General features: G+C 40.2%; 8 protein-coding genes across 12 annotated transcripts; all 8 read right to left on the bottom strand.

The window, feature by feature from the left end:
• Positions 1-17,389: 17,389 nt before the first annotated feature.
• On the bottom strand, positions 17,390-20,023 carry LOC105021012 (T-cell ecto-ADP-ribosyltransferase 1). The gene is made up of 2 exons (XM_010888441.4): positions 19,703-20,023; positions 17,390-18,769 (listed from the first exon to the last, which is right to left on the bottom strand). The coding sequence occupies exons 1-2, from the start codon at positions 19,778-19,780 to the stop codon at positions 17,996-17,998; spliced, it is 852 nt and encodes a 283-aa protein (XP_010886743.2). The 5' UTR covers positions 19,781-20,023; the 3' UTR covers positions 17,390-17,995.
• Positions 20,024-26,621: 6,598 nt separating this feature from the next.
• LOC105021011 (C3a anaphylatoxin chemotactic receptor-like) lies at positions 26,622-27,542 on the bottom strand. The gene has a single exon (XM_010888440.4). It carries the CDS (start codon positions 27,540-27,542, stop codon positions 26,622-26,624), a length of 921 nt encoding a protein of 306 aa, XP_010886742.2.
• Positions 27,543-40,231: 12,689 nt separating this feature from the next.
• Positions 40,232-41,185, bottom strand: LOC105021010 (C3a anaphylatoxin chemotactic receptor-like). The gene has a single exon (XM_010888439.4). The coding sequence runs from the start codon at positions 41,183-41,185 to the stop codon at positions 40,232-40,234; it is 954 nt and encodes a 317-aa protein (XP_010886741.2).
• Positions 41,186-51,138: 9,953 nt separating this feature from the next.
• Positions 51,139-52,021, bottom strand: LOC105021009 (C3a anaphylatoxin chemotactic receptor-like). The gene is given in 2 exon segments (XM_020043681.3): positions 51,139-51,598; positions 51,600-52,021. Coding segments are annotated over 2 exon segments (882 nt in total).
• A 6,841-nt stretch (positions 52,022-58,862) lies between these two features.
• LOC105020905 (C3a anaphylatoxin chemotactic receptor-like) lies at positions 58,863-98,449 on the bottom strand. 3 transcript variants are annotated; one of them, XR_003778079.2, is made up of 3 exons: positions 98,358-98,449; positions 93,927-95,876; positions 91,215-93,722 (listed from the first exon to the last, which is right to left on the bottom strand). XR_003778079.2 is itself a non-coding variant. In XM_034290929.1 (2 exons), the coding sequence occupies exon 2, from the start codon at positions 59,855-59,857 to the stop codon at positions 58,892-58,894; it is 966 nt and encodes a 321-aa protein (XP_034146820.1). In that variant the 5' UTR covers positions 59,858-59,885; positions 98,358-98,435; the 3' UTR covers positions 58,863-58,891. The 3 variants fall into 3 exon arrangements, 2 of the variants coding, with proteins under 2 accessions (XP_034146820.1, XP_010886551.2); XM_034290929.1 differs by lacking the exons at positions 91,215-93,722; positions 93,927-95,876 and adding an exon at positions 58,863-59,885 and having other exon boundaries at positions 98,358-98,435; XM_010888249.4 differs by having other exon boundaries at positions 91,215-95,876.
• On the bottom strand, positions 69,817-90,656 carry LOC114830627 (N-formyl peptide receptor 3-like). The gene is made up of 3 exons (XM_034291159.1): positions 90,609-90,656; positions 87,476-87,644; positions 69,817-70,527 (listed from the first exon to the last, which is right to left on the bottom strand). Exons 1-3 carry the CDS (start codon positions 90,654-90,656, stop codon positions 69,869-69,871), a joined length of 876 nt encoding a protein of 291 aa, XP_034147050.1. The 3' UTR covers positions 69,817-69,868.
• Positions 98,450-106,129: 7,680 nt separating the features above from the next.
• LOC106024944 (formyl peptide receptor-related sequence 6-like) lies at positions 106,130-116,121 on the bottom strand. 2 transcript variants are annotated; one of them, XM_013140635.4, is made up of 2 exons: positions 115,290-116,121; positions 106,130-108,940 (listed from the first exon to the last, which is right to left on the bottom strand). In XM_013140635.4, the coding sequence occupies exon 2, from the start codon at positions 108,910-108,912 to the stop codon at positions 107,965-107,967; it is 948 nt and encodes a 315-aa protein (XP_012996089.1). In that variant the 5' UTR covers positions 108,913-108,940; positions 115,290-116,121; the 3' UTR covers positions 106,130-107,964. The 2 variants fall into 2 exon arrangements, with proteins under 2 accessions (XP_012996089.1, XP_019899464.1); XM_020043905.3 differs by lacking the exon at positions 115,290-116,121 and adding an exon at positions 111,718-111,951.
• A 10,901-nt stretch (positions 116,122-127,022) lies between these two features.
• On the bottom strand, positions 127,023-137,369 carry LOC106024943 (ecto-ADP-ribosyltransferase 5-like). Of its 2 annotated transcripts, XM_029118400.2 has the most exons (4): positions 137,337-137,369; positions 132,543-132,634; positions 129,618-129,722; positions 127,023-128,417 (listed from the first exon to the last, which is right to left on the bottom strand). In XM_029118400.2, the coding sequence occupies exons 2-4, from the start codon at positions 132,618-132,620 to the stop codon at positions 127,647-127,649; spliced, it is 954 nt and encodes a 317-aa protein (XP_028974233.2). In that variant the 5' UTR covers positions 132,621-132,634; positions 137,337-137,369; the 3' UTR covers positions 127,023-127,646. The 2 variants fall into 2 exon arrangements, with proteins under 2 accessions (XP_028974233.2, XP_034146938.1); XM_034291047.1 differs by lacking the exon at positions 137,337-137,369 and having other exon boundaries at positions 132,543-132,888.
• Between the last annotated feature and the right edge of the window lie 6,810 nt (positions 137,370-144,179).

A 144,179-nucleotide genomic window follows, 5' to 3' on the forward strand; every position in this document is an offset into this window, starting at 1 on the left:
AGCTATAAGAGAAACCACCAATCTCTTTTGTCAACCCCAAACCAGATGAAAAGCGTGCTTGTTGGAGTTAAGGGCAATTTTACATGAGGCCATCAAAAGAATATACATTTATAATAGCAACCTCACCAAAGTTAAGCATTGCTTAACAACACTGTGTTTCACAGCCCCTGAGTCCTTATCATCCTCAGAGAGTTTTAGAGATGTGTGGATGTTTCATGGCTGGTGGTGGGGGGGTCTTCCTCTCCAAGGACATTCTCATTCCTACCAACTGTGGACCTCTTGAGTGTCGGTGGGACATTATTCCCATTGCAAACATACAACACTGGTCTGAGGAAACTATGGACTTTGGCTAATATTACTCCCATCATAAAGGTAGAAGATACAGATCTTTAGTCAAGCATATAGTTCTGTAATATCTGTAATCAACTTTATCTTCCATTTCATTTTGTATATTTGACCTGTAATCTTTGTGAAGATAAGATGTTTCAGTAGTTAGGAATCTGTTTTAGATGCCTGAGTCCATCTTATACCCAATGTCATTTACAGTAGTGAAAGTACACATGGTGTCCTCACCCCCCCCACACCCCCCACCCCTTAGTGTTGAACCCAGGACAGATAATTAGACTAACATTAATAATAATAATATTATTATTAACTAGAGGTCACCATACAATTATTAATAATAATAAATGTTATTTTTGTGGACGCCTTTTAAGGCATCTAAGGACATCTTACATGAGGAATGGGCCTGCAAACAGTGAAAACGATACATAAAAACATAAGTTGAGACGTAAGGATTACTTATCTTGATGCACACTGTGAACACCCACATCCTTGAGTGTTTCCTGACAGACTTCCTGTGGTGGACAGGCCTGTCCCGACAAGTTGTGTAAGAGTAAGTGTGTGAGGAGAGAGTATGTGTGTGTGTGTGTGTGTGGTCAATTGTGTTAAACTGACTAACGTTTCTTATAAAGTTTACTTCCACCACAAATAGCATCTATGAACTGTATGGCTTTTGCCACTGGCCGTTTAAACAGCTTATTAGCCAATAATAGGCTTACTACTACTAACTTACTACTTGGAATAATCATAAGCATTGAGGGATTTTTAGCGAGACAGAATATTACCTACAAGGCCAAAGCCATTTCATTTCATGACTGTTTGTTTTTCTTTCATTCGTGAATGACATTGATACTGTCACGTACAAGGTTGTGGTAGGACACAGGCGCGGAGTCGATGTTGTTCCAATAATCCATGTTTTAATATAAGAAAGTCTCAAACAAACAAAATGCAGCTACCAGTGCCGTGGGTCTTACTGAAACTCAGGCAAAACCAAAATGAACCACATCAGCATGGCCAACACAATGAACTTAAATAGGGTCCCCAATTGGAGGCAATGACCAACACCTGCCTCCAATTGGGGAGACCAAAAAGGATTAGAGGTGGCTAGATGCCACCTCCTGTCCTGTCCTGGCTATGCCCTGAGCCCAGCGCAGAGATGGCTAAGGGCACAGCCAGGACGTGACAGATACAATAAAAATCAATATAGGTGATGATAACTGACTTTTTTGTCAAGTGAAAAGCGAATTGTGAAAACCTCTACTCTTTTACTGCCCAAGGGGTGATCTAGCCTATATTGCCCCAAAAAGCATGCACGGATGCGTACTTCGAAAATCCACCAGAAATAGTCGCAATATAACCTTAAATAGTTTTATTTTAGGCTTACAAATACGAAGCTACTGAAGGTTGTAGCCAGCGAAGCTGTTGTCTATCCTGAACAAATCCAAATGCATAATTCGTTTTGACGTAAGGGGTGCCACGGACATCCGGACTCTACGGTCTACCGGGTTGGTTCCTCAGACATGATTCCTGGTAAAACAACTTCCAGGCACATCACTATTACCTTTATCAGCATCTGTAAATCCACATTAAGCAGGCCTGTTCTTTTAAATGAAGAACAGGAAGTTGTCATTCCCCTTGAGAATTGACGCAAAAACGCAATTCGTGGGAAATGTAAAAGTACTTTGTGAATAAGAAGCTATTTTATTTCAGGATCCAGGGACATTGGTTCTGATCATATTCCTGGTTGTAGAGGAAAGAGCAACAATATAAACACATTTCCTCTTTTTACCTCAATCATTAAATGGGCAGATTAGCTTTCTATTTTAGGTGAAATGCTGTACCTTTATGCAGAGTAATTCTCCCCTGTTCTACAAATTTGAGCAGTTCATTTGCATTTGAACCGTTACTGCTGAGAACATTCTTTTAAGCATGACCTGGGAGCTTTTGGGGGTTATCTGCCTTGGCCAGTGTGTGTGTATGTGTGTATATGTATATATATATATATATATATATATATATATATATATACATATATATATATATATAAATATATATTAGGTAAATCCTTACATGCTGATAACTTGCACTTGGTGTACTTAGCAATGTCAGTGGGCGATATTACAGTTGCATGCAGATTTTAAGTTATGATTTCTCCCTCCCTATTTTAAGAATTTCATATGGAGATGTTATAAAAAAAATTCTGGTCTGATCGCTGAGCCTCAGTCATTACGACATTCACTCACATACATGAAATCAATTACATTACCCATTAGAATTGGCACAACCATTTTCTTCTCAAGCCTTGTATCTCATGTTGGTTTTGTTTAACACACAACCAACATGTACCTCAACCAACAGTTGCATATTTTGTAAAATTGGTAGTCACGGCACCCAATGTCCTCAGGGGAATATGTAACTGTTTTCATGTGCTTCTGTGACAGCCAAAGACATGTTACATTAAATTACATCAGGGTGAAGAACAGCCTTTAGGGGCAATGATGAGCTCAATTATTGTAAAACAGACATAACCTTTAATCCAGTGGTTGGGAATCCAAATATAAGCTGTACACTCACTACTTTACATTGTAGCAAAGTGTCATTTCTTCAATGTTGTCACATGGACAGATATAATCAAATATTTACATAAATGTGAGGGGTGTACTCAGCATTATGACCACTGACAGGTGAAATGAATAACACTGATAATCTCGTTATTGTAGCACCTGTAAGTGGGCAGCAAGTGGTAGCAAGTGAACATCCTGTCCTCAAAATGCATATTAGATGCAGGAAAAATGGGCAAGCGCAAGGTTCTGAGCGACATTGACAAGGTCCAAATTGTGATGGCTAGACGACTGGGTCAGAGCATCTCCAAAACTGCAGCCCTTGTGGGGTGTTCTCGGTCTGCGGTGGTCAGCAGACTCAGTACCTATCAAAAGTGGTGCAAGGAAGGAAAAGCGGTGAACCGGCGACAGGGTCATGGGTGGCCAAGGCTCATTGATGCACGTGGAGAGGGAAGGCTGACCCGTGTGGTCCAATCTAACAGACGAGCTACTGTAGCTCAAACTGCTGAAAAAGGTAATGCTGGTACTGATAGAAAGGTGTCAGAACACACAGTGCATTGTAGTTTGTTGCGTATGGGGCTGTGTAACCACAGACCAGTCAGAGTGCCCATGCTGACCCCTGTCCACTCCATGAAAGCACCTACAATGAACACATGAGCATCAGAACTGGACCACATAGCAATGGAAGAAGGCGACCTGGTCTTATGAATCACGTTTCCTTTTACATCACGTGGATGGCCGGGTGCGTGTTTCAGGGTCTTGGAAATTCAACAATTCAATATTGTTTGATGTGCTTTTTTCTCTGTTTTGGCAGATTAATTACACTCAAAATAAGAATGTATGGCGGTCTGTTACCATAACTGTACAAATAAAAAAATAAAAGCATACAAAAAGAACAATTACACTTAATGGATAGTGAAAAGCCCACTGATAAACAAATGATCCACAAGGCCTAACACCCAGAGGAGTTTTTGGAAAAATACAAAACACAAAACATTTTCACCTAGTGAATAAGCCCCAAAAAGGTCTTAATCCAAACACTAGTGTATAGGTCTGGTGTATAGGTCCAGACTCATAGTTTAAGCAAATGCATTGTTTGGCCATGGATAAGCCATGGAAAGACCAAGAGGAGTGTTTGGAAGAATACAACATCCTTTTTCACATGTGAATGGGCTACTAAAACGGGGCGTAATTGGTTCACCACATTCACTGTTGCCTATGTGCATGCTATTATGGAAATTATTGTATTAATGTATATTATAGGAAATGTTTGTTTTTCTATTACCTGGTATGTAACTCTGGTCTTGGTTTGTGACAGACGTCTGCATAATATCAGAGGATTATTAGGTACTCTGACCATCTGTTTATCTGCCTAAACCAATAAGGGTATCTGTCCTTTGTTCCTTAGGAATGTGGTCCTTGGGGGAAGTAGGGGCAATTGGCTCATTTGGGTAAACATTATAATGTGGGGGAACAGCCCTCCCTTTGGGTAAAACCTATAAGACAGCAGGGCAATAACTTACCACACCACTTTTAACTGTAATAAATACTGGCTATTCATGTATTTACCTCAGAGACTCCTCAGAGGATTATTCTGTAGGCTTTTGACGTGTCTCTCTATTTGCAAATAAACTGCTAATTATACCAAGAGATTTTTGTTTCTGTACTTACTCCTTTAAAAGTTCCTATCAATGGAAATACCATCATAATCCCTAAAGAAAATAATTTGCAAAAATAAAAAAACGAATTCTGACAATCAATAGAACTTGATGCATTTCAAAAGATCGTAAGACAGTAAATTGGTCCATTTCACAAACTTTAAGGGATAGTTCGACCTCATCTCTTGTTTCATAACTAAATTCAAATCTGTTGTGTAAGATACATTTTACCCCAAAATGTATTCAGGTGAAACTTTCACCATCACTCTTCACCCTGTCAGCTGTTTTAGTGAAAGTCTGCCCTCTTCAGGCTGCTGGGCAGAAAGCACCATGTCGAGGTGGTAAAGGTCTCTGTTCATTGGTACGTTTGCTGGTCTCTCATGAGTATTCTGTGTGAATACTTAAGATAGTATCTATATATTAAGAATTACATCAAAAAATATTTACTTTTTTTGATTTTATTATTTCTATAATGTTAGAAGCCTGAGCTAAAGTAAAAAAATTAATTGGTCGATTCCACCCAACCATTCACTGAAAAGGTTATGTGCATATTCCTTCAACATTAGCCTAAACAGCACACAGCATCACATATTTTTGTAACCCTTACTTATAAATGTCAATATTTGTCAATATAACAGAAACACCACATGGAAAAGGACTGTTACTTTGAAGTTTCTAAATCACAAACACATCTGCAGAGGTCACATTAGGTTGATGGTCAATTAACAGTACAAACAGTGGGTGGACATAAACACCTAACAATACTGATATTGATATATTGACACCTGTGAGGTCCTCGCATTTTTCCAGCTCCTCCCTCTCGAGCCCCTTGCCAGCCACCGCTACGCACTCACATCCCAGTGTACCTGAACGCAGCCCGCAATCCAGATCCCAATCAATGGAATACTGAACACCTGTGCCTCGTTACCTCTCTATATTAGCCTGTTCTCCACCTCCACTAAGGTGTGAGGTATTGTTTGTAGTGGACCTTCGCATAATGCACTTCCTTGTTTTTCATTCCCAGCCTGTGGTTTTCTCCTCTCCTTGCCCTGTCCCCGTTTGTCTCTGTGTATATTGGAGTTGTATTTATTGAATTCATTTTGGTGCATTGTTATTCACTTCCAGGTCTTGTGTTCGTTTTAACACCCCTCCTTTCTTTCTTTCTTTCTTTCTTTCTTTCTCACCCACTCCTCCACCTCACTGCATCCTGAGGTCAGTCACTTGTCTGTGTCACAGTTTCTCAATAATCCAGCAATTTCACAGTAATACATTGGTTTTATATTGTGGCAGGCTCAAGTATCATTACTTAAATAGAATAAAATAGAAAGGTTTGGTTAGAATATAAGAGAATATCTAATAGAATATTTATACTAATTAGGTAACTGTGGAAACATGTCGGTGATAAGGAACAATTGCTTTTTCCAACTAACAGACATTTCAGATCCTTTCCTCTCTGAAAACACTCTCTAGTTTGAGGAATCCTGAAGGTTTGAGACAATCATTAGTGTGAGTTTGTTGCAAACTGCTGCACATAGAGAACCAGATGAATGTGTCATACATCTGTGATATTCATGGTCTGTTTAATCTTTTAGATATAGGTCTATAGACTTTACAAGCAAAAAACCATAGACCCTGTTTGCACCCAAATGAATAACATCCTGCTAACAACTGTCAAGCCCCCTCAAAGGTGAGAGTTTGCCCTCATCAGGAAGACCACAAAGTTGTACTCATACAAAAGCTGCTGTCCATAAATGCACAGCAATGCAAAGAAAACAGTTGTCAGGGTCAGAGATTGTCAGGTTGGGTGACTGCTGATTTCTCAGGAACACATTTCATTTAAATATTGACTGGAATGGAACTATACAGGAATAGAACATTGTTATCATCCATGTAAATATGACATAAAAAAGATCACTTTTGGTGAATGTAGAATGTCATCAGTCATCAGGGTGACCTCACTAGTGACCTCTATAATTGCTGATTAGCTCTTTCCTGGCCTGAGTGCCAGATCTGTTTGTGTTGTCTTGTTAATTTCTCAGTTTTTTTGCTCCAAACTTTATTATCTTCCCTACCAATGAAATAAGTGCTGGCCAGAACGTAGTGTTTCTGGAACGTTCTGGATATTTGTTTCCCAGTAACAATTGCCTTGTCTGATTTTTTCCACAGTGACCCCACACTCTAGTTTGAACCCACTTAAACGTCTTTGCCTTAATCAACGTCCATATAAGCACATCCTGTCAATATGAGTAAACATTTCAATATACAAATCTTGACCATATAAAAAATGCTGCCATTTCTCTCTGAAAAAGATGGTATATTGTTGCCTGTGGTTGTAACAACATGCTGTTTTATACATAATGTAAACCAAAGGTCACCATCTGAGCCGCCTCCTGTACTCCCTCTTCACCCACGACTGCGTTCCTGTACACAGTTCCAACACCAACGTCAAGTTCACAGACGACACCGCAGTGGGAGGCCGGATCAGTGACAATAATCAGTGAGTCAGCCTGCAGGGAGGAGGTCAAGTGCCTGGATGAAAAGGTCAAGGGCCTGGCAGCATTCTGCGCTGACAACAACCTGGCCCTCAATGCAAAGAAAACCAAGGAGCTCATTGTGGATTACAGGAAGTCTAAAGGCTGCAGTCACGTCCCAGTTCTCATCGATGGCACTGAAGTGAAGTGTGTCCAGCTTCAAATTCCTGGGTGTCCACATCTCTGAGGACCTCTCCTGGACCCTCAACACCTAAGCCCTGGTCTAAATGGCACAGCAACACCTGTACTTTTTGAGGAGACTGAAGAAAACCTGTTTGTCTTTCAAGATCCTTGTGAACTTCCACCGCTGCACAATCAAGAGCACTCTGACTAACTGTGTCATAGTGTGGCAGATACTCTGTGGCCGACCAGAAGGCCCTGCAACAGGAGGTAAAAATCACCCAGCATATCAATTGTGCCCAGTTTCCTGCCATCGTAGACCTGCAGCGCAAGCGGTGTCTATATAGGTTGTGTAACATCATCAGAGACCCTTCACATCCATTCCACAAATTGTTTGCCCTCCTACCATCAGGCAGGCGGTTCAGGTCTCTAAGTTCTTGCACCTGTTACATAAACATGTCTACCTCAGTAACCTCATTGCGGCGATCTCTGCATTTCAGTTGCACATTCTACCTTGCACCTTCAATTTGACTTCAATGGAAATTTAGAATTGTCATTTGTACTTGCATTTCCCTTCATTGTACATTAAACAAGAGTCACTGTTACCGGTTACTTATGTTAAGTCACTGGTTAAGATGTCACTGGTAATGAGTTACAGCAATTTAGAAGAGAGGAGAATCAAGATCATAGTATTGTATTAAGAACAGAACAGACTGTAATGTAACTTCTGGATTGTTTAAAACATTTCATCCAATGTATCACATTTGGTAAATGTAGAATGGCATCATTCATCAATCAGTAATTCCCCCTTGAACGATCACTGTGGTTTAGCTCTTTCCTAACCTGAATACCAGATCCATTTGTGCTGTCTTAGAGTCTTTTATACTGTTATCAAAAGTGCTTAACTTGGGATAGAATTGTGCCGGAACTGCCAAATGGAGCATTAGACAATGTTCCTCAAAATGTATGTGTTAGTAAGGCTTGTTCCAATAAGGCTCTTTTGACTAAAAATGGTACCGGAACGCCCTTTTTGAAAAGTTCTGGCCCAAGTCAAGCACCGTCTCATGGCAAATAATGATGTGGAGACTTGACAGGCAAGCACAGACATATCTGAGAGTCAGGCTTGCCGTGTCCTATTAACAAGTTTGTTCACTGACCTTCGACCTTAAAACCCACACTCAAGTTTCACAACACTTACAAGTGTGACATGTTCATCATACAGAGGAATGAGAGGTGTTTAACATACCGACTAGCACAGGAAACTGTTAACCTATAAACATCCTTCCCACACTGTTGTTTCTGTCCTACACTTGTTACTATTGGTTTACTACAGGTAGTAGAGAAATGTAAAATTATAATAAATATACTAAATTAATATGCTACAGTTTGTTTCTTAGTTAGTAAAATAAAATACATTTTCAACCCAAATGCAGTCTTTGTAATCCTATTTTTAAATCATCAATGTATGTACATTACATCTAATCCAGCACTGTGTGCTTGTTTAATGAATATGTAGAATGGTCTGTTACAATCACATCTTTGTAACACTGAAATGTTAACCGTTACATCTTCCTTACATATGAAACCCTGCCCAATGCTGGTAGAGATAGTTGTTCTGTTGTTTCTTTTCATGACAACGCCACCAGAGGGCCGACAAAATGTAGACTAGATATTACAGTTTTCCTCAAATGCTAAAACATTGTTCCCCAATGTCTAAACACAACACCCTTTTCTAAAGCTACATAAACACAACCACACCTTCTCACTTCAAAACTCAAACTTTCACACCAAAAGAGCAGCTCGAAGCTTTCAAAAATGTAAACACTATAAACATCATTACACACTACAGCAAAACAATTGAAAACACAATGCTCAATTTGTGAGAAGGTTCTTTGTTTCATAACTGCCAATGCATATTTTTAGAAACTTTACAGTAATGGATCTTCTTAGATCTCTGCAGAGGATTAGGCATTTAGATTTGTGAGTTTCATATGAAGAGTATAAATCTATAGTAAATTCTGCATGTACACTACTGTAACACAACTCAATGCAAAAACAGAATCTATTGCACACAACAGTACTCTAGAAAACATGATCAGGGTGTGAAGTTTTTTAATTAACTTTATTCACACACCACACACACCACAATCACTGTGCGGCATCATGTCGCTGAGCTGCATCGGGCCACATCACCTCATCCACATCGCAGGCTATATTGTCTCTTGCCAGACACCGCGGGAAAAACGCCCTGGAATGGCGAATCCATCCTTGGAAGGCCTCCACTGGGATGTCAACACAGGCCAGCTCCATTGCCCTTAGGAGGTTCTCTCTAGTGTATGGTTGTCTGTCATAAACCTTCCATCTCCACGATGAGAAGAACTCCTCTATAGGGTTCAGGAAAGGGGAGTAGGGTGACAGACAGACATTTAAAAAGTGGTTACTGTTGGTGGTGAACCAATCTCTTATTTGGTTTGTTCTGTGGAAGCGTACAATGTCCCAAATGATCACATAAATGTGATGTGCGGGCCCAGGATGGTGTTGTTAGCGGTCCAGGAGGATGTCTTTTAGCTCCTCTAGGAAGGTGAGGAGACGTTGGGTGTTGTAAGACCCAAGGACAGCATGCCGGTGGACAAGCCCCTCCAAACCCATGGCCGCACAAAGAGTAATATTACCCCCCCGTTGGCCAGGAACCTCAGTGATGGCTCTTTGGCCAATGATGTTACGGCCTCTTTCCTTCGTTTCTGCAGGTTGAAGCCAGCCTCATCCCAGAAGAGGTACTCATGAGGTCTGGTCATCGCGTCCAACTGTAATATCCTCTGTGAAAATGTGAAAGTGCACAGGTGTTCAGAACAACAGTCAATCAGGTAGCACAGTATTGTCCAGAAGTAATGTAGGCCACTGAGCAACACAGTATGTCCACTAACTGTACTGTGAACATGGATGTATACTTACTTGCACATACTCGTAACGTAGGTCTTTGTGTCGCGCAGAGTTGCGCTCAAAGGGAACCCTACAGACCTGTTTCATCCGCATCTTTTGGCGCCAGAGAACTCGGTCTATTGTGGCCAAGCTGACATCATCAATGCTCTCAAAGTTGACATTATGAATGACTTTGTTTCTGATCTCCCGGAGTCTGATGAGGTTGTTCTCACGAACCATATCCACAATGAGGGTTCCTTGTGCCTCTGTAAATATGGCAACCCTCCCACCTCTATGTGGCATTCTTTCAACTCTAAAGAAAGAAACATGTGTGGTCAATTGACATGTTTCACAATACAGTAACAACTGATTTGAAACCAATAGACTACTTTCACAGGCTTGTAAAATTGTATTGTGACAAAGAAAGCAATAAAGTACAATACATGTTGTGTTGTCTGAATGCCCTGATAATGGTGGCCACGGTGAACCTACTCAGGTTTGGACGGACTCTTAGTCCTGCTTCAGCCATTGTCATGCCATGGACAATGACATGGTCAATGACTGTTGCTCGCATCTTGTCCGTAATGATGGTGCGAGGTTGTCTTGCTCTCCCTCCTGGACCTTCTCCTCTCCTTTGTTGGCCTCCTCCTCTCCCTTGTTGGCCTGCTCCTCTTCCTCCTCTGATTTGAACTCCTCTTCCTCGTTGGCCTGCTCCTCTTCCTCCTCTGATTTGAACTCCTCTTACTCGTTGGCCTGCTACTCTTCTTCCAAGGCCAGCTTTTCTCCCTCCTCTGACTCGAATTCCTCTTCCCCTGACTCTGCCTTCATCCATTGTGTTTGTTTGGAATCTTCAGCAAACTGTGCGCTCTGAACTTGCTTTTCTACATGTGGTCACAGCATTAGCAACAAGTGTCTTCAATTTTGAGTCGTTGTGTGTAATGAATGACGCCAGGTGTGTTCATTGTGTTCAAATATTGCTGACTGTGGCAAGCATTTTGCATCACATGAGCTTTCATTTGAGAATATGAGCAGAGTTCTTTTGCAACTTGTGTTTTAGCAAGGAAAAATGTGTTAAGATTTATGAGAATGGAGGATTGTGTTTTGTGAATTGTGTCTTCATGTGAAATGTGTTTATGATATTGGACAATGATGGCTAGATTTAGTAAATGTGTTTAGACAACTGGTCATTTGGTTTAGAGGATTGGCATTTGTGTTTTGGCATTTGAGAAAAACTGTAATCACTAATCAGCACAATAATTGCAAAAATTATAATTTTGTTATTCATATTTTAATTTATTGGTCTAAAAAACATAAGACTTATTGAAATTGCATTTATTGAATACATTTTGGTACATTGTTGTCCATTTCCAGGTCTTGTGTTTGTTTTAACACCCCTCCTTTCTCTCTTTCTTTCTTTCTTTCTTTCTTTCTTTCTCACCCACTCCTCCATCTCACTGCATCCTGAGGTCAGTCAGTTGTCTGTGTCACAGTTTCTCAATAATCCAGTAATTATACAGTAATTTGTTTTATTTTGTGGCAGGGTCAAGTATCATTATTTAAATAGAATAAAATAGGAAGAGAGCATAATGGCGTTTATATGGTATTCACAGTAACAGAGATGACAGAGGCAGACAACCACCGACACCAAACGAATTACATCCTGCTAACAAGTATCAAACCCCCTCTAAGGTGTGAGATGTCCCTCATCAGGAAGACCACAAACCAAGTACTCATACAGAAGTTACCATCCATAAAGACACAGTGCAAATAAAACAGTTGTCATGGTCACATTTTGTCAGTTTGAGTGACAGCTGATTTCTCAGGAACACATTTCAACTTAAACATTGATTGGAATGGAACTAGACATGACTAGGACATTGTTATCATCCATGTAAATGTGACATAAAAAAGATCACATTTGGTGAATGTGATCTTTAGTGACCTTTAACTGGTGTTAAGTTCCTTCTTAGCCTGAGTGCCAGATCTTTTTGTGTTGTCTTGTTAATTTCTCTGCCCCCGGCTCCAGCATTTATTGTCATCCATAACAATAAAATAAGAGTTGTCCAGAACGTACTGTATCTGGAACTAAGACTATCTGTTTCCCAGTAACATTGACCTTCTCTGATAACACTCTGAACCCACACTCTAGTTTGAACCCACTTAAATGTCTTCTTCATTATCTACAATGTTCCTGTCTACTGTAACGTCTGTATAACAAGGTCCTGACAATATAAGCAAACATTTCTAATATACTGCTATCTCTATCTGAAATAGATATGTAATTGTTGTTTTATACATACAATAAACCAAAGTTCATCATCGTCGCTGGTCTTCCAGTGTGTCAGCAAGACCTCACCTGTACATTTATATGATGGTGATTATAAACATCATATTTGATTAATAGATATGGCCATGTAGTGTGTGGATATCTTTATGGGTAATGTAGAGGCATTCAAAATGTTAATTAGCATTCCTAAACATGAAACCTCCTTACCTTAACTAGTGATGGAAAGAATTGAAGTAATTGTTCTATAAACATAGTTATATTTTATGTAAGTCAAATACATGCATGACTTTCACTTGAGGAACAGGGTTGGTGATCACAAAGGTAGAAAGATTGAGGGGCCTGAAAACAGTGTGTTCATTTGTATAATCACGCCCCCTTCTGGTGATAGGGGAGAATACAATTTAATCACTTCTCAGTGGTGGTCACTGAAACGCATTTAACAGCAATGACTGTGTGAAAAGAAGCTTTATTTATGCTACAGTCCAGCACCTAAAAAGATATGTAAAACATAATTTCTTGTAAATTACACCACAGACAATAACAGGTATTGTAACTTGCATCGTTCTTTCTTTTTTCAGGAGAAGGAGAGCATCAGTCAAGAAAAAAAGAGTGGAAGTTGATGGTCTCATAATTTTATCTTTGGTGTGGAGTCCGCTGGTTAGTTTGGAACTACAGTACCATATATTCAATACATTTTATTGTTTTACATTGGCTCGCACAGCTTTAACCAACTATAACAACAGTTCTCTGGATAGGATTATCTACTAAATTCCTTCCACAAAGCTCTAACACTGTTTTGGTATCAGGAAACAGAATCCCATGAAAACATCTTTGATCCTGAACAAGCTGTGTAACCTCCAGCTGAAGCAGCCGAAATGTCCAGTATGGTCGTCACCTGTTAATCGGATTCAATCAACCAGACGTGGGACGAAGTCGCAAGTTTTGAAAGTCCTCAGCATGTCTCAAGTCATGACCTTCGAGTCAAGTTTTAAGTCAAGACAATGTTGCGTTTCAAGTCAATGTTTAAGAAATACTCCCCCAACATACTTTTTGATGTCATAGTACATGTTGCGTTTACCGATTTATTCCTTGGTCATTTACAGGTATTTTATCATCAGCACAGTATTACAGATTTTTGTAAAACAGACTCAAATAGCTTATCAGACATTTATTAAGTTCAGTAATTCTTCAAATGTTCAAAGAAATTTGTGTACAGGACTTGATTTTTTTAGATGTGCCCTCACAAAAGGTTATGTAATACATATTGCATAAGGCTTAAGGTTAGGAAAGGGCTATAGTTTAAATTTAAAGGAAGAACAGGTTCTAATGTTTGTAATGAAACGTTCAAGCCTGTCCTCAGCAAAACTTAAAAATCTCATACCTTTTTTCCAGGCTTACTCAATACTTTTTTCTTCCCATCATTCTGGTACAGGTTGATCTTAGTTTCATCTGTCCAAAAAAATGCTGTTTCAGAACTGGGCTGGCTTTTTTAGATGTTTTTTTGGCAAGGTATAATTTGGCCTTTCTATTCCTGAGGCTTATGAATGGTTTGCACCGAAGCATACCACATCATCTGTAAAACACGGTGGAGGCATTGGGATGGCATGGGCATGCATGGCTTCCAATGGAACTGGGTCACAAGTGTTTATTGATGATGTGACAGAAGACAGAAGTAGCTGGGTGAATTCTGAAGTGTATAGTGTTAAGGCAGAAAGACCTACAAACAAACAGCAACTGAAGACAGCTGCAGTAAAGGCCTGGCAAAGCATCACAAAGGAGGAAACACAACCTTTTTGTGATGTCCATGCATTCCAGACTTCAAGCAGTCATGGCCTGCAAAGGATTCTCAACAAAGTATTAAAAATGAACATTTCATTCATAATTGTTTTGTTGGCATAGTGCTCTGACCTAAAACTACATTTCAAAAGATAATAATAAGAAAAGCTCCATTTCACCAAAGACTTCACTGCTAGTTCACTGTTCCTGATGTTTCGTAAATGTTACCATCTAGATGTTTTAATATATGGAATTTAAGATCAGCCTAAACGTAATGTTGATTTCAGACAAATTAGGAAATTTAAACTTTACGGCACAAATTCACTGAGGCTTTGTAACACCATTCATCAGCCTGAAGTTTGTCTGTCAAGATTTCACTTATCTGTTTTAGTGAAAGACTGCCCTCTTAAGGCTGCTGAGCAGAATGCACCATGTCAAGTCCTCTCTGTGGTAGGTTTGCTTTTAATAGTCACTCATGACTATATTTTGGGTACGCTTTAGGCAATATTTCAATATTCTTCAAAGAATTACGTAAAATAACTTAAAAAATGGTTTTTATTATTTTTACGATGCGAGAAGCTTGAGATTGCATGTCGCTCAATGTCGAACGCCAAACGCTTCATTTAAAGCTGGGACCACATGAGTCGGCAATCCATGGATGAGTCAGCAATTTCTATGTGACCCCAAGGTATTGAACAGTATTATATCTAAAGAAAATTATGTACACTACTAAAAATTAATTCTGACAACCAATAGTACTTGGTACATTTCAAAACATCGACAGGAAACTGGTCCATTTCACAAACTTAAAGGGATAGTTCGACCTAATTTCTTGTTTGATATCTAAATTTAAGATTGTGTGGTGTAAGATGCATTTCCCCTAAAGATCAATTTTGGTTGAACTGTCACTTTAAGAAACCTCACTGTTCATCCCTGCTGCCTCTGATCTTGTGGACTATGTACAATAAGGAATGTTGGAGTCTGTGCACTGTCTGGGTTTATTTATAAAGGAATGAAGAAATATATCAAATCAGTCAAAACATAATTTTGATATCAGATTATAAAAGTAAACAATACTTGTTGAAAACATCACTTTGGAAACCCAAATTAGGGAATCTTCACTCATCTATGTAAACTGATATTTCCCCACCCCATTAAATACCTGTCACTCTGAAGTGTGTCTGTGAATCTTTCACTTGTCTGTTATAATGAAAGTCTGCCCTCTTCAGGCTGCTGGGCAGAATGCACCATGTCAAGGTGGTGAAAGTCCTCTGTTCATTGATATGTTTGCTGGTCACTCATGACACTGTCCTGGGTGCTTTAGGCTTGTGATGGCCAAACAAGGCTTCATTAGCGTTATTTTAGCAGCAGGATATTATGCTGGCAGCACTGGCAGCACACTTTTCTTTATCACAATAAAAGCCATTATTGAAATGTATGAGGCCATATAGTTAATCTATTATCTAGTCTGTAAAAAAACAACAGACAAGAACAACATTGAAACGGACATTAAACATAAAAGGACAGATTCGATTGACAGACTAGATTGTTAACCATATTGCCTTATATATTTCAATGATGGCTTTTATTTAGAAAAAGATAATCTGAGTTAGCGCTGCTAGCATATTATCCTGCTGCTAGAACAGTAATGAAGCCTCGAATGACCATCACTGCTTATTTCAATATTGAGAATTAAGTTAAATAAATGTTAAATCTATTTATTATATTTTTTCTATGATGTGAGAAGCCTGAACTGAAACTCAACCATTCACTGAAAAGGTTATATATTTTCCTATTTTCCATATTCCTAAACTTTAGCATAACCTGCATATTGTGTCACATGTTTTTTAAAGGCCTAATATGTAAATGTCTAATATTTTATACTGCACTTTTAGGAGAAAATAAGACCAATAAAAGCACATTCAGGTAGTTTTTGTGGGATGTCCTGTATTGTTATTTTTAGCAGTTTAGTTTTTTTGAAACTATTTAGACCAAAAATAAATGTAACTATTAATGGAATTTGCATCTCCCTGCAAATGTGTGAAAATATTTTACTATCTTTCAAGTAACTGTGTTAATAAAAACGAGGAGAGAAAATTAATACTCAATGCTTATATATATAATAAATACAGACTGACATTGAGCTGTAACGGTCATCAGGACTGGCCAAATATTTGCTGTCATTTGGTTAGTCAGTGTGTCTTTCTTCTTCAAATAATAGTTTTTCTTGATAATTTCAGGTCTACATTCTTATTAGTAGCCATCGACGACAAGTAAGAGCCATGTTAAAGGGAATAAAGTCTCATGCAGAGGAATCGGAATCTTCAGTGAAACCAAGAAAAATATCTGAACAGTGTAAGTTCTTCTCCACAGTAAAGAGGTTATTAGGTTATTTTATTACAGCCCATTCTGTCTTTCTGAGAAAAGGCATTTTATTTGTACAGGAGTGGTCAAAATAACCGAAACACCACATGGAAAAGGACTGTTACTTTTAAGTATCTAAATCACAAACACCTGCAGAGGTCACATTAGGTTGATGGTCAATTAACAGTACAAACAGTGGGTGGACATAAACACTTAACTATATATTAACATCAAGGACCTAATAAGGAGGAAGGCCTCCATTTGCCTTCAGAACAGATCCAATCCTTCTTGGAATGCTGTTATGGACGTCTTGAACTGTGTCTAGTGGGATATCAGACAATATTGCTTTCCTCCATAACTCAAGGGTCCAGGTTTTGTGCTCCTTACTGTATATGATATTCGGGTCTGTGCATTCCACCACTGTTCCTGTTTGTTGATACAACTTGTCCTTGCTCAGCAAATTCAAAATTGTAGTAAAAAGTAAAAACCTGAAATGTTTTTTAAATGAGACAAACAGTAGTGATGAAATGTATTTTGTCAAAAGCTTTATTTATGAAAATGCAAGAGCTTCCGTCTACTTATGGTTCATCAAATTAGGAAACACACTCAATTTGGAAACATTTTTATTAATCCAGAGAGACAAATTCTCCCATTTTGAAAACCTGAAAACTTTTAAAAACGTCATTCTTATTTGGACAAAACATGAACAGACATGAATTAAGTCATTCATTTTGATATATATATATATATATATTTAAATCTTCCATACCTCTGAGAGATTTCTGAGGAGGACACAGCTGGAGGGTGGGAGAAGAAGGTGGGGGGGGGGGGGGGGGTGACTAAAGACTATATTTATGGGACGGGATTTGGAGGAAGAGGAGGAGGGGAGAGTCGACTGTGAGGGTAAAGAGAGGAAGGTGAAGTAGGGTTTATGTTGGGTGGTTAAGGTGAGGGAAGGATGGAAGGAGGGAACGGGGCTTCATTTAGTATATTCCCTTCTGTATTATTTGTATGGTATGCCCAACCTGTTTCACAAGGTGTTTACATTATATTTTCTTGTGTGTTAGCACCCTTGTTTTCAGGTTTAACTATACACCCTTTAAATATGAACAACCCTCAAGTTACAATAACACTCATTTTGTTTTCAGAATTAATACATTTGATAACAGAAAAATGTGGGATCCATAAGTGTCTTTGTTTCACTGGAGTCTGATACACAGATTAGAACAACCACCTCACTAATGTACTTCCATGTGTCATAATGAGGTCTGTATGTGACATCAGTCAGTAAACCCTTAAAAGTTATAAAATGCAAACTACAGACACTGAAAATATTGTTTTTTATTACATTTTGTTACTTTAAGAAGCATAAGCCGCCTAGCTGGTTGAATTAAATCTTCTTTATAGATAACATCTTAATATTTGATTGACTTGTCACTACAGATTATTTTCAGCTGAATGACGGATCATTTTGCAATTCAGGTTACTTTGGGGTTTTTTCGTACTCTGTAGTTTGTACACAGTATCACACCAAAGATTTTCATATCTTTTTTTCTTAAGCACAGCAATTACTTTGAAGACTTCGTAGGGTGGAATCAGCACCTCCTCTTCTTTTTTCCCCAACTTTGGGTAGGACTTTAGGTATGCACCAAAACATGTATATATTTCAAAGCAGGACTTGTGTCCAAAAGTTGGATTAATATGTTTTTTCAGGGAACTGGAGGCAAAATATCCAAATCTCATTTCTTTGTTAACTTCACTATAGTCTTTCTTTGTTCTTCTAAATGTGGTTCTACAGTTCTGTTGAGCTTTTTTCAAAACACGGAGAGCATCAGTGAGCCAAAAATGCAGAGTATGGTACGGGAAGGTTGTATACTGATTCTTTTGGGTGAGGACGGCTTCATTGAATACATCATGTATGGTGGGATGACCAGCTGAATAAGCACAGATGGCCTTGATGTGATCATGTTCAAGTTCATTAGCATAAAATGTTTCTTTGTCTTTTTTAAATCGTTCCGCAACTTCTTTTGCACAAGTTTCTGCCCGGTGCCAACTTTGGTTAAATAGTCTCTGGTTCTTTTCATTTGGAAGATATTCATTATTTACCTTCTTCTTCATCTTTTCAGTGCATCCACTATACATGTCATCAACAGCATCCGGGACCATTGATAAGGTAGTTTCATTATGTGGAGCATATTGACCAGGAAAATCCTTTAAAATTAGAAGGGAAAAAAACACAAAACACTTTCATGGCTGGTTGTGTGCACATATCATTTTCATGTTTTTTCATACTAAACCACACAACAGTTTTGATATACAATGTGGCTTTGTCCTCTCAAACAGATCACTCTTCTATCTCTAATTTATGCATCTATGATATACTAACTATGTGACTAATAGCTCCCCCTACTGTGTAACTCCACCAAGATGCAATGAGTTTCCTCAATTTCTTCATAAGATGTAGGAAGTTATAAACTAATTGCTGTTACTATGGTTGAACAAAGTTATGAAACCATAAACACTGAGTATCTAATATCACTGTCAGTTATGAAACCATAAACACTGAGTATCTAATATCACTGTCAGTTATGATACCATAAACACTGAGTATCTAATTTCACTGTCAGTTATGAAACCCTAAACACTGAGTATCTAATATCACTGTCAGTTATGAAACCATAAACACTGAGTATCTAATATCACTGTCATGAAACCATAAACACTGAGTATCTAATATCACAGTCAGTGAGCCCCATGGAACACATTATAACGTTAAACACAGTTTCCTTATACTTGAAATTGACTTGTGACACTGAAGTCTGGCAGTAAAGTAAGGAATCAGACATAAAAACTAAAATGACCAAAATACAAATGTATTCATTTTTTTTTTGGAGCTTCAAGATTTTAATCAGCATGTGATTTTTCATCAGCATGTGCCCAAATCTGGTTAAAAACATTGAGTTGTTGATGACCCCACGCAGAGGGAGACCAATCATCAGTGAGTGAAAGAGAGAAAAACAGAAACAGGTCTAAAAGGCATTGTTTTTTTCTACACAACAAACAGATTCTTATGTGTAAAATAGTTCTGGATCTTATGTGTAAAATAGTGTTGGATCTTATGTGTAAAATAGTGTTGGATCTTACCGTTTTCGAATCCACACTGAAAGTCCAAACGTGAATGAAACACAGCACAGCAAAGGTTACAGTCTTGTCTTTTGCCATGATGTCTTTTGCCTTTTAAGGTGCAGATTCAGCATTGAAGTGTTCAACATTCAGGGGTCGTCTTGTTATACTAGTGGCTTTGAGGTCATTTTCACAGCCCCTCCTCTACTGAGATGAAGGTCAATGTACATAGACCCTCTGAAACACAACAGATTGAACAACACATAATTGATTTCAATGTCTCCATCCAATTGTGGAATAATATACGTGTTCATGTCGTGTGGAGTACATACACCCCTCATCTCAACACAAAAGAGGCTGTATTAACACCAAAAAAAAAAAAAGTATCCGCTGATGTTAATTGTATTATAATACTGAATAGTATTTTAGTGATCTAGTAAGATTTTAAGTCGCTAGGCATCTCAGTAGATTCCCTGGTCTGATTATTGACCTTATCCACCCTCCAAAGTGTGCAGTGTGATGCTGTTAGTGTGTGTGTTTGCTATCAACCTTGGTGCCTCAAACCCTGTTTTTGTTCAGACTGTACACTGGCCTGCTTATAAGCAGACAACCATAAACCCTGTTCCCACAGTCTCTGACTTGAAGGTGTAAAACCGTCATAATCAGGTTGAGTAGTGCAAACCCCAATTCACTTCCTTTCAGCGTATTGAAGAGTAGAATATCAGATTGTGGGGGTCGACCTGTTACTAAATCCACTGGAAATGGTTTCTGGACATATTTACAAAGTTTATCTATTAACACCATTGTAGAAGAATCATCATCAGATCCTTATGGCTTTATAGTTGTATTTATCAGACTTGAGAATGACAGATGTGGTAGTTTATTATTCTCTTCTTGGTTTAATGTTTTTTACTGTCTGCCCTGATCTCCTTAATCCATGCAGAGACGTCTTCACAAGCAGATATAAACAGAAAACCTGTCAACACACTGAAGAACCAGATTAAAGTTGTAGAGAGTCACAATGATCATCACCCCTGTATGAGCACGTACACAGCCTTACAATGGTTCACCATATGGAAACATTTCAACCAAAAATGATGCTCCCTCTTTGTCTTTCTGGTGCATCTCGACCCCAAGTCAACCACAACTGGTGGTCATTCAGTTGTCATGGTCACAGACTCTCAGGTTGAGTGACTGGAAATGAGTTCTTGCTGGTTCTTAGAAACAGCTTAAAAAACAATGTTTTAAGTGACCAAATCAAGTATCCTAAGCTGAATTAAACAAAATATACATTCTCATTAAAACATTTCAGAAAATAGGCCCCATTTTTAAATGTGGATGTTATCCTCATAGACTTTAGTGTTGATCATTGACAGCTGTTAAACATTTTCCTAGCCTGAGTCCTTGATCTGTAGGTGCAGTCTCGCAATCTTGCATCTATACCAAACTCAGAAGTAAGAACTGACAAGACAGCACAATCATACCTGGGACTCAGGCTAGCACAGTCTAACAGATTTTCTTATATTGGTTTCCTCTCAGACTAGCTCTTTTTTATATTTGGTTTCCTCAGAAGCCAAACTCAACTTCAAGTGCAACCAGTCAGTGTCTTTCACTGGTGTATTATTGGATGAGAAACCAGCTGGTAATGTGTCCCTAATATTCAGTAGTTCATTCCAGGTGAAAGACATATGCATTGTTTCATTATGTACTAAACACAGGACCAGGGTCCAAAACAATGTGGCTGTCTAACTGGGCACCAAGCACTAGTAAAGAGTCCAACCTGACTGTAATATAGTTGTCATAGAATGAGATAGTTGATCTGAGCTGATGTCACACAGGAAGCTGTTAACCAACACTGCACATCCCTTAGTTCTTCCTTTCATATGTTGCTGTAGTCCTGTATGTGTCTTAGCTGACTGTTCTCTAGACAAGAGTTTATTTGGTACTTGTACTATTTACTGTATGTTAGTTCACCAGATTCACTGCTATCTTATTGCATACCTAAAGAAAACAATGTACTATAATAAAAAACGAATTCTGACAACCAATAGTACTTGATATATTTCAAAAGATGGTAAGACAGGAAATGGGTCCATATCACAAAGTTATATTTCGACCTAATTTCTTGTTTGATAACTAAATCCACTAATCTGTTGGGTAAACTGAATTTCTCTCAAATATGAATATAGGTCAAACTGTAACAAAACCTCACTGTTCACCTCTGCTCTGATCTCCTGGACTATGTACAAATATGATGGTTGGAGTCTGTGCCCTGTCCAGGTTTCTTTACATAAGGACTGAAGAATTAAATAAATTCAGTCAAACATTATATTTTTCTCACCGCATTAAATACCTGTCACTCTGAAGTGTGTCTGAGAATCTTTCACTTATCTGTTTCAGTGAAAGTCTGCCCTCTACAGGCTGCTGGGCAGAATGCACCACGTCAAGGTGGTAAAGGTCTCTCTGTTCATTGGTACGTTTGCTGGTCACTCATGACAGTGCTCTGTATGGAATCCCAGGAGTCACAAATGTCAGTAAAAGGTCATTTGACAAGACAATTATTTTAAAGGATAAATAAAAAAAGTATTTAATCAGTTCCTTTGCCTACTATATGCCAACTAAGTAAATGAAAAAATGCTTGATTTTACTCTTTCATTTATCATATACTCACCCTTAATATTTTTCAGCAAAAAATCCTATGTATGTTACAATTGGAGTGTATGGCCCCATTGTGGCTGCCAAACAGTTACAATGGCCCTCATTTATCAAAAGTGCGTACACCAAATTTCCAGCGTACACCTGGCGTACACCCAAAACCACGGTGACTTTGAGATTTATCAATATGGACGTTGGCGTATGGCACTCTCAAATCCTACGCCAGCTCAGGAGGTGGTGTACGCACGTTTTAAGTTAGTGCGGAAATGCGCAGGAAACAAAATCCTAACGCACTGACAAACTTAAAGATGTGATATATTATGACCCACTGTAAAAAAAAACAACAACATAATTACAAACTTCAGTGTTTATTTTTGTGCAACATGGACTTAAAGGTTTAATTTGTGTGACTTTACCAAAGCATTTGATTTATTTGTATTCCTTCAGATGCGAGCCTGTGCGCTTTACATGACGTTTCAGGGTTAGGCCCGGTAGTTGCGCACGGACTGGGTTCAGTAATAAAAGGCTTTAAATTACCAAAATATAATTTAGACTGACAAAATAATAAAAATGACGTTGTTCTTCTTTGAAATAATAATAGAAATAATAATAATAACGACATTCTTCTTTTAAATAACAATAAACGTCATTAATAATAAATATCATGAAATAATAAGACGAATATTACAAATTGTCATGCAATAATTAATGTGAATGAATGGTACTCCACATCACATCATCATCTTGTATTCCGCTTTTTAAACTGCCAAATTAAACAATTTTATTTCTTTCTACCTCCCTGGTGATCGTCTCACTCTCCACATCAGAGAAGTTTCTCTTTTTTGCCGTCTTCCGTGTGTCCATGGGGTAAAATGAGGGCGTGGGGGAAGCGGAGACTTGAATATATAGGGGTGTGTTAATCTAATGACGATCGTTTTCAGCCGCGGCATTTATCAAGGGCTGGTATTGCGTACACCTGGATTTTAAAGGTACGCACAGTTTCATATATCAGGCGGTGAGAGGAGTGTAAGCAAAATCTTACGCCAACATTTACGCCCGTTTCTACGCAATAATGATAAATGAGGGCCAATGAGACAACGGTTAACAGTCAAGTCAGATAGCTAGCTATATGATTTATCCCTGAACATAATCTCACTGACATCTAGTGGCTAAGTCTGGTAGTATTAGTCCCAACAGACAGTAGTAGTCGAGTGTTTCTTGTGCACAATGATTAGCCAATGGTGGATCAGATACTGCCCAGGTAGTTTAGACACACCCTTCCAATTATAATATGCCACTAGGAAAATTAGAAATGTCTCAAGAAGAAAAGTAAAAGTAAAATTGAGGTGTAGAAAAATATAAGGTGTGAGTATATGAAAAATGGAAGAGTAACATTAATTATTTTAAATGTACTTTGTTGGCTTTTAGTGGGCAAATGAAACGATTAAACACATTTTTATATTTAACAATCCCTTTAAATAATTTACTCATCAAATTAACTTGACCTGACACTTATCATTCCTGGGATTTGATATTTCTGGGTATGTTTAAAAAAATAAATGTATATTAATAAGTAAGTCAAATAAATGTTTACTCTTTTTATTTAATTATAGAACTTAGTAAATTGTCAAAGAAAAAAAAAAACATTGGTTGATTCCACTCAATTTGTAATCCTGCAATTTCTAACTGAAAAGGATATTAAATTGTTGCCTGTGGTTGTAACTACGTGCTGTTTTATACATAAAGTATACCGAAGGTCACGACCATCGCTGGTTTTCCTGTGTGTCTCAGAAAGACTACACCTGGACATTTACCTCATGGATATTATTAACAGTATATTTCATTCATAAATATGGCCACTTTATTTCATGTGGTGGATATCTTGTGTTATGTGTTATGCTGACACCATGTCCTTAGCTGACACCAGGAAAGGGGGATATGATTCACAGGGCCCATGGCTTGGCAGGGCTCACTGATTGTAATCATGTCATTATAATCTGTAAGTGAGGGGGCCCGGGCATATATCTTTTCAGGGGGCCCAGGATTCCAAGCCATGGCGCTGTGCCTAAGTGTCCAATACGATCCTGGGTGTTCCTGAACATGAAGCCTCCTGACCTAAACAGGAAGGGTGATGGAAAGAATTGGTGATGACGCAGCTGGAGAGATTGTGGGGCCTGAAAACACTGTTCATTTGTGACATTCCGCCCCCTTCTGGTGATTGTGGAGAATACAACATAATCCCTTCTCATTGTTGATCATCGATACACTTTGTACTGCTGTAACTGTGTGAAGTGAAGCTTTATTCACGCTACAGTCCAACTCCCAAAAATATATGAAAAACATTATGTAATGTAAATTTCAGCACAGACAGAGAATAACAGGTATTTCAACTTGCATCAGTCTTTCTTTTTCAGAAGCCAAAGAGCATCAGACAAGAAAAATTACGAGGAGTTGAAGTTGAAGGTTTCACAACTTCTATTTTGGTGTGGAGTCTGCTGGTTAGTTTGGAACTACAGTACTGTATATTCAATATATTGCATTGTGGAACTTAGGTTCGTACAGCTTTAACCAACTATAACTACAGTCCTCTGGATCAGATGCCTTCCACAAAGCTCTTACACCGTTTTGGTATCAGCAACCAGAAACCCATGAAAACATATTTGATGATAAATAGATGTACAGCCTCCAGTTCAAGCAGGAGAAACTTCCAGATGCCACCTGATTATCAGATTCTAACACATTCTCTACACTTTGTTGTATATATACAGTCAACCAGATATTACACCAAGTCACCATTTTGAATGTCCTCAGCATGTCTTAAGTCATAACCTCAGAGTCAAGTTTTTAGTCCAGCCAGTGTTTGGTTTCAAGTCCTCAAGTACATGGCTGCATAATAGACTGCAAACATATCATTCCATAAAAATGTCTTTTAACCTTTTAGAGACCGATATTCCATTTCATGATCATGTTAAAGTTACAGTCAGAAGGTTGGTGTTGGCAAGTGGTGTTGGCAATTCTTCATCAAGATAGCAAAATGACATTAATATGGAATTCACAGTTAGAGATGACAGAGATCAGACTTTACAGGCAGACAAACACCGACACTTTTTGCACCCAAATTAATAACATCCTGCTAACAAGTGTCAAACCCCCTCAAAGGTGTGAGATGCCCCTCATCAGGAAGACCACAAACCAAGTACTCATACAGAAGCTGCCGTCCATATAGCCTTTTTTGTATTATATACATTGTATTGTTGAACTTAGGTTCATACAGCTTTAACCAACTATAACTACAGTCCTCTGGATCAGATTATCTAGTAAATTCCTTCCACAAAGCTCTAACACTGGTTTTGGTATCAGGAAACAGAATCCCATGAAAACATATTTGATGCTGAACAAGCAAGTTTTAAGTCAAGACAATGTTGGGTTTCAAGTCCTCAACTCAATGTTTAAGTATTCAATTCAAATGTAAATGGGAATGTGTATTTCCTGTTTATCTTACACTGCCAGTACACCAAGACAAAAATACTCTGTTTGACAGCATTGATGAGAACTGTGTGTTCTGGATGTGAAAATACACAAACCACCACACCTCATCAACCATCTTGACAACTGACAGGATGATCTCGAATCTCACAACACTTAACTTCTATGAAACAACACTGACACAAAACCACACAGCACGTATGCTCTAGTAGATGTAAAAGTACTTGCCAAATACGAAGTGGTACAGATCCGAGATCATTGGTTCTGGCCAACTTCCTGGTTGAGTAAGCATTAAGAGAGACCCTTTTAGGATGAGCTAAAATAGACCAACTGACCACAGGTTAAAAAACAGAGTGGCTGCACACTAGACTGCAAAAAATATCATATCATATAAATGTCTTCTAAAGGTAATTTGTCTGTTTCCTTGAGTAATGCAGGTTGGAAGGAAAGTTTCTGTGATCATGTGTCTGTTATCTACTGTTTTCCTCTGATTATTTGGACTTGGAGACCATGAAGAGACCACAAGACTGTTGTCTTAAATGAATATGTGAGCTGTATGATTTTTGATTATGTAGACAATTTGCATTCTTCATTACTGTACCATTTCTCATAAAAACCAAAAGAGAAGCCGTCAATCCTTTTCAACCCTCAACCAGATGAACAGCGTTCCTGTTGTTTAGGGCTATTTTACATGAGGCATACATGATTATACATTTATAGAAGAAATGTAGATAAAGTTAAGCATTGCTTATAACACTGTGTTCCACAGCCCCTGAGTCCTTGTGATCCTCAGAGAGTTTTAGAGATGTGTGGATGTTTCATGGCTGGTGGTGGGGGGGTCGTCCTCTCCAAGGAAATTCTCAATCCTACCAACTATGGACCTCTTGAGTGTACGTGGGACGTTATTCCCCATGCAAACATACAACACTGGTCTTAGGAAACTATGGACAGAGGCAAATATTATTCCCACCAGAATTCTAATAACATCGACCCGTAGTTCGGAATATATTTTGTTCCAGTTAAACAGTATGACGGTAACGATGGGCAGCCAGCAGATGAAGAACATGGCAATCAGGGCAGTCATTACTCTGAGGGACTTGGAGGACACACTTATCATTCGTCTGGTTCTCAGTTGCAGGATGATAACAGAGTAACAGAAGATGATGATGAGGAAGGGCACTGCAAAGCCACCAATGAACTGACTCTGTAATATCTTCTCCATGTCTATTTTAACCGCTAACGGGAAACGAGTGATGAGGGCAACAGATGAAACCCAGGTCAGGATCACCACAATAGAGGCCTTGTTGATGGTACAGTTGTTCTGAGCCCAGACTGGAAACACCACCGACACACAGTGATCAACACAGATGATGACCAGGAGGAAGACGTTGATGAACATGCTGATTAACATCAGAGCAATGGTGAAAAACAGAAAGATGGACCCCCTTGTAACAATGATGATGATGTGAAATGTTGGAAAGGTGGCACAGAATATGAAGTCGGACACGGCCAGGCTGAGGTACCAGGTGGTGTTGACCGTCTTCTTCATCTTGAGACCAGTGATCCAGATGACCAGGCCGTTCCCAGGAACTCCAACCAGGAAGGTGAGGATGCAGACCACCAGGTAGAAGATATAGAATCCATGAATGTTTATGAAAGCAGCATAAACCAGGATATTGTCATAATAATCATAATATGTGTAATTGCCATTCTCCTCCATTGTGTTTCGTGTATTTGACCTGTAATCCCTGTGAAGACAAGATGTTTCAGTAGTTAGGAAACTGTTTTAGATGCCTGAGTCCATCTTGTACCCAATGTCATTTACAGTAGTGAAAGTACACATGGTGTCCTCACCCCCCCACACCCCCACCCCTTAGTGTTAAAACCCAGGACAGATAATTAGACTAACAGGGGGACTCTAGAGGTCACTACACACTAAGTTGAGACAGAAGGGAATACAGCATCTTGTTGCAGACTGTGAACACCCACGTCCTTGTAATAATATTAATAGATGTAATTTGGAGACGCCTTTAAAGGACATCTTACATGAGAAATGGGTCTACAAACAGTGCAATACATGAAAACATAAGTTGAGACACGAGGGGATAAACTGTATTTTTGCAGATTGTGAACACCCACGTTCTTGTGTGGGGCCTGACAGACCGATACTTCGGTACTAAGTGGGTGTTAATATTCTGAAAACATGACGGTACTGGTTTATATACAGAATCGTAGGTACCAGGGATTCAACACGTGACAGATGGCAGCAAGTGCAGCTGTACTGTAGCTCCGCTTCGAATCGTCAAAAAGAAAAAGAGTCGCCAACTTTGCGTTCGAGGTGGATGATCAGGGAGTAATAAATATGCAAAAACCACTATGGAAACTGTACCTTCAAACTTTCAAGTCTATAGGAGGAAACACTTCCAACTTAGCGAAGCACCTCAAAGACAGACATGAAATTCATTTAAAGAATTCAAGTTGAGTGAGTTTCAATTCACATTACATTAACAACGTGTCCAAGTATTATCCTTGTTATATCTTTATCTTGAAATACAGGTACTATAATTTTTATTAAAGACAGCTGGCATTGCTGTGAATAGCCTAGCCAACTGTGTTCCATACAGTGTTGCCAAGTACAATATGCAATATATATATATATATATTTTTAAGTCGCTTGAAATAATCACGAGTCGCGGGTTGCGTCTTTTTGGTCTTGTTTTAAAAGGTTTGGTCGCATGTCAGATGTAGGAAAATCAGACAAGCAACTTAGTTTTTGTACATTTGTGGTCGCTACTTTCTCTGAATGCATTGATTGACCATGTCTGCTGACAGCCTCACAATAATATAAGTGCTGCAGTGTAATTTGCTCTACTACAAATCCACCACCATCCCATTGGCGAATAATCTAGTTAGAATTCCAAGCCATGTTACACGTTTCAATGTTTATTTGTCAGATGCCCCAAGCAACACAGCGTCATCCTGAACAATTATATTCCTTGTGACATGGCAGCCGACTACTACGTATTGAGTGTGAAGAAGAATACAGTGGATATAAAAAGTCTACATACCCCTGTTGAAATGCCAGGTTTTTGTAATGTAAAAGAATGAGACAAAGATAAATCATGTCAGAACCTTTTCCTCTTATAATGTGACCTATAATGTGAACAATTCAATTGAAAAACAAACTGACATCTTCAAGGGGAAAACATGAGAAATAAAAACCTTACAATGACACCAATTAAATTCAGTGTCATTGTCTGTGGTATGTTATCTATGTACTGGCACACATGAATGTTAATTTAACCAGACTGGACATACCTGAACTTAAGATTTGGAACAATATATTGAGATCTATGATTAACGTTGTCAGTGTTTCATAATTGCATAAAGGACACTTAATGGACATGTAATGTATGGGCTGTTGATGAGGGAGCAGCAACTCGCTCGATTCCATTGAATTAGACTAAAAACCAATTATAGAAGGAATGCATTGTCTCTATATTTTGCCGTATGAAATGTGTACATTTGTCACAGAACGTACGGACCAACAGTTGTCAACTTAACCAGTAGTCCAAGTATATAAGATTAATGTAAATGTACAATTAACAGATATATTACCTACTAAACAGCAATACATACGTACCTCTTTGCATGTACTAGGAGACTCACTAAATAATTCTCTATGCATACAGTATACTGCACCTTTTTCTTTCCTTTCCAAAAAGTTTAAAAGGAAAATTTTCAGTGAGGAACAGAAGGGTTAAAATGAAGAGACCACTGCCAACTGAATGCTTCTGTTCCTCACACAAAACCTTCCTTTTCAACTTTTTTGGAAAGGAAAGAAAAGGGTGCAGTATACTGTATGCATGGAGAGGTCTCTTAATTCTTTCCAGAGCTGTACATTACTCCTTACCAAATCACACACATGTAATAAATATGTGTAATTTACATCACCCAGACATGGCCAAACAATGAAAACTAAATAGAGGAGAACTCACATATTCCTCTATCAACACATTATCAAGAGAGACACTTGTCACTGTAAAGTTTAATAACCTGTACAGTACAATGACCAATATTGGAATACTTCTCACTTCACGCAAAACAGAGGAAGTCCAAACCTGCCAGTTTTTAATCAGTAACACTTCTTTCAAATATACAACATCATGACTAGATACTTTATGAATTCCATAGTAAAATGTTTTCATCAGCTTTGGTATATATAATGATCTCCAACAATCATACATCCCCTAATACAATTGATTAGTTATCATCAGACCATGATGGTTGTATCATTAAACTTACCAGACTCTAAGATGATTGTTGTTCTTTGTTCTAGTTCAGAAATTCAATTTTAATACTGTCTGCAAAGATCTACTTAGTATCATAGGGGAATGAGTTGTGTTTGGGCAAGAGGTGGATCAGCTATAATCAAGGTTTCTTGTGTGTGTGTGTGTGTGTGTGTCTGTGCACGTCTGTGCGCATGATGTAGGTCTGCAAATCTTGATATGGGTGTGTATGTGTGTCATCTTGATGTTTAAGCACAAATGAGCTAGATATTTCCTGGTATTCAAAAGAAAAGCTTATTTTTTGTCCATTGCAATAACATCAAATTGCTCAATAACACACTGTAGACATTGTTAATAATGTGAATGACTATTGTAGCTGGAAATGGCAGATATTTTATGGAATACCTACATACAGAAGCCCATTATCAGCAACCATCACTCCTGTGTTCCAGTGGCACATTGTGTTTGCTAATCTAAAGTTTACCATTTTAAAAGGAAACTTCGTCATTAGAAAAAACTTTTGCAACTATGTTAACATCACTGAAAACTGTTACAGCCACAAAGGCCATGTTCTTCTTCTCTCATCATTCTGGTTGCTGTGCCTCAAGGTCATTTTGAAGCAATTACAATCAGTCCTTTACAACTGAAAAACGATGAGGGAAGCTTGATCATATAAGCTGCATTCTCATTGAAATGGGACGATAACAGCTTCAGGTTATATTTGTTGAACATTTTGTCTTGGTTGAAATGTAAAGATATTGGAAGCCCATCCTATTTATTACCTTAGGGACTGATATACTTTCATTACGGAAGATAGAATTCACACCACAGTTTTAAAATTGATTCTGGTCTTCAATGGTTTAAAGCTGATTGATCTGTGAGTTTATTTGCTTGTAAATAAACATAACATTACAATATCAAAGAAATATTCAAAGAAATTTCTGCTTTATTCCAAAAAGTAATTGATGTCTTTTGAGACGCCTAGAACATTTCATTTATAATGAACTGGTCAAGTTATAAACCGTAAACACAATGGAAAATTACAAAACCAGTCAGCATCTAATGTACATTACCTAAATATCTCTTCCTTGACCTTACACCATAGGTTAAATTAAAAGGTAAAAGCAGTAAATAATATAGGAAATCATTTGTTATATTACATTATATAGAATATTGGACCTAGTTTTAATCAATTAAACAAACAATTGTTTTAACTCGGGTAGACTTTTTTTATTCATTCCAGTGCAACAACTTACTCAATCAGATAATATAATGTTCATATTCTTCTAGGTCTGTACAACCAGTGAAAGTTACTATTGAAGGTGTTGCCAAATCTGAATATTGAAATTAGAACTTTCACTCTCTGGGTTTTACAGATAAAATTCCAATAAAAATCATGGGACCAATGGAAATGTGGATTACAGTTTTTCTCTATTGCTAGGAAACTTTTAATGAAAGAGGGGTCAAGTTAAGTAATCATATAATCAATTTGTATGCATGCATAAAGGGGTCACCTATGAGATATTATTAGCAAGACTGGATCAAGAAAGTGCAAAGAAAGAGAGATTCAGAAGTGTTCTGGGGGAGTAACTCCAAGTGGAATACAAAGAACTATAATTCCTGCCACAGTTATCGAACATGTTGTCAATCGTGGCCTTGTTCAGGCTGGGCAGCAGGTCCAGTCCAATGTCAACAGATCAACTGTGGAGTCAATAGAAAGAACAGTAAGTTAGTTACAAAGCCTTACCACACTGTCTTGAGTACAATAAATGGGTAAAATACATTTTGTTTTTGCAGTGTTTTAGTTTCTGTATATACAGCATTGTAAAAGACAAAATGGAAGAAGTTAAGACTGTAGACCCTACAGTAGAGTTGTAAGTCAGAAGCCACTGCTCTGTAAAAGATAATGACAGCCTGGTTGCAGTTTACCAAAAGGCACCTAAAAGAAACAAGTTTCTCTGGTGAAACCACGATTAAGCCTGTGTGCCAAGTGTCACATCTGGAGGAAACCAGGCACCACTTATCATCTGACCAAGTAGATTTGTCAAGTGAATCTTTCCCTTTGACATAAAGGACATGTTGGCATTGATCAGGGGCAACATTAAATAAATTAAAACCATTTTGATTTCATGTTATTATACCATAAATGTGGTCCAACTATGGTGAATAATTTTAAGAGCCACTGCATTTTTGCCAGAGAGTTTTCTTGACCTGTTTCTGTCCGTGGTTTGAGGGGATTCATGAGGGGCCTTTCTATGTCAGGAGTGGCGTTGCTGATGGTGTCGTTCACACAAAACTCATGCATGAAGAGTAAGAAACAATGAAAAGACAATAATCTGTTTCTCTTGCCTGTGTGTGAGGGACCAGACGTTCCCGGAAAGACTGCAAACAGGTTTTTGAACATGTCCCTAAAATTATTTCAGCCATAACTGTCTTAAGGGTGTTTTTAAGGGTAACATACAAGTGGGGTTAGTTTTTAGTTTGGTTGCCATCAATTTTCACATGATTTCCTATGCCTTTAGAGCTCACCCCTCCCCAAAACATCAGTGAGCAACCACCATGGTTCACAGTGGGGATGGTATTCTGTTCACTATAGGCCTTGTTGACCCCTCTCCTAACATGGCGCTCATGGTTGTGACCGTAAAGCTCTATTTTGGTCTTGTCACTCCAAATTACAGTGTGTCAGAAGCTGTGAGGCGTGTCAAGGTGTTGTTGGGCATATAGTAACCAGGCTTTTTTGTGGCATTGGTGCAGTAAAGGCTGCTTTCTGCCAACTTGACCCAGCAGCTCATACATTTTTCAAGTATTTTTGTATTGTGCCCCTAGAAACAACCATGCCATCTTCTTCCAGAGCAGCCTGTCTTTCTCCGGAGGTTACCTGTGGGTTTTTCTTTGTATCCTGAACAATTCGTCAGTGCGTTTTGGTAGAAATCTTTATAGGTCTACTTGACCTTGACTTGGTATCAAGAGATCCCAGAATTATCCACTTCATAATGTGTGATTGAACAGTACTGACTGACATTTACAAGGGTTTGGATATCTTTTTATATCCTTTTCCATTTTTATAAAGTTCCATTACCTTGTTACGCAGGTCTTTTGACAGTTCTTTCCTGCTCCCCATGGCTCAGTATCTAGCCTGCTCAGTGCATCCATGTGTGAGCTAAAACTCATTGTCTATTTATACACAGACACTAATTGTAATTTAAAAAGCCACAGGTGTTGGAAATTAGCCTTTAATTGCCATTTTCACCTGTGTGTGTCATCTTAAGTGTCTGTAACAGGGCCAAACATTCAAGAGTATGTAAACTTTAAGGGCCATTTGGGTGACTTCTGTTATCATTATGATTTAAAAAGGAATCAAACAACTATGTGTTAATAAATGTCTTCATATGGTCACTATCCTTAAATAAAGGACAGTATTGTTTGTATGATCAGTCATATTTTCAAAATCAATGCCATAATGTCACTGTTTCTGCCATGGTATGCAAACTTATAATCAAAACTTTATAAAACAGCACATAGATACAAACACAGACAGCAATTTAATATCCTTTTCAGATAGAAATCATAGTATTATAGAAACATGTTTACTAATGTTGGCAGGGTGTTCTTATCCAGATGTTGCAGTAAACAGGAACATTTTGGATTCAGGTTAAGACATTTAAGTTGGTTCAAACTAGAGTGTGGGTTCAGAATGTTAAATATCAGAAAAGGTCAAAGTTGCTGGGATACAGATAGCCTGAGTTCCAGGTACATTTAATTCTAAACAACTCTAATTTCAATCTTTGGGGTGACAATATAAGTTGGAGCCGGGGGAAGCGAAATTAACAATTAGACAACACAAACAGATCTGGTACTCAGGCTAGGAAGGAGCTAAACAGCAGTTCAAGGTCACCAGTAAAGTCACCCTGATGACTGATGACATTCCACAATCACCAAATATGACTTTTTTTAATGTCATATTTACATGTATGATAACAATGTTCTATTCCTGTATAGTTCCATTCCAATCAATATTTAAGTTACATTTGTTCTTGAGAAATCAACAGTCACTCAACCTGACAAACTCTGACCCTGACAACTGTTTTACTTGCACTGTGTCTTTATGGACTGCTGCTTCTGTATGAGAACTAGGTTTGTGGTCTGTCTGCACGATGCGGGACATCTCACACCTTCAATGGGGTTTGACACTTGTTAACAGGATGTTATTCGTTTGAGTGCAACATGTGTTAGTGGTTGTCGGCTTGTAATGGCTGATATCTTTAATCTCGATACTTGTGAATTCCAAAAAAAGATTTTGCCAACACCACTTGTGATAACAAGTCAGAAAACATTCTGCCTGTTGCTTCAACAGGTACATGAAATGGAATATATATATGTAAAAGATTAAAAAAACCATGAATATCATAGATGTATGACAAATCCATCTGGTTCTCTATGTGCTGTGACAATCAGATTAATGATGGTCTCACACCTTCAAGATTCCTCAAACTTGAGAGTGTTTCCATTATACCCAATTGAGCTTAACATGAGTGTTTCCAGGGTAACACCAAAATGAATAATAATAAATGGCTACACGTTACTAATGATTTACAAATGCATTAACTCGCTGTGGGTACCATCACCCCACACAATGAAATAAGAGTTTTCCAGAACGTATTGTGTCTGGAAATCTCTTTCCCGGTAATGTTGACCTTTTCTGATCTTTAAGCCTCTGAACCCACACTCTAGTTTGAACCCACTTAAAGGTCTAAGTCATAATCAAAATTGTTCCTCCACATCATGTCAATATCTGAAAACATATCTATTAATAATGTAATTTACATTTTGTATGTAATTTCTATCTGAAAATAATGTTAAAGTTGTTGCCTATGTTTGTAACTATGTACTGTTTTATATATACAGTAAACCAAAGGTCACCGCCATCACTGGTCTGTTTCATACATACAGTAAACCAAAGGTCACCACCATCGCTGGTCTGTTTTATACACACAGTAAACCAAAGGTCACCATCATCACTGGTCTGTTTTATACATACAGTAAACCAAAGGTCACCACCATCGCTGGTCTGTTTTATACACACAGTAAACCAAAGGTCACCACAATCGCTGGTCTGTTTTATACACACAGTAAATCAAAGGTCAATAATAAAAAATAAATAAACAAAAAATAAAAATAAATAAACACTTGAAATATATCAGTCTGTGTGGAATGAATGTATACATTATACAAGTTTCACTTTTTGAATGGAATTACTGAAATAAATCAACTTTTTGATGATATTTCAATTATATGACCAGGCACCTGTACATATTATACAACATTGTTCAATGATTGGTTTATCACTATCACATGACCCCAGACTTTACCACTCCTCCCATAGTCCTAAGTTGGGGTCTATGTAGGCCCTCCCCATTTCTTTACAGAGCTGTTGAAAGTTTTCTGTTGCACTGGGGTCATTGGGTTCATACACAAACACCAAGGGGGAGGGGGGTAGTTGTATGTCATCCATCTCAGGTCCTGGTGTAGATTGTTGATCCGTCTCCGTTGTCGGCTGTTGCTCTCGAAACCCTCGGCTCACCTTGTAATCTGCCCTTTTTCTCAACAGTGTACATACAGTAAATCAATTGTCACCATCATCGCTGGTCTGTTTTATACACACAGTAAACCAAAGGTCACCACCATCACTGGTCTGTTTTATACATACAGTAAGCCAAAGGTCACCACCATCGCTGGTCTGTTTTATACATACAGTAAACCAAAGGTCACCATCATCACTGGTCTGTTTTATACATACAGTAAACCAAAGGTCACCACCATCATAGCTGGTCTGTTTTATACATACAGTAAACCAAAGGTCAGCACCATTATAGCTGGTCTGTTTTATACATACAGTAAACCAAAGGTCACCATAATCGCTGGTCTGTTTTATACATACAGTAAGCCAAAGGTCACCACCATCGCTGGTCTGTTTTATACATACAGTAAACCAAAGGTCACCATCATCACTGGTCTGTTTTATACATACAGTAAACCAAAGGTCACCACCATCATAGCTGGTCTGTTTTATACATACAGTAAACCAAAGGTCAGCACCATTATAGCTGGTCTGTTTTATACATACAGTAAACCAAAGGTCAGCACCATTATAGCTGGTCTGTTTTATACATACAGTAAACCAAAGGTCACCACAATCACTTGTCTTCCTGTGTGTGTCAGAAAGATCTCACCTGGATATTTATCTAATGGTGATTATTAATGTTATACTTCATTCATAAATATGGCCACTTCATTTTATGTGTGGATATCTGTATGTGTTATGCATACAGGTTCAATGTGTTCATTCATGTTCTTGAACATGAAGCCTCCTAACCTTAACAGGAAGGGTGATGGAAATAATTTATAAAATTTTTCTACAGGAAATTTAAGCAAAGTTAAATGTAATTGAAATATGAGGACAGTGGAAGGTTTCACAACTTCTAATTTGGTGTGGAGTCTGCTGGTTAGTTTGGAACTACAGTGCTGTATATTAAATACATTGAATTGTTGAAGTATTCTACGAAAATGGAAATGTACATTTCCTGTTCTTCTCACACTGCCAGTCCACCAAGACAAAAATACTTTGGATGACTGCATTGATAAGAACTGTGTGTCCTGTATGTGAAAATAAACAAACCACCAGACCTCATCAACCATCATGACAACCGATAGGATTATATTGGGGTCTTGCAACACCTAACTTCTTTGAAACCACACAACGTTTGCTCTGGTTGATGGAAAACTACTTGATGAATAAAAATCGATACGGATCTGAAAATAAGCAACCCGCCTAAAATACACAAACCTATTGTCACAACAGGTGGTGTAGTGCAGTGTTGCTTGAACAAGGAACCAGGTGCAGGCAGGGGTAGTCGGTGTGGATTCTTTAATTGTACAAGAAATAAACAAAACACCAAGCACAAAACACACAAAGCAAAGGGCTGACTAAAGCAGCAAAAAAAGACAATACGAAATGGTACAAGTACTTACAATAACGGCAACACACACGCCATCCAAACACGACAAGAACAATGAGCCACAAGGTGGGGAGCAGAGGGGAAACATACACATACAAACGATACAAATTGGGACCTGGGGCCTGTTGCACAAAAGTAGAATGAAGAAATCCAGGATAACTGAAAAAGCGCAGCTTGACAGCGTGATCCGCTCATCGCGGCTTAATCGGTTGCACGTTTGCCGAGCCAGGATGAGAAGGTGAAGCTATGTCAAGCCAGGTGTAGATAGTCGGGATAAGTGCACGTCCACGGCGTTCTTAAATAGACCACGGTATCGATCACAGATTCACTGATTCAGAGATGGAGAAGACGCGTGCAGCATATTTTTCACCCGAGGAGCAGCAACTAATTATGGAAAGAACCAAGGAAGGCCTGTGATGGCAGGATCTGTATGTAACAGGATCCAGACGCATTACAGTATGACAGCCAGCCTGGCAACATCGTAAGTATGGGCTAATGGAAATCTGAATTATGCACAATTCCTGCTATGCTAATCAATGGGTGGTTTGCAGAATTCACAAACTGTAAGATGTCTGTATACATGACATCTGAACAAGCAAATAGAGCTGGCAGATGCACAGATTGCTGTAAGTAAAAGGACTCACCAGGATCTGGACCTTGGTATAGAAATCAAGAAGAGAACACTGAGGAAACAGGATCTGGAGATCCAGAAACTACAACAAGAAGTGACTTCAATCCCCACTGTTAGCTCATCTGTAAAACAATGTATTAATCATGATTTTCTTTCTCTCTCCCAAGCTCCAAACTGACAAGTGACAGCACTAAAATAAAAAGCTTAAGAAGCATTGTGGTGTTCCCTGTGTGATGAATGTACACTATATTATGCAAAGTTATTAGTTCAGTGAGGTCAGAGGAAAATTGAGGTCATGAAACCAAAGTAAGCTACTATAATATCAAATAAAACATTAGGCCTAATTAAGAAGTAACACAAACAATCCTTTATTGGAGAAGGACAAGACAATGAAATCACTCATCTGAAATAATGTATTGGTCTCTGACCAGCCTGCCATTAATGTCATCTGGGAATATAGCTGCATTGTCCCACTCAATCTCCAGTGCCACTGCTGGACCCCTTTCCTTTCTCAGATAGGCAATATTGTGTTGGACTGTGCAGGCTACAGTAATGTCACAGGCCCTGTCTGGGGTGACCCTCAGGTGGTGGAGACACTGAAATCGTGACTTGAGAAGGCCAATGCATAACCCTTGTCTCCCAGCAGAACGGCAGAGAATTCACCTGAGAATACAACATGTAATCATTACAACTACACAAGTAAAACCTTTGACGCAATTGTGTTTATCAGTGAAATGTGTGTGGCCTACCTTGTGATAGTCGCTGGGAAATGGTACTGGACCTAAAAACTCGGGAGTCATGGACGGACCCAGGCCACTTTGCCTCCACATTGGTAATGATGCAGGCAGCATCACAGATCATCTGAAACAATGCAATGTTTCCTATTCAGTATACATGTCATGCACAGAATACATTTGGTCTAGTTGACAGTAACTAAATAATTTTTACCTGAGCATTGATACAGTGGAAGGATTTTCATAATCTCCCTCGTGGGCCTCTGAGGGGTGTTTAATGCGGATCTGTGTGCAGTCCAGCGGACCAATGACATTAGGGAAAGCTGTAACACAAAATAGTCTGAGTATATCCTGTGACTGTTGTAATGTGACACGTTTTTGTAATCTGTAATTCATGTTACCTGCAATCTTGTAGAAATCTCTTTGATGAAGCACATTCTTCTGTGGCCAGCGAAGGTAATAAAGATGTGTACCAAGGATTTCAGTGCCAAACACACTTCTGACAAAACGGCAAATAGTGCCTTTATTTAGAATTTCGGCATCTCCCAGGGCATATAAAAACATGCCACTTCTAAAAAAACGCAGTGCCACACAATAACGGATTCCATCTCCAGTAAATCGATACCTCTCATGCAGGTACTCGTCGGGAAAAGCTAAAGGGTCTGATCAGTCCCGAAACACCCTCTCACGTTTGAAAGCACATCTAAATATCAGCGCTTCTTCATCCAAAACTTCATTCAGAAATGGACATGCCATGGTGCAGGGAGAAACACAGGTGAATGGGACTTTATATATTGCCCTCATCACTGACTTAATTGAAACCCCCGTTGCAAATTCATCAACCATTTCAAACCATCTAAACTGCAATAGTAGAATTTAAATCAAACTCGTCACAGCAATAGTGACAAGTAATGCATGTTAACAATAAAGCAGAACACATTCAGAAGACAACGGAACGACTGTTAAAGACGTTTATTTTGGATCAGAGCGGCAGCTGTTTTAACACAAGACTCCAGGATTAATCTTAACCTGGCTGTTAGCCTGCTCTGGAGCAGGCTAGCTGCAAAGAATAAATCTCCATGGTTACTTGGCTGGGTTTAATTCAGCCTGCTTTTGTGCAACCAAGTCAAAGCTAAATTAATCCAGGATAATTTGGATATCCCGGCTTAATCCCTTATCCTGGTTTTGTGCAACAGGCCCCTGGTGTGAAGGATTAAAAACATGTGACAGTCCGGGATGTGTTTGTGAGGTATGGGAACTGAGAAACTATGGCACGGTGGCGCTGCTGCTCACCGCACCATGACACCTATTAAGTGTCTTTTAATGGTAATTTGTCTGTTTGCTTGATTAATGCAGTGTGGGAGTTTCTGTGATCATGTATCTGTTATCTACTGTTTCACTGTGACGTTTTAGACTTGGAGACCATGAAGAGACCACTGGATGGCTGTCTTGTAAGGTAAGTATGGATATGTGAACTGTATGGTTTTATTATGTAGACAAATTGCATTCTTCATTACAGTAAAATGTATCATATAAGCTAAAAGAGAATCTGTCAATCTTGGGTTAACCATAAAACACTTTAAAAGCATACTTCTTGTGCAGTTATTTAAATGTAGTTAGGGCAAATATACATGAGGCCATGAAAAGAACATACATTTCTAATAAAATGTCACCAAAGTTAAGCATTGCTTAACAACACTGTTCCACAGCCCCTGAGTCCTTGTCATCCTCAGAGAGTTTTAGAGATGTGTGGATGTTTCATGGCTGGTGGTGGGGGGGTCATCCTCTCCAAGGGCATTCTCAATCCTACCAACTATGGACCTCTTGAGTGTTGATGGGACATTATTCCCCATGCAAACATACAGCACTGGTCTGAGGAAACTATGGACTGTGGCTAATGTTATTCCCACCATAAGTCCAGTTCTTATGACCTCTGTGCTGTAATATATGTGGTTTGGGGGTAACAGCATGAAGACATGTAAGGGCAGCCAGCAGATAAAGAACATGGTGATCAGGGAAGTCATTACTCTGAGGGACTTGAAGGACACGCTTATCATTCGTCTGGTTCTCAGTCTTGGGATCATTACAGAGTAACAGAAGAAGATGATGAGGAAGGGCACTGCAAAGCCACCAATGAAGTGACTCGCCACTATCTTGTGCCTGTGGGTTTCATCCGCAAACATAAAACGAGTGCTGAGGGCAGCAGATGAAACCCAGGTCAGGACCACCACAATAGAGGCCTTGTTGATGGTACGGTTGGTCTGAGACCAGACTGGAAACACCACCGACACACAGCGATCAACACTGATGATGACCAGGAGGAAGATGCTGCTGAGCAAAGGGATGAATATCAGAGCAAAGGTGAAGTTACACATGAAAACCTCCCTGATGCACACCTCTTTAAAAATGAGGATGATGTAAAAGGGTAGAAAGGCAACACAGATTATGAAGTCAGACACGGCCAGGCTGAGGTACCAGGTGGTGTTGACCGTCTTCTTCATCTTATGACCAGTGATCCAGATGACCAGGCCGTTCCCAAGAACCCCAACCAGGAAGGTGACAATGTTGACCACCAGGTTGAAGATACAGAAACTTTCAGTAAAGCATCTATCTGGTTTTATCAGATGGAAAATGTCATGTCTGTAATAGCCATAATACTTCATTATTTGTGTGGGTTTGAAATAATCCTCCATTGTGTTTCGTGTATTTGACACGTAATCCCTGTGAAGATAAGATGTTTCAGTAGTTAGGAAACTGTTAAACACTTGGATTCATTTAAGTCATTAAAAGTAGTGAAAATAGACACATTTTCCTCATATCCCCACCCCTTAGTGTTGTAGCAGATAATTAGATTAGGGGCACTCTAGAGGTCACTACACACTAACTTGAGACAGATTGGGATACAGCATCTTGTTGCACACTGTGACCACCCATGTCCTTGTAATAATATTAAAATTAACAGGTTACCATATGGTGACAGGACAAAACCACGCAGCCTAACAATGCGTTGCGTGCAGGGCCACCAAATGCCAAAGAAAAACTGTTCAAAACATTAATGAAAACCAGCGCCCAAAGGGGGTTGGACAATGCACCGATCTGTGGTAGGTCGAGAACTCCCGTTCCACTCCATGACCTTCTGCTCTCCGTATCCTTGCGTCATTCTAATCGGGAACTTTTTCAGGGAAAATAAGTCAAGACAATTTGTTACACCTGTTCACTCCCTCCCGTCACCTAATCAGGTATCTGGGGTGTCCTTGGGCCTACCTCCCTGGAGAGGGTGTCCAAGGACCAAAAACGAACTATTGTACGTTATATTTTGATGACGTAACACAGACTGAGCGGTAAGGAGCGGTAAGGACACTCATTACCTGTTTTAACAGCACCTGTTTGAACTCGTTACCTGTATAAAAGACACCTGTCCACACACTCAACCAAACAGACTCCAACCTCTCCACATTGGCCAAGACCAAAGAGCTGTGTAAGGACATTAGGGATAAAATTGTAGACCTGCACAAGGCTGGGATGGGCTACAGGACAATATGGAAGAAGTTCAAGAAGAAGTTCAAGATGACGGTCAATCTCCCTCGGTCTGGGCTCTATGCAAGATCTCTCGTGGGGCACAAATGATCATGAGGAAGGTGAGGGATCAGCCCAAAACTACACGGCAGGACCTGGTCAATGACCTGAAGAGAGCTGGGACCACAGTCTCAAAGAAAACCATTAGAAACCATTAGAGTACCTATGATAAAAATTACAGACTTCTACATGCTTTGTAAGTGGGAAAACCTGCAAAATCGGAAGTGTATCAAATACTTGTTCTCCCCACTGTACAGGTGCTGGTCACATAAATAGAATATCATCATGAATGTAAACATTCATTCCACACAGATGTTTATTTCTCTTAAAATTGATGATTATAACTGACAACTAATGAAAACCCTAAATTCAGTATCTCAGATAATGTGAATATTGTGAAAAGGTTCAATATTGAAGAAAGCAGGTGCCACACTCTAATCAGCTAATTAACTCAAAACACCTGCAAAGGCCTTTAAATGGTCTCTCAGTCTAGTTCTGTAGGCTACACAATCATTGGGAAGACTGCTGACTTGACAGCTGTCCGAAAGACGACCATTGACACCTTGCACAAGGAGGGCAAGACACAAAAGGTCATTGCTAAAGAGGCTGGCTGTTCACAGAGCTCTGTGTCCAAGCATATTAATAGAGAGGCGAAGGGAAGGAAAACATGTGGTAGAAAAAAGTGTACAAGCAATAGGGATAACCGCACCCTGGAGAGGATTGTGAATCAAAACCAATTAAAAAATGTGGTGGAGTTTCACAAAGAGTGGACTGCAGTTGGAGTCAGTGCTTCAAGAACCACCACGCACAGACGTATGCAAGACATGGGTTTCAGCTGTTGCATTCCTTGTGTCAAGCCACCCTTGAACAAGACACAGCATCAGAAGCGTCTCGCCTGGGCTAAAGACAAAAAGGACTGGACTGCTGCTGAGTGGTCCAAAGTTATGTTCTCTGATGAAAGTACATTTTGCCTTCCTTTGGAAATCAAGGTCCCAGAGTCTGGAGGAAGAGAGGAGAGGCACATAATACACGTTGCTTGAAGTCCAGTGTAAAGTTTCCACAGTCAGTGATGGTTTGGGGTGCCATGTCATCTGCTGGTGTTGGTCCACTGTGTTTTCTGAGGTCCTAGCTCAACGCAGCCATCTACCAGGAAGTTTTAGAGCACTTCATGCTTCCTGCTGCTGACCAACTTTATGGAGATGCAGATTTCATTTTCCAACAGGACTTGGCACCTGCACACAATGCCAAAACTACAAGTACCTGGTTTAAAGACCATGGTATCCCTTTTCTTAATTGGCCAGCAAACTCGCCTGACCTTAAGCCCTATATTAAATCTATGGGGTATTGTGAAGAGGAAGATGCAATACGCCAGACCCAACAATGCAGAAGAGCTGAAGGCCACTATCAGAGCAACTTGGGCTCTCATAACACCTGGGCAGTGCCACAGACTGATCGACTCTATGCCACGCCGCATTGCTGCAGTAATTCAGGCAAAAGGAGCCCCAACTAAGTATTGAGTGCTGTATATGCTCATACTTTTCATGTTCATACTTTTCAGTTGGCCAACATTTCTAAAAATATTTTTTTTGTATTGGTCTTAAGTAATATTAAAATTTTCTGAGATAATGAATTTGGGATTTTCATTAGTTGTCAGTTATAATCATCACAATTAAAACAAATAAACATTTGGAATATATCAGTCTGTGTGTAATGAATGAATATAATATACAAGTTTCACTTTTTTAATGGAATTACTGAAATAAATCAACTTTTTGATGATATTCTAATTATGTGACTAACACCTGTTTGTTCACCAGGCTATTAAAACATGACCTGGACTAGGGGCTAAAGGTCACCATAACATATCTGACAAGGTCTAGTGAGTTGCTACTCCCACATCAACTGTTCATACATTACAAGTCCAATTCCATTAAGTGTCCATTATGCAATTATGAAATACTGACAACGTTAAACATAGATCTCAATATCTTGATCCAAATCTTAAGTTCAGGTATGTCCAGTATGGTTAAAGTAACATTGATGTGTTCTAGCACATAGATAATTTACCATAGACAATTACACTAAATTGAAATAGACTTTCTAAAAACAGACAACCTATTATAGAAGGAATGCGTTGTATTTCTACGTAATTACATTTTTGCTGTTAGAAATGTGTGTGTTTGTAACAGTATGTACATACCAACAGTTGTCAACGTGACCACTTGTCAGTGTAAAATTTGATCCATAACCTGTACAGTACAATGATGAATATTGGAATAGTGATCCCATTATGTAAAACAGAGGAAGTCCAAACCTGCCAGTTTAATCCTGACTATAACCTAAATAATATTACATTCACACTTTAATCAAACGTCACTCCTCTACTATTATCATTTTGGGTGGGTGGGGGCTTCTGGTCAAAGAAGTCATTTTAAATTATGGGAAACAATCACTATTCAACAAGGCCTTAATTCTCAGTCAATCAATCAATCAACTGTATTTATAAAGCCCTTTTTACAACAGCAGTTGTCACAAAGTGCTTTACAGAGACACCCTGCCTTAAACCCCAAGGAGCAAACAACAGTAGTGTTGGATTTCAGTGGCTAGGAAAAACTCCCTAAGAAGGCTGAATTTTAGGAAGCAACCTAGAGATGACCCAGGCTCAGAGGGGTGACCAGTCCTCTTCTGGCTGTGCCGGGTGAGATATTAAGAGTCCGATTAGAATAATGAATACATTTCTCTGGGCTAAATCTAGAGTCCTGGACAGGGCCCAACAGGCAGGAAATCAATCCACCCACATTGCCTGGCATCAACCAAAGGGACACCCACCAACCGCAACCCCCCTGAAAGAGGGCCGAGTGTTGCCAGCAGAGTACAGCCCAATGGCACAAGTGCGCAACAGAGAGACAACAACAAACCAGTGACTCTTCCCCCGAAAGGCATTGGAGGGAGGGCATCCCAGTGGCAACGAGAGCCCACCTGGCAAGACAGCAAGGGAGGACAGTATCAAGCCTACTGGTCACCTTCACGCCCCCGGGCCAGGCTACACCTAATTATAAATTCTGAACTGTATATAGGGTAAATAACATTTTAATCAATAATTTGCATGGCACTAGCTACTGATGAATTCCTTAGTATAATATGTTTTACAATTTTGGTATTATGGTATGTTCAATGGTATCCAACAATACTACATCTGATACCACAACTGATTAGTTATCATCAGACAATAATGGTAGTACAATTAAACTTACCTAGACTCTAAGATGATTTTTGTGCTTTGTTCTACTCCAGGACTTCTGTTTTAAAACTGTTTGCAAAGATCTACTTAGTACCGTATGGGGCTGGATTGGGTTTGGCTTGATCAGTTATAGGTGTGTGTATGTGTTGGGTTGGGTGTATGTGTGTGTATATGTCTATATACAGAATATATTCAGTAGGAACTGAAACTTTCCCCCCCACATGGCCACAAAGATCACATTTCTCTTCTCACTCTGGCTGAATGTCACTGCTTCAGAAAGACAGGATGGGGAAGTCTCAGTTGAAGGGGCCCTGTGGTATAGCTGGGTATGATATAATCCACGTATGGACGTGTGGACAAGAAGATCAACATGATTGGGTTCATGGTCTGATGTGTCCATATGAGAACCAGGTTTGTGGTTCTCTGCCTGATGATGGCCGTCTGATACCTTCAAGGGTGCTTGACACTTGTTAGCTGTATGTTTTTGTGTTGGACCAGGGTCAGAGTCTACTTGCAAAGTCACAACTGAGTCCTAGATCTACCGGTGCAGTCTTACAATCTTCTATGCCAAACAAAGAAGTAAGAACTGACAAGACAGCACAATAATACCTGGGACTCAGGCTAGCTCTGACTGAAGTATTTGTACATGATTTGTTTATTATATGTATATGATATGTATATGGCTTGTTTATTATATGTATATGATTTGTACATGACTTGTTTATTATATGTATATGATTTGTACATGACTTGTTTATTATATGTATATGATTTGTACATGACTTGTTTATTATATGTATATGATATGTATATGACTTGTTTATTATATGCATATGATTTGTACATGACTTGTTTATTATATGTATATGATATGTTGGCATAATGCTCTGACCAAAAACATATTCTGACAAGCAACATTAGTAATACATTTCAAAAGAGTGAGATGAAAAGGGACCATATCACAAAGTAAAGAATACTTCACTGTTCATTCCTGCTGCCTTTGATGTTGTGGACTATGCAAAAGATGAAGGAAAGACACTGTCTGATGTTTTGCGAATTTCACCATCTGGATTTTTTTGTGCATGGAATTTTAGGTCAGTCTAAACATAATTGATTGCAGACAAGTTATGAAAATTAACTTCACTTTTTGAAAACATCTGAAAAAATCCAGGAAATCCTTTTCACTTATCTGTTTTAGTGAAAGACTGCCCTCTTCAGGCTGCTGGCCAGAATGCACTGTGTCAAGGTGGTAAACTCCTCTCGGTGGTAGGTTTGCTTTTAATTGTCACTCATCACAGTGTTTTGGGTATTAGGTTTTAGGCAGTAGTTCAAAATTATTTCAAATAATTGCATCAAATATTTTTTTTGCATTTATTTACTTTTATATTTCGAAGTTGTGAAAAGCTTGAAATAGCAGGTCAATTGCATGTTCCTCAACGTCGAACGCCAAACACTTCATTCATTCAAGGACGGAACCACAATCCATAGATGAGTCTGTGCCATGTTTCAAATCAAATTGAGCAGACTATGGTACCAAATAAGGTTATGTTATAGAAGTTAATGTAAAGGGACTTAGTCAGACACATGGCAGATCTACCAGCTGTTTTTCTGAGCTTCCTGTAAAAAGAGAGGAATTGAGAGAGTTATATTTCCAGATCTGCAAACCAACATCTAATCGCTCATTCAGTAAGCAGCCGCCCAGGAGTCAAACTCCCAACTGACTGGACAATTTACTAGTAATATTAAATGAGAACCACTAGATGGCAACCTAAGGAGCCTAATTTTCCTTCTATGACTGTAACTGTTTGGACACAGCCAAAATGCAATTCATTCCTGTAGTCAAGCATGCTGTCTCATGCGTTTGTATAAAAAAGATTCAGATTTCAGTGTGGTGTCTTGTGTCCATGTCTTTGACTACAGGGCCATCTGGTTTTACAAAGGTGGTGGAAGTGTTTATGCTACTTTGCTCAGATGTATTAGCTGCTCCATCTACTGGAGGTTCAAGGTTTACAACCAAATTACGAGCCATGACCTGAAATGTATGTAGTTCATCTAATTGAAATTGATTAATTAAATATGATTCATTTTTTTTTTTTTACATGGAAAGGAGCTTAGAGATTTATATCAGATGTAAAAAAAACAATGGGATGAAATTCATTCAGCACTACAGACATGGTAATCAAGAGCTATTGTTGTGGGACATTATAACATGCATTTCCTCTATTGTTAACATTTTTGTTCATGGTCTACTGACTCTTATTGTACAAATATCTTTTTAAACCAGACCATGATCATACATTTAGTCACAGCATTGATTGTGGATTTAATTAATAACAGCCATTGGCTACCAGAGGGAGTAGAGAGTGAGTAAAGCATGTTATTGTATGATGCAATGTGATGCTTCTTTGAAGATCTATTTTTCAAAATATAGGATAAAACTATTTACTCAAAATACACAGAATATATTTTCCAATGTAGGCCATGTTGTTACAAATAAATACAATAGTCAACATAGTAACAGTAAATACTATGGTTAATATACTGTAATAGAGTAAAGATGTAGACGACACAGGTTCAAATACGTTTTGAAATCTTTTAAATACTTGGACAATTGATTTAAACTGCCTGAAGTGTAAGGTGGGGGGGGTTTCCACTGTCTGTATTTTATTCTACTGGTGCAACATGCAAACTCAATCAACCCAAATTGTTTTAAATTACTTCCAATATTATTTGAACCCAGGTCTGTGTGACAATTCAACTTATGACAACGTTGTTACTGAAGCGGTTTCTGTAGAAGGTGATTCACATCAAATGTATCCTTCTCTGGGCGTTACACATTCACATTAATAAAGCTTTCTACGACTATCTGTCCCAGATTGCAATGCCTTTGACAAATTATTGATTTGTGCTTTGTAGGAATATCAGTTTGGTTTATCGTGTGGTTCACAGGAAACTACATTTGTCTGTGAAACCCCTTAAAGGGCTGACTGTTCTGTTTTGGAGGCTTTCCACCTCACTTTTCTTTGGTCTTGCCCAGTCAGTTTTTTTTACATGCTTTGTGTTTGTTGAATACATCATGAATGTTGGGATAACCAGCTGAATAAGCACAGATGGCCTTGATGTGATCATGTTCAAGTTCATTAGGATTAAATGTTTCTTGGTCATTTTCAAATCGTTCCTTAACGTTTTTTGCACAACTTTCTGCCCAGTGCCAACTTTCTTTAAATGGTTTCTGGTTCTTTTCATTTGGAAGATATTCATTATTTACCTTCTTCTTCATTTTTACAGTGCATCCATCATACCTGTCATCAACAGCCTCCAGGACCATTAATAAGGGGATTTCATTATGGGGAGAATTTAGACCAGGAAAACCCTTTAAAAATAGATAGGAAACAAAAATAAAACATTCATTTATTCATGGCTGGTTGTGTGCACATGTCTACCATGCTCTTGTTTTTACATACTAAAGTAAGTTATTATATTTGAACTTGACTAGTGATACTGGAGGGTTCATGGGAGTTTGCCCAACCAATCCACATGTGTTTTGTGGATTTGGAGAAAGCATTCGACTGTGTCCCTCGCGGCATCCTGTGGAGAGTGCTTCGGGAATAAGGGGTTCTGGGTCCTTTGCTAAGGGCTGTCAGGTCCCTGTACGACCGAAGCAGGAGCTTGTTCCGCATTGCCGGCAGTAAGTCAGACTTGTTCCCTGTGCATGTTGGACTCCGGCAGGGCTGCCCTTTGTCGCCGGTTCTGTTCGTAATTTTTATGGACAGAATTTCTAGGCGCAGCCAGGGGCCGGAGGGTGTCAGGTTTGGGGACCACACGATTTCGTCTCTGCTCTTTGCGGATGATGTTGTCGTGTTGGCCCCTTCAAGCCAGGACCTTCAGCATGCACTTGGACGGTTTTCAGCCGAGTGTGAAGCGGTGGGGATGAGAATCAGTACCTCCAAATCCGAGGCCATGGTCCTCAGTCGGAAAAGGGTGGCTTGCCCACTTCAGGTTGGTGGAGAGTGCCTGCCTCAAGTGGAGGAGTTTAAGTATCTAGGGGTCTTGTTCACGAGTGAGGGAAGGATGGAATGGGAGATTGACAGACGATGCAGTCGATGTATTGGTCTGTCGTGGTGAAGAAAGAGCTGAGCCGCAAGGCGAAGCTCTCGATTTACCAGTCAATCTATGTTCCTACTCTCACCTATAGTCATGAGCTTTGGGTCATGACCGAAAGGACAAGATCCCGGATACAGGCGGCCGAAATGAGCTTTCTCCGCAGGGTGGCCGGGCGATCCCTTAGAGATATGGTGAGAAGCTCGGTCACCTGGGAGGAGCTCAGAGTAGAGCCATTGCTCCTCCACATCGAGAGGGGTCAGCTGAGGTGGCTTGGGCATCTGTTTCAGATGCCTCCGGAACGCCTTCCTGGGAAGGTGTTCCGGTCCCGTCCCACCGGGTGGAGACCCCGGGGAAGACCTAGGACATGCTGGAGGGACTATGTCTCCCGGCTGGCCTGGGAACACCTCGGTGTCCCCCCGGAAGAGCTAGAGGAAGTGTCTGGGGAGAGGGAAGTCTGGGCATCCCTGCTTAGACTGCTGCCCCCGCGACCCGGCCCCGGATAAGCGGAATATGATGGATGGATGGATGGATGGATGGATGGATCTTTGTAACACTGAAATGTTAATCGTAACATCTTCCTTACATATGAAACCCTGCCCAATGCTGGTAGAGATAGTTGTTATGCTCTCTTCATGACAACGCCACCAGAAGCCAGACAAGATGTAGACTAGATATTAATCACTAATCAGCACAATAATTCCCAAAAGTATTAAAGTAATATCATTTTGTTATTCATGTTTTATTTTATAGGTCTAAAAAACATATATAAGAGCTATTGGAATTTTTGAATACATTTTGGTACATTGTTGTCCACTTCCAGGTCTTGTGTTTGTTTTAACGCCCCTCCTTTCTCTCTTTCTTTCTTTCTTTCTTTCTTTCTTTCTCTCTTTCTTTCTTTCTTTCTTTCTCACCCACTCCTCCACCTCACTGCATCCTGAGATCAGTCAGTTGTCTGTGTCACAGTTTCTCAATAATCCAGCAATTTTACAGTAATACATTTGTTTTTTTTTGTGGCAGGTTCAAGTATCGTTATTTAAATAGAATAAAATAGGAAAGTTTAGTTCTAATATAAGAGGATATCTAATAGAATATTTACACTAATTTGGTAAATATCTCGCTAATAAAGAACACTTGCTTTTTTCCAACTTACAGACATATTTTCAGATCCTTGTAGTTGTACAACACATAGAGATCCAGACAAATGTGTCATACATCTCTGATATTCATGGTCTGTTTAAACCTTTTAGAGACTGATATTCCATTTCATGATCATGTTAAAGTTACAGTCAGAAGGTTGGTGTTGGCAAGTGGTGTTGGCAATTCTTCATCAAGATAGCAAAATGACATTAATATGGAATTCACAGTTACAGAGATGACAGAGATCAGACTTTACAGGCAGACAAACACCGACACTTTTTGCACCCAAATTAATAACATCCTGCTAACAAGTGTCAAACCCCCTCAAAGGTGTGAGATGTCCCTCATCAGGAAGACCACAAACCAAATACTCACATAGAAGTTGTCATCCATAAAGCAATGACACAAAACCACACAGCACTTATGCTCTAGTAGATGTAAAAGTACTTTCCAAATAAAAAGTTGTACAGATCCGAGATCACTGAGTCTGGCTAACTTCCTGGTTGAGTAAGCATTAAGCGTGACCCTTTTAGGATGAGCTAAAATAGACAAACTGACCACAGGTTAAAAGAACAGAGAGGCTGCACACTAGACTGCAAAAATATAATTCTCAATCCTACCAACTATGGACCTCTTGAGTGTCGGTGGGACGTTATTCCCCATGCAAACATACAACACTGGTCTGAGGAAACTATGGACTGTGGATAATGTTATTCCCACAATAATTCCAGTTCTCATGACCTCCAGATTGTAGTTTTTGTGGTTCTGGTCTAACAGCATGAAGACATGGAAGGGCAGCCAGCAGATGAGGAACATGGCGATCAGGACAGTCATTACTCTGAGGGACTTGGAGGACACACTCATCATTCGTCTGGTTCTCAGTCGCAGGATGATAACAGAGTAACAGAAGAAGATGATGAGGAAGGGAAATGCAAAGCCAACAATGAACACACATTTTTCACCCGCCAAAATAAAACAGGTGCTGAGGGCAACAGATGAAACCCAGGTCAGGATCACCACAACAAAGGCCTTGTTGATGGTACGGTTGAGACCAGACTTGAAACACCACCGACACACAGCGATCAACACTGATGACAACCAGGAGGATGATGCTACTGAACATGTTGATGAACATCAGAGCAAAGGTGAAGTTACACATGAAAAGCCCCAAGATGCACTCCTCTGAAACAATTATGATGATGATGTAGAAAGGTGGAAATGCGACACAGATTATGAAGTCGGACACGGCCAGGCTGAGGTACCAGGTGGTGTTGACCGTCTTCTTCATCTTGAGACCAGTGATCCAGATGACCAGGCCGTTCCCAAGAACCCCAATCAGGAAGGTGACAATGTTGACCACCAGGTAGAAGATACAGAAACCATCAATGAAGCATCTATTGTAGTTTATGGAAGCTGCATCCATGTCAGTACGACTGATATCGTCATGTATGTATTTGACATCATTCTCCATTGTGTTTTGTCTATTTGACCTGTAATTCATGGGAACATAAGATGTTTCAGTAGTTAGGAAACTGTTTTAGATGCCATCTTGCCATCTTGTACCCAATGTCACCCCCACCCCTTGTAATAATAATAATAATAGACTTACTCTGATGTACAACTTTCAAGACATTCAAGTACCTCTTACATAAGAAATGGTCCTACAAACCATGAACAGACCTACACCGATCAGCCATAACATTATGACAACTGACAGGTGAAGTGAATAACACTGATACACCCATCAGCCATAACATTATGACCACTGACAGGTGAAGTGAATAACACTGATACACCCATCAGCCATAACATTATGACAACTGACAGGTGAAGTGAATAACACTGATACACCCATCAGCCATAACATTATGACAACTGACAGGTGAAGTGAATAACACTGATAATCATGGCACCTGTCGGGGGGGGGGGGGGGGGTTATTTTAGGCAGCAAGATAACATTCTGTCCTTATATGATATGTTAGGAGCAGGAAAAATGGGCAAGCGTAAGGATCTGAGTGACTTTGACAATGGCCAAGTTGTGATGTTTAGACAACTAAGTCAGAGCCTCTCTAAAACTGCAGCCCTTGTGGGATTATGCGCCCTGCCACAAAGCAAAAATGGTTCAGGAATGGTTTGAGGAACAAAACAACGAGTTCAAGGTGCTGACTTGGTCTCCAATTTCCCCAGATCTCAGTCCAATCGAGCATCTGTGGGATGTGCTGGACAAACAGGTCTGATCCATGGAGGCCCCACCTTGCAAATTACAGGACTTAAAGGTTCTGCTGCTAACGTCTTGGAGCCAGATACCACAGCACACCTTCAGAGGCCTAGTGGAGTCCATGCCTCGACTGGTTAGGGCCGTTTTAGCTGCAAAAGGGGGACCTACACAATATTAGGCAGGTGGTCATAATGTTATGGATGTTGAGACAGAAGGGAATACAGCATCTTGTTACAGACTGTAAACACCCACGTCCTTGTGTGATGCCTGACAGACGTCCTTTGGTGGACAGGCTTTTCTACATAAGTTGTGTATGAGAAAGTGTGTGTGTGTGTAGAGAATATGTGTGTGTGTGTGTGTGTGTGTGTAGAGAGTATGTGTGGTTGTGTGTAGAGAGTATGTGTGTTTGTGTGTAGAGAGTATGTGTGGGTGTGTGTAGAAAGTGTGTGTGTGTGTGTGTGTGTGTGTGTGTGTGTAGAGAGTATGTGTGGACGTGTGTAGAGAGTATGTGTGTGTGTGTGTAGAGAGTATGTGTGTGTGTGTGTAGATAGTATTTGTGGGTGTGTGTAGAGAGTACGTGTGTGTGTGTGTGTGTGTGTGTGTAGGGAGTATGTGTGTGTGTGTGTGTAGAGAGAGTATGTGTGTGTGTGTGTGTGTGTGTAGAGAGAGTATGTGTGGATGTGTGTAGAGAGTATGTGTGTGTGGGTGTAGAGAGTATGTGTGTGTGGATGTGTGTAGAGAGTATGTGTGTGTGTGTGTGTAGAGAGTACGTGTGGGTGTGGTCAAAGTCAAGTTTGTGTCCATACATTCAATACTGGAGGGACAGCGCAAAGAGATCCATTTAATAATCAATGATTTCTATATTCTATCATTCTGTGGCCCTTTGGACCCAAAAGCAACTCAAAGCTTTCTGATCTCTCCACTTCAGCCCTGTCAATGTGTATGGAGTTGTTCTTACTCTTCCCAAGGACCCAGGGCCCCTTTTAAACTATGAGACTGAGAGTAAAACACTATTATTTTACATAAAGACCAGGCGCAGGATGAACGGTGAAACAAGGGTTACCTTAAGCAAGCAAGCGAGTTGATTTATATAGCACAATATCACCTGAGGCAATTAAATGTACTTTTCAAAGAGAATAAATAAAATACAATAGAATACAAACAAATACTAGAAGAACAACAAACATCATAATAAGAAAACATAGAATAAGGAAATATAATTAAAAAACAAAACATCAGTGGTAAATTCCATAGTGGATTCCATGAGGAAGCTGTAAAAGCAGTATGACTAACAGTGTAATATAGAGAAATAAAATGTACAGCAGTAAAAAAAAAAATACTGTGTCACATTGTCACAGAATGAACATACCAACATTTGTCAACGTGACCAGTAGTCCAAGTCTCATATATAAGATAAACAGATATATTACCTACATACATGTGTCAGGAGACTCAATAAATAATTCCCCATGAATATTCATTACTCCTCACCAAAACACACTCAGGTCTGATCAATGTGTTAATTACATCAATCAGCCAAACAATGAAAACTAAAAACAGCAGAACTCACACATATTCCTCTATCAAGACATTAGAGGAAGTCCAAACCTGCCAGTTTAATCCTGACTATAACCTAGATTTGATTATATTCCCAGTTTTATCACACTTTACACCTCTATTGGTGCTTATCACCTTGGGTGGCTGGGGGCTTTGTGTCATAAGTCTGTTTTTGTCTCTGTAAACCATAATTGGCTTGGCAGTTCTTTAGAATTTACAACATAATGACTTGCTACTGGTAAGAATTCCACAGCAAAATATTTTGTATGATGGTTTGTTCAATGATCTCCAACAATACAACATTCCCTACCACATTACATGTAGTTATCATCAGCTAATATTGGTTGTACACTTAAACCTACCAGTCTCTGATATGATTTTGGTGCCTTGTTCTCCACCTGGACTTGTGTTCTGAAAACTGTCTGTAATGACGTACATATGCCAAGCCAGATAGATCAAATATTTATCAGCCATAACCACAGAACCTGTTTCTTCCGCAAAGCAAAAAAGCCCCTTCTTAACAGGCTTTAGGGCTCCAGGATGTGTTGAGATGTGTTACTGATTTACACTTCTTTACATGTCGTTCCATTTCTTTAAACACATAATGTACACAAAAGGAATCTGCAATGATGTTCCAACCCCAGTCAGTGTTGGTCAGGTTCTACACTGACTTCATGGTGAATCCCATGGATGTGTGTTTAGCTGGCAGCATTGGTTGATGCATGATGCCTGTGCAGGAATAGAAAAACACCTCTTTGTGGTTGAAGATTTGAGCAGAGGTTTACATACACCAATCAGCCATAGCATTACGACTAGCTGCCTAATATTGTGTAGGTCCCCCTTTTGCCACCAATGACATGTATATGATTTGTATATTATTTGTATATGACATGAATATTATTTGTATATGACATGTATATTATTTGTACATGACATGTATATTATTTGTATAAGACATGTATATTATTTGTATATGACATGTATATTATTTGTATATGACATGTATATTATTTGTATATGACATGTTTATGAAGTATATTATTTGTATATGACATGTATAGGATTAGTATTTTGTCTGTTTTGCTAAATATATTCATGTTGCAGTTAAATAATGAATATGGGCTTGAAGTGCAGTCTCTCAGCTTTAACTTGAGGGTATTCACATCCATATTGGAGGAAGGTTTTAGGAATTACAGCACTTTAATATGTAGCCACCTCTTTTTCAAGGAACCAAAAATAATTGGATAATTGATTCAAAATATGTTTCATGGCGGATGTAGGCTATTCCTTCGTTATTTCTTCATCAGTTAAGTAGGTAAAAGGTCTGGAGTAGATTCCAGGTGTGACAGTTACATTTGGAAACTGTTGCTGTGAACTTACAACAGGTGGTCAAAGGAGCTCTCAATGCAAGTGAAACAGGATGTTCTTCGGCTGCGGCTGCAAAATGAAATCCATCAGAGAGATGGCAGGAACATTAGGAGTGACCAAATCATATGGGGTGCTGAATGTAAAAGTTCGGTTACACTTTTTTAGCTGATACATTTTCAACATTTAGCTCACTTTCCTCACATTTAGCGCATTTTCCTCACATTTGAGGCAGAAATTATATATATATATATATATATATATATATATATATATATATATATATATATATATATATATAAAAATGTTAAATGTTAAATCTAAATGTTATATCTAAATCTAAATGTTAAATCTAAATGTTAAATTTATATCTAAATGTTAAATGTTAAATCTAAATGTTATATCTAAATCTAAATATTAAATCTGAATCTAAATGTTGAATATATATCTAAATGTTAAATGTTAAATTCACCACCTTGACATGAAAATGTTTGTGGCAACATAACTTAACAGTTTTGGAAATGTTGTTTTGAATCTATTGTGTGTCCCGTCTGAGGTCAAAGTTTGGTTTTTCAGCAAGAGTTAATGGTTTTGATATAGTGCTTAATTTTGACCTGAAAATAGGATATTTGGTGAATTGGGTGAGACGTTATGGATTTGTGTTTACTGTTGTGAGAGAATACGAGACATAGGTTCAAGAAATGTGTTTTAGCAATCGAGAAAAACTGTAATTTCAAGGTCCTAATAAGGAGTAGTGGCTCCCTTTGCCTTGAGAACAGATCCAATCCTTCTTGGAATGCAGTCCTGAACTGTGTCTAGTGGGAAATCTGAACATATTGCTTTTCTCCATAGGTCAAGGGTCCAGGTTTCTTTTACCAACATTCAAACCTTCAATGCTGTGCGTTCCATCACTGTTCCTCTTTGTTGATGCAGTTTGTCCTTGATCGGCAAATGCACAATTATTTTTTCAAAATGAGAAAGGCAAAAGTCATGAAATTTTATTTGTCAAAAGCTTTATTTTGGAATATGAAAGATCTTCCCTTCAACTAATGGGGCAGCAAAAAAGGAAACACATGGAAATATTTATATTGATCCTGAGAGACAAATTCTCTCATTTTGAAAATGTCTTGAAAACATCACATTTATTTGGCCAAAGCAATAACAGCAGACATTAATTGAGACTAATGTAGAAACAATCAAAAACTTGTTTTTAAAATCTTCCACACCACTGCTTTCACACTCATGACATAACTTACAGTACAGGGGTGGGAGTGGTTACTGATGAAGGAAACAGCTGGAGGCTGGGAGAAAAAGGTGGGAGAGGGGTGATGACAAAATGCTATTATTATGGATGGGAGGGTGTTACGGGAAAAATAAGGCAGAGGCAATTGCAAGTATAACTGGTATTTAATGAAGTAATCAGATAACCAGGGTCGACATCAGAGAAATCACGGGGCTGAACAAAGTCTCTGGAAGGCACGTTGGGATGCAGGCGGGCTGGCAGCGCAGGCATACAGCAGACGACTTGGTCAGTGCAGGATGATGAGTGAATGATGATCAGCGACCACGCCCACGCACGCTCTCATTCACACACAAACACAACGCGAGGAAGAGTCAATGAATTCCTTAACTGTGACAATACCCCACCCCCTAGGGGCTCCCCCAGGCGCTTCCAGGAGAACCTACCTGTTGATTGTAATCAACAATAAGGGAACGATCCAGAATGTCCCCAGCAGGAACCCAACTCCTCTCCTCCGGACCGTAACCTTCCCAGTCCACCAAATACTGGAATCCGCGCCCCCTCCGTCTCGAGTCTAGAATACGATTTACCGAATATGTAGGTACCCCATACACGAGTCGCGGTGGTGGGGGAACCGGGGTAGGCGGATTCATGGGAGAATAAAATACAGGTTTCAATTTGGAGACATGGAACACGGGATGAATCCTCCTGTACGCAGGATGAAGTTTGAGTCGGACTGTCACCGGACCAACGATTTCGGTGACAGGGAGCGGGCCAATGAATCTGGGAGCTAACTTGTTCGAAACGGAACGGAGTGGAATATTCCTGGTAGAAAGCCACACTTGGGAGCCGATGACATATACGGGAGGCGTTGATCGGTGGCGATCGGCCTTAACCTTGGTGCGCCCCCTCACTCTGAGCAAAGACTCACAGGCTCTGGTCCATGTACGGTGACACCTCTGGACAAAAGCGTGAGCGGAGGGGACCGCGACTTCGGACTCCAGACTAGGAAAAATGCGTGGCTGGTAACCTACACTACTCTCAAACAGAGATAGGCCCGTAGATGACACAGGTAACGCGTTGTGTGCGTACTCCACCATAGAGAGCTGCAGACACCAGGAGGAAGGATTCTTAGCGGCAACACATTGCAACATTCTTTCCAATCTTAATTGGCCCTCTCGGTCTGACCATTACTCTGGGGGTGGTAACCTGAGGATAGACTCACAGTGGCCCACAGTAACTTACAAAACTCCCGCCAAAATTTGGACACAAATTGGGACCCCCTGTCAGAGACCACGTCCATCGGGAGGCCATGTAACCGAAAGACGTGATCAATGACAGTCACCGCTGTCTCCTTGGCTGAGGGTAATTTAGGCAAGGGAATGAAATGGGAACCGGTCTACCTTTGAGAACCGGTCTACTACGGTTAAAACAACCGTATTGCCTTGGGAAGGCGGGAGGGTGGTGATAAAATCCAGCGCTATGTGGGACCAGGGTCTCGAAGGGACAGGCAGCGGTCGGAGTAGCCCATCTGAGGGTCGATTGGAAGTCTTACCAATGGCACAGATTGAGCAGGCCAAAACAAAATCCTGAATGTCGTGAGCCATCGACGGCCACCAGAATCGTTGCTTGACCAAAAACCTGGTAAGGTTTACTCCTGGGTGACAGGCTACGTTGGAACAATGCCCCCATCGAATAAGGCCTGACCGTAATTCTACCGGCACAAATAATCGGTTCAGTGGGCACCAGGACGGAGGCGTTACCCCATCTAAGGCAGTCTTGACCCTCGATTCAACCTCCCATCGGAGCGTGTTGATGAATAGCGTCTCCGGTAAAATGCACTCAGGAGTAGACAGGCGTTTATTTATAATTATACATTTATATTAAAATGTCACCAAAGTTAAACATTCCTTAACAACACTGTTCCACAGCCCCTGAGTCCTTGTCATCCTCAGAGAGTTTTAGAGATGTGTGGATGTTTCATGGCTGGTGGTGGGGCGGTCTTCTTCTCCAAGGACATTCTCAATCCTACTAACTATGGACCTCTTGAGTGTCTGTGGGACGTTATTCCCCATGCAAACATACAACACTGGTCTCAGGAAACTATGGACTGTGGCTAATGTAACTCCCACCAATTTTCCAATTAAATTGACCTCTGGGGTGTAATATATGTGGTTCGGGAGTAACAGCCTGAAGACATGTAAGGGCAGCCAGCAGATAAAGAACATGGCGATCAGGGCAGTCATTACTCTGAGGGACTTGGAGGACACGTTCATCAATTGTCTGGTTCTCAGTCTCAGGATAGTTACACAGTAACAGAAGAAGATGATAAGGAAGGGCACTGCAAAGCCACCAATGAAGTTTATCTTCACCTTGTCCATTCCACCCCCAAACACATAACGAGTGCTGAGGGCAACAGAAGAAACCCAGGCCAGGATCACTGCAACAGAGACTTTGTTGATGGTATGGTTGTTCTGAGCCCAGACTGGAAACACCACCGACACACAGTGATCAACACTGATGATGACCAGGAGGAAGACACTGCTGAACATGGGGATGAATACCAGTTCAAAGGGGAAGTTACACGTGAAAAGCCCCCTGACGCACACATCTGTAGCAATGAGGATGATGTAAAACAGTGGAAGGACGACACAGAATATGAAGTCGGACACGGCCAGGCTGAGGTACCAGGTGGTGTTGACCGTCTTCTTCATCTTGAGACCAGTGATCCAGATGACCAGGCCGTTCCCAAGAACCCCAACCAGGAAGGTGAGGATGCTGACCACCAGGTAGAAGATATAGAACCCAGAAATGGTTATGGAATAAGCATCCACTTCAGTGGTGTTGACATTGTCATTTTTGTAATTGACATAATCCTGGCTATGGTTATAATAATCATAATATATGTATTTGCCATTCTCCTCCATTGTGTTTCGTGTATTTGACCTGTAATCCCTGTGAAGATAAGATGTTTCAGTAGTTAGGAATCTGTTTTAGATGCCTGAGTCCATCTTGTACCCAATGTCATTTACAGTCCTCACCCCTTCCACCCCTTAATGTTGAACCCAGGACAGATAATCAGACTAACAGGGGACTCTAGAGGTCACTACACACTAAGTTGAGACAGAAGTACAGCATCTTGTTGCAGACTGTGAACACCCACGTCCTTGTAATAATATTAATAGATGTAATTTGGAGACGCCTTTAAAGGACATCTTACATGAGAAATGGGCCTACAAACAGTGCAATACATGAAAACATAAGTTGAGACACGAGGGGATAAACTGTATTTTTGCGGATTGTGAACACCCACGTTCTTGTGTGGTGCCTGACACACGGATACTTCTGTACCAAGTGGGTGTTAATATTCTGAAAACATGATGGTACTGGTTTATCGTAGGTACCAGGGATCCAACACGTGACAGATGGCAGCCAGTGCAGCTGTACTTTAGCTCCGCTTCGAATCGTCGAAAAGAGTCGCCAACTTTGTGTTCGAGGTTGATGATCAGGGAGTAATAAATACGCAAAAAACACTATGGAAACTGTGCCTTCAAACTTTCAAGTCTAAAGGAGGAAACACTTCCAACTTAGGAAAGCACCTCAAATACAGACATGCAAATTCATTTAAAGAATTCAAGTTGAGTGAGTTTCAATTCACATTACATTAACAACGTGTCCAAAGTATTATCCTTGTTATATCAAAGTCTTGAAATACAGGTACTATCATTTTTGTGAGAGACAGCTGGCATTGCTGTGCAGCCTAGCCAACTGTGTTCCATAGTGTTTTCAAGTCCGCTTATAATATGCGACTTTGGGATTATTTTTTGGTTTTGAAATAATCATGGTTGCGGTTTTTTGGTCTTGTTTTAAAATGTTTAAAAATAAAAACCTTACAATGTCACTAATCCAATTCAGTGTCATTGTCTGTGGTATGTTATCTATGTACTGGCACACATGAATGTTACTTTAACCAGACTAGACATGCCTGAACTTAAGATTTGGATCAATATATTGAGATCTATGATTAACGTTGTCAGTATTTCATAATTGCATAACGGACACTTAATGGACATGTAATGTATGGGCTGTTGATGAGGGAGCAACAACTCCCTAGATTCCATTGAATTAGACTAATAACCTATTATAGAAGGAATGCATTGTCTCTATATTTTGCCGTATGAAATGTGTACATTTGTCACAGAACGTACGGACCAACAGTTGTCAACTTAACCGGTAGTCCAATTATATAAGATTACTGTAAATGTACAATTAACCGATATATTACCTACTAAACAGCAATAAATACTAGAGTACCTCTTTGCATGTACTAGGAGACTCACTAAATAATTCTCCATGCATACAGAATACTGCACCTTTTTCTTTCCTTTCCAAAATTTTTAAAAGGAACATTTTCAGTGAGGAACAGAAGGGTTAAAATGAAGAGACCACTGCAAACTGAATGCTTCTATTCTTCACAAAAAATCTTCCTTTTCAACTTTTTTGGAAAGGAAAGAAAAGGGTGCAGTATACTGTATGCATGGAGAGGTCTCTTGATTTTTTCCAGAGCTGTACATTACTCTTCCCCAAATCACACACATGTAATAAATATGTGTAATTTACATCACCAGACATGGCCAAACAATGAAAACTAAATAGAGGAGAACTCACATATTCCTCTATCAACACATTATCAGGAGAGACACTTGTCACTGTAAAGTTTAATAACCTGTACAGTACAATGACCAATATTGGAATACTTCTCACTTCATGCGAAACAGAGGAAGTCCAAACCTGCCAGTTTATAATCAGTAACACTTCTTTCAAATATACCACATCATGACTAGATACTTTATGAATTCCATAGTAAAATGTATCCAGCAGCTTTGGTATATATAATGATCTCCAACAATCCTACATCCCCTAACACAATTGATTAGTTATCATCAGACCATGAGGGTTGTACCATTAAACTTACCAGACTAAGATGATTGTTGTTCTTCGTTCTAGTTCAGAAATTCAATTTTAATACTGTCTGCAAAGATCTACTTAGTATCATAGGGGAATGAGTTGTGTTTGGGCAAGAGGCAGATCAGCTATAATCAAGGTTTTTTGTGTGTGTGTGTGTGCGTGTGTGTGTGTGTGTGTGTGTCTATGTCTGTGCGCATGATGTAGGTCTGCAAATCTTGATATGGGTATGTATGTATGTCATTTTGATGTTTAAGAACAAATGAGCCAGATATTTCCTGGTTTTCAAAAGAAATCAAATTTTTCATCTAAAATACACTGTAGACATTGTTAATAATGTGAATGACTATTGTAGCTGGAAACGGTTAATTTTTAATGGAATACCTACATACAGAAGCCCATTATCAGCAACCATCACTCCTGTGTTCCAGTGCCACATTGTGTTTGCAAATCCAAGTTTACCATTTTAAAAGGCAACTTGGTCATTAGAGAAACCTTTTGCAATTATCTTAACAAAACTGAAAATGGGGATGGGAAAATCTCAGTTGAAGGGGCTCTGTGGTATAACTGGGTATTTTCTCATGCATGTGTGCGCTTGTGGACAAGAAGATCAACATGATTGGGTTCATGATCTCATGTGTCTGTATGAGAACAAGGTTTGTGGTTGTCTGTCTGATGAATTTGATATGCCCCCTCATTTTTAAACAAGAAAAGGAACCAGGTGCGAGGTTCATCCAGCCCATGATTAGAAGGGATATAGGTTTCTGCCCACATTCGATGTGAACCAAGTCTCTCATGTGAGAGGCTGTGTCTTTACCCACTACGCTACAAAACTATATGTATGCTGGATGTCGGTGAAACATCTCAACATTATATGATTTGTCACGCATTAACATCACACCAAGTTTGAATATTTCGCTAGATACCCATTAAGCATTGTGTTAAACTGACAAGTTCACTTCCACTACAAATATAATCTATGAACTGTAAGGCATTTGCCACTGGCCGTTTAAACAGCTTATTAGCCAGTAATAGGCTTACTAGTATCTACTAACTTACTACTTGGAATAGTATACAAGAATTGAACAATTGATAGCAAGACTGAAGATGAACTTCACACTGCCATAGCTATTTCATGACATTGATACAATCATTATCATTATAGGTGATGAAAACAGACTGACAGAATTGAGAATTGTGGAAACTCCTCCTCTTTTACTCCCCAGGACGACACCAGCCCGATATGCGGCGCCCTACAGAACCCCCCAGGCACAATCAGTAGTGACCCCCGCCGGAGTGACACAGATACACATGCAAGACAAGTTCATGGACCACTGAGACATCTGGGAGGCCCAGCAGTGTGTTGGTGATGAAAGTATTTTGAACAAATATGTAATCTATTCATTTCCATTAGTCATTTTTCCCAGTCAGTAGTTTTTGTCCCCTACTTTTAGGAGAAAATAACAACAATCAAAAACACAGCCATGTAGTATTTGTGGAATGTCCTGCGGCTTTTTTCTTGACAAAGCAATTTTTACTGAAAAAGTAACTATTAATGGACTTTGCATCTGACTGCAAGTGTGTGGAAACAAATGACTAATTTTGCTCTGTTTAATAAAATAAAAAGAACAAAGTTCTTTACTCAACACTACTCAACATGTGTTTGATTAAATGCTGCATATTCCAGCAAAGATTATAAAAAAAATATAGAGTGACAAGAATATGTGTGGGTGTGTGTAGAGAGTATGTGTGGGTGTGTGTAGAGAGTATGTGTGTTTGTGTGTAGAGAGAATGTGTGAGTGTGTGTAGAGAGTATGTGTGTTTGTGTGTGTAGATAGTATGTGTGTGTGTGTGTGTGTGTGTAGAGAGAGTATGTGTGTGTGTGTGTGTGTGTGTGTGTAGAAAGTATGTGTGTGTGTATGTGTGTAGAGGGTTTGTGTGGATGTATGTAGAGAGTATGTGTGTGTGTGTAGAGAGTATGTGTGTGTGTGTAGAGAGTTTGTGTGGATGTGTGTAGAGACTGTGTGTGTGTGGATGTGTGTAGAAAGTATGAGTGTGTGGATGTGTGTAGAAAGTATGTATGTGTGGGGAAAGAGTATGTGTGTGTGGATGTGTGTAGAGAGTATGTGTGTGTGGATGTGTAGAGAGTATGTGTGTGTATGTGTGTAGAGAATATGTGTGTGTGGATGTATGTAGAGAATATGTGTGGGTGTGGTCAAAGTCAAGTTTGTGTCCATACATTCAATACTGGAGCGACAGCGCAAAGAGATCCATTTAATAATCAATGATTTCTATATTCTATCATTCTTTGGCCCTTTGGACCCCAAAGCAACTGGAAGCTTTCTGGTCTCTCCACTTCAGCCCTGTCAATATGTATGGAGTTGTTCTTACTCTTTCCAAGGACCCAGGGCCCCTTTTAAACTATGAGACTGAGAGTAAAACACAATTACTTTACATAATGTTTTTTAGGTCATTCCAATTTACACTGGTATTTTCAGTGTGGTAAGGAAGGAGACCAGGCGCAGGATGAACGGTGAAACAAGGGTTACCTTAAGCAAGCAAGTATATTTATATAGCACAATATCACCTGAGGCAATTAAATGTGCTTTTCAAAGAGAATAAATAAAATACAATAGAATACAAACAAATACTAGAAGAAGAACAACAAACATCATAATAAGAAAACATAGAATAAGAAAATAGAATAAAAAAAGAAAACATAAGTGGTACATTCCATAGTGGATTCCATGAAGAAGCTGTAAAAGCAGTATGACTAACAGTGTATTATTGAGAAATAAAATGTACAGCAGTAAAAAAAAAAATACTGTGTCACAGAATGAACATACCAACATTTGTCAACGTAACCAGTAGTCCAAGTCGAAAATATAAGATAAACAGATGTATTACCTACATACATGTGTCAGGAGACTCACTAAATAATTCCCCATGAATATTCATTACTCCTCACCAAAACATACACAGGTCTGATCACTGTGTTAATTACATCCATCAACCAAACAATGAAAACTAAAAACAGCAGAACTCACACATATTCCTCTATCAAGACATTAGAGGAAGTCCAAACCTGCCAGTTTAATCCTGACTATAACCTAGATTTTATTATATTCCCACGTTTATCACACTTTACACCTCAATTGATGCTTATCACCTTGGGTGGCTGGGGGCTTCGTGTCATAAGTCTGTTTTTATCACTGTAAACCATAATTGGCTTGGCAGTTCTTTAGAATTTACAACATAATGACTTGCTACTGGTAAGAATTTCACAGCAAAATATTTTGTAAGATGGTTTGTTCAATGATCTCCAACAATACAACATTCCCTACCACATTACATGTAGTTATCATCAGATAATATTGGTTGTACACTTTAACTTACCAGTCTCTAAGAAGATTTTGGTGCCTTGTTCTCCACCTGGACTTGTGTTCTGAAAACTGTCTGTAATGACGTACTTATGCCTAGCCAGATAGATCAAATATTTATCAGCCATAACCACAGAACCTGTTTCTTCCGCAAAGCAAAAAAGCCCCTTCTTAACAGGCTTTAGGGCTCCAGGATGTGTTGAGATGTGTTACTGATTTACACTTCTTTACATGTCGTTCCACTTCTTTAAACACATAATGTACACAAAAGGAATTTGCAATGATGTTCCAACCCCAGTCAGTGTTGGTCAGGTTCTACACTGACTTCATGGTGAATCCCATGAATGTGTGTTTAGCTGGCAGCATTGGTTGATGCATGATGCCTGTGCAGGAATAGAAAAACACCTCTTTTTGGTTGAAGATTTGAGCAGAGGCCTACATACACCAATCAGCCATAACATTACGACCAGCTGCCTAATAATTGGACACTGACTCAAGTTTTGTTCTTTTGTCAGCAAAAACAGAGGGATCACAACAAGGTGCAAACCATTCATAAGCCTCAAGAATAGAAAGGCCAGATTAGACCTTGACAAAAAAACATCTAAAAAAGCCAGTCCAGTTCTGAAACAGCGTTTGTTTGGTCAGATGAAACTAAGATCAACCTGTACCAGAATGATGTGAAGTAAAATGTACGGAGAAGTCTTGGAACGGCTCATGAGCCGAAAACAAACCACATCATCTGTAAAACACGGTGGAGGCAGTGTGATGGCATGGGCATGCATGGCTTCCAGTGGCACTGGGTCACTAGTGTTTATTGATGATGTAACAGAAGACAGAAGCAGCTGGATGAATTCTGATGTGTATATGAATATATTGTTTACTCAGATTCTGCCAAATTCAGTGAAGTTCAATTTACGGCGCTTCACTTTACAGATGGATAATGACCCAAAACATACTGCAAAAGCAACCCAGGAGTTTTTTAAGGCAAAGTAGTGGAATTTTTTTCAATGGTTGAGACAATCACCTGATCTCAACCTGATCCAGGATGCATTTCACTTGCTGAAGACACAAATTAATTAAACCAATATATTTTTTTCTCTTTTCATTCTATTTCTGTATTTGAAACAGAGCAAAACTTGAACGATAGTAAAATGTTTACACACACTTGCAGTCAGATGCAAATTCCATTTTTAGTTATATTTTTGGTCAAAACACTTTAATCAAAACAACACTGCTAAAAGATTATTAACTATATGGCCTTAGAAATATCAATGATGGCTTTTATTTAAAAAAAAGAACACCTGAGTGCTGCCAGGATAACATCCTGCCGCTAAAATAATACTAATGAAGCTTAGTTTGGCCATCACTAGCCTAAAGTACCCAGATCACTGTCATGACATTTTACTGACATTTTTCAGTCCTGGGATTCCATACAGAACACTCTCATGAGTGACCATCAAGCGTACCAATGAACAGAGACCTTCACCACCTTGACATGCTGCATTCTGCACAGCAGCCAGAAGAGGGCAGACTTTCACTAAAACAGATAAAGGAAAGATTATCAGACACACTTCAGATTGACAGGTATTCAATGGGGTGGGGAAATATCCAGTTATATAGATGAATAAAGATTCCCTAATCTGGGTTTCCAAAGTGATGTATTTAACAAGTATTGTTAACTTTTATAATCTTATGTAAAAATTATGTTTTGACTGATTTGATATATTTCTTCATTCCTTTTATAAATAAACCCACAGTGTGCACAAACTCCAACCATCCTTATTGCACATATTCCACAAGATCAGAGGCAGCATCCATGGATTATTGACTAATCAATGGATTACTGCCTCATCCATGGATAACTGACTCATCGATGGATAACTGACTTATCCATGGATTACTGACTCATCCATGGATTACTGCCTCATCCATGGATTACTGACTCATCCATGGCAGTAAAACGTAGGAATTGTAACAATTTTGATACAGAATCCCCTTATTTCAGGGGCTCAAATGTCATTGGATAAATTAAAGCAATCAAACATAAAGCATTCATTTTTAATACTTTGTTGAGAATTCTTTGCAGGCAGTGACTGCTTGAAGTCTGGAACACATGGACATCACATGTGACATCTACCTTTGTGAAGCTTTGCCAGGCCTTTACTGCAGCATTTTTCAGTTGTGGTTTGTTTGTGGACCTTACTACCTTAAACGCTGCACGTTAACAAAAATAAATAAAACAAAGAGAGACATTGAGCTGTAATAGTCATCAGGACCAGCCCAATATTGGGCTGAATGTTAGAATCTGGTCTTTTACCATCATGTAAAAATGTGTCCAATGGCCAAATTCTGCAATGGAAATTAACAAGATTCCGAATCAGCATTAAAATGTCTAGGGGCGCCTGGTTATACAATTAAATTTCACAGCCCATCCTGTCTTTCTGAGAAAAGGCATTTACTTGTACAGGGGTGGTCAAAATAACACCACATGGAAAAGGACAGTTACTTTGACGTTTCTAAATCACAAACACATCTGCAGAGGTCACATTAGGTTGATGGTCAATTAACAGTACAAACAGTGGGTGGACATAAACACCTAACAATATATTAATTTCAAGGACCTAATAAGGAGTAGTGGCTCCCTTTGCCTTGAGAACAGATCAAATCCATCTTGGAATGCAGTTAAAGAAGTCCTGAACTGTGTTCAATGGGATATCTGAACATATTGCTTTTCTCCATTGTTCAGGGGACCAGGTTTTATGTTTCTTTTACCAACATTCAAACCTTCAATGCTGTGCTTTCCATCACTGTTCCTCTTTGTTGATGCAGTTTGTCCTTGATCGGCAAATGCAAAATAATTTTTTCTAAATGAGACAAGCAAAAGTCATGAAATGTAATTTGTCAAAAGCTTTATTTAGGAATATGAAAGAGCTTCCCTTCAACTAAAGGGGAAGCAAATAAGGAAACACATGGAAATATTTATATTGATTCTGAGAGACAAATACTCTCATTTTGAAAACGTCTTGAAAATATCACATTTATTTGGCCAAAGCAATAACAGCAGACATTAATTGAGACTAATGTAGAAACAATCAAAAACATGTTTTTAAAATCTTCCACACCTCTACTTTAACACTCATGACATAACTTACAGTACAGGGGTGGGAGTGGTTACTGATGAAGGAAACAGCTGGAGGGTGGGAGTGGTTACTGATGAAGGAAACAGCTGGAGGGTGGGAGTGGTTACTGATGAAGGAAACAGCTGGAGGGTGGGAGTGGTTACTGATGAAGGAAACAGCTGGAGGGTGGGAGTGGTTACTGATGAAGGAAACAGATGGAGGGTGGGAGTGGTTACTGATGAAACAGCTGGAGGGTGGGAGTGGTTACTGATGAAAGAAACAGCTGGAGGGTGGGAGTGGTTACTGATGAAGGAAACAGATGGAGGGTGGGAGTGGTTACTGATGAAGGAAACAGCTGGAGGGTGGGAGTGGTTACTGATGAAAGAAACAGCTGGAGGGTGGGAGTGGTTACTGATGAAGGAAACAGATGGAGGGTGGGAGTGGTTACTGATGAAGGAAACAGCTGGAGGGTGGGAGTGGTTACTGATGAAAGAAACAGCTGGAGGGTGGGAGTGGTTACTGATGAAGGAAACAGATGGAGGGTGGGAGTGGTTACTGATGAAGGAAACAGCTGGAGGGTGGGAGTGGTTACTGATGAAAGAAACAGAGGGAGGGTGGGAGTGGTTACTGATGAAGGAAACAGATGGAGGGTGGGAGTGGTTACTGATGAAAGAAACAGATGGAGGGTGGGAGAAGAAGGAGGGAGAGGGGTGATGACAACATACTATTATTATTGGTGGGAGGAGACTTGACGGAAGGACAGGAAGTGAGAGTCAAAAGTAAAAGTGGGAGAGAGAGGAAGGTGAAGTAGGGTTTTATGTTGGGTACTCTTTTGTTGTCATGGCACCCTTTGTGTAGACGCCATGGAATTTATATGGACCAACTCAAAAATATGCTAAAATATTTAGAAAAACTAAAAGCTGTAGATGGCAGCACATCCTCCCTCGAGTCCGAATATACCACTTTTGTTTTCCTGTTTCTCTTACGCTATTGGAAAACTTAAATAAAAATGGATACAGATCTGAGAATAAGCAAACCCCCCAAAATACAAAAACCTATAAAGTGTCTTTTAATGGTAGTTTGTCTGTTTGCTTGATTAATGCAGGGTGGAAGGGAGTTTCTGTGATAATGTCTCTGTTATCTACTGTTTTACTGTGACTTTTTTAGACTTGGAGACCATGAAGAGACCACTGGATGGCTGTCTTGTAAGGTAAGTATGGATATGTGAACTGTATGGTTTTATTATGTAGACAAAATGCATTCTTCATTACAGTAACATTTCTCATATTAGCACAAAGAGATACCGTCAATCCCGGGTTAACCCTCAACCACTTTAAAAGCATACTTGTTGTGCAGTTATTTAAATGCAGGTCATCAAAAGAACATACATTTATAATAAAATCTCACCAAAAGTTAAGCATTGCTTAACAGCACTGTTCCACAGCCCCTGAGGCCTTGTCATCCTCAGAGAGTTTTAGAGATGTGTGGATGTTTCATGGCTGGTGGTGGGGGGGTCTTCCTCTCCAAGGACATTCTCAATCCTACCAACTATGGACCTCTTGAGTGTCGGTGGGACGTTATTCCCCATGCAAACATACAGGACTGGTCTCAGGATACTATGGACTGTGGCTAATGTAACTCCCACCATAATTATAATTCCTTTGAACATTGGGCTGGAATATATGTTGCCCAAGGGAAACAGTAAGAAGGTATAGAAGGGCAGCCAGCAGATGAAGAACAAGGCGATCATGTCAGTCATTACTTTGAGGGACTTGGAGGACACACTCATCATTCGTCTTGTTCTCAGTCGCAGGATGATAACAGAGTAACAGAAGATGATGATGAGGAAGGGCACTGCAAAGCCACCAATGAGCTGACTCAGTAATATCTTGGGAATGTCTATTTCACCCGCAAACATATAATGAGTGCTGAGGGCAACAGAGGAAACCCAGACCAGGATCACCACAACAGAGGCCTTGTCGATGGTACGGTTGTTTTGAGCCCAGACTGGAAACACCACCGACACACAGTGATCAACACAGACGATGACCAGGAGGAAGATGCTGCTGAACAAGCTGATGAATATCAGAGCAAAGGTGAAGTTAGTCATGAAAAACCCAAAGGTGGCCACCCCTATAGCAATGAGGTAAGAAGATGGAAAGGTGGCACAGAATATGAAGTCAGAAACGGCCAGGCTGAGGTACCAGGTGGTGTTGACCGTCTTCTTCATCTTGAGACCAGTGATCCAGATGACCAGGCCATTCCCAGGAACCCCAACCAGGATGTTGAGGATGCAGACCACCAGGTAGAAGATACAGAAACCATTAGTGAAGCATCTATTATAGAACCCATTATTGGTTATGGAATCAGCATCCACTTTAGTAGTGTTGACACTGTCATTTTTGTATTTTCCATAATCCTGGCTATGGTTATAATAATCATAATATGTGTAATTGCCATTCTCCTCCATTGTGTTTCGTGTATTTGACCTATAATCCCTGTGAAGATAAGATGTTTCAGTAGTTAGGAATCTGTTTTATATGCCTGAGTCCATCTTGTACCCAATGTCATTTACAGTAGTAAAGTACACATGGTGTTCAACACGTGACAGATGAAAGCAAGTGCAGCTGTACTTTAGCTCCAGTTCGTATCGTCGAAAAGAAAAAGAGTCGCCAACTTTGCGTTCGAGGTGGATGATCAGGGAGTAATAAATACGCAAACACCACTATGGAAACTGTGCCTTCAAACTTTTGAGTCTAAAGGAGGAAACACTTCCAACTTAGCGAAGCACCTCAAAGACAGACATGCAAATTCATAAAAAAAATTCAAGTTGAGTGAGTTTCAATTCACATTACATTAACAACGTGTCCAAGTATTATCCTTGTTATATCTTTATCTTGAAATACAGGTACTATCATTTTTATTAAAGACAGCTGGCATTGCTGTGAATAGCCTAGCCAACTGTGTTCCATACAGTGTTGCCACGTACAATATGCAATATATATTTATTTTTTTAAGTCGCTTGAAATAATCACGAGTCGCGGGTTGCGTTTTTTTGGTCTTGTTTTAAAAGGTTTGGTCGCTTGTCAGATTTAGGAAAATCTTTTGTTTTTGTACATTTGTGGTCGGTACTTTCCCTGAATGCATTGATTGACCCTGTCTGCTCACAGCCTCACAATAATATAAGTGCTGCAGTGTAATTTGCTCTACTACAAATCCACTACCATCCCATTGGCGAATAATCTAGTTAGAATTTAGACATTCTGACGCTTCTACTGTCTCTGGAGGACCGCCTCCGGTCCGCCGACTCATTGCTATCTGATTGTGACATGGCAGCCGACAACTGTATTGAGTGTGAAGAAGAATACAGTGGATATAAAAAGTCTACTCACCCCTGTTGAAATGCCAGGTTTTTGTGATGTAAAAGAATGAGACAAAGATAAATCATGTCAGAACCTTTTCCTCTTTTAATGTGACCTATAATGTGAACAATTCAATTGAAAAACAAACTGAAATCTTCAAGGGGGAAACATGAAGAATAAAAACCTTACAATGACACTAATCCAATTCAGTGTCATTGTCTGTGGTATGTTATCTATGTACTGGCACACATGAATGTTACTTTAACCAGACTGGACATGCCTGAACTTAAGATTTGGATCAATATATTGAGATCTATGATTAACGTTGTCAGTATTTTATAATTGCATAACGGAGACTTAATGGACATGTAATGTATGGGCTGTTGATGAGGGAGCAGCAACTCGCTAGATTCCATTGAATTAGACTAAAACCTATTATAGAAGGAATGCATTGTCTCTATATTTTGCCGTATGAAATGTGTACATTTGTCACAGAACGTACGGGCCAACAGTTGTCAACTTAACCTGTAGTCCAAGTATATAAAATTACTGTAAATGTACAATTAACTGATATATTACCTCCTAAACAGCAATACATAATAGAGTACCTCTTGGCATGTACTAGGAGACTCACTAAATAATTCTCCATGCATACAGTATACTGCACCTTTTTCTTTCCTTTCCAAAAAGTTTAAAAGGAACATTTTCAGTGAGGAACAGAAGGGTTAAAATGAAGAGACCACTGCAAACTGAATGCTTCTGTTCCTCACACAAAACCTTCCTTTTCAACTTTTTTGGAAAGGAAAGAAAAGGGTGCAGTATACTGTATGCATGGAGTAGTCTCTTAATTTTTTCCAGAGCTGTACATTACTCTTCCCCAAATCACACACATGTAATAAATATGTGTAATTTACATCACCCAGACTTGGCCAAACAATGAAAACTAAACTTCTTTCAAATATACAACATCATGACTAGATACTTGAATTCCATAGTAAAATGTATCCAGCAGCTTTGGTATATATAATGATCTCCAACAGTCCTACATCTCCTAACACAATTGATTAGTTATCATCAGACAATGATGGATGTACAAATGAACTTACCAGACTCTAAGATGATTGTTGTTCTTTGTTCTAGTTCAGAAATTCAATTTTAAAACTGTCTGCAAAGATCTACTAAGTATCATAGGGGAATGAGTTGTGTTTGGGCAAGAGGCGGATCAGCTATAATCATGGTTTCTTGTGTGTGTGTGTGTGTGTGTGTGTGTGTGTCTGTGCACGTCTGTGTGCATGATATAGGTCTGCAAATCTTGATATGGGTGTGTATGTGTGTCATCTTGATGTTTAAGCACAAATGAGCCAGATATTTCCTGGTTTTCAAAAGAAAAGCAATTTTTTTCCATTATAATAACATCAAAGTTCATCTAAAATACAGTGTAGACATTGTTAATGATGTGAATGTCTATTGTAGGTGGAAACAGTAAATTTTTTATGGAATATCTACATACAGAAGCCCATTATCAGCAACCATCACTCCTGTGTTCCAGTGGCACATTGTGTTTGCTAATCCAAGTTTACCATTTTATAAGGCAACTTGGTCATTAGAGAAACCTTTTGCAATGATCTTAACACCATAGAAAACTGTTACAGCCACAAAGACCATGGTCCTCTTTTCTTATCACTCTGGTTGCTGTGCATCAACGTCATTTTGATGCAATTACTATCATTCTTTCCTTTTTACATCTGAAGACTGATGGCGAAAGTTTGATCATGTAATCTGCATTCTCATTGAAATGGGATGATAACTTCAGGTTATACTTGTTGAACATTATATTTATTACCTAAGGGACAGACATACTTTCATCAACGAAAGATAGAATTCACGCCACAGATTCAAAACTGATTTTGGTCTTTATTGGTTTAAAGCTATTGATCGGTTCAGTATGGGTTTATTTGCTTGTAAAAAATATATAACAATAGAATAGCAAATAAATATTCAATTTAATTTCTGGTTCATTCCAAAAATTAATTGATGTCTTTTGAGTCGGCTAGAACATTTCATTTTGAGTGAACTGGTCAAGTTATAAACCGGAAACACGGTGGAATATAACAAAATGCTTTTTAACAATTGCTAAAAAGGTTGACTTCTATTAATTCCAGTGCAACAGCAACTCAATCAGATAATATTATATTAATATTCATCCAGGTCTGTACAACCAGTAAAACTTACTATTAAAGATATTACCTAATCTGAATATTCAAATTAGATCTTCCCCTTTCTGGGTTTTACACATCAAATTCAAATAAAAATTCTAATTTGGTCTCCCACAAATGATCTGTTTAGTCAAGTTAGCTTTTTCTTGTGGTTCACGGGACCAATAGAAATGTGGATGACAGTTTTTCTTTATTGCTAGGAAACTTTTAAGTAATCTGAAACTGGGTTTAAGTAATCAGCAATCAATTTATATGCATGCATAAAAAGTGTCACCTATGAGATTGTATTAGTAAGACTGGATCAAGAAAGAGCAAGGAAAGAGGGGTTCAGATGTGTTCTGTTGGAGTAACTCAAAGTGGAATACAAAGAACTCTAGTTTTAGAGGAAATTATTGCCAAAGTTATCAACCATGTTGTCAATCCTGACCTTTTCCATATGAGAAGGTGAGCAGAGGATCACGCCCAATCTCAGCAGATAAAGGCAGCATCAATAGAAAGACCATGAAGAATGACAATGAGTTAGTTAAAATGCCATACCAAAAGATTGAGCCTGAATGCCAAGTGTCACATCTGGAGGAAACCAGGCACCACTTATCATCTGACCAACAAGTAGATTTGTCAAGTGAATTTTTCCCTTTGACATGAAGGATGCATTGGCATTGATCCGTGGCAAAATTAAATACATTAAAACCATTTTGATTTAATGTTATTATACCATAAAATGCGGTCCAAGGATGGTGAATACTTTTAAAAGCCACTGTGTTTTTGCCAGAGAGTTTTCTAGACCTGTTTCAGTCCCTGGTTAGAGGGGATTCATGATCATGAGGTTGAAGGGCCTTTCTGCGTCAATAGGGGGTTGCTGGTGATGTCGTTCACACAATACTCATGCATGAAGTGTAAGAAACAATAAAAAGAGGACATTGTTTTTTCTTGCCTGTGTGTGAGGGACCAGAAGTTCTAAGGTTTTACATTTATTTAAGCTATATCAGTCTTAAGAGTGTTTTTAGGGTAACATACAATTGTGGTTAGTTTTAGGTGTGGTTGCCATCAATTGTCACAAGATTCCCCATGCCTTTAGAGCTCACACACCCCCAAAACATCAGTGAGCCACCACCATGCTTCACAGTGGGGATGGTATTCTGTCACTATAGGCCTTGTTTGGCTTTGGATATTTTTTATTTTCTTTTCCATTTTTATAAAGTTCCATTACCTTGTTACACAGCTCTTTTGACAGTTTTTTTTCTGCTCCCCATGGGTCAGTATCTAGCCTGCTCAGTGCATCCATGTGTGACCTAACAAACTCATTGACTATTTATACACAGACACTAATTTGCAATTTAAAAAGCCACAAGTGTGGCAAATTAGTCTTTGATTGCCATTTTAACCTGTGTGTGTCACCTTATGTGTCTGTAACAAGGGCCATTTGGGTGATTTCTGTTATCAAAATGAATTAAAAAGGAGCCAAACAACTATGTGATGATAAATGGCTTCATATTGTCACTATCCTTAAATAAAACATTTTTTTGTATGATCAGTCATATTTTCAAAATCAATGTCAAAATGTCACAGTTTCTGCCATGGTATGCAAACTTATGAGCACAACTGTATACAACTGCACATAGATGCAACCACAGGCAGCAATTGAATATCCTTTTCAGATAGAAATAACAGTATTATAGAAATGTTTACTAATATTGGCATGATGTGCTTATACAGGCATTGCAGTAGACAGGAAACAACAGTATTATAGAAATGTTTACTAATATTGGCATGATGTGCTTATACAGACAGGAACATTGTGGATTTAGGCAAATACCTTTAAGTGTGTTCAAACTAGAGTGTGGTTTCAGAGGGTTAAACATCATAGAAGGTCAATGTTACTGGGAAACAGATTAGTTCCAGATACATAACGTTCTAAACAACTCTTATCTCATTGTTTGGGGTGTTAGATGCTGGGCATGAAAAGTTACTGAATTAAGCTTGACACAATGTATGAGAATACTAACTATCTCTGTACGAAGGACACTAGGTAGGAAATGTGATGCCCCATTGTTGATGGGTCCCACACACCCTGTCCATACCACCTGATAGGAGTTTTCCATGTGACTGTCATAGACTCTTTGAATAGACCCATGGACTCTAGGTTGGCAAATACCATTGTGAGGAAGCCTGTTTTTACCTGATGATACACATGTATTTTAGTTCTATTCTCTTGTTAGAGGAGTGGTACTTCATTATCTTGTGCTATATGAGGTACTGTATTGCAAGCAGTCAGTATCCATTGTTGAGAGGCCCCACACAACCTGATAAGTGTGTGGAGCCAGGAAACCCAAGAGGAGACACTACCAGGCCATGTAAGGTTATGATATAGAATACATGTATGTGATTGGAAGACAGACAGATATTGGAAGGGATGTGCTTTAGGATAATGGACTGTGTTAACTTTGTAATTATTGGAGAATATGTAAGAACTATGGAAGATCAATGTCTTGGACTCATGCTCATTAAAGATTCTCCCCTGAGTTGTTTGTTTAAAGACTCTGTTCATGGATGAAAAGTGGACAGAAGCTAACAGGGTAGACAATAAATGTTGGAGCCGGGAGAAGAGAAATTAACAATTAGACAACACAAACAGATCTGGTACTCAGGCTAAGAGGGAGCTAAACAGCAGTTAGAGGTCACCAGTAAAGTCACCCTGATGACTGATGACATTCCACAATCAAAAGTGATCTTTTTTAATGTCTAATTTTCATGGATGATAAAACATTTCTATTCCTGCATAGTTCCATTACAATCAATATTTAAGCTAAATGTATTCCTGAGAAATCAACAGTCACTCTACCTGACAAACTCTGACCCTGACAACTGTTTTACTTGCATTACTGTTCCTTTATGGACTGCTGCTTCTGTATGAGAACTAGGTTTGTGGTCTGTCTGCCTGATGAGGGACATCTCACACCTTCAATGGGGTTTGACACTTGTTAACAGTATTTGTTTTGGTGTAAAAAGTGCCGATGGATGTCGGCTTGTAAAGTCTGTTCTCAGTAATCTCTATACATGTGAATTCCATAATAAGATCATTGTAATCTCATGATATAGATTTTGCTAACACCCCTTATGATGAGTCAGAAATCCTTCTGCCTGTTGCTTCAACACCAACATGGAATGGAATATCTATATCTAAAAGATTAAACAGACCATGAATATCATAGATATATGATACATTCGTCTGGTTCTCTATGTGTTGTAGTTCACAACAAACTCACACTAATCATTGTCTCACACCTTCACCTTCAAGATTCCTCAAACTTAAGAGTGTTTCCAGGGTAACACTTTTCCGATAAGGGTACATGAACTATCATTAATGAATACGTTAGGTAACATTAGCGAATGATGAACAAATACATAGAGAATCGATAAATAATGATTGGCCACACGTTATTAATAATGATATACAAATGCATTAACTAGCAGCGAGTAACGTGACCCCAAACAATGAATTAAGAGTTGTCCTGGAGTTGTGTATTGTGTCTGGATCTCATCTCTTTCCCGGTAACATAGACCTTTTCAGATCTTTAACCTTCTGAACCAACACTCTAGTTTGAACCCACTGAAAGGTCTTAGTCTTATTCAAAAAATCCCTCCCTACTGTAATGTCTGTATAAACACAACCTGCCAATATCTGCAAACATTTCTGTTAATAATGTAATTTCTATTTATTATGTAATTTCTATCTGAAAAGGATATTAAATTGTTGCCTGTGTTTGTAACTACGTGCTGTTTTATACATACAGTAAACCAAAGGTCACCACCATCGCTGGTCTTCCTGTAACGAGGACGCGCATGGAGGACGCGCGCCACCCCTCCCGACGTGGTGTTCGGTGCGCGTCATCGCCGGCCTTCTAGCCACGCCGCTCCTCCTCCCACGGCACTGTCATGTCTTGTTATTGCACACACCTGGTGTCCATTCCCTCATTAGGTTGCCTATATTAGTTCCCTTGTTTCTGGGCGTCTTTGTGTGGTATTGTTCTATGTTTGGTGTTGTATTGCAAGTCTATTGCACGCTTTTGCGCTCTTGCTGTTACGCGTGCCATTTTTTCGTTTAAATAAGAAAGAAGATTATCTACCTCCCTGCGTTTGGCTCCTTTATTCACACACCCTGACACACCGATGACAGAATACCACACCTCCAGAATGGAGCCAGCGGGGAGCGACCTCATCCACCAGCATGGGAGCATGATCGCGTCCCTGGGGGAGGCCGTGACAGAGATGGTCCAGGCTATGCGGCGGTTGGAGGCGAGGCTGCCATCTGAGCAGCAAACCCCGACACTCAACCCGGGTGGAGTGCCCCTGCCATCGTCTCCACCGTCGCCGAGGAGGACCATTCAGCTGAGCCTTCCTCAGGGATTCGGCGGAGACGCTGCCCAGTGCTCTGGGTTTTTGCTCCAGTTGGAGCTATATTTCGCCTCCCTCAGCCCTCACCCGGGGGATAGGGAGAAGGTCTCGGCCCTTGTCTCCTGCCTGAGGGGCAAGGCGTTGGACTGGGCCAACTCCGTTTGGTCCACCAACGGGCCGGATTTGGCCCATTACGGGGCGTTCGTCGGCCTCTTCCGGGCCGTGTTCGATCACCCGCCCGACGGCAGGGAGGTCGGCGAGCGTCTCGTGCACCTGAGGCAGGGGACAAGGAGCGTGCAGGCCTTCGCCCTGGAGTTCAGGACCCTGGCGGCGGGGTCGGGCTGGAACGACAGGGCACTTATAGATCATTTCCGGTGCCACTTACGGTCTGACGTCCGTAGGGAGCTGGCATGCCGGGACGCCATGTTGACGTTCGACCAGCTCGTCGACATGGCGATCCGGCTGGACAATCTGCTAGCCACCCGCGGACGCACCGGGAATGATCAGCCCCCTCCGGTACACCCCGTCGCCGGACCTGAACCCATGGAAGTGGGAGGCGCCGCACATAGGGAGACGGTGCGGTCTAGGGAGTGTTCCTTTTGTGGGAGGAAGGGACACTCTGCCTCCTACTGTTTCCAGCGAGAAAGGGTCGAGCGGAGGAAGCCTGACACCCCTACACCTAGTCAGGTGAGTAGACCACACACACTGTCAGGGCTCTCTGCGAAGCACATGACACTCTTGGTGGCCTTCCCTGATTTTCCTGCTAACTCTCAGTGTAAGGCGCTCGTAGACTCAGGCGCAGCTGGGAATTTTATGGACAGCGGTTACGCACAGAAACTGCGCATTCCGCTGGTTCCATTGTCTCAACCTAGGTCCATTACGGGCTTAGACAGCAAACCACTAGGCACTGGTCTCGTTGAGCACGTCACAGTCCCTATCACGATGACCGTACAGCACGCCCATACCGAACAGATTGAGTTTCATGTTATTCACTCTCCTGCTTTCCCTGTGGTGCTGGGTCTTCCATGGTTGTCGGGACACGACCCAACTATTTCCTGGTCGCAGAGAGTGTTGACAGGGTGGTCTCAGGGGTGTCAGGAGAGGTGTCTAGGTGTTTCCGTTGGTGCGACTTCGGTGGAAAGTCCAGACAGTGTCTCCGCAGTGCGCATTCCCCCGGAATATGCCGATTTAGCGCTGGTCTTTTCGAAGACCATGGCTAGTCGTTTGCCACCACATCGGTCCGGGGATTGTGCTATAAACCTAAAGGGAGATGCTGTGCCGCCTTATTGTCATGTGTATCCCCTGTCGCAGGCAGAAACCGCAGCGATGGAGACCTATGTGGCCGAATCCCTGCGGCAGGGGCAGATCCGCCGTTCCACCTCGCCCGCCTCCTCGAGTTTCTTTTTTGTGAGGTAGAAGGATGGGGGTTTGCGTCCGTGCATTGACTACAGGGCGTTAAATAAACTGACGATCCGGTACTCCTATCCTATCCCCCTGATTTCCCAATATATTGAGTCAATGCATGGGGCGCGCTTCTTCACAAAACTGGACCTCCGGAGTGCGTACAATTTGGTGAGAATCCGAGAGGGAGACGAGTGGAAAACCGCCTTCAGCACCACCACGGGTCACTACGAATACCTGGTGATGCCGTATGGGTTGATGAATGCCCCGGCAGTGTTTCAGTCCTTTGTGAACGACGTGTTTAGGGACATGCTGGGGCGCGGAGTTGTGGTTTACATTGACGACATCCTCGTGTATTCCACTACGCGTGCTGAGCATGTGTCTCTCGTTCGCAGGGTGCTGAAGCGACTGTTGGAGCATGGCCTGTACGCTAAAGCAGAGAAGTGCGCATTCTTCCAGCGAGCCGTCTCTTTCCTCGGGTTTCGGATTTCCGCCGGTGGGGTGGAAATGGAGGTCGATCGCGTGTCAGCCGTGCGTAATTGGCCCGTTCCCACCACGGTTAAGGCGGTGCAGCGATTCATTGGGTTTGCCAATTTCTACCGTAGGTTTATACGGGGCTTCGGCAAGGTGGCAGCTCCTATTACTTCCTTGTTGAAGGGTGGGCCGAGCCGGATCACCTGGACGGCCGAGGCAGACGTCGCATTTCGCACCCTTAAGAGAATGTTCACCTCTGCCCCGGTTCTGGCTCACCCCGATCCGTCACTGCCGTTCATAGTGGAGGTGGATGCCTCGGAGGTGGGGATAGGTGCTGTATTGTCCCAACTGTCGGGTACCCCTCCTAAGCGTCGCCCCTGTGCTTTTTACTCACGAAAGCTCAGTGAGGCAGAGCGCAACTATGGCGTCGGTGACAGGGAGCTGTTGGCTGTGTTTAACGCCTTGACTGTTTGGAGACATTGGCTCGAGGGAGCGAGACACCCGTTTGTAGTCTGGACCGACCACCGTAACCTGGAGTACATCCGGGCGGCGAGGAGACTGAACCCTCGCCAGGCCAGGTGGGCGTTGTTTTTTGCCCGGTTCGATTTCACGCTTTCATACGTTCCGGGTACAAAAAACGCCAAGGCAGACGCGCTGTCTCGGTTGTGCGACGCGGGTGAAAGGCGGGTAGATGATACACCGATTCTGCCCGCCTCATGCATTGTGGCGCCGGTTGTGTGGGACGTGGACGCGGACATTCAGCGAGCGTTGCACAGCGATCCTGGGCCTCCCGGGTGTCCTGCGGGTCATCAGTACGTCCCGCTGGATGTCCGTGACCGTCTCATTTACTGGGCCCACACGTCCCCTTCCACGGGTCACCCAGGCATAGACCGTACTGTGCGCTGCCTTACCGATAAGTACTGGTGGCCTGGTCTGGCTAAGGATGTGAGGGCGTACGTGTCCTCCTGTTCGGTGTGCGCTCAGTGTAAGGCACCTAGACACCTTCCGGCGGGTAAGTTACTCCCTTTGCCCATTCCACAACGACCATGGTCTCACTTGTCCATTGATTTTCTGACCGGTCTTCCCCCCTCACTAGGCAATACCACGGTCCTGGTTGTTGTGGACCGGTTTTCAAAGGCCTGCCGGTTCCTTCCCCTCCCTGGTCTCCCGACGGCCCTGCAGACCGCAGAGGCTCTATTCACCCATGTCTTCCGGCACTACGGGGTGCCGGAGGACATTGTTTCTGACCGGGGCCCTCAGTTCACGTCTCGAGTTTGGAAGGCCTTTATGGGCCGGTTGGGGGTCTCGGTCAGCCTCACCTCCGGGTTCCACCCCGAAGCTAATGGGCTGGTGGAGCGTGTGAATCAAGACCTGGGGAGGTTCCTGCGGTCCTATTGCCAGGACCGGCCGGGGGAGTGGGCGGAGTTCCTGCCCTGGGCAGAGTATGCTCAGAATTCACTCCGTCACTCCTCCACGTCCTTGACTCCCTTTCAGTGTGTCCTGGGGTACCAGCCGGTCTTGGTACCCTGGCAGAGCCAGCCCGAGTCTGGGGTTCCGGCGGTGGACGACTGGTTCCGGCGCGCCGAGGACACCTGGTCCCTGGCCCATCGACACATCCGGCGCGCCGGGGTTCGCCAGAAGTCCGCTGCTGACCGCCGGCGCAATGACACCCCGGTCTACGCTGTGGGCGACCGGGTCTGGCTCTCGACCCGGAACCTCCCTCTCCGCCTGCCCTGCCGGAAGCTGGGCCCGCGGTTTGTAGGGCCGTTTAAAGTCCTGGGGAGAGTGAACGAGGTAACCTATAAGTTACAACTTCCCCCTGATTACAGGATTAATGCCTCGTTCCATGTGTCTCTCCTCAGGCCGGTGGTGGCTGGTCCCCTCCAGCAGTCTGAGGTGCGGGAGGTCCCTCCGCCCCCTCTGGACATCGAGGGGGGCCCGGCGTACTCTGTCCGTTCCATCCTCGACTCGAGGCGCCGGGGGAGGGGCCTGCAGTACCTGGTGGAGTGGGAGGGGTACGGCCCGGAGGAGCGTTGCTGGGTGCCGGCGGTGGATGTTCTTGATCCGGAGCTCCTCGCCGACTTCCATCGTCGGCGCCCTGATCGTCCTGCGCGGCGCCCTCCGGGTCGGCCCCGGGGCCGGCGGGGGCGCGCTGCCGGAGCCGCGCGTCGAGGGGGGGGTACTGTAACGAGGACGCGCATGGAGGACGCGCGCCACCCCTCCCGACGTGGTGTTCGGTGCGCGTCATCGCCGGCCTTCTAGCCACGCCGCTCCTCCTCCCACGGCACTGTCATGTCTTGTTATTGCACACACCTGGTGTCCATTCCCTCATTAGGTTGCCTATATTAGTTCCCTTGTTTCTGGGCGTCTTTGTGTGGTATTGTTCTATGTTTGGTGTTGTATTGCAAGTCTATTGCACGCTTTTGCGCTCTTGCTGTTACGCGTGCCATTTTTTCGTTTAAATAAGAAAGAAGATTATCTACCTCCCTGCGTTTGGCTCCTTTATTCACACACCCTGACACACCGATGACACTTCCTGTGTGTGTCAGAAAGACTACACCTGGATATTTATCTTATGGTGATTATTTACATTATGTTTCATTCATAAATATGGCCACTTAATTTAATATGTGGATATATATATGTGTTATGCATATGGGTTCAACATGTTCATTCATGTTCTTTAACATGAAGTCTCATGACCTTAACAGGAAGGGTGATGGAAAGAATTGATTTAATTCTTCTACAGGAAATTATATCTACAGGAAATTAGATTCAATGTAAATGAAATATGAGAAAAGTGGAAGTTGAAGGTTTCAAAACTTTTACTTTGGTGTGGAGTCCGCTGGTTAGATTGGAACTACAGTACTGTATATTTAATAAATGTTATTGTTGTACTTAAGTTCGTACAGCTTTAACAAATTGTAGCTACAGTCCTCTGGACCAGATTATCTGCTAAATGCCTTCCACAAAACTCTATCACTGTTTTGGTATCAGCAACCAGAATACCATGAAAACATCTTTAATGCTGAACAAGATGTGCAACCTCCAGCTCAAGCAGGAGAAACTTCTGGTAAAGACGTCACATGTGTCAGATTCAAACACATTTTTGTGTTTATATACAATCAACCAGACGGGACCAAGTCACCATTCTGAAAGTCCACAGCATGTCTCAAGTCATAACCTTCGAGTCAAGTTTTGAGTAAAGACAACCTTCGAGTCTTGTTTCAAGTCCTCAAGTCAATGTTCATGTATTCTATGCAATGTAAATGTTAATGTGTTTTCCTGTTTCTCTGCCAGTAAACCAAGACAAAAATATTCTGTTTGACAGCATCAAGGAGAACTGTGCATCCTTTATGTGAAAATAAACAAACCACCAGACCTCACCAACCATCAACACCTTCTAACGTCTGTGAAACCACACAACACTTTTGCTCTGATAGAAAATTATTTGACAAATAAAAAGAAAGAGTTATACAGATCCGAGATCATTGGTTCTGGCCAAATTCCTGTTTGAGTAAGCATGAAGATAGACCCCCAGGATAAGCTAAAATATATAATCAGACCACAGGTTAAAAGAACAGAGTCACAATACGTGGCTGCACACTAGACTGCATAAATATCATACCATACAAGAGTCTTTTAAAGGTAATTTCACTGTTTGCCCGATTAATGCAGAGTTGAAGGGAATTTTTTGTGAAATATGTCTCAGTTAACTACTGTATTACTGTGCATTTTATAGACTTGGAGACTGTGAAATGCCTGCTGGATCAACGTCTTGTAGGGTAAGCATGGAAATGTGAGCTGTATGTTTTTTGATTATTAAGATCATTTTAATTCTTCCATACAGTAATGATAAATATATAAGCTATAAGAGAAACCACCAATCTCTTTTGTCAACCCTAAACCAGATGAAAAGCATGCTTGTTGCACTTAAGGGCAATTTTACATGAAGCCATCAAAAGAACATACATTTATAATAGCGACCTCACCAAAGTTTAGCATTGCTTAACAACACTGTGTTCTACAACTCCTGAGGCCTTGTCATCCTCAGAGAGTTTTAGAGATGTGTGGATGTTTCATGGCTGGTGGTGGGGGGGTCTTCCTCTCCAAGGACATTCTCAATCCTACCAACTATGGACCTCTTGAGTGTCGGTGGGACATTATTCCATGCAAAAATACAACACTGGTCTGAGGAAACTATGGACTGTGGCTAATGTTATTCCCACCATAAAGGAAAAAGATACAGATCCATAGTCAAGCATATAGTTCTGTTATATCTGTAATCAACATTACCTTCCATTGCATTTCGTATATTTGACCTGTAATCTTTGTGAAGATAAGATGTTTCAGTAGTTAGGAAACTGTTTTAGATGCCTGAGTCCATCTTGTACCCAATGTCATTTACAGTAGTGAAAGTACACATGGTGTCCTCACCCCCCCACACCCCCACCCCTTAGTGTTGAACCCAGGACAGATAATTAGACCAACATTAATAAAAATAATATTATTACCAACTAGAGGTCACCATAAAATTAATAATAATAATAATAAATGTTATTTTGTGGACGCCTTTTAAGGCATCTAAGAACATCTTACATGAAGAATGGGCCTGCAAACAGTGAAAACGATACATAAAAACATAAGTTGAGACGTAAGGATTACTTTATCTAGATGCACACTGTGAACACCCACATCCTTGAGTGTTTCCTGACAGACTTCCTGTGGTGGACAGGCCTGTCCCGACAAGTTGTGTAAGAGTAAGTGTGTGAGGAGAGAGTATGTGTGTGTGTGTGTGTGGTCAATTGTGTTAAACTGACTAACGTTTCTTATAAAGTTTACTTCCATCACAAATAGCATCTATGAATGCTGCGACCAGGTAGGTGGGGAGAAGGGCGATTGGCACCAGAAGCTGCCAGACTGGGTTCATCGATCGTGAGGGGTGCCACGGACATCCGGACTCTACGGTCTACCGGGTTGGTTCCTCAGACATGATTCCTGGTAAAACAACTTCCAGGCACATCACTATTACCTTTGTCAGCATCTGTAAATCAGTGGTGTAGTCTATATTTTTGTAGTAAGTATACTGTGATTTCCCCTCCCAGCCTCATACACTAAGCACTGTGACGTTTCCATATACAAACTAGTATACACGGACAACTGCTTCAGTATTGATGGCGTTTATTGAAAGCCCTGGAAAAACACTTAAAGTTGAGAACAGATGAGACATATTTAACTTTTTGAAAAATGCAACTGAACCTGAACACCACAGGACATCACACACTAAGAAAACCAGCCATGCTCTTCCCTTAGAGATTATCCATCCATAACAGGTTCAAGGTATCAACAGGCCACTCATTAACTAATGTCTCAAGTTTAAGACTAGTTAATATAACAGTTATATTTAAAGTATCAGTCATTTAATACAATTTATTGGATTATAATATAATCCAATAAAATAAGATATATTAAACTGATAATGAGCACTTTTACTTTTGGTACTTTAAGTAGCCTACAGTATATTTTGATAATACTTTTGTACTATTACTTAAGGACAATGTTGAATGCAGGACTTCTAACTGACAAATAATTTGTAACTCTACAACACTGTTTTTTTCTACTTTTACTGCAATACACGATCTTCCACCTCTGTAAATCACCAACAACAGTTGTGCATGAATACCTGCAGCTGTGTTTAACACTGAAAACATATAGCTCAGGTCAGCGTTTACTCAGGGCTCTTAAGTTTTAAGGACAAGAGTGACACCTTTTTTGAGGAAGTAACCTCCTTTAATGTGCATATGACAATTATTCACCTCAATGATAAATTCCTTCATTTTAATGAATTAATACACCCCTGGACTGTAATATTTCAGATGTGTTTTGAGCAAGATTTCTGCTCATGTTCAAAACTTTGTGCACATTCAAAATATATCCGTGTTCTCTGAGATTTGGAGGAGTCGTGATATTTTGAGAGAAATAAAGTACCTAAAAAAAACTATAAAAATAATCTACCTGTACCATAGTCTGCTGTACATTACGTGATTGCTCTGCTGATAGGGTAAATCTCAGACTGTCTGACAGACACAGAGCCCCGTTTGCTTTTTACGTTGACTGTCACGCTCAATGTGTGACACTTGAGAGCCCTGGTGGTTTACCTGCAGCTCCGCTACAGTAGCAGCGAACCTTTAACGTTACCTGCCGGTAACATGGTCTCTAAACAGTCCGCTCACAGTGAAGTCCTGCACGGATCTTTTTTATATACACGTATTACTGTGTATATAAAAGTAAAAAGAGGGTGCCTTGTTATAGTATTTGTTTCAATTCCTGAGCCCATCCTGTCTTGCTGTGAAAATGCATTTACAGGGGTGGTCAATAAAACAAAAACACTACATGGAAAAGGACTGTTACTTTGAAGTTTCTAAATCACAAACACCTGCAGAGGTCACATTAGGTTGATGGTCAATTAACAGTACAAACAGTGGGTGGACATAAACACCTAACTATATATTAATATCATGGACCTAATAAGGAAATAAGGCAAATGCTAAATATATGTAGTATGAAGTAATAAAACATTTATTTTTTAAATGAGAGCTATGATAGATATGAAATTGAATATGTCATACCTTTATTTAGGAAAATGCAAGAGCTTCCCTCAACTAATGGCTCAGCAAATTAGGGTTCCCTCTCAACATAGAAACGTATTAATCACTGATCAGCAGAATAATTCCAAACATGATTAAAGTATTGCCTTTTCATTATTCACATTATAACTATATATAGGACATATTGGATATGTATTTATTGAATTAATTTTGGTGCACTGTTATTCACTTCCAGGTCTTGTGTTTGTTTTAACACCCCTCCTTTCTCTCTTTCTTTCTGTCTTTCTTTCTCACCCACTCCTCCACCTCACTGCATCCTGAGGTCAGTCAGTTGTCTGTGTCACAGTTTCTCAATAATCCAGCAATTTTACAGTAATACATTTGATTTATATTGTGGCAGGGTCAAGTATCATTATTTAAATAGAATAAAATAAGACATTTTAGTTCTAATATAAGAGGATATCTAAAATAATATTTATACTAATTTGGTAAATATTTCGCTGATAAAGAACACTTCATCAACACTGATGATGACCAGGAGGAAGACGCTGCTGAACAAGCTGATGTATATCAGAGCAAAGGTGAAGTTACACATGAAAAGCCACAAGATGGACCCCCCTGTAACAATGATGATGATATATAAAGGGTGGAAAGGTGGCACAGAATATGAAGTCGGACACGGCCAGGCTGAGGTACCAGGTGGTGTTGACCGTCTTCTTCATCTTGAAACCAGTGATCCAGATGACCAGACCGTTCCCAAGAACTCCAACCAGGAAGGTGACACTGTTGACCACCTGGTAAAAGATACAGAAAACATCAGTGTAGCATATATTTGAGTTTATTTGAGGGAAAATGTCATGTCGGCAATAGAAATAATTCTCCATTGTGTTCCGTGTATTTGACCTGTAATCCCAGTGAAGACAAGATGTTTCAGTAGTTAGGAATCTGTTTTAGATGCCTGAGTCCATCTTGTGCCCAATATCATTTACAGTAGTGAAAGTACACATGGTGTCCTCACTCCCCTTATGTGTTGAACCCAGGGCAGATAATTCGACTAACAGGGGACACTAGAGGTCACTTAGCGAAGCACCTCAAAGACAGACAAACAAATGTATTTGAATAATTCAATGTGAGTGAGTTTCAATTCACGTTACATTAACAACGTTTCCAAAGTATTATCCCTGTTAAATCTTTATCCTGAAATAAACACTACCATACAACGTTTGCAATGGCTAAAAGCTAAGGGCTATCGTGTTTGGGCTAACATAATGTAACCATAGCTCATAGTAGTAGGCTACCATTCTTACCGCTCAGTCTGTGTTATGGCATCTAAATATAACATTAGTATTTTAAATAAATATTTTTGGACTAATGGTCTATCACCATGTCAGTAAATCTAAACTACTGCTTGCACTCTGAGTAGAGATGAGTGAGTGTGTGTGTGTGTGTGTAGCTTCTTCTCGCCTTGCTGGTATTGGTGCCACAGATAAATTCATTGTCCGACCACCTTTGGGCGTTGGTTTTGATTAATGTTTTAAACAGTTTTTCTTTGACATTTTGGTGCCCTGCCAGCGTGCATTGTAAAGGCCACATGGCTTTGTCCTGACACCATATGGTAACTTGTTATGAGCCTGTTATCCAAATCTTAAGTTCAGGTATGTCCAGTCTGGTTAAAGTAACATTCATGTGTTCTAGCACATAGAAAATTTACCATAGACAATTACACTAAATTGAAATAGACTTACTAAAAACAGACAACCTGTTATAGAAGGAATGCATTGTATCTGTATTTCTAAGCAATGACATTTTTGCAGTAAGATATTTGTACGATTGTCACAGAATGAACATACCAACATTTGTCAATGTGACCAGTTGTCCAAGTCTAATATATAAGATAAACAGATATATTACCTACATACATGTGTCAAGAGACTCACTTAATAATTCTCCATGAATATTCATTACTCCTCACCAAAACACACTCAGGTCTGATCACTGTGTTAATTACATCAATCAACCAAACAATGAAAACTAAAAACAGCAGAACTCACACATTCCTGTATCAACACATTAGAGAGACTTGTCACTGTTTGATCCATAGCCTGTACAGTACAATGAGGAATATTGGAATAGTGATTCCTTCATGTGAAACAGGAAGTCCAAACCTGCCAGTTTAATCCTGACTATAACCTAGATATTATTACATTCCCATTTTTATCACACTTTACAGCTCTATTGGTGCTTATCACCTTGGGTGGCGGAGGGATTCGTGTCACAAGTCTGTTTTTATCACTGTAAACAATAATTGGCTTGGCAGTTCTTTAGAATTTACAACATAATGACTTGCTACTGGTAAGAATTCCACAGCAAAATATTTAGTATGATGGTTTGTTCAATGATCTCCAACAATACAACATTCCCTACCACATTACATGTAGTTATCATCAGATAACATTGGTTGTACACTTAAACCTACCAGTCTCTAAGAAGATTTTGGTGCCTTGTTCTCCACCTGGACGTGTGTTCTGAAAACAGTCTGTAATGACGTACTCATGCCGAGCCAGATAGAGAAAATATTTATCAACCATAACCACAGAACCTGTTTCTTTCCGCAAAGCAAAAAAGCCCCTTCTTAACAGGCTTTAGGGCTCCAGGAAGTGTTGAGATGTGTTACTGATTTACACTTCTTTGCATGTCGTTCCACTTCTTTAAACACATTAGGTACACAAAAGGAATCTACAATGATGTTCCAACCCCGGTCAGTGTTTGTCAGGTTCTACACTGACTTCATGGTGCATCCCATGGATGTGTGTTTAGCTGGCAGCATTGGTTGATGCATGATGCCTGTGCATGAATTGAAAAACACTTTCCTCTTTGTGGTTGAAGATTTGAGCAGGGGCCTACATACACCGATCAGCCATAGCATTATGACCAGCTGCCTAATATTGTGTAGGTCCTCCTTTTGCCTTTTTGTATATGATTTGTATATCATATCAAAATATATTCATGTTACAGTTAAATAATGTATATGGGCTTGAAGAGCAGTCTCTCAACTTTAATTTGAGTGTATTCACATCCAAATTGGATGAAGGGTTAAGGAATTACAGCTCTTTAATATGTAGCCACCTCTTTTTCAAGGAACCAAAAATAATTGGACAATTGACTCAAATTATGTTTCATGGCGGGTGTGGTCTATTCCTTCATTTTGTCTTCATCAGTTAAGCAGGTAAAAGGTCTGGAGTAGATTCCAGGTGTGGCAGTTGCATTTGGAAGCTGTTTCTGTGAATCCACAACATGTGGTCAATGTAGCTCTCAATGCAAGTGAAACAGGCTGTTCTTAGGCTGCGGCTGCAAAACAAAAACCATCAGAGAGATGGCAGGAACATTAGGAGTGGCCAAATCAACAGTTTGGTTCATTCTGAGAAGAAAAGAACGCACTGGTGAGCTCTGCAACACAAAAAGGCCTGGACTTCCACGGAAGACAGCAGTGGTATATGGTGGTAGGATCCTTTCCATGGTAAAGAAAAACCCCTTCACAACATCCAGGCAAGTGAAGAACACTCTCCAGGAGGTAGGCATATCATTATCCAAGTCTACCATAAAGAGATGTCACGAGACCAAATACAGAGGGTTAACAACAAGGTGCAAACCATTCATAAGCCTCAAGAATAGAAAGGCCAGATTAGACCTTGCCAAAAAAACATCCCAGTTCTGAAACAGAATTTCTTTGGACAGATGAAACTAAGATCAACCTGTACCAGAATGATGTGAAGAAAAAGGTTCGGAGAAGGCTTGGAACGGCTCATGATCCGAAGCAAATCACAACATCTGTAAAACACGGTGGAGGCAGTGTGATGGCATGGGCATGCATGGCTTCTAATGGCACTGGGTCACTAGTGTTAATTGATGATGTGACAGAAGACAGAAGCAGCTGGATGAATTCTGATGTGTATAGGAATATATTGTCTGCTCAGATTTAGTTTCGGCAAATTCAGTGAAATTGATTGGACTGCACTTCAATTTACAGATGGATAATGACCAAAACATACTGCAAAAGCAACCCAGGTTATTTTTTAAGGCACAGTAGTTGAATATTGTGCAATGGTTTAGACAATCACCTGATCTCAACCTGATCCAGCATGCATTTCACTTGCTGAAGACAACTTAATTAAACCAATGAAGAAGAGCATTAAGAATTATTTTTGAAATAGAGCTAAACTTGAATGATAGTAACATTTTTACACACACTTGGAGTCAGATGCAAATTCCATTATTAGTTATATTTTTGGTCAAAACACTTTCATCAAAACAACACTGCTAAAATAACAATACAGGACATCCCACAATGGATGGATGTGTTTTATATTGGTGTTATATTCTCCTAACAGTGCAATGTAAAAAGTACTTTTTATATTGGAAAAAATGATTAAAAGAAATACTTGGAGGGCCAGATTACCCTATAAACCATTTATAAAGAGTTTATTACAAAGAGTATAAGCCAGATTCCCTGGTTCTACTGAAAGCATTGATAGGGTAGAACTAGGCCTTCAACAGAATACGTAAGGACGAGAGGATAAACTGGACATTTACAAGTAAGGCCTACAGAAACATGTGACACTATATGCAAGTTGGGCTAACGTTTAGGAATACACCAATAACCTTTTCATTGAATGTTTGAGCTTTAGTTCAGGCTTCTCACATCATAGAAAAAATAAAAAAAGTGTTAACATTTATTTGACTTAATTCTTAATATAAAAATATTGCCTAAAGTTGTGATGGCCATTCTTGCGTTCATTAATGTTTTTCTAGCAGCACGATATTGTGCTAGCAGCTCTAACTCAGATTATGTTTTTACAGACTAGATTTTTAACTATATGGCCTTATAAATATAAATTATGGCTTTTATTGGACTTATGGCTTTTATTGGAAAAGCTGAGGGCTGCCAGCATAACATCCTGCCGCTAAAATTACACTAATGAAACTTAGTTTGGCCATCACTAGCCTAAAGTACCCAGATCACTGTCATGACATTTTATTGACATTTGTCATTCCTGGGATTCCATACAGAACACTCTCATGAGTGACCAGCAAACGTACCAATGAACAGAGACCTTCACCACCTTGACATGGTGCATTCTGCCGAGCACCCAGAAGAGGGCAGACTTTCACTAAAACAGATAAAGGAAAGATTATCAGACACACTTCAGATTGACAGGTATTCAATGGGGTGGGGAAATATCCAGTTATATAGATGAATAAAGATTCCCTAATCTGGGTTTCCAAACAGATGTATTTAACAAGTTTTGTTAACTTTTATTATCTTATATAAAAAATATTTTTTGACTGATTTGATATATTTCTTCATTCCTTTATAAATAAACTCAGACAGTGCACAAACTCCAACCATCCTTATTGCACATATTCCACAAGATCAGAGGCAGCAGGGATGAACAGTGAGATTTCTTAAATTGACAGTTTGACCTATATTCATGTTTGGGGGAAATGCATCTTACCTAAATTTAGTTATCAAAGAAGCAATTAGGTTGAACTATACCTTTAAGTTTGTGAAATGGAACTGTTTCCTGTCTCATGATCTTTTTAAATGTACCAAGTACTATTGGTTGTCAGAATTTCTTTTTTAGTAGTGTACATTATTTTCTTTAGGTAGAATACCGTTCAATAACTTGGGGCCACATAGAAATTGAAATGTTTTTGAAAGAAAAGCAATATTTTGTCCATTAAAATAACATCAAATTTATCAGGAATACAGTGTAGACGTTTCTCTGGGTTCCATAGACTGCTGAATTTGATTTGACATGTGGCAGTGCCTCATTTATGGATTACTGCCTCATCCATGGATTACTGCCTCATCCATGGATTACTGACTCATCTATGGATTACTGCCTCATCCATGCATTACTGCCTCATCCATGGGTTACTGCCTCATCCATGGATTACTGACTCATCCATGGATTACTGACTCATCTATGGATTACTGCCTCATCCATGCATTACTGCCTCATCCATGGATAACTGCCTCATCCATGGATTACTGACTCATCTATGGATTACTGCCTCATCCATGCATTACTGCCTCATCCATGCATTACTGCCTCATCCATGGATTACTGCCTCATCTATGGATTACTGCCTCATCCATGGATTACTGCCTCATCCATGGATTACTGACTCATCAATGGATTACTGACTCATCAATGGATTACTGCCTCATCTATGGATTACTGCCTCATCCAGTGATTATTGACTCATCCATGGATTACTGACTCAATATTGGGCTGAATGTTAGAATCTGGTCTTTTACCATGATGTAAGAATGTGACCAATGGCCAGATTCTGCAATGGAGATTAGTAGTCTTTAAGATACAGAATCAGCATTTAAATGTCTAAGGTCGCCATTGAATGTCACAGCCCATCCTGTCTTTCTGAGAAAAGGCATTTACTTATACAGGGGTACTCAAAATAACAGAAACACCACATGGAAAAGGACTGATACTTTGAAGTTTCTAAATCCCAAACACATCTGCAGAGGTCACATTAGGTTGATGGTCAATTAACAGTACAAACAGTGGGTGGACATAAACACCTAACAATATATTAATTTCAAGGACCTAATAAGGAGTAGTGGCTCCCTTTGCCTTGAGAACAGATCCAATCCTTTTTGGAATGCAGTTATAGTAGTCCTGAACTGTGTCCAGTGGGATATCTGAACATAATGCTTTTCTCCATTGTTCAGGGGACCAGGTTTTATGTTTCTTTGACCAACATTCAAACCTTCAATGCTGTGCTTTCCATCACTGTTCCTCTTTGTTGATGCAGTTTGTCCTTGATCGGCAAATGCAAAATATTTTTTTCTATAAGAGACAAGCAAAATGGCACAGCAAATAAGGAAACACATGGAAATATTTATATTGATCCTGAGAGACAATCTTGAAAACATCACATTATTTGGACAAAGCAATAACAGCAGACATTAATTGAGATTATTTTAGAAACAATCAAAAAAATATTTTTTAAATCTTCCACACCTCTGCTTTAACACTCATGACATAACTTACAGTACAGGGGTGGGAGTGGTTACTGATGAAAGAAACAGCTGGAGGGTGGGAGTGGTTACTGATGAAGGAAACAGCTGGAGGGTGGGAGTGGTTACTGATGAAGGAAACAGATGGAGGGTGGGAGTGGTTACTGATGAAGGAAACAGCTGGAGGCTGGGAGAAGAAGGAGGGAGAGGGGTGATGACAACATACTATTATTATTGGTGGGAGGAGACTTGACGGAAGGACAGGAAGTGAGAGTCAACTGTAAAAGTGGGAGAGAGAGGAAGGTGAAGTAGGGTTTTATGTTGGGTACTCTTTTGTTGTCATGGCACACATTGTGTAGACGCCATGGAATTTATAAAGACCAACTCAAAAATGTGCTAAAATATATAGAAAAACAAAAAGCTGTAGATTGCAGCACATCCTCCCTCCAGTCCGAATATACCAATTACCAGTTCCTGTTTCTCTTACGCTATTGGAAGACTTGCTGAATAAAATGTATACAGATCTGAGAATAAGCAAACCCCGCAAAATGCACAAACCTATTAAGTGTCTTTTAATGGTAATCTGTCTGTTTGCTTGATTAATGCAGTGTGGTAGGGAGTTTCTGTGATCATGTCTCTGTTATCTACTGTTTTACTGTGACTTTTTTACATTTGGAGACCATGAAGAGACCACTGGATGGCTGTCTTGTAAGGTAAATATGGATATGTGAGCTGTATGGTTTTATTATGTAGACAAATTCCATTCTTCATTAAGGTAATATTTATACAATTAGCAAAAAGAGATACCATCAATCTCGGGTTAACCCTCAACCACTTTAAAAGCAAACTTGTTGTGCAGTTATTTAAATGCAGGCCTTCAAAAGAAAACATACATTTATAATAGAAATGTCACCAAAGTTAAGCATTGCTTAACAACACTGTGTTCCACAGCCCCTGAGGCCTTATCATCCTCAGAGAGTTTTAGAGATGTGTGGATGTTTCATGGCTGGTGGTGGGGGGGTCTTCCTCTCCAAGGACATTCTCAATCCTACCAACTATGGACCTCTTGAGTGTCGGTGGGACGTTATTCCCCATGCAAACATACAACACTGGTCTGAGGAAACTGGGGACTGTGGCTAACATTATTGCGACCAGTAGTCCAGGTATTATGACCTCTGGGCTGGAATATATGTGGTACTGATCTAACAGCATGAAGACATGTAAGGGCAGCCAGCAGATAAAGAACATGGTGATCAGGACAGTCATTACTCTGAGGGACTTGGAGGACACGTTCATCATTTGTCTGGTTCTCAGTCTCAGGATAGTTACACAGTAACAGAAGAAGATGATGAGGAAGGGCACTGCAAAGCCACCAATGAACTGACTCAAGATTATCTTCTCCATGTCTTTTTCACCCACAAACATATAACGAGTGGTGAGGGCAACAGATGAAACCCAGGCCAGGATCACCACAATAGAGGCCATGTCGATGGTACGGTTGTTCTGAGCCCAGACTGGAAACACCACCCACACATAGCGATCAACACTAATGATGACCAGGAGGAAGATGCTGCTGAACATGGTGATGAATATCAGAGCAATGGTGAAGTTAAACATGAAAACCCCCAAGATGGACCCCCCTGTAACAATGAGGATGATGTGAAAAAGTGAAAAGGTGACACAGAATATTAAGTCTGACACGGCCAGGCTGAGGTACCAGGTGGTGTTGACAGTCTTCTTCATCTTGAGACCAGTGATCCAGATGACCAGGCTGTTCCCAGGAACCCCAATCAGGAAGATGAGGATGCTGACCGCCAGGTAGAAGATATAGAATCCATGAATGTTTATGAAAGCAGCATCCTCTTCAGTAGTGTTGACATTGTCATTTTTGTAATTGACATAATCCTGGCTATTGTTGTAATAATCATTATATGTGTATTTGCCATTCTCCTCCATTGTGATTCTTGTATTTGACCTGTAATCCCTGTGAAGACAAGATGTTTCAGTAGTTAGGAAACTGTTTTTGATGCCTGAGTCCATCTTGTACCCAATGTCATTTACAGTAGTGAAAGTACACATGGTGTCCTCACCCCCCCACACCCCCACCCCTTAGTGTTGAACCCAGGACAGATAATTAGACTAACAGGGGGACTCTAGAGGTCACTACACACTAAGTTGAGACAGAAGGGGGTACAGCATCTTGTTGCAGACTGTGAACACCCACGTCTTTGTAATAATAATAATAATAATAGATTTTATTTGGAGACGCCTTTAAAGGACAGCTTACATGAGAAATGGGTCTACAAACAGTGCAATACATGAAAACATAAGTTGAGACACGAGGGGATAAACTGTATTTTTGCAGATTGTGAACACCCACGTTCTTGTGTGGTGCCTGACAGACCGATACTTCTGTACCAAGTGGGTGTTAAAATTCTGAAAACATGACGGTACTGGTTTATATACAGAATCGTAGATACCAGGGATCCAACACGTGACAGATGACAGCAAGTGCAGCTGTACTGTAGATCCGTCTCGAATCGTCGAAAAAGAAAGAGTCGCCAACTTTGCGTTCGATGTTGATGATCAGGGAGTAATAAATACGCAAAAACCACTATGGAAACGGTGCCTTCAAACCTTCGAGTCTAAAGGAGGAAACACTTCCAACTTAGCGAAGCACCTCAAAGACAGACGTGCACATTTATTTAAAGAATTCAAGTTGAGTGAGTTTCAATTCACATTACATTAACAACATATCTAAAGTATTATCCTTGTTCTATGTTTATCCTGAAATACACAAAACTATTATTTTTGTTAGAGACAGCTGGCGTTGCTGTGTAGACAACTGTGTTCCATACAGTGTTGCCAAGTACGCTTATAATATGCAATATATATATTTTTTTTTAATTAAGTCGCTTGAAATAATCACGAGTTTGGGCTTGATTTAAAAGGTTTGGTCGCTTGTCAGATTTAGGAAAATCAGACAAGCAACTTCGTTTTTGTACATTTGTGGTCGCTACTTTCCCTGAATGCAGATTGACCATGTCTGTTCACAGCCTCACAATAATATTAAGCGCTGCAGTGTAATTTGCTCTACTACAAATCCACCTCCCTCCCATTGGCGCATAATCTAGTTAGAATTCCAAGCCATGTTACACGTTTCAATGTTTATTTGTCAGATGCCCCAAGCAACACAGTGTCATCCTGAACAATTATATTCATTGTGACATGGCAGCCGACAACTACGTACTGAGAGTGAAGAAGAATACAGTGGATATAAAATGTCTACACACCCCTGTTGAAATGCCAGGTTTTTGTGATGATGAGACAAAGATAAATCATGTCAGAGTCTTTTCCACTTTTAATGTGACCTATAATGTGAACAATTCAATTGAAAAAAAAACTGTAATCTTTAAGGGGGAAACATGAAAAATAAAAACCTTGCACTAATCCAATTCAGTGTCATTGTCTGTGGTATTTTATCTATGTACTGGCACACATGAATGTTAATTTAACCAGACTGAACATACTTGAACTTAAGATTTGGATCAAGATATTGAGATCAATAATTAACGTTGTCAGTATATCATAATTGCATAACGGACACTTATTGGACATGTACTTGTAATGTATGGGCTGTTGATGAGGGAGCAGCAACTCGCTAGATTCCATTGATTTAGACTAAAAACCTATTATAGAAGGTATGCATTGTCTCTATATTTAATTTTAAGTAATAAAATGTAACAGATATATTACTTACTAAACAGCAATACATGCTAGAGTACCTCTTTGCATGTGCTAGGAGACTCACTAAATAATTATCCATTCATACAGTATACAGCTCCAGAAAAAATTAAGAGACCACTGCACCTTTTTCTTTCCTTTCCAAAAAAGTTGAAAAGGAAAGTTTTCAGTGAGGGTTAAAATGAAGAGACCACTGCAAACTAAATGCTTCTGTTCCTCACTCAAAACCTTCCTTTTCAACTTTTTTGGAAAGGAAAGAAAATGTGCAGTGGTCTCTTCATTTTTCCCGGAGTTGTACATTACTCCTCACAAAATCACACACACGTGTATTAAATATGTGTATTTTACATCACCCAACCATGGCCAAGCAATTAAAACTAAATAGAGGAGAACTCACATATTCCTTTATCAACACATTATCAGGAGAGGCACTTGTCACTGTAAAGTTTAATAACCTGTACAGTACAATGACCAATATTGGAATACCTCTCACTTCACACGAAACAGAGGAAGTCCAAACCTGCCAGTTTTTAATCAGTAATTGACATAACACTTCTTTCAAATATACAACATCATGACTAGATACTTTATGAATTCCATAGTAAAATGTATCCAGCAGCTTTGGTATTATGGTATATATTATGATCTCCAACAATCCTACATCCCCTAACACAATTGATTAGTTATCATCAGACAATGATGGCTGTACAAATGAACTTACCAGACTGTAAGATGATTGTTGTGCTTTGTTCTAGTTCAGAAATACAATTTTAAAACTGTCTGCCAAGATCTACTTAGGGGGATAGGGGAATGAGTTGTGTTTGGCAAGAGGCAGATCAACTATAAGCAAGGTTTTTTTTGTGTGTGTGTGTGTGTGTGTGCACGTCTGTGCGCATGATGTAGGTCTGCAAATCTTGATATGGGTGTGTATGTATGTCATCTTGATGTCTAAGCACAAATGAGATATTTCTAATAATAACAACCTTACAAACTAATTTTTGTGACTGAAAAACTGCCTAATAAGTAATTACGCTGTAATTATTCTTGTCTGTATGAGTAAAAAAAAAAACTTCGAAATGTTTAGGTGCTATGTAATCATGACTGCGCCTCCATGTTAGCCTTCATGCAGTACAGTTAACTGTTGTGGTGTAAGCACAATGCTTTTTAGTTTCCACACGCAGTCCACAAACACTTGAAAATGCGCACATTTAATACAGACATTATAGCCTACGTGTAATAATATACATGCCCGCTCATTTTAAGATGCCCATCAACATAAAAATTCAGGCTATGCCACTGTTATAGTCAAATTCCCTTACATCTATTTACCAGACGTATTCAGTAATGATAATGGTCACATTTCTAACAAGAAAAAAAAACAAACATAATATGCAACCAAGGCCAGATTATGACAAACAAAAGATTAATTCATTACATTAGTAACTTAATCGTTATAGATCTTAGTGAAACTGAATATAAAGAGATTACTTTCTTACCTTCCCTTGTGGTTCTTAAAATGACGAATGAAATTTGACGTTATTGCATATTTTGCATCGGGCAAATCTTTTTTTATTCACACGGTACAGTTCAAAGTCCTTGTACCCAAACTATACTATTTGTGGAGCTCGACTAACGTTACTGTCTGCCATGTTTGGCGCGGTTTGAATTGTGCAGCGTTAAAGGCACATACGCTGATTAGTGGTGCTGATAATTTTATTGCTGTTTGTTTATTATAAGTTCAAGTCATTGTCGAGTCTTCCACTTCAAGTCAAGTCAAGTCTCAAGTAACTTGTTCTCAAGTCAAAGTCAAGTCAAGTCATTTTCATACTTTAATCAATCAAGTCACAAGTCTTGAAAATTGTGACTGGAGTCAGACTCGAGTCAAGTCATGTGACTTGAGTCCCCCACCTCTGGGTAGAGGGGCCTTTCTGTGTCAAGAGTGGCGTTGATGATGGTGTCGTTCACACAGAACTCATGCATGAAGTGAAAGAAACAATAAAAAGAGGACATTTGTTTAGCATGATGTGCTTATACAGACATTGCAGTAGAAAGGAACATTGTGGATTAAGGCAAAGACCTTTAAGTGGGTTCAAACTAGAGTGTGGGTTCAGAGGGTTAAACATCATAGAAGGTCAATGTTACTGAGAAACAGAAACAGTCTTAGTTCCAGATACAGAACGTTCTAAACAACTCTTATCTCATTGTTTTGGGTGTTAGATGCTGGGCATGAAAAGTAACTGAATTAAGCTTGACACAATGTATGAGAGTACTAACTATCTCTGTACGAAGACACTAGGTAGGAAATGTGATGCCCCATTGCTGATGGGTCCCACACACCCTGTCCATACCTCCTGGTAGGAGTTTTCCATGTGACTGTCATAGACTCTATGAATAGACCCATGGACTCTAGGTTGGCACATACCATTTTGAGGAAGTCTGTCTTTACCTGATGATACACATGTATTTTAGTTCTATTCTCTTGTTAGAGGAGTGGTACTTCGTTATCTTGTGAACACATATGGAATTATGTAGTTAACAAAAAAGTGTGAAATAACTGAAAACATGTCTTATATTTTAGATTCCTCAAAGTAACCAACCTTTGCTTTTTTGATAGCGCTGCAAACCATTGGTGTTCTCTTAATGAGCTTCATGAGGTAGTCACTTTATTCCCTTATTAGGGTTGGGACCATCAGTTGTGTTGTGCAGAATTCAGGTTGATACACAGCCGACAGCCCTATTGGAAAACTGTTAGAATTCGTATTAAGGCAAGAACCAATCAGCTAAGTTAAGAGAAACGAGTGGCCATCATTACTTTAACAAATGAAGGTCAGTCAGTCTGGAAAATTGCGAAAACTTTGAATGTGTCCCCAAGTGCAGTCGCAAAAACCATCAGGCGCTACAACGAAACTGGCTCACATGAGGACCGTCCCAGGAAAGGAAGACCAAGAGTCACCTCTGCTGCTGAGGATAAGTTCATCCGAGTCACCAGCCTCAGAAATCATAGGTTAACAGCAGCTCAGATTAGAGACCAGCTGAAAGCCACACAGAGTTCTAGCAGCAGACACATCTCTAGAACAACTGTTAAGAGGAGACTGCGCGAATCAGGCCTTCATGGTCAAGTAGCTGCTAGGAAACCACTGCTAAGGAGAGGCATCAAGCAGAAGAGATTTGTTTGGGCCAAAAAACACAAGGAATGGACATTAGATCAGTGGAAATCTGTGCTTTGGTCTGATGCTTCCAAATTTGAGATCTTTGGTTCCAACCGCCGTGTCTTTGTGCAACGCAGAAAAGGTGAACGGATGGGTTCTACATGCCTAGTTTCCACCGTGAAGCATGGAGGAGGAGGTGTGATGGTGTGGGGGTGCTTTGCTAGTGACATTGTTGGGGTTTCATTCAAAATTGAAGGCGTTTTTTCAAGAGTTTTTACATTTATGATAAGGGCCTTTTGGGTCATTTCTGTTATCATTGTGATTTAAAAAGGAGCCAAACAACTATTTGTTAATAAATGGCTTCATATGATCATTATCCTTAAATAAAAGACAGTATTGTTTGTACGATATACATATTTTCAAAATCAATGCCAAAATGTCACAGTTTCTGCCATGGTATGCACACTTATAAGCACAACTTTATAAAACATCACATAGATACAATCACAGACAGCAATTTAATATCCTTTTCAGATAGAAATCGCAGTATTATAGAATATTTTTACTAATATTGGCAGGGGATTCAGGTTAAGACATTTAAGTTGGTTCACATATATTCCTGAGAAATCAACAGTCACTCAACCTAACAAACTCTGACCCTGACAACTGTTTTATTTGCATTACTGTGCCTTTATGGATGCTGCTTCTGTATGGTCATGTTGACCTTTTCTGATCTTTAACCTTCTGAACCCACACTCTAGTTTGAACCCACTTAAAAGTCTTAGTCTTAATCAAAAAATTCCTCCCTACTGTAATGTCTTTATAAGCACAACCTGCCAATATCTGCAAACATTTCTATTCAAAATGTAATTAATAATTCTAATGTAATTTCTAACGGAACAGACCCCAAGGATAAGCTAAAATACATAATCAGACCACAGGTTAAAAGAACAGAGTCTCAATACATGGCTGCACACTAGACTGCATAAATATCATACCATACAAGTGTCTTTTAAAGGTCATTTCACTGTTTGCTCGATTAATGCAGGGTTGAAGTGATATTTTTGTGAAGAATAATATGTCTCTGTTAATAATACATTTCAAAAGAGTGAGATGCAAAGGGTCCATTTCACAAAGATAAGAATACTTCACTGTTCATTCCTGCTGCCTCTGATGTTGTGGACGATGCAAAAGATGATAGCTAGAGTCTTTGTTGTTTTGCTAATTTTACCATCTGAATGTTTTAGTGTATGGAATTTCAGATCAGTCCTAACATAACGTGATTGCAGACAGATAATGAAATTGAACTTTGCTTGTTGACATCATCCGAAAAAAAGCAGGAAATCCTTGACATTTTATGTGTTTTTGCACAAATTCTCTGCGAGACATTATAAGCACACCAGTCTGAAATCTGTCCGACAAGATTTCACTTCTCTGTTCTATTGAAAGACTTCCCTCTTCAGGCTGCTGGCCAGAATGAACTGTGTCAAGGCGGTGGTAGGTTTGCTCTTAACGGTCAGTGACAGTGTTTTGGGTATGTTGTAAGCAGTATTTCAATATTATTTCAAAGAATTGCATCAAAGAATTATTTTGGATTTATTTACTTTATTATTTCAAAGTTGTAAAAAGCTTGAAATAGCAGGTCAATTGCATGTTCCTCAACGTCGAACGCCAAACACTTCATTCATTCAAGGCAGGAGCCACAATCCATAGATGAGTCGGTGCCACATTTCAAATCAGATTCAGCAGACTATGGTGCCAAATAAGGTTAGATTATAGAGGTTAATGAAAAGGGACTTAAATCTAATCTCACATAGTCGAACACATGGCAGATCTACCAACTGTTTTTCGGAACCTCCAGTAAATAGAGAGGAAGTGAGAGTGCTATATTTCCAGATCTGCACACCAACATCTAATTGCTCATTCAGCAAGCAGCCACCCAGGAGTCAAACTCCCAACTGACTGGACAATTTACTGGTAATATTAAATGAGAACCACTAGATAGCGTCTTAAGGAGCCTAATTTTCCTTCTATAACTACAACTGTTTTGGGAGGAAGTATAAAGACTTAAAGAGAATCCCCCGAAATATTTAGACACACAGCCAAAATGCGCTTTAATACATGTGTAATTGATGAAGTAAACAAAAATATGACAAAGAAATGATCTGGTCTAAAAGGAGGTCTGTACTTGTAGACCTGTGGTCTTTAACTGCTCTGATGCCTACATTTGTACATTAGTGAAGTGCTTTAATAGTGTGTGTTGCTATTAGCCTGGATGCCTCAAACCCTATTTTGGTCAGAAGGTACACTGGTCCTCTTACAGGTACACAACATGTTTTGAATTTAGCAAGTTGACCTGTAGTCAAGCATGTTGTCTCATGAATTTGTATAAAGAAAGATTCTGATTTCAGTGTGGTGTCCTGTATCCATGCCACTGACTACAGGACCATCTGGTTTTACAGAGTGGTGGAAGTGTTTACACTACTTTGCTCAGATGTAGTAGCTGCTCCATCTACTGGAGGTTCAAGGTTTATAACCAAAGTAACCAGTAATCAGCATAAAAATATCAAACATTTAAAATTGTTTATTAAGATTAGTGTTAATAGTTAATAGTGCTGTTTATAATGTAAAGGGTGTTATTGGAAGGACAACACTGAGTGAAGCATTTATTGTGAATCTCCAACAATAAACCTGATGGCACCATTATAGCAGGATCACCATCATATTATAATGAACAGTAAGTTGACTACAACTCCTTAGAATTGTTTTCCACTAGGTTGAATGTCTTTTCATCTAAGGATGATATTCTTGTGTTTTGTTCTCCTCCAGGACTTCTGATTCGTAAACAGTCTGCAAAGATCTACTGATACCAGTTCTAGATCACTTGGTGCAGAACTGACAAGACAGCACAATCATACCTGGGGCTCAGGCTTGCTCTGTTCAAATTATTTTCTTATATTTGCTTTCCTCTCAGAATAACTATTTTCTTATATTTGGTTTCCTCTCAGACTAGCTCTTTTCTTATGTTTGGTTTCATCTCAGACTAGCTCTTTTCTTATATTTGGTTTTCTCTCAGACTAGCTCTTTTCTTATACTTGGTTTCCTCAGAAGCCAAAATAATCTTTAAGAGCAACCAGTCAGTGTCCTTCACTAGTGTATTATTGGATGAGAAACCAGCTGGTAATGTGTCTCTAATATTCAGTAGTCCATTCCAGGTGAAAGACATATGCATTGTTTCATTATGTACCAAACACAGGACCAGGGCCCAAAACAATGTGGCTGTCTAACTGGGCACCAACCACTAGTAAAGAGTCCAACCTGACTGTAATATAGTTGTCATGGAATGAGATTGTTGAGCTGAGCTGATGTCACACAGGAAGCTGTTAACCAACACTGCACATCCCTTAGTTCTTCCTTTCATATGTTGCTGTAGTGCTGTATGGGTCTTAGCTGACTGTTCTCTAGACAAGACATTATTTGGGTACTTGTACTATTTACTGTATGTTAGTTCACCAGATTCACTGTTGCCTGAGTACATACCTAAAGAACCTAATTTACTCTGACAACCAATAGTACTTGGTACATTGGTACAAAGCATCGTAAGAGAGGAAACTGGTCAATTTCACAAACTTAAAGGAAGAGTTTGACCTAATGTTTTGTATGATCACTAAATTCAGTAATCTTTTGTGTAAGATTAATTTCACCAAAATATGAATTTAGGTCAAACTGTCACTTATGACGATTGGAGTCTGTGCACTGTCCAGGTTTCTTTATATAAGGCTTGAAGAATTACATATATTCAGTCAATACATCATTTAGACATCAGATATTAAAACTGAACAGTACTTGTAGAAAACATCCCTTTGGGAACCCAAACTTGAGATTATTTTCCTTGACTTATCTATGTAACTCTGACTCTATGTAACTCTGAGAATACTTCAAGAATACTTCACTATTCATTCCTACTGCCTCTGATATTGTTGACTATGCAATAGATGATAGCTAGAGTCTGTGTCTGTTGTTTCGCTAATTTTACCATCTTGATGTTTTAGTATATGGAATTTCAGATCAGTCTTAACATGATGTTGATTGCAGACAATTGATGACCAAATTCACTCTGAGACATTATAACGAGACCCATCAGCCTGAAGTTGTCTGACATGACATAACTTATTTGTTTTAGTGAAAGACTGCCCTCTTAAGGCTGCTGGCCAGAATGCACTGTGTCAAGGCGGTAAACTCCTCTCGGTGGTAGGTTTGCTTTTAATGATCACTCATGACAGTGTTCTGGGAATGTTTTAGGCAGTAGTTCAATATTATTTCAAAGAATTGCATCAAATATATATTTTTTTCATTTATTTACTTTATTATTTCAAAGTTTGAAGCTTGAAATAGCAGGTCACTTGCATGTTCCTCAACGTCGAACGCCAAACACTTCATTCAAGGCCGGAACCACAATCCATAGATGAGTCGGTGCCATGTTTCAAATCAGATTCAACAGAATATGGTGCCAAATAAGGTTAGATTATAGAGGTTAATGAAAAGGGACATAAATCATATCTCTCATAGTCAGACACATGGCAGTTCTACCAACTGCTTTTCAGAGCCTCCTGTAAAAAGAGGAGAAGTGAGAGTGTTATATTTCCAGATCTGCACACCAACATCTAAACACTCATTCAGCAAGCATCTGCCTAGGAGTCAAACTCCCAACTGACTGGACAATTTACTGGTATTATTAAAATAGAACCACTAGATGGCATCTTAAGGAGCCTAATTTCCTGCCAAAGGATCCTAACTGTTTTGGGTGGAAATATAAAGACTTATAAAGACTGAACATTAGGATACACAGCCAAAATGCAATTAATACATGTGTCATTGATAAAGTAAACAAAAAAAATTGATAAGGTCTACAAGGTGTCTGTACTTGAAGATGGTCTTTAACTGCTCTGAAGCCCACATCTGTATCAACATTCGTGAAGTTCTTTAAAAGTGCGTGTATTGCTATTAGCCTGGATGCCTCAAACCCTATTTTGGTCAGAAGTTACACTGGCCCTCTTACAGGTACACAACCTGTTTTAATTTTAGCAGGTTAACCTGTAGTCAAGCATGTTGTCTCATGCATTTGTATAAAGAAAGATTGTGATTTCAGTGTGGTATCTTGAGTGTCCATGTCTCTGACTACAGGGCCATCTGGTTTTACAAAGGTGGTCAGTTTTAATAATACAGTAAACCAAATGTCACTATCATCGCTGGTCTGTTTTATACATACAGTAAACCAAAGGTCACCATCATCGCTGGTCTTCCTGTGTGTCAGAATGACCTCACCTGTACATTTATATGATGGTGATTATTAACATTACATTTCATTCATATATATGGCCACTTTATTTCATGTGTGGATATCTTTATGTGTTACGCATTCAACATGTTAATTTCGCATTCCTGACCATGAAGTCTCCTGACCTTAACAGGAAGGGTGATGGAAAGAATTGAAGTACGTAATCTATAGGAAATGTTTTTTGGTTGAAATTGGCACAAATTCAAGAATAACTTTCAATTGAGGAACAGGTTTGATGATGACTCGGATGGAGAGTTTGAGGGGCATGAAAACAGTTTGTTCATTTGTAAAATATCCCCCCCTTCTGGTGATTGTGGAGAATACAAAATAATCACTTCTCAGTGGTGGTCATCGAAACTGCAATAACCGTGTTTAGAGAAGCTTTATTCATGCTGCAGTCCAACTCCTAATAAGATACTTTATTTACTGTAAATTGCAACACAGACCGAGAATAGCAGATATTTTAACTTTAATCTGTCTTTTTTCAGGAGGCTAATCAGTCAAGACAAAATGTGGAAGTTGAAGGATTCATAACTTTTGCTGTGTTGTGGAGTCCGCTGGTTAGTTTGGAACTACAGGACTGGGCAATCAGTACATTGTATTGTTGAACTTAGGTTTTTAACTACAGTCCTCTGGATCTGATTATCTGCTAAATGCCATCCTCAAAGCTCTAACACTGTTTTGTTTTGAGCAACCAGAATCCCATGAAATTATCTTTGATGAATAACAAGATGTGCAGCCTCCAGTTCAAACAGTAGAAACTTTCAGACGCCACCTGATTATCAGATTCTAACACTTTTTGTATATATACAGTCAACCAGACACGGGACCAAGTCACAATTTCCAATGTCCTCAACATGTCTCAAGTCATATCCTTCGAGTCAAGTTTTGAATCAAGGCAATGTTGGGTTTCAAGTCCTCAAGTCAGTGTTTAATTATTCAATTCAAATGTAAATGGGAATGTGTGTTTCCTGTTTCTCTTACACTGCCAGTACACCAAGACAAAAATACTCTGTATGACGGCATCAATGAGAACTGTGTGTCCTTCCTGTCTGTGAAACTACACAAACCACCAGAACCCATCAACCATCTTTTTGATCAACCATCAGGATGATCTCAAGTCTCACCACTCCTTTTAACGTCTTTGAAATCACACAACATTCATGGTCTGGTAGATGAAAAACTACTTGCAGAATATAGTTAGACAGACCCGAGATCACTATTCTGGCCAACTTCCTTGTTGAGCAAGCATGAAGATAGACCCCTTAGGCAAACCCCATAAAATACATAAACATATCATACCGTACAAGTGTCTTTTAACAGTTATTTCTGTTTGCTTGATTAAGGTGATTAAGATATAAGGTGTTATTCACTTTTGCCACAACCTCCCTCATTACACTAAAACATATCACCTGAAAATGATTCAATCCAATGAGCATTCAAGTTAATATGGTTTGGAGTTGGAAAATGTGCATAGAAATAATAATACCATCAGTATACTCAATTGACCTAATAATTCAGACTTGGAGACCATGAAGAGACAACTGGACCGCTGTCTTGTAGGGTAAACATGGATATGTGAGCTGTATGGTTTTAGTATGTAGACGAATTGCATTCTTCATTACAGTAATATTTCTCATAAACACTAGAAGAGAATCTGTCAATCTCTTGTTAACCCTCAACCAGATGAAAAGCATGCATGTTGTAAATATAGTTAAGGGCAATCTTACATGAGTCTATCAAAAGAACATATATTTATAATAGAAATGTCACCAAAGTTAAGCATTGCTTAACAACACTGTGTTCCACAGCCACTGAGGTCTTGTCATCCTCAGAGAGTTTTAGAGATGTGTGGATGTTTCATGGCTGGTGGTGGGGGGGTCTTCCTCTCCAAGGACATTCTCAATCCTACCAACTATGGACCTCTTGAGTGTCGGTGGGACTTTATTCCCCATGCAAACATACAACACTGGTCTGAGGAAACTATGGACTGTGGCTAATGTTATTCCCACCATAAGTCCAGTTCTTAAGATTTCCAGGTTGTAGTTTTGGTGGTTCTGTTCTAACAGTATGAAGACATGGAAGGGCAGCCAGGAGATGAAGAACATGACTATCAGGACAGTCATTACTCTGAGGGACTTGGAGGATACGCTCATCATTCGTCTTGTTCTCAGTTGCAGGATGATAACAGAGTAACAGAAGATGATGATAAGAAAGGGCATTGCGAAGCCACCTATGAACAGACCCACCACTTTCATCTTGTAGTTGTGTGTTTCACCTGCGAATATATAGCGTGTGCTGAGGGCAATAGACAAAACCCAGGCCAGGACCACCACAACAGAGGCCTTGTTTATGGTACGAATGGTCTGAGCCCAGACTGGAAACACCACCAACACACAGTGATCAACACTGATGATGACCAGGAGGAAGACACTGCTGAACAAGGTGATGTATATCAGAGGAAATGTGAAGTGACAAATGAAAGGCCCAAAGATGCATTCATTTGTAACAACGTGGACAATGTTAAAGGGTAGAAAGGCAAAACAGAATATGAAGTCGGACACGGCCAGGCTGAGGTACCAGGTGGTGTTGACCGTCTTCTTCATCATGAAACCAGTGATCCAGATGACCAGGCCGTTCCCAAGAACCCCAACCAGGAAGGTGATAATGTTGACTACCAGGTAGAAGATACAGAAACCATCAGTGAAGCATATATTGTGGGTTGTGGAAGCAGCATCCACTTCAGTAGTGTTGACATTGTCATGTGTGTAATTGACATCATTCTTCATTGTGTTTCTTGTATTTGACCTGTAATCCCTGTGAAGATAAGATGTTTCAGTAGTTAGGAATCTGTTTTAGATGCCTGAGTCCATCTTGTACCCAATGTAATTTACAGTAGTAAAGTACACATGGTGTCCTCACCCCCCCACACCCCCCACCCCTTAGTGTTGAACCCAGGACAGATAATTAGACTAACAGGGGGACTCTAGAGTTCACCACACACTTAGTTCACCACACACGCTCTGGATCTGGCGTCTTCGCCGCGTTTGGGTTTGCTGGGTTTAATTATGGGTAAATGCGGCGGTACATCTTTGACGTTCTTATGTGTTTGCGCTGGACCGGCAAACATTGTTTCTGTCGTTTATGGTGTTTGGACATGTGAACAAATGTTTCTTTGAGTGTTTTTAGGTTTTCCGGCGACTGGATTTTTCGTTCTGTGACAGATGCGCGGCCTGCCAGGCTGATTGGAGGTAGATGGACGTGGTAATGTATGGAAGTTGCAGAAGGCGTAATGGGAAGTAGTTTGGAAGGCGTAGGCTACGGTATGTAGGAGGTGGTGATCGATGGAAGCTTTGGGAAAGTTTGTGTGGAGTGTATTGATCTATGTGTTGTAGTCCTTTTGGCTCATGTTGGAGGATCGTACCCTCTGACCGCCCTCACCCTCCCGCGGTGTTTCCGCCGATCGCTGGGACTCATCGTCCCATCAAGCCCGGCGGCACGGCATCGTTGGTGTCGTACATTTGACGAAGCCAACCCTGCTGGTGGCCAAGATGGCCCCGATTTGGACCTTTTCGTTGTGCACGTGATAATGCTGTGGGCCGTCTGGAGGCCATTTTTTGCTCTGCTTTGGAAGTGTTGAGCGTGTCTATACGGGTCAAGAAAATGTCCAGAAGTGGGGAGTCTGCCTCTTTGGCCTCACCGTGAGTGATCCCACGGGAACACGCAGGAACGCTGTACCGCCTGAGGGAGGGGAGACGGACCAGAGGGAGCATCGACCAGTGAGATCATTCCTTAATACTGCTTTCATATGCTTTAGTAAACTATGTGGTTGGTTTTGTATGTCAGATTTGATGGTTTTGTGGCAGTTGATAGATGGATTTGTGAAAGTATGGTAACTAGAAGTTATTTTTGGTGTATTTTGGTTCTAGCGCCTGTAGTTAGGAAAATTTCGTTTTTGTTCCGTGTCCTGACACCCATTCCCGTGCAGCCAACCTATTGCGGTGCGATTAGTGCTGGATCGTAAGCAGTTGGACTGCGGCACTTGGACTGCAATATGGAGTATAGCGTGCTCCTGTATATAATGGCTTTGGATGTTGAATTGTTAATATATCTGATTGTGGTTGACCTAGTGTGAATACGTTTGGTTGTGGTCGGCCTAGTAAATGCATTTGTCCATTTTGGTATTCCCTGTGCACGAGGGATTCGATTGGCTGCATTGAGTATTCCTTGATAGGATATTTGATCTCGTTTACCGAGGTTGGTGTTAACTAGGACATTTTGAAATTGCAAGGTTTTGCATTGGTTGGTGTCCACTGGGGTGTATACAAAACAAATGTCCTAAATTTAATTAGAGGGATAGGTTGGAAATTGGTTTAATGATGCTTCTCCAATTTTTGTGAAATCTGATTTCGTAATGAGGGGTTATAATAGTGTGTTTTCTCCTTGTGTGGAGTAGAATGGCCAAAGTCTTTAATTTTAAGATTACACGCTGTTTTCCATAAAGACTGGATTCGCAGCCAATATAGTTATAGCCTGCAAAGGAGGGTAAAATAGCTACAGCCTGTTTAATAAATGAACACCTAATATTAGTCGTCCTATTTAAAATTTCCAATTGGGATTGGTTTGTTAATTATTTACTTTCGCTTAGTTTGTATTTACAACGATACCTGGGATAATGCTTGTGTTTTCAAACCTATGCCTGATGCTCATTGCTGGCATTTTAAATTTTAGCCTGGTAAACTGACAAATTGGATAGATTGATGTGACTGTGTTTAGAGATCTAGCCTGGGGTATCATGGGGTTCACTCACTGATTGTTCCTTGATTTTAGTTACTTCATGCATCTGTTTTCTGTTGATTTGCCTTTATTTTTAGAGTTTTTTCCACACTACTGTTGCTGTGTTGATAGGATAGGCGATTTTTTTTGGCTCACAGCAACTATATTAGATGGGTAGAGCATTGAACGTAGGATATCGGCTAAGTTGTAGGCATGACGTCTTTTACTCCAGGCAGTCTGAAGACGTTTTTGTGTGGGAATTTTCATTGGCTACAGGAAGGGGGGCAGACTCCCTGGGTTGGCCTTTGCACTAAAGTTTCCGTTCAAGTTTTCTGCTTGTCCTCACCTGTGGTAATTTTCCCTACATTAGTATGTTTCGTTTTGGGATAATCCAACATTAAGTGGAAGCTACATACATTTTCCTCTCAATAGCTTTAATGTTGAAATGTATGATTTTTAAACGCATTGTAGTTTTAGTGGAGACCTTAAGTCATCAAACATTGTTCATTGCTGTGTTGATAGGATAGGCGAAATGTTCAGGACACTCTATAGTGATTATATGAAAAGAAATCAAGGGGCACTGTGTATTAGTAATTGTTGCTGGCATTTTACTCTGCCCATCCCATTGGCCACAATGTAACTCAATGGATATGAATTACATATTGATTCATACAGAAAAAACTACCCCAGCTGAAGAAGAGGGTCTTATCTAGTTTAACGATCGGTCAGTTTCTTAAAAAAATTATAATATATATATACTCAATCTGAACAATTGTAGTTAAAAAGTATATGAATTATAACTTTCTTTAGAAACTGACCTATCGTTTTGCTAGATCAGTTGGGATCGTTCACCAGCCCGTTGAAGCACTTCAAAGACCTTTGGAACGGCATTGATTTGGACTGCAAAACATTGGAGTCCACTGAAGTCCACTATTCGAAGAAACTTCCAGACATGTTTTCCTCAAAAAACTTAATTTCTCTTCCACTGAGGAAAGAAAGACATGGATATCTTGGATGGCATTGGGGTGAGTAAATTATTAGGACATTTTCATTCTGAGGTGACCTAATCCTGAAAAAGTTGTTAAAGCTGCACTTTAAAGTGCAGTTGCTTAAGTTGTTTCTATGTTACAGAATAACATGTATACTGTATATATATATATATATATATATATATATATATATATATATATATATATATATGTTCTATATTATGAATATAGTGTTCATGTTCACTTTGTGAATCGCTGTTTTAGATAAAGAAACAAGAACTTTTGTTTTCTATACTACAAAGTGTAATAAATACTTGTTACTATTTGATTAATTTACTTCACACTTAAAAACTATTTAATATTTATATAAAATGTAATACACGTATACACTGAATTGTGTTCAGACAGGCAGAAGTGTTTCACCACAAAAGAAAAAAAAAAACTCCCTTTTTGATCATTTCATAGATGAGCCATTTCTTTTAGTTTCATGTACAGTTCTGGTGCAGACTCCTAGTTCTCAGGCTTCTGTAACTGATTGTGTTCCATGGCAGACTCCAGGTACTCCTGCATGTTTGGGTCCCCACAAGGAGTCATTGACAGGCTAGCCTCAGGAAGGGCATCCAGTTCAGCCTGTTCAATTTGAAATCTGCAGTGTCTGGAGCCAAACCTATGTTAAATAGAATACATCATTTTATTTATTTTCATTTAAGTTAAGCTCATCCAGGTCCTTCTGAAGAACGTCACCGAAGCAATACCTCAATAGGCACTGATGGACCCTCGTTAAAATATTGAACGCAATGATGCAGTATGTTTGGTGTTTCCGTCTGGTCCGCGTCCTTTATAAACTCCAAACACCGACCACACGCAAAGCAGAACCGCGTTAAGCTGTTCATGTGTTTGCCACAAAACGGGCAAAACATTCCTCGGCCGGAGTCCATGTTCGGTCACAACAAACTTCAGTCAAGACATATACGACAACACGAACTGACCGCGCTCACCAACAACACCAATCATCAGCTTTCACCTCGTCACTTCCGGTATGTGGTACATTCCCTTTCCGTGTAGAATCTATCATCTGTAAATTTGTTTCGGGACTGGTAAAAGTGTTTTGCGTCTTGTTAATTTGTTTTCTAAAATATTAATTTGTTTTCTAAAATGTTAATTTGTTTTGTCCTTGCTAAACATGTTTAGCCCATGCATTTGTGTTTTATGGTAGGTAAGAATGTTTTCCAAAATGTAATTTTGTCTCGGATGCTTGTTTTGTTTCACCTTGGTTTGGCCATTGCCTGTGGAAAGGCTAATTTTGATATGCTAATTTGGGAGTTGTTTCAATATGCTTCCTTCACATGAGCGACCGTGTGGCACAGTTGTTTTTTGATTTTCTTTGTGGATGTTTTTATCATTTTCACATTTTTTTTTGTTTGTTTTTGATTTTGTTAGATGTTCGGTTTGCGACTTTTATTGACTGACTGTTAGATTCCTCCCAACTGTCGATTTTCTTTTCATGTCCGTCCTGTTATGGTTCTGCTTTCACTTGGAGTAATTTTCCGTCTACTCTGTCGTGAAAGCAGATTATCTATGATGATAAAGAGTTGAACTTAGAGTTCAAAGCGAATTAAATAGGTATTTAAAGAGTTACATGAAGAATTTAGTTTTTCTGTTTCCATAGTTATAGCATTGGAACATCCCTTAAGTGTCCGTTCACAGTGGTTGTCTAATTGGGTTTTTGAAAAGTATGTTTTATACAAAATCTAACATGGTTATGGTTGAATAGAATACATCTTACCATTTTTAAATGGTTTAGCTAAGAAATAACTAATTTGATGGGAGTGTTACTGTTCAGTTTGTTTAATATTTGATTAGAAGTAATCATATTAATCTCATTATGGAATAAGTGGGTAAAAACGTGCAGGGAGCACATTTTGAGTTACATGAAGAATTTCAGTGTGTGTAGAGAGTATGTGTGGGTGTGTGTAGAGAATGTGTGTGTGTGTGTGTGTGTGTGTAGAGAGTACGTGTGTGTGTGTGTGTGTGTAGAGAGTATGTGTGGGTGTGTACATTCATTACTGGAGGGCTGGTGTAAAAAATGTAATAATCAATGATGTCTTTATTCTGTCATTTGGTGGCCCTTTGGACCCAAAGGAACTGGAAGCCCTGTCAATGTGTATGGCGGTGTTCTCACTTTTCTCAAGAACCAAGGGCCCTTTTACACTATGAGACACAAATATTACACAACCATTTTCAGGGTTACATTGGTATTTACCACCAGGTATTATAAGAGGAATGTTGGCTTGAAGGACAAGTCTAAATTGAAATACAACGCTGATTATTTGAGCTTGTGTTTTGTAATCAAAATAATGTAAATACGAATTAGAAACATTTCTTTTTTGAAGATCTTATGTGTATTTGTATTCAGGGTTGTGAAACATTACGACATACTTGGGAAAATAGTACAGAGCGATTAAAAAACATGTAAGACTTGTGTTCTGATGAACACATTTTGGATCACTTTGCCCAAGAAGGCAATTGATTGGTTTGACATGGTAAAACGAGTCATTGATTTACACTTGCATTCCAGTCTTTTAAATACTTTTTTAAACATAAATTCACCAGGCACCAACTTAAGTGTCCCTTATGCAATTAAGAAATACTGAAAACATTAATCATAGATCTCAATAGCTTGATCCAAATTTCAAGTTCAGTTATGTCCAGTCTGGTTAAAATAACACTGTGTGCTAGTACATAGATAATAGACTCACTAAATAATTCTCCATGAATATACATTATTCCTCACCAGATAACACACAGGTCTGATCACTACATTTAATTTACATCACTCAACCATGGCCAAACAATGAAAACTAAAAACAAGAGAACGCACACATATTGCTGTATCAACACATTATTAGAAAATACACTTGTCACTGTAAAGTTTGATCCATAACCTGTACAGTACAATGAGGAATATTGGAATACTGATCCCATTTTGTAAAACAGAGGAAGTCCAAACCTGCCGGTTTAATCACGACTACAGTCTTTATTTAATTGTATTCCCATGTTCGTCAGACTTCACACCTCTACTGGCACATATAACCTTGAGTAAATGGTGATTTGTGGTCAAAATATTTTTAAAGTATTTTATTTATTTTTGGGAAACCATCACCATTCAACAAGGCCTTCAATTTACACTGTAAAAATTGTCAAAGACATCTTAATCAGTAATTGGCTTGGCACTCTTTAAAATAACTACAGAATAACTAGCTACTGGTATGAATTCCATAGTAAAATATTTCCAGCAGCTTTGGTATTATCGTATGTTTAATGATCTCCAACAATACTATATTTCCTACCACAACTGATTATTTATCATCAGACAATGATGGCTGTAAAAATGAACTTACCAGACTGTAAGATGATTTTTGTGCTTTGTCCTAGTCCAGAACGTCCATTTTAAAACTCCCTACAAAGATCTATTTGTTTGGTTGGGTTTGCGCAAGAAGCTGATCCGTTATAGGCAAGGTGTTTTGTGTGTTTGATGTAGGCATGCAAATCTGGATCTGGGTGTTTAAGCATAAGTATGTGTGTACATGTCTATATACAGAATATATTCAGTATATCAAGAAAAAAAATCTCTCCTCTTTGTGGTTGAAGAATTGACCAGTGGCCTACATAAACCAGACCCCCTCATTTAAATATTCCATAAAATAGACTACATGTTTAAATGTGGAAATTCGTCACCAGGGAGACTTTACTGTTGATCACAGACTGCTGTTTAACTCTTTCCTAGCCTAGATGTATCAGTGCAGTCTTGCAATGTTCAATGTCATATCAAACAAGACAGCACAATTATACTTGGAACTCAGGCTAGCTCTGACTGAAGGATTAGTATATGATATGTATATGATTTGTACATGACTTGTTTATAATATGTATATGATATGTCGACAGTGCTCTGACCAAAAACGAATTCTGACAAGCAATATTATTAATACATTTCAAAAGAGTGAGATGAAAAGGGTCCATTTCACAAAGTTAAGAATACGTCACTGTTCATTCCTGCTCCCTCTGATGTTGTAGACTATGCAAAAGATTTAGGCCAGTCTTGCTGTTGTTTCACTAATTTCACCATCTGGAATCTTTAGTATATGAAATTTAAAATCAGTCTAAACAATGTTGATTTCAGAAATAGAAATGTACTTGTTGAAAACATCTGAAATAAAGCAGGAAATCCTTGATGGAACATCTTGTTTGTTTTTGCACATATTCACTGAGCCATTATAACCACACCCATTAGCTTGAAGTCTGTCTGACAAGATTTCACTCACCTGTTTTAGTGAAAGACTGCCCTCTTCAGGCTGCTGTCCAGAATGCACTGTGTCAAGGTGGTAAAAACCTCTGGGTGGTAGGTTTGCTTTTAACTGTCCGTGACAGTGTTCTGGGTATGCTTTAGGCCATATTTCAATAATCTTTCAAAGACTTGCATAAAAAAAAAATGTTTGCATTTATTTACTTTATTATTTCGAAGTTATGAGAAGCTTGAAATCACAGGTCACTTGCATGTTCCTCAATGTCGGAAGCCAAACACTTCATTCAGAAAAGGCCGAAACCACAATCCATAGATGAGTCGGTGCCACATTTCAAATCAAATTCAGCAATCTACAGTGCCAAATAAGGTCAGTGGTAGAGGTTAATAGAGGTATATGTAAAGGGACTTAAATCGTATCTCCCATAGTCGGACACATGGGAGTTCTACCAACTTCCTGTAAAAAGAGAGGAAGTGAGAGTGGTATATTTCCAGATGTGCACACAAACATCTAAACATTCAGCAAGCAGCCACCCTAGAGTCAAACTCTCTCCTGACTGGACAATTTACTGGTAATATTAAATGAGAACCACTAGATGGCATCCTAAAAAGCCTAGATTTCCTGCCTAAGGAGCCTAACTGTTTTGGGTGTAAATATAAAGATTTGTATAGACTTATAAAGACTTACAGAGAAACCCTCAACATTAGGATACACAGCCAGAATGCAATTAATACATGTGTAATTGATAAAGTAAACAAAAAAAATGTATAAGGTCTACAAGGTGTCTGTACCCGAAGATGGTCTTTAAATGCTCTGAAGCCCACATTTGTAACAACATTCGTGAAGTGCTTTAATAGTGTGTGTGTTGCTATTAGCCTGTATGCCTCCAAACCCTATTTTGGTCAGAAGGTACACTGGTCCTCTTACAGGTACACAACATGTTTTGAATTTAGCAGGCTGACGTGTAGTCAAGCATGTTGTCTCTTGCATCTGTATAAAGAAAGATTCTGATTTCAGTGTGGTATCTTGAGTGTCCATGTCTCTGACTACAGGGCCATTTGATTTTACAAAGGTGGTCAGTTTTATAAATACGGTAAACCAAAGGACACCACCATCGCTGGTCTGTTTTATACAGACAGTATACTAAAGGTCACCATCATCGCTGGTCTGTTTTATACATACAGTAAACCAAAGGTCACCATCATCGCTGGTTTTCCTGTGTGTCAGAATGACCTCACCTGTACATTTATATGATGGTGATTATTAACATTACATTTCATTCATAAATATGGCCACTTTAAAGTGTGGATATCTTTATGTGTTACACATATGGGTTCAATGTGTTCATTTCACATTCCTAAACATAAAGTCTCCTGACCTTAACAGGAAGGGTGATGGAAAGAATTGAAATACGTAATCTATAGGAAAAGTTTTTTTTATGTGGCTGAAATTGCCACAAATACAGGCATACATTTCAATTGAGGAACAGGTTTTGTGATCACTTGGATGGAGAATTTGAGGTGTATGAAAACAGTTTGTTCATTTGTAAAATATCCCCCCCTTCTGGTGATTGTGGAGAATACAAAATAATCACTTCTCAGTGGTGGTCATCGAAACTGCAATAACCGTGTTAAGTGAAGCTTTATTCATGCTGCAGTCCAACTCCTAATAAGATACTTTATTTACTGTAAATTGCAACACAGACAGAGAATAGCAGATATTTTAACTTGAATCTATCTTTTTTCAGGAGGCTAATCAGTCAAGAAAAAATGTGGAAGTTGATGGATTCATAACTTTTGCTGTGTTGTGGAGTCCGCTGGTTAGTTTGGAACTACAGGACTGTGCATTTAGTCCATTGTATTGTTGAACTTAGGTTTGTAACTACAGTCCTCTGGATCTGATTATCTGCTAAATGTCATCCTCAAAGCTCTAACACTGTTTTGTTTTCAGCAACTAGAATCCCATGAAAACATCTTTGATGATTAACAAGATGTGCAGCCTCCAGTTCAAACAGTAGAAACTTCCAGATGCCACCTGATTAACAGATTCTAACACTTTTTGTTGTATATATACAGTCAACCAGACACGGGACCAGGTCACCATTTCCAATGTCCTCAGCATGTCTCAAGTCATATCCTTCGAGTTTTGAATAACGACAATGTTGGGTTTCAGGTCCTCAAGACAATGTTTATGCAATTGTCTTGAGTTCTATGCAAATGTAAATGGGAATGTGTGTTTCCTGTTTCTCTTACACTGCCAGTACACCAAGACAAAAATACTCTGTATGATGGCATCGATGAGAACTGTGTGTCCTTCCTGTCTGTGAAACTACACAAACCACCAGAACCCATCAACCATCTTGTTGATCAACCATCAGGGTGATCTCAAGTCTCACCACTCCTTCTAACGTGTTTGAAATCACACAACATTCATGGTCTGGTACATGAAAAACTACTTGCAGAATATAGTTAGACAGACCCGAGATCACTATTCTGGCCAACTTCCTTGTTGAGCAAGCATGAAGATAGACCCCTTAGGCAAACCCCATAAAATACACAAACCTATCATACCGTACAAATGTCTTTTAATAGATATTTCTGTTTGCTTGATTAAGGTGATTAAGATATAAGGTGTTATTCACTTTTGCCACAACCTCCCTCATTACACTAAAACATATCACCTGTGACGGTGAGCTAACGAACAGCCACGTCATCTCCCGCTTTCCCCGGTTTACTTTTCATACACGAATACATCCAGGACTTGTCATGTCTCTGATTATCACCCACACCTGGTCCCGGTCCGGTCGTTAGTATGTGTTTCAATGTTGCTCCTCTGCTCCCCTCATTTGTTGGTCATTGTTGCTTGTCTACGTTTGTTTCATGTATGTGGTGAGTGTGCCGTTTTGGTTTATCCCTTTTGTTTTGTAAGTTTTTGTTATTTTTGATTAAAAACACATCATGGACTGGCACTCTGCCTGCGTCTGGTTCCTTCTTCTTCACCCCTACGCCATTCGTGACATCACCTAACAATGATTCAATCCAATGAGCAGTGAAGTTTATATGGTTTGGAGTTGGATCTTACATGAGTCTATCAAAAGAACATACATTTATAATAAAATGTCACCAAAGTTAAGCATTGCTTAACAACACTGTGTTCCACAGCCCCTGAGTCCTTATCATCCTCAGAGAGTTTTAGAGATGTGTGGATGTTTCATGGCTGGTGGTGGGGGGGTCTTCCTCTCCAAGGACATTCTCAATCCTACCAACTATGGACCTCTTGAGTGTCGGTGGGACATTATTCCCCATGCAAACATACAACACTGGTCTGAGGAAACTATGGACTGTGGCTAATGTAATTCCCACCGTCCAGTTTGTATGACCTACAGGTTGTAGTTTTTGTGGTTCTGTTCTAACAGTATGAAGACATTGTAGGGCAGCCAGCAGATGAAGAACATGGCTATCAGGTCAGTCATTACTCTGAGGGGAGGACACGCTCATCATTCATCTTGTTCTCAGGATGATAACAGAGTAACAGAAGAAGATGATGAGGAAGGGCACTGCAAAGCCACCAGTGAAGTGACTCGCCACTATCTTGTCCCTGTGAGTTTCACCCATGAACATAAAATGTGTGCTGAGGGCAACAGAAGAAACCCAGGTCTGGACCACTACAACAGATGCCACAAGGTGTTGCTAGAGTGCTACAAAGCAAGGCGACAAAATAAAGCAGCCTACAGCTTAACTTACACTTACACACAAAAATGAGTGCATGCTCAACATGTGTACATGAATTGCGTGAATTTGGTTCATTCTTCGGGGTTTGTTATTCAAAAGGGGTTTATTTCTTATCTTTATTTCATTACACCCAGACGTTTGCATACTGTGATTGGTCTGAAGTTTGTGCACCTCCTTCGGCCAAATGTCCCACAGAAATAGTATCTCTCAGGGCCACACAGGATATTCAGACTGTCAATCATCCACTCCAGCTGTTTCAAAATCACCTGTCATCAGGCCTTCATAGGATGAATTGTCAGCTAACTTGATCATGGTTTAGATAACAGAAGTTTACAGAATGTTATAGTTAGAAACCTAAGTTAAGATTTTGGATTCCGCACAAAGGTCCAAGCATGGAAGACATACAGTACAGAAACAGTTAGAATGGTTTCTCTACCCATGACCTATTCACCACCAGGAGCATTTATTAGAAGACCCTAGCTATCTGTATAATAATACCAACTTTGACAAAACTAAGCATGTTTATTGTTTACGTTTTTATTTGTTTGTTTTTTTCCACATCTTGTGTTTTGAAGACGGCCTGTAAAGATAAATACAATAGATTCTGTTCTGAGACCAGTCTTCACAAGCAGAATCTGAACACATTAATTGGTTACAAACGTACAGATCTTGAGATGGTGACAGACCTACAGATCTGAAAACATTCATTGGTTCACCCCAGGGACCTTTTTAACTAGTAGTGGTGCTGCCTTTAAAGGGTTAACCCTTCTCTCCCTGTCTCTCTCTCTCACATGTGGGGTCACTTCTCAGGTTTAGTCACCGGTAATGATGTCACCAGTAATGATGTCACTGGTAATGATGTCACCGGATGGGTTCCAGACATTCAGAAGAGAGGAGAATCAAGAACTAAGTAATGCATTTACATTAGAAGAGACTACAACGCAACTTAATAATTGTTCAAAATATTTCATCCAATGTATCTCATTTGGTAAATGTGAAATGGTTTCATTCAATCAGTAATTCACCATATCACTGTGGTTTTGATATTTCCTAGCCTGAGTCCCAGATCCATTTGTGTCTTGCAGTCTTCTATGCTGTTTTTATGACAAATGATATTGTGGCGAGCTGACAGACCAGTAGAGATACATCTGACAGACCAGTAGAGACACATCTGACAGACCAGTAGAGATACATCTGACAGGCCAGTGGAGACACATCTGACAGGCCAGCAGAGAGACATCTGACAGGCCAGCAGAGAGACATCTGACAGCCCAGTAGAGATACATCTGACAGACCAGTAGAGATACATCTGACAGAGCAGCAGAGACACATTAGACAGGCCAGCAGAGACACATCTGACAGACCAGCAGAGACACATCTGACAGACCAGTAGAGATACGTTAGACAGGCCAGCAGAGACACATCTGACAGACCAGCAGAGACACATCTGACAGACCAGTAGAGATACATCTGACAGACCAGCAGAGACACATCTGACAGATCAGCAGAGACACATCTGACAGGCCAGCAGAGACACATCTGACAGACCAACAGAGACACATTTGACAGGACAGCAGAGACACGTCTCACAGGACAGCAGAGACACATCTGACAGACCAACAGAGACACATTTGACAGGACAGCAGAGACACGTCTCACAGGACAGCAGAGACACATCTGACAGATCAGCAGAGACACATCTGGGACTCAGGCCTACTGTGTCCCAATAACAGGTCTGTTCAGTGACATTTCTGGAGAAGTCTTTTACATATCAACTAGCACAGGAACCTGCTAACCTACAGCTATACCTCCCACACTTTCCTGTTCTCCTGGCACTGTGGTTAAAGGCTACTATTATTATACAGGTAGTAGATGAATATAGAATTCCAGTAATCATTATAGTAAAGTAATATACTAATATTTTGTTCTTTGTTGGTTTAAAAATTAACTTTCCAGCCTAATGCAGTTTTTGTAATCTTATTTTTGTATAATAAAGGTATGCACAGTACTATATATATAAAAAAAGCACTGTGTGCTTATTTCATGGAATATTTTTCATTGATTTACCTGAGCCTTCTTTGGCCCCTGAAAAATGTAAAATGTTTGCAAACAGCCCTGATCACCTGATGGATGTAAATATAAGCTGGAACACAGTATATAGTTGTTAGGTTGTGGTTTCTCTTCATGACAACACCACCAGAAACACCTCAAGCACTAGATGAGATATTAATCACTAGTTAGCATAAGAATTCCAACCTTGATTAAAGTATGTAAAATTTATGAATAGGACTCATTGGAATTGCATTTATTGAATACATTTTGGTGCATTGTTATTCACTTCCAGGTCTTGTGTTTGTTTTCTCACCCCTCCTTTTGTTCTTTCTTTCTGTCTTTCTTTCTCACACACACCTTAACCTCACTGCATCCTGAGGTCAGTCACTTGTCTGTGTCACAGTTTCTCAATAATCCAGCAATTATACAGTAATACATTTGTTTTATTTTGTGGCGTGAGGTATTCTTATTTAAATAGAATAAAATAGAAAGGCTTAGTTGGAATATAAGAGAATATAAAATAGAATATTTATACTCATATGGTAACTGTGGAAACATGTCGGGGATAAGGAGCACTTGCTTTTCCAACTAACAGACATATTTTCTGATCCTTTCCTCTCTAAAACAACTCTCAAGTTTGAGGAATCTTGAAGGTTTGAGTCAATCATTAGTATGAGTTTGTTACAAACTTCATCACATAAAGAACCGGACGGATACATACATCTGTGATATTCATGGTCTGATTAGTCTTTTAGATACTGATATTCCATTTCATGTTTGTGTTAAAGCAACAGTCAGGTTTTCGGACTCACAAGTGTTGTTGGTAACATCTTAATGAGATTATAATCATTTTATTTTTAAATTCACAGTAACAGAGATTACAGAGAACAGACTTTACAAGCACACAAACACTAACACTTGTTGCACCCAAATGAATAACATCCTGCTAACAAGTATCAAACCCCTTGAAAGGTGTGAGATGTCCCTCATCAGGAAGACCACAAACCAAGTTCTCATACAGAAATAGCAGTCCACAAATGCCCTGTAATGAGAGTCAGTGTCATGGTCAGAGTGTCTCAGGTTGAGTGACTGCTGATTTCACCGAAAAACATTTCGCTTAAATATTTGATGTAATGGAACCATACAGAACATTGTTATCATGCATGTAAATATTTCACTACAGAAAGATCACATTTGGTGAATGTGGAAAGGCATGATACTTCAGGGTGACTTTACTGGTGACCTCTAACTGCTGTTTAGCTACTTCCTAGCCTGAGTACCAGATCAGTTTTTGTGGTCTTTATAATTTCTGTGCCCCCGGCACCAACATTTTTTGTCACTCAAAACAATGCAGTAACAGTTGTCCAGAATGTACTGTTTCCCAGTAACAATGACCTTCTCTGATCTATAACCCTCTGAACCCACTAAAGGTCTTAGTCTTAATCAAAAAAATAATTATCTTCTACAATGTCTGTATAAGCACATCATGTCAACATTAGATAACATTTCTGTAATACTCCTATTTCTATCTGAAATTGATAATTTAATTGTTGCCCGTGATTGTAACTGCGTGTTGTTTTATACATACATCTCTTATATTCTGTTTCCTCTCAGACTAACTCTTTTCTTATACTTGGTTTCCTCAGAAGCCAAACTCAACTTCAAGTGCAACCAGTCAGTGTCCTTCACTGGTGTATTATTGGATGAGAAACCAGCTTGTAATGTGTCCCAAATATTCAGTAGTTCATTCCAGGTGAAAGACATATGCATTGTTTCATTATGTACCAAACACAGGACCAGGGTCCAAAACAATGTGGCTGTCTAACTGGGCACCAACCAATAGTAAAGAGTCCAACCTGACTGTAATATAGTTCTCATGGAATGAGATTGTTGAGCTGAGCTGATGTCACACAGGAAGCTGTTAACCAACACTGCACAGCCCTTAGTTCTTCCTTTTATATGTTGGTATAGTGCTGTATGTGTCTTAGCTGACTGATGTCTAGACAAGATTATTTAGAGGTACTTGCACACAAGAAAACAATGTACTATGGACACAGGTCCCTTTCACAAACTTAAAAGGATATTTCGACCAAATTTCTTGTTGATAACTAAAATCACTAATGTGTAGCCTAAGTTAATTTTACCCAAAAATGAAATGTCACTTTACCAAAACCTCACTGTTCACCACTGCTGCCTCTGACCTTGTGGACTATGTACAAATATAATGGTTGGAGTCTGTGCCCTGTCCAGGTTTCTTTATATAAGGATTGAAGAATTATATCAAATCAGTCGAAACATAATTTTGATATCAGATTATAAAAGTTAAAGTGGAAAATATCCCTTTTGGAACCCAAATTAGGGAATATCTTCCTTTAATCATCTATGTTACTGGATATTTCCCCACCACATTAAATACCTGCCACTCTGAACTGTCTGAGAATCTATCACTAATCTGTTTTAGTGAAAGTCTGCCCTCTTCAGGCTGCTGGGCAGAATGCACCATGTCAAGGTGGTAAAGGTCTCATTGGTATGTTTGCTGGTCTCTCATGACAGTATTCTGGATATGCTTTATATTATGATATTATGAATTAAGTAAAATAAATGTCTACTCTATTTCATTTCATTATTTCTATGATGTGAGAAGCCTGAGCTAAAGCAAAAACATTATTTCTTGAATCCACCCAACCATTCACTGAATAGGTTATTTGCATATTCCTTCAACGTTAGCCTAAGCAGCATATATAGTGTTACATGTTTCTGTAGGCCTTACTTGTAAATGTCAAGTTTATCCTTATTTCCTTACGTATTCTGTTGAAGGCCTAGTTCTACCCTAACGATGCTTTCAGTAGAACCAAGGAATGTGGCTCATATCAATATATAGTGTGAGGAAATTTCTATAAAATACTTATAACCCCACGTATTATGAATATATCATTATGTAGGTTGAAGTTTAATTTTGTGAAATATTTTATAATCCCACATGTCACGAATATATCATTATGCATAGTAAAGTTTTAACTTGTGAAACATTAAGAAATGTTACTTATGTGAAGCCCAGATACACCGGCAGCGACTCCCTACATGATCTAGTCCGCCCACACGCGCAGCTGAACAGTGAGCTGAGCCCTTACTATGATGTGCACCACAGGAAGACTCCCTAATATGATGAGTACTGTACATGTCCTGTACACGGGCAGCTGCAAACCTGAACATTTATGACTATGATAAGTACTCTACATGTCCTGTACACGGACAGATGCAAACCTGAAAATTTATAACTGTGATAAGTTCATTGGAGGGGTGACCCAAAAATGAACCATAAAGTTGTCAAGAGTAAGCACATTTTAATTAAGAACATGCAGAAAGAACTAGAGAACAAGGGAAAAGGGCCCCAACTCAGGGGACTCTTCAAAGATGGTCAGATGGTGTTCTGGGTAGAAGTTTTTGTATAAAAGCCACGGTCCTGAGCTCAGTAGTTACAGGGGGTGTATCTGCAGAAGGACCTGGCTTTAACGTGTATGATCTTTCATTAAAGTCGATTGGATTCACAAGTTTCTGAGTTGAAGTGCTCTTTGTTTTATTCGTTGTGGACTTGGGTTTTCCACGACAATAGTTAGGTGTTTATGTCCACCCCCTGTTTGTGACCTCGGCAGATGTGTTTGTGATTTAGTAACTTCAAAGTAACAGTCCTTTTCTAAGCTGTGTTTCTGTAGAAACCACACCTGTACAAGTAAATGTCTTTTCTGAGCAAAGAGGATGAACAAAATAGTATAACAAGGTGCCCCTAGACATTTTAATGCTGATTCTGTATCTTAAAGACAACTAATCTCCATTGCAGAATTTGACAATTTCAGACATTTTTACATCATGGTAAAAGACAAGATTCTAACATTCACTGTGCTGTATTTCATTCATGTTTGGACTTTGGGTGTGGACTGTTACAACAACATGGTAAGTTACAACAACATTCTACACATAAGAGTTTACTGTGTAGAAAAACCAACACCTTTTGGACCATTTTCTGTCTTCCAATCACTGGAGATTTGCCTCCCTCAGCATGAGATTTTGTACCTTTCAACATGGCTCTTAACTTTCAATGGCAAATACAAGGGATGTATTAAAGATGCTTGAGAAGGTGAACAACTATTTTTTTAAAGAAGAAAGACACAGTGACTAACCAAATGACAGCCCAAATTGGACCAGTCCTGACGACCTAAACCTGATGGAGAGTAAATTATTTCCACAAACTTGCAGTCAGATGCTAATTCCATAAACACTCAGGTTTTTTGCCAAAATACCTTCATCAAAGCAGCACTGCTAAAAATAATAATGCAGGACATCCCACAAATACTACATGAATGTGTTTTAAAATGTTTGGTGTTATCTCCGAAAAGGGAACAATTTAAAAATATCTACTGGGAAAAAATTAGTAATGGAAATAAATGATGTCCAAATTACTGTAGCCTGCAGTATAAAATAACCACCCGTGGCCCCTACCTGGTTGTCCCTCTGGTCATGCTTCTGACCTGGATTAGGTTTTATAGACTCTGGACACAACCCAAATGCATTTACTAATTATTACAACTTGTACTCTTAACCCAGCACAGCCAGAAGAGGACTGGTCACCCCTCTGGACCTCTTAGGGAGTTTTTCCTGGCCACTGTACTTTCTGACATCTGCTGATGTAAAAAGGGCTTTATAAATACATTTGATTGATTTAAACTATTAGAAGGAATGGGGGCTCCCTTTGTTTCAGAACAGATCCAATCCTTCTTTGAATGCTGTTATAGAAGTCCTGATCTGTATCTAATGGGATATCAGACCATACTGCTTTTCTCCATAACTCAAGGGTCTAGATTTTGTGCTCCTCATTATAACATTAAATTCTACTGTGATGTTGAAGGCTGTGCTTTCCACAGCTGTTCTTGTTTGTTGTTGCAATTTGGCCTTATTCTGCAAAAGATATTATTATTACAAAGTAATGAACCATTTCTCTTCTTTAAATGAGACAAAAAATAGTCAAGAAATGTAATTTGTCACACTTTATTTAGTAAAATGGAAGCGCTTCCCTTAACTAATGACTCAGCAAATTAGCAAACACACTCAATTTGGAAACATATTAATCCCCAGAGATAAATTCTCTCATTTTGAAAACATCATGAAACCAACTCTGTTATTTGGACAAAGCATTAATTAAGAAATAAATCAATAAAGACATAAAAAAAAAAAAAACTAGAAATTGTTTAACAAACATATTCCAGACCTTTGCTTTCACACCCGTGACATAAAGTACAGGGGAGGAAGAGGTTACTGAGGAAGGAAGGATTTCGGGGGTGGAAGAAGAAGTTGGGAGGGGGGTGATGACAAAAGGCTGTAATTCATTCATAATTAATACATTTGATAACAGAAGTATGTTGCATCCATACAGTATGTGTCTTGGTCTGATACACAGATTAGAACAACCACCTCACTAATGTACTTCCATGTTTCATAATGAGGTCTGTATGTGACATCAGTCAGTAAACCCTTAAAGGTAATACAATGCAAACTACAGACACTGAACATGTTATTATTATTACATTTTGTAATTTTAAGAAGCATCAACAGCCTATGTGGTTGAATTAAATTCACTTTATAGATGACATTTTCTTAATATTTGATTGGCTTGTCACTACAGATTATACTCTGCTGAATGACTGACCATTTTGCAATTCAGATTACTTAAGGGTTTTTTAGTACTATTTAGTTTGTACACAGTTTTGCACCAAAGGCTATTATCTTTTTTTTTACTCACAGCAGTAATTTTGAAGACTTCGTAGGGTGGAATCAACACCTCTCTTTGACTGTTCCCCAAACCAGGGTAAGACTGTAGGTATGCGCCAAAACATGTAAATATTTCAAAGCAGGACTCTTCTCCAAATATTTTATTACTATTGTTATCCAGGGAGCTGGATGCAAAATATCCAAATCTCATCTCTTTGTTAACTTCACCAATATATATGTCCTTTGTTCTTCTGTATGAGGTTATACATTCCGGGTCCTTTTCCTTCAAAAGACGGACAGCATCAGTGAGCCAGAAATGTAGAGTATGGTACTGGAAGGTTGTTGTATACTGATTCTTTTGGGTGCGGACGTCTTCGTTGAATTTATCATATATCGGGGGTTTCTTAGCTGTATATGCACAGATGGCCTTGATGTGGTCATTTTCAAGTTCAGCATCATTAAACTTGTCTTTGTCTTTTTTGAATCGTTCCTTTACATCATTTAGACATGTCTTTGCCTCGTTCCAACTGTCTTTAAATGGGTTCTGCTTCATTTCTTTTTTAAGATATTCCTTTACTTTGTCCTTCATTTCTACAGTGCATCCATCATACATGTCATCAACAGCCTCCAGGACCATTGATAAGGGGATTTCCTTAGGAGAATATTTACCAGGAGAACCCTAAACACATACATTCATTTATTCATGGCAGGTTGTGTGCACATGTCTATCATGTTGTTGTTTTTCCATACTAAACCACACAAGAATATTTAATGAAAATGGTGGGCTTGTCCTTTCAAACAGATCACCCTTCCAACTGTACAGTATTGGATGCATCTATGATACATTAATGAACTGACTAATAGCTCCCCCTGCTGTGTAACAACATCAAGATGGGGTGATATATCTCAATTTCTGCATAAGATGTCGTAAGTTATAAACTAACTGCTGTTACTAGGGTTGGACAAAGTTATGAAACCATAAACACTGAGTATCCAATATGTCTGACAGTTATGAAACCATAAACACTGAGTATCTAATATTACTGTCAGTTGTGATGCCATAAACACTGAGTATCTAACATTATTGTCAGTTATGATACTCTAAACACTGAATATCTAATATCACTGTCAGTTATGATACTCTAAACACTGAGTATCTAATATCACTGTCAGTTATGAAACCATAAACACTGAGTATCAAATATCACTGTCATTTATGATACTCTAAACACTGAGTATCTAATATCACTGTCAGTTATGATACTCTAAACACTGAGTATCTAATATCACTGTCAGTTATGATACTCTAAACACTGAGTATCTAATATCACTGTCAGTTATGATACTCTAAACACTGAGTATCTAATATCACTGTCAGTTATGATACTCTAAACACTGAGTATCTAATATCACTGTCAGTTATGATACTCTAAACACTGAGTATCTAATATCACTGTCAGTTATGATACTCTAAACACTGAGTATCTAATATCACTGTCAGTTATGATACTCTAAACACTGAGTATCTAATATCACTGTCAGTTATGATACTCTAAACACTGAGTATCTAATATCACTGTCAGTTATGATACTCTAAACACTGATTATCTAATATCACTGTCAGTTATGATACTCTAAACACTGAGTATCTAATATCACTGTCAGTTATGATACTCTAAACACTGAGTATCTAATATCACTGTCAGTTATGATACTCTAAACACTGAGTATCCAATGTTACTGTCCTGTTGATGCCTTTGTGTCACATGAAGAATTGGAGCCCCCCATCTACTGACCATAATTTACACATTAAGTGAAAATATTATTGTTATTATTATTGGTTCTGGTTCTTTTCATTTGGAAGATACTCATTATTTACCTTCTTCTTCATTTCTACAGTGCATCCATCATAGCTGTCATCAACAGACTCCAGGACCATTGATAAGGGGATTTCATTATGGGGAGAATTTAGACCCGGAAAACCCTTTAAAAATAGATAGGAAACAAAAATAAAACATAAATGTATTCATGGCTGGTTGTGTGCACATGTCTACCATGCTCTTGTTTTTACATACTAAACCACACAACAATTTAGATATACATGGTGGGTTTGTCCTCTGAAACAGATCACCCTTCCATCTCTAATTTATGCATCTATGATATACTAAATAACTGACTAATAGCTTCCCCTGTTGTGTAACTCCACCCAGATGGGGTGAGTTTTCTCAATTTCTGTATAAGATGTAGTAAGTTATAAACTACCTGTTTTTACTATGGTTGGACATAGTTATGAAACCATAAACACTGAGTGTGCTAGTCACAGTTTGTCCATAATGAACATCATGTTCAAGCATAAGGGTGTCCATCAGTGCAGGTGGCACCAGGACACCCTAGGCCGCAGGTCGATGATCGACTTTGTTGTTGTTTCATCTGACCTGCGGCCATATGTCTTGGACACTCGGGTGAAGGGAGGGGCGGAGCTGTCAACTGATCACCACCTGGTGGTGAGTTGGATCCGATGGTGGGGGAGGAAGCTGGACAGACTCGGCAGGCCCAAGCGTACTGTAAGGGTCTGCTGGGAACGTCTGGCCGAGTCTCCTGTCAGAGAGATCTTTAACTCCCACCTCCGGCAGAGCTTCGGCTGGATCCCGAGGGAGGCTGGAGATATTGAGTCCGAGTGGACCATGTTCTCCACTGCCATTGTCGAAGCGGCCGCTCGGAGCTGTGGTCGTAAGGTCTCCGGTGCCTGTCGAGGCGGCAATCCCCGAACCCGGCGGTGGACAGCGGAAGTAAGGGATGCCGTCAAGCTGAAGAAGGAGTCCTATCAGGCCTGGTTGGCTTGTGGGACTCCTGAGGCAGCTGACGGTACCGACAGGCCAAGCGGGCTGCAGCCCTGGTGGTTGTGGAGGCAAAAACTCGGGCCTGGGAGGAGTTCGGTGAGTCCATGGAGAAGGACTATCGGCTGGCCTCGAAGAGGTTCTGGCAAACCATCCGGCGCTTCAGGAGAGGGAAACAGTGCCCTACCAACGCTGTTTACAGTAGAGGTGGGCAGCTGTTGACCTCAACTGGGGATGTCGTCGGGCGGTGGAAGGAATACTTCGAGGATCTCCTCAATCCCGCTGTCACGTCTTCCATTAAGGAAGCAGAGGATGAGGGCTCAGAGGTGGACTCGTCCATCACCCGGGCTGAAGTCACAGAGGTGGTCAAGAAACTCCTCGGTGGCAAGGCACCGGGGGTGGATGAGATCCGCCCTGAGTACCTCAAGTCTCTGGATGTTGTGGGGCTGTCTTGGTTGACACGCCTGTGCAACATCGCGTGGCGGTCGGGGATAACCTTAATATCTTTTTGTAGTTTAGTGCATTGAGATAGCAGAAATGGCAAAAATATTTAACAAACTGAGACATTGTAACCCTAACGAGTCACATGACACCGGGGAGGGAAAATGGCTCATTGGGCGTACTCACTTTTGTTGCCAGTGGTTTAGACATTAATGGCTGTGTGTTGAGTTATTTTGAGGGGACAGCAAATTTACACTGTTATACAGGCTATACACTCAGCTGTATCCTGTATATGCAAATTTCTTTATTATAATGTCAGAAAATTTTCATTGTTCACTGTGCAACATCGCGTGGCGGTCAGGGACAGTGCCTCTGGGATGGCAGACCGGGGTGGTGGTCCCTCTTTTTAATAAGGGGAACCGGAGGGTGTGTTCCAACTATAGGGGGATCACACTTCTCAGCCTCCCCGGGAAAGTCTATGCCAGGGTTCTGGAGAGGAGAATACGGCCAATAGTAGAACCTCGGATTCAGGAGGAACAGTGTGGTTTTCGTCCGGGCCGTGGAACACTGGACCAGCTCTATACCCTCTACGGGGTGTTGGAGGGTTCATGGGAGTTTGCCCAACCAATCCACATGTGTTTTGTGGATTTGGAGAAGGCATTCGACTGTGTCCCTCACGGCATCCTGTGGAGAGTGCTTCGGGAATATGGGGTCCTGGGTCCTTTGCTAAGGGCTGTCAGGTCCCTGTACGACCGAAGCAGGAGCTTGGTCTGCATTGCCAGCAGTAAGTCAGACTTGTTCCCAGTGCATGTTGGACTCCGGCAGGGCTGCCCTTTGTCGCCGGTTCTGTTCGTAATTTTTATGGACAGAATTTCTAGGCGCAGCCAGGGGCCGGAGGGTGTCAGGTTTGGGGACCACACGATTTCGTCTCTGCTCTTTGCGGATGATGTTGTCGTGTTGGCCCCTTCTAACCAGGACCTTCAGCATGCACTGGGACGGTTTGCAGCCGAGTGTGAAGCGGTGGGGATGAAAATCAGTACCTCCAAATCCGCTAGAGGAAGTGTCTGGGAAGAGGGAAGTCTGGGCATCCCTGCTTAGACTGCTGCCCCTGCGACCCGGCCCCGGATATGCGGAAGATGATGGATGGATGGACTTGTTCTTTTCCATGTTGTGGTGATCCCACAGGTCGAGCCTCTGAGGTTGTTAATCTTAAACTATGAGTGATGCATCTGCAGAGTCATTATCTCATTACACTAGAATAAGGTCAAAGCCGAAAACCCAGGAAGGTGCAAAGAAGCTAATGCCGGACACAAACACTCGCAAAGACAAGACACCCCAATCGAATCAGCTAGGTGACAGAATTTGCGCAGGCTGGAACAAATATAGACCACACACACCAACCAAAACAAACAAATGGTCATAGTAGCGAAGTGTCACTCGAGTGACAGTTCAAAAGGGACCCCTCAATTTAAACATTTCAATATGTAGGGCTTAAAAATTTACTGATACTCCCAATTGTGTCTTACCATCATTAAGTACACACTTAATGTAAAAGCATTGAAGAGAAACAGCACAGCAAAGTAAAGGATCTTGTCTCTTGCCATGACTATATCAGAACCTGTAAAGGAAACATTGGTATACAAGTTGTTAGCAGTAGCTCTAAAATCCAAATTTAAAATCATAAGAAATTATGATAATTATCACTGTTCCGTCCCAGAAAAAGGATGTTCAAAGTCATACTCCTTATAGTGTTACAACTTACGTTACTGATCTCTTGTTCCCCTTAATCACAGACCATCCTGAATAGATGAGTCTTTAGTAGACACTTGAGTCTGCATTTCTAACCTAAATTGGCAAATCATTCCACAGTAGTGGAGCTATGAGAGAAGGCCCTGCCTCTGGCTGTTTGTTTAGAAATTCTAGGTGCAATTACAAGGCCTGAATCTTGCGATCGTAGGTTCCGTGTAGATATGTAGGGCTGGATCATTTCAGCCAGGTAACTAGGAGCAAGTCCATATATTTGATTAATTGAGTAGGTTAACAATAAAACCTTAAAATCAGCCCTAACCCTAACAGGCAGCCAGTATAAAGAGGCTAGTAATGGAGTAATGTGTTCAAATGTTTTAGTTCTAGTTAGGATTCTAGCAGCCGTGTGCAGCACTAATTGAAGTTTATTTATTGATTAATCAGGATAACCGGAACGAAGAGCATTGCAGTAATCTAAACTAGAAGTAACAAAAGTGTGAAAAAAAAATTCTGTATCAGTTTTTGTTAAAAAAAAAAAAAAAAAAACTGATACAGAATTTTTTTTTTCACACTTTTGTTACTTTTTTTTTTTTTTGTTAAGCCCTCCCGTGGGCTCACCACCCACAGGAGGGACCATAAGGGGCCAGTGCAGAGAGGATCGGGCGGCAGTCGAAGGCGGGGGCCTAGACAACCCGATCCCCGGACACGGAAACTAGCTCTAGGGATGTGGAATGTCACCTCGCTGGCGGGGAAGGAGCCTGAGATGGTGCGTGAGGTTGAGAGGTTCCGACTAGAGGTAGTCGGGATCACCTCTACGCACGGCTTGGGCTCTGGAACCACACTCCTTGAGAGAGGATGGACTCTTCACCACTCTGGAGTTGCCCATGGTGAGAGGCGGCGGGCTGGTGTGGGTTTGCTTATAGCTCCCCAGCTCTGCCGCCATGTGTTGGAGTTTACCCCGGTGAACGAGAGGGTCGTTTCCCTGCGCCTACGGGTCGGGGATAGGTCTCTCACTGTTGTTTGTGCCTACGGGCCGAACGGCAGTGCAGAGTACCCGACCTTCTTGGAGTCTCTGGGAGGGGTGCTGGAAAGTGCTCCGACTGGGGACTCTATCGTTCTACTGGGGGACTTCAACGCCCACGTGGGCAACGACAGTGATACCTGGAGGGGCGTGATTGGGAGGAACGGCCCCCCTGATCTGAACCCGAGCGGTGTTCAGTTATTGGACTTCTGTGCTAGTCACAGTTTGTCCATAACGAACACCATGTTCAAGCATAAGGGTGTCCATCAGTGCACGTGGCACCAGGACACCCTAGGCCGCAGGTCGATGATCGACTTTGTTGTCGTTTCATCTGACCTGCGGCCATATGTCTTGGACACTCGGGTGAAGAGAGGGGCGGAGCTGTCAACTGATCACCACCTGGTTGTGAGTTGGATCCGATGGCGGGGGAGGAAGCTGGACAGACTCGGCAGGCCCAAGCGTACTGTAAGGGTCTGCTGGGAACGTCTGGCCGAGTCTCCTGTCAGAGAGATCTTTAACTCCCACCTCCGGCAGAGCTTTGACTGGATCCCGAGGGAGGTTGGAGATATTGAGTCCGAGTGGACCATGTTCTCCACCGCCATTGTTGAAGCGGCCGCTCGGAGCTGTGGCCGTAAGGTCTCCGGTGCCTGTCGAGGCGGCAATCCCCGAACCCGGTGGTGGACACCGGAAGTAAGGGATGCTGTCAAGCTGAAGAAGGAGTCCTATCAGGCCTGGTTGGCTTGTGGGACTCCAGAGGCAGCTGACGGGTACCGACAGGCCAAGCGGACTGCAGCCCGGGTGGTTGTGGAGGCAAAAACTCGGGCCTGGGAGGAGTTCGGTGAGGCCATGGAGAAGGACTATCGGCTGGCCTCGAAGAGATTCTGGCAAACCATCCGGCGCCTCAGGAGAGGGAAACAGTGCCCTACCAACGCTGTTTACAGTAGAGGTGGGCAGCTGTTGACCTCAACTGGGGATGTCGTCGGGCGGTGGAAGGAGTACTTCGAGGATCTCCTCAATCCCGCCGTCACGTCTTCCATTGAGGAAGCAGAGGATGAAGGCTCAGAGGTGGACTCGTCCATCACCCGGGCTGAAGTCACCGAGGTGGTTAAGAAACTCCTCGGTGGCAAGGCACCGGGGGTGGATGAGATCCGCCCTGAGTACCTCAAGTCTCTGGATGTTGTGGGGCTGTCTTGGCTGACACGCCTGTGCAACATCGCGTGGCAGTCGGGGACAGTGCCTCTGGGATGGCAGACCGGGGTGGTGGTCCCTCTTTATAAGAAGGGGGACCGGAGGGTGTGTTCCAACTATAGGGGGATCACACTTCTCAGCCTCCCCGGGAAAGTCTATGCCAGGGTTCTGGAGAGGAGAATACGGCCGATAGTAGAACCTCGGATTCAGGAGGAACAGTGTGGTTTTCGTCCAGGCCGTGGAACACTGGACCAGCTCTATACCCTCTACAGGGTGATGGAGGGTTCATGGGAGTTTGCCCAACCAGTCCACATGTGTTTTGTGGATTTGGAGAAGGCATTCGACTGTGTCCCTCGCGGCATCCTGTGGAGAGTGCTTCGGGAATATGGGGTCCTGGGTCCTTTGCTAAGGGCTGTCAGGTCCCTGTACGACCGAAGCAGGAGCTTGGTCCGCATTGCCGGCAGTAAGTCAGACTTGTTCCCTGTGCATGTTGGACTCCGGCAGGGCTGCCCTTTGTCACCGGTTCTGTTCGTAATTTTTATGGACAGAATTTCTAGGCGCAGCCAGGGGCCGGAGGGTGTCAGGTTTGGGGACCACACGATTTCGTCTCTGCTCTTTGCGGATGATGTTGTCGTGTTGGCCCCTTCAAGCCAGGACCTTCAGCATGCACTTGGACGGTTTGCAGCCGAGTGTGAAGCGGTGGGGATGAAAATCAGTACCTCCAAATCCGAGGCCATGGTCCTCAGTCGGAAAAGGGTGGCTTGCCCACTTCAGGTTGGTGGAGAGTGCCTGCCTCAAGTGGAGGAGTTTAAGTATCTAGGGGTCCTGTTCACGAGTGAGGGAAGGATGGAACAGGAGATTGACAGACGGATCGGTGCAGCTTCTGCAGTAATGCGGTCGATGTATCGGTCTGTCGTGGTGAAGAAAGAGCTGAGCCGCAAGGCGAAGCTCTCGATTTACCGGTCAATCTACGTTCCTACTCTCACCTATGGTCATGAGCTTTGGGTCATGACCGAAAGGACAAGATCCCGGATACAGGCGGCCGAAATGAGCTTTCTCCGCAGGGTGGCTGGGCGATCCCTTAGAGATAGGGTGAGAAGCTCGGTCACCCGGGAGGAGCTCAGAGTAGAACCGCTGCTCCTCCACATCGAGAGGGGTCAGCTGAGGTGGCTTGGGCATCTGTTTCGGATGCCTCCGGAACGCCTTCCTGGGAAGGTGTTCCGGTCCCGTCCCACCGGGAAGAGACCCCGGGGAAGACCTAGGACACGCTGGAGGGACTATGTCTCCCGGCTGGCCTGGGAACGCCTCGGTGTCCCCCCGGAAGAGCTGGAGGAAGTGTCTGGGGAGAGGGAAGTCTGGGCATCCCTGCTTAGACTGCTGCCCCCGCGACCCGGCCCCGGATAAGCGGAAGATGATGCAAATGCAAATGCAAAAAATGCAAAAATGCAAATGCAAGTTTTTGTTAAATGCAGTCTGGTCCAGGGGCATGAAATTGAATGGAATAGCTTGATAATGTCCAGCCTTACATACATATCTACGTAAATATCTAGAACAAATACATCCATATATATAATCATGTCAAGTGCTTGACTTAAGCAAGAATGGTCTTCTATTTTTGGCAAACGTTCTGTTTCCTTTCTAAGGCAAAAGAGATCTGAGATAGGCTAATTTAATGGAACAAGCTTCATTAACACATGCATTTTGATGAACATAGTGTAATATGTGATTTGTCAGTTCCTGCACTTATTTTATCCCAAGTCAAGTGCTGGTCATGTAATGTCTGTATTTTGTTATTATGTTTCTACAGTACATATTTCAACTTCAGATACTTTTCTCTTCCAACTACTATTAAGCAAAACAGTCTGCATATTTTGCTCACTGTTTCCCTGTCTGCCATATTCTAGCATATAATTAAATAACACTATTGAGTGTTTAGTTTTATAGTCGATATGAGATTCACCAGATATCTTTAGCAAATGTCACATTGGTTGCTAACACCTTATAATCAGAAAATGTTTACAAATATCACAACATGTATTATTTCGTATGAATTCATTATTTAACAATGTATATTATATAAATGTGCTATTTGTGTGGAATAACTTGGTCCCTGATAGTCCCTGATTTGTTTCATTTGAGGAATTGAACTAATGTCTATATCATATTGTATGCTTTGTCTACAATAATTGAACGACCTAGAAATCAAAATGTCATTATTTTCTCTTACAATTTACATAAACACATTGTATTACTCATAGATTTTATTACAGAAAAGTTTTTATGAAATACAGTCTTAAGGAACAACATGACATGTCAAACTGAAAACCAGATTTGATTGATTTTAAAATAGTCGTTTGAAACTTACTTTTGCCTTCTGGTTTATTTGGATTTCATGAGCAGTATGTGTACAAGTGTGCACTCAGTGGAAGTTTTGTAGAAATGAGATGGAATGTAATGGGTTGACTTGATCTTGAAAGTTGCTTAACTCCTCCTGTCTCTTTCCAGTCAGTCAGGATATTTCTTTTCACACCTGAACATTTGCATAATGACAAGCAGTATTGCATGGAAACAAGATGACATTTCAGTTCCAGTGAAACGTAACATAACTTCTCAATTGAGAACACACCTCAGTGGTGTGAAAAGGCATGAGGACAATGGCAGAGTTTCTGACTTAAGTCCCCTCTTCAGCAAGCGAAATGCATGTTCAGTCAGATTTAAATCAGGAGATTTACTTGGACATTCAAAAACGTTCCTCCCATTTCCCCCAATGAACTCCTAGGTTGCGATCGCGTTGTGTTCTGGGTCATTGTCTTGTTGCATTGTGAAGCTCCACCCACTAAAGATTAGTGAACTAGTTCCAGAAGCATCCATACATGCCATGACACTTCCTCCTCCATGCTTCACGATTAGGTTGTACTTTATGCTTTTGGATCATTGCAGTTTCCTTTTTTCTCCACACTTGACTTCCCATCTCTTTGATATTGATGTCATCCCATGCTCATCAGTCAATAAAAACTGTACTGGCTGAGCTCTGTACTTTTTAACAAAATCTAATCTGGCCTTTCTATTCTTGGTGCTGATCAGAAGTGTGCATCTTTCAGTGTAGCCTTTGTAATTCTGCTGTGAACAGTTGTGACAACTGCGACCTCTGCTGGTTCACCTCCCCCTGCAGCGGGCGGGCCCCAGCGGTCGACGTCACCAGCCTTCTGACACCACCGTTTCATCATACATTTCACCTGTGTCTCGTTTAGTGCACCTGTTCCTCATCATCACTGTTTCCCCCGGTATATATGTTCCCTCTGCTCCCCCTGTCTTTGTGTGTGATTGTCTCTACCTGTGTTTAGAGCTGTGCTACGCTTTGTTAAGCTTAGGCTGTACATTTTCGAGTGGATACTATTAAATATCCTTCCACCACGCCTTCTCCTGCTCCTCCTTGCTCCTCAAACCCCGAAGCCGTGACAGAATCACACACCCAAAGAAATACAGCAAGGATATGGAGCCTACAGGAGCCACAGGCGAGGTCGGTGTTGCGGAGGCGGTCCAAGTACATTCAACAATGCTGGCCAGCCTAGGCGCGGCAATGGACAACGTCTTGAAAGCGGTACAGCGCCTAGAGCTGAGCCAGCAGACCCCGCAGCACCGGCCGTTTCTCCGCCTGCCCCTGCCTCGCCGCCTAGCATGGGGGCACTGCATCTCCCCTTGCCCAGGGACTTCGACGGGGCGGCGGACCGCTGCCAGGGATTCCTCCTACAACTGGACATCGCGCTCCAGGCGATGCACCCTGCGCCGACCGAGGCTCAGAAGATCACCTCGCTCGTCTCCTGCCTGTCCGGAAAAGCCCTGGAGTGGGCCACCGCCGTCAGGAACACCGAGCAGCCCACCCAGGGCAGCTACGCCGATTTCACACAAATTATTTATCTGTATGATAATACCAACTTTGACAAAACAAAGCGTGTTCATAAGTGGTGTTGGCAAAATGTGCATCATGAGATTATTATGATTTTATGGAATTCACATTAACAGAGATTAGAGATCAGACTTTACAAGCAACCAACCACAGACCCAGTTTGCACCCAAACTAATAACATCCTGCTAACAAGTGTCAAGCCCCCTGAAAGGTTTGAGATGTCCCGCATCAGGAAGACCACAAACCGAGTACTAATACAGGAATAGCAGTCCATAAATGCAGAATATAAGAGAATAATCTAATGCAAACATTTAATGCAAATGAAACAGTTGTCATGGTCAGAGTGTGTCAAGTTGAGGTTAAGGTTGTTGTCTGTGTTTCGGATTCGACCACTTTTTTGTGCATATATACAGTCAACCAGACATGGGACCAAGTCACCATTTTGAAAGTCCTGAGCATGTCTCAAGTCATAACCTTCGGGTCAAATTGAATCAAGACAATGTTGGGTTTCAAGTCCTCAAGCCAATGATTAAGTATACTCTGAAAATGTTAATGGGAATGTGTATTTCCTGTTTCTCTTACACTGCCAGTACACCAAGACAAAAATACTGTGTATGATGGCATCGATGAGAACTACGTGTCATTTCTGTATGTGAAAATTAACAAACCACCAGATCTCACCCACAAACTTGCTAACTGACAGGATGATCTCGAGTCTCACAACACCTTCTAACTTCTTTGAAATCACACTACGTGCGCTCTGGTAGATGGAAAACTACTTGCCGAATAAAGAGTTATACAGATCTGATATCACTGATACTGGCCACATTCCTGGTTGAGTAAACATGAAGATAAGACCCCCAGGATAAGCTAAAATACATCAACAGATCACAAGTTAATAGAACAGAGTCACAGTACACAGCTGCATAATAGACTGCAAAAATACACTATCATACCATACAAGTGTCTTTTAGCAGTAATACTTCTGTGTGCTTGATTAATGTAGTGTGGAAGGGAGTTTCTGTGATCATGTTTCTGTTATCTACTGTTTTACTGTGACATTTTTAAACTTGGGGACCCTGAAGACACAACTGGACGCTGTCTTGTAGGGTGAACATGGATATTTGAGCTGTATGATTTCATCATGTAGGCAATTAGAATTTTTCATTACAGTAATATTTCTCATAAAAAATAAAAGAGACTTGTCAACCCTCAACCAGACGAACAGCATGCATGTTGTTTAGGGCAATTTAAAGTTAGGCCATCAAAAGAACATACATTTATGATAAAATGTCACCAAAGTTAACCATTGCTTAACAACACTGTTCCACAGCCCCTGAGGCCTTGTCATCCTCAGAAAGGTTTAGCGATGTGTAACCGTGGTTCGAACTGGCAATCTTCCACATCTTAGACAGGCACACTAACATCTGGTCCAGTGAGGAATCTATGCCGGTTTTATCACAACATAAATATGTTTGAAGTGATTTTTCCTAAGTAATCCTACCCAAACCATAACCCTAACCTTAACCCCATTGCTGTGATACCTAACCTTAACCCAAACCCTAATCTGAACCCCAGAGCTGTGAGACGTAACCCTAACCAAACCTTAACCTAACCTTTTTTTGTTTACTAACCATAGGCCAAACCTTAACCCTAATCGTAACCCCGGGTGCTGTGAAATCTAACCTTAACCCTAACCCCAGTGCTGTGATTCATAATGTTAACATAACGTTAACGATAAAATGCTTTTATAACATATTCTTGCTAGCTTGTTATTGCTGTTACTCATCGTAAATCCCCATGTCTAGTTTGGGGCAGTGGTTAAGGCAACTCCTGTATCATCGAAATGTTGCCAGTTCGAAACACAGATCTCACATTTTGTTAAAAGTATCGTCTTTCATAGCGTTCGTAAATATCATAAGTTTGTCTGCCGTTCGTATATTATTTTAAGTTTTAATAGCGCTTGAAAACATTTGATATGTTTCAATAGTGTTCGTAAGATATGTTATGTTTTAATAATTTGTAATGTATCACGTTTTGGTGGCGCTTTGTAATGTAACCTAACGTAACGTCACATATCATAAGAAATCGGGTGCCGTGGATTTATGTAAAATACTCTACGTAATTTCCTGAGACCTGGTTGCCAGTTCTTATGACCTCTCCATTGTAACTTGGGTGGTTCTGGTCTAACAGTATGACGACATGGAAGGACAACCAGCAGGTGAAGAACATGGCTATCAGGACAGTCATTACTCTGAAGGACTTGGAGGACACGCTCATCCTTCGTGTGGTTCTCAGTCACAGAATAATAAAAAGTGTAACAGAAGATTATGATGAGGAAGGGCGTTTCAAAGTCACCTATGAACACAAATGTTTCGCCCGCGAACATAAAGCGTGTGCTGAGGGCAACAGACTAAACCCAGGTCAGGACCACCACAAAATTATAACAAGTCAAGTTCAAGTTACTTTATTTATACCTGAAGGTAGATTTTGTTTGCAGTAGAGTCCTCACACATCATATAAATCATCAACAAGAATACAAAAAAGAAAAAAGAAAAAGAGAAAAAATTCTTACTGGTCCAGAATAAAATAAATACATAGGCTACATAGAATAAAGTTAGTGACAGTAGAGTCATAAAATAGAGTCATAAAAACTAAGACCACAATGAAACTAGAGTTTATTTCTAAAACTAATGGCTGCAGGGACGAAACTATTTTTGTGTCTTTTTGTTCTACACCTGGGGACTATGAACCTACGCCCAGAGGGTAGAAGCTGGAACTCTGTGTGCAATGGATGAGAATTATCATTTAAAATCGAGCTAGTTATTCGGTGTAGCTGTTTTATGTACAAGGTCTCCACATTAAGCTGGGGATCACCTATCAGCCGGCTGGACCACTTTACTAATTTATTGAGCGAATTTTTATTTTTCAAGGTGAGATTCCCAAACCAGGCTGCTAGCGCAAAAGATAAGATTGACTTGATGAAGGCATGATAAAAAAGGGTCATGATGGACTTATCAATGTGAAATTGATTCAGTTTCCTCAAACAGAACAAACGTTGATGCCCCTTTTTACAGATTTCTTCACAGTTGGTACCAAATGTAAGTTTGGAGTCTATAACCATCCCCAGGTATTTATACGATTCAACACACCCTTGATCGATGTAATTTCTTGTGTTTGAGTTGTTTTTCTCCTAAAATCGATAAACATGTCCTTTGTTTTAACTACATTTAGTTGAAGGTGGGACGCCTCACACCATTCAACAAAGTCATTAATGACTGGGCCGTGACCTGTTTCACTGCATTGGAGCAGGCTAACAATTACTGAGTCATCTGCATATTTAATTATAGTCCTGTTTCCCCACCTGCTCTGGCACATATTTGTGTACAGGATAAAAAGAAGAGGTGAGAGTACGCATCCTTGTGGGGAGCCTGTTGATGAACAGACTTTTTCTGAGAGACTGCCATTCACTCTCACTCTTTGTGTCCTGTCCGTCAAAAAGTTAAGGATCCAGCCAACCAGGTTTTTACTTAAATCAAACTGTTCCAGCAGCCTTGTGGTTAAGATATGAGGTTGAATTGTGTTAAAAGCCGAGGAGAAATCAATAAATAAAAGTCTGGCGTTAGAGCCATTGTTATCTAAATGCTTAAAAAGTAAATTAAGTAAAGTGACTGTGGCGTCTTCTACCCCCCTACGGGGTCTATAAGCAAATTGCAGAGGGTCGAGTGAATGCTCAGTTTTTCTCAATATTTCAGACCTCACTAATTTTTCAATGCGGACTATGTTAAGCAAAACCAGAGCAACTTAAATAGACATCACGGCACAGCTCCCAATGATTGGGGAGAACAGAACTGTAGCGCAGAGATGCCAAGAGGGATGCCCACGGTGAGGCCCTGGCTGTGGCCCCCGGGCGTTTAGAGATGCCTAGAGGCCCTCAGCCAGGACCTGTCAGAAGGAGGTTAAACATGAGCAGAAAATAACAAGAGTTAGCATCCTTTTCCATGTGAACACATAAGCTCCTGAATTTAGTTCTGTTCACCAAATATCTACGATCTGAACCTGTCTCATACCAGATACTTAATACCATGGGCTACAACTATCATATTGGCATCAAGAAACATAAAAACATTCTCAATTGTTCCTTTAAATATTCCATAAAAAAGACTGTATGTTTAAATGTGGATATTAGTCATCAGAGAGACTTTACTGGTGATCACTGACTGCTTTTAAACCCATTCTTAGACTGAGTCCTAGATCTATCAGTGCAGTCTTGCATTCTTCTATGCCAATGTCAAACCAAACAAAGAAATATGATGTTTTTGCACAAATTCACTGTGAGACATTATAACCACACCCATCAGCCTGAAGTCTGTCTGACAAGATTTCACTTATCTGTTATAGTGAAAGACTGCCCTCTTCAGGCTGCTGGCCAGAATGCACTGTTTCAAGGCAGTAAAGTCCTCTGGGTGTCAGTGACATATTTCTGGGTATGTTTTAGGCAGTATTTCAGTATTCTTTCAATGAATTACATCAATTAATTATTTTGGATTTATTTACTTTATTATTTTGAAGTTGTGAGAAGCTTGAAATAGCAGGTCACTTGCATGTTCCTCAATGTCGAACGCCAAACACTTTCAGACAAGGCCGGAACCACAATCTGTAGGTGAATCGGTGCCACATTTCAAATCAGATTCAGCAGAATATGGTTCTAAATAAGGTTTGGTTATAGATGTTAATGAAAAGGGACTAAAATCTAATCTCCCATAGTCGGGCACATGGCAGATCTACCAACTGTTTTTCGGAATCTCCTGTAAAAAGACAGGAAGTGAGAGTGTTATATTTCCAGATCTGAAAACCTATCATCCTAGTGAAGTTGCCAGTGTGTCTATGCTCGCCTGCCATTAAATGTCTGAATAAAGTCTAGTTTTACCGCTTCATCAATGCTCTCAAATGAAAATCGGATTCACAGCCTATGGCCTATGTGTAAACTCAACAAGTAGCCACTAAAATGTTTGGTTGTTTGGTTTACATTTATTTGATAGTACGTTCTCAATCAATCATATAATCTTGGCAGCTAGCTGTATTAGTGATAAGAAAGCTAGTAGTCTTTTGCCTCTGTTTTTTGATTACATCAGCTCCAACCATGAAGATGTACATAAATATATATGTAAATAGACGAGTAAGGTGTTGGGCTAACACGAGCTGTCAAAACAGCTTCAGAGTCTATGAAACTGCTAGAGGGATGGAAAATCATTCTTCCAAAAGATATTCCCTCCTTCAGTGCCATCTGTGCATCAATAA

Source organism: Esox lucius, chromosome 25 (assembly GCF_011004845.1).
Source record: "Esox lucius isolate fEsoLuc1 chromosome 25, fEsoLuc1.pri, whole genome shotgun sequence".
In the NCBI taxonomy this organism is placed as follows: Eukaryota; Metazoa; Chordata; class Actinopteri; order Esociformes; family Esocidae; genus Esox; species Esox lucius.

Excerpts from the sequence above, each read along its gene's own strand:
- LOC105021011 (XM_010888440.4), bottom strand. The coding sequence starts at position 27,542 with ATGGAGGAGAATGGCAATTACACATATTATGATTATTATGACAATATC.
- LOC105021012 (XM_010888441.4), bottom strand. The coding sequence starts at position 19,780 with ATGGCAAAAGACAAGACTGTAACCTTTGCTGTGCTGTGTTTCATTCAC. Across the intron at positions 18,770-19,702 it reads TCAGTGTGGATTCGAAAACG|GATTTTCCTGGTCAATATGC; the intron begins GTAAGATCCAAC and ends CTAATTTTAAAG.
- LOC114830627 (XM_034291159.1), bottom strand. The coding sequence starts at position 90,656 with ATGAGCCGTTCCAAGCCTTCTCCGAACCTTTTTCTTCACATCATTCTG. Across the intron at positions 87,645-90,608 it reads TTTTTCTTCACATCATTCTG|GTGGTCAACAGTGTCACCTT; the intron begins GTACAGGTTGAT and ends ATCTTTTACCAG. Across the intron at positions 70,528-87,475 it reads CTTTATATATCATCATCATT|GGGTGGCCACCTTTGGGTTT; the intron begins GTTACAGGGGGG and ends TCATTGCTATAG.
- LOC105020905 (XM_010888249.4), bottom strand. The coding sequence starts at position 95,848 with ATGGAGGAGAATGGCAAATACACATATAATGATTATTACAACAATAGC.
- LOC106024943 (XM_034291047.1), bottom strand. The coding sequence starts at position 132,698 with ATGATTTTAAATTTGGATTTTAGAGCTACTGCTAACAACTTGTATACC. Across the intron at positions 129,723-132,542 it reads TAAGTGTGTACTTAATGATG|GGTTTTCCGGGTCTAAATTC; the intron begins GTAAGACACAAT and ends CTATTTTTAAAG. Across the intron at positions 128,418-129,617 it reads CTGTAGAAATGAAGAAGAAG|GGTTCTCCTGGTAAATATTC; the intron begins GTAAATAATGAG and ends GTATGTGTTTAG.
- LOC105021010 (XM_010888439.4), bottom strand. The coding sequence starts at position 41,185 with ATGGAGGATTATTTCAAACCCACACAAATAATGAAGTATTATGGCTAT.
- LOC106024944 (XM_013140635.4), bottom strand. The coding sequence starts at position 108,912 with ATGAAGAATGATGTCAATTACACACATGACAATGTCAACACTACTGAA.